General features: G+C 54.0%; 10 protein-coding genes across 25 annotated transcripts; 3 read left to right on the forward strand and 7 right to left on the reverse strand.

Moving 5' to 3' along the window:
• Positions 1 to 1,321: 1,321 nt before the first annotated feature.
• On the reverse strand, positions 1,322 to 31,123 carry DLG4 (discs large MAGUK scaffold protein 4). 5 transcript variants are annotated; one of them, XM_063598928.1, is made up of 22 exons: positions 30,122 to 31,123; positions 29,835 to 29,933; positions 28,413 to 29,575; positions 19,477 to 19,542; positions 15,660 to 15,713; positions 15,469 to 15,519; positions 15,153 to 15,277; positions 14,885 to 15,054; positions 14,646 to 14,782; positions 14,356 to 14,500; positions 8,202 to 8,497; positions 7,918 to 8,020; positions 7,665 to 7,779; positions 5,782 to 5,958; positions 5,391 to 5,427; positions 5,271 to 5,298; positions 5,094 to 5,141; positions 4,910 to 5,011; positions 4,373 to 4,545; positions 3,323 to 3,432; positions 2,695 to 2,786; positions 1,322 to 2,243 (listed from the first exon to the last, which is right to left on the reverse strand). In XM_063598928.1, exons 3-22 carry the CDS (start codon positions 28,440 to 28,442, stop codon positions 2,137 to 2,139), a joined length of 2,166 nt encoding a protein of 721 aa, XP_063454998.1. In that variant the 5' UTR covers positions 28,443 to 29,575; positions 29,835 to 29,933; positions 30,122 to 31,123; the 3' UTR covers positions 1,322 to 2,136. The 5 variants fall into 5 exon arrangements, with proteins under 5 accessions (XP_063454998.1, XP_054958010.1, XP_054958008.1 ...); XM_055102035.2 differs by lacking the exons at positions 29,835 to 29,933; positions 30,122 to 31,123 and having other exon boundaries at positions 15,469 to 15,527; positions 15,659 to 15,713; positions 28,413 to 28,913; XM_055102033.2 differs by lacking the exons at positions 29,835 to 29,933; positions 30,122 to 31,123 and having other exon boundaries at positions 15,469 to 15,527; positions 15,659 to 15,713; positions 19,378 to 19,542; positions 28,413 to 28,913.
• A 29-nt stretch (positions 31,124 to 31,152) lies between these two features.
• Positions 31,153 to 36,573, forward strand: ACADVL (acyl-CoA dehydrogenase very long chain). Of its 7 annotated transcripts, XM_003810106.7 has the most exons (20): positions 31,153 to 31,363; positions 31,439 to 31,514; positions 31,788 to 31,853; positions 31,928 to 32,000; positions 32,090 to 32,154; positions 32,248 to 32,382; positions 32,842 to 32,986; positions 33,256 to 33,385; positions 33,484 to 33,609; positions 33,974 to 34,172; positions 34,440 to 34,544; positions 34,951 to 35,037; positions 35,120 to 35,182; positions 35,275 to 35,376; positions 35,453 to 35,550; positions 35,628 to 35,700; positions 35,787 to 35,859; positions 35,949 to 36,021; positions 36,116 to 36,191; positions 36,264 to 36,573. In XM_003810106.7, exons 1-20 carry the CDS (start codon positions 31,302 to 31,304, stop codon positions 36,402 to 36,404), a joined length of 1,968 nt encoding a protein of 655 aa, XP_003810154.1. In that variant the 5' UTR covers positions 31,153 to 31,301; the 3' UTR covers positions 36,405 to 36,573. The 7 variants fall into 7 exon arrangements, 6 of the variants coding, with proteins under 6 accessions (XP_003810154.1, XP_003810155.1, XP_034797298.1 ...); XM_003810107.7 differs by lacking the exon at positions 31,788 to 31,853; XM_034941405.3 differs by lacking the exon at positions 35,949 to 36,021 and having other exon boundaries at positions 31,167 to 31,363; positions 36,022 to 36,191.
• Positions 36,574 to 36,648: 75 nt separating this feature from the next.
• Positions 36,649 to 45,866, reverse strand: DVL2 (dishevelled segment polarity protein 2). Of its 2 annotated transcripts, none has more exons than XM_008962468.5 (15): positions 45,390 to 45,866; positions 42,036 to 42,105; positions 41,593 to 41,738; positions 41,366 to 41,463; positions 41,116 to 41,251; positions 40,894 to 40,984; positions 40,681 to 40,750; positions 40,438 to 40,577; positions 40,272 to 40,348; positions 39,283 to 39,350; positions 38,961 to 39,089; positions 38,710 to 38,841; positions 38,397 to 38,576; positions 37,728 to 37,946; positions 36,649 to 37,620 (listed from the first exon to the last, which is right to left on the reverse strand). In XM_008962468.5, exons 1-15 carry the CDS (start codon positions 45,581 to 45,583, stop codon positions 37,172 to 37,174), a joined length of 2,199 nt encoding a protein of 732 aa, XP_008960716.2. In that variant the 5' UTR covers positions 45,584 to 45,866; the 3' UTR covers positions 36,649 to 37,171. The 2 variants fall into 2 exon arrangements, with proteins under 2 accessions (XP_008960716.2, XP_003810156.2); XM_003810108.6 differs by having other exon boundaries at positions 41,354 to 41,463.
• Positions 45,867 to 46,358: 492 nt separating this feature from the next.
• On the reverse strand, positions 46,359 to 50,812 carry PHF23 (PHD finger protein 23). Of its 3 annotated transcripts, none has more exons than XM_003810113.5 (5): positions 50,562 to 50,812; positions 48,949 to 48,980; positions 48,705 to 48,797; positions 47,251 to 48,088; positions 46,359 to 47,161 (listed from the first exon to the last, which is right to left on the reverse strand). In XM_003810113.5, exons 1-5 carry the CDS (start codon positions 50,593 to 50,595, stop codon positions 46,947 to 46,949), a joined length of 1,212 nt encoding a protein of 403 aa, XP_003810161.3. In that variant the 5' UTR covers positions 50,596 to 50,812; the 3' UTR covers positions 46,359 to 46,946. The 3 variants fall into 3 exon arrangements, with proteins under 3 accessions (XP_003810161.3, XP_003810163.3, XP_034797300.3); XM_003810115.5 differs by having other exon boundaries at positions 47,251 to 47,887; positions 50,562 to 50,793; XM_034941409.3 differs by lacking the exon at positions 50,562 to 50,812 and adding an exon at positions 50,117 to 50,379.
• A 918-nt stretch (positions 50,813 to 51,730) lies between these two features.
• GABARAP (GABA type A receptor-associated protein) lies at positions 51,731 to 54,743 on the reverse strand. Its single transcript, XM_003810117.5, has 4 exons — positions 53,550 to 54,743; positions 52,909 to 52,987; positions 52,650 to 52,768; positions 51,731 to 52,231 (listed from the first exon to the last, which is right to left on the reverse strand). The coding sequence occupies exons 1-4, from the start codon at positions 53,637 to 53,639 to the stop codon at positions 52,166 to 52,168; spliced, it is 354 nt and encodes a 117-aa protein (XP_003810165.1). The 5' UTR covers positions 53,640 to 54,743; the 3' UTR covers positions 51,731 to 52,165.
• A 126-nt stretch (positions 54,744 to 54,869) lies between these two features.
• CTDNEP1 (CTD nuclear envelope phosphatase 1) lies at positions 54,870 to 62,569 on the reverse strand. Its single transcript, XM_008962466.5, has 8 exons — positions 62,437 to 62,569; positions 58,555 to 58,621; positions 58,342 to 58,460; positions 58,072 to 58,143; positions 57,535 to 57,651; positions 57,307 to 57,418; positions 55,830 to 55,914; positions 54,870 to 55,524 (listed from the first exon to the last, which is right to left on the reverse strand). Exons 1-8 carry the CDS (start codon positions 62,536 to 62,538, stop codon positions 55,464 to 55,466), a joined length of 735 nt encoding a protein of 244 aa, XP_008960714.1. The 5' UTR covers positions 62,539 to 62,569; the 3' UTR covers positions 54,870 to 55,463.
• On the forward strand, positions 61,721 to 71,211 carry ELP5 (elongator acetyltransferase complex subunit 5). Of its 2 annotated transcripts, none has more exons than XM_055102293.2 (9): positions 61,721 to 62,460; positions 63,675 to 63,845; positions 64,016 to 64,076; positions 64,164 to 64,244; positions 65,839 to 66,059; positions 68,121 to 68,302; positions 69,859 to 69,954; positions 70,097 to 70,197; positions 70,842 to 71,211. In XM_055102293.2, the coding sequence occupies exons 2-9, from the start codon at positions 63,752 to 63,754 to the stop codon at positions 70,954 to 70,956; spliced, it is 951 nt and encodes a 316-aa protein (XP_054958268.1). In that variant the 5' UTR covers positions 61,721 to 62,460; positions 63,675 to 63,751; the 3' UTR covers positions 70,957 to 71,211. The 2 variants fall into 2 exon arrangements, with proteins under 2 accessions (XP_054958268.1, XP_034797301.1); XM_034941410.2 differs by lacking the exon at positions 61,721 to 62,460 and adding an exon at positions 63,185 to 63,324.
• CLDN7 (claudin 7) lies at positions 71,174 to 74,166 on the reverse strand. Of its 2 annotated transcripts, none has more exons than XM_055102295.2 (5): positions 73,877 to 74,166; positions 73,088 to 73,609; positions 72,089 to 72,253; positions 71,910 to 71,994; positions 71,174 to 71,804 (listed from the first exon to the last, which is right to left on the reverse strand). In XM_055102295.2, exons 2-5 carry the CDS (start codon positions 73,308 to 73,310, stop codon positions 71,642 to 71,644), a joined length of 636 nt encoding a protein of 211 aa, XP_054958270.1. In that variant the 5' UTR covers positions 73,311 to 73,609; positions 73,877 to 74,166; the 3' UTR covers positions 71,174 to 71,641. The 2 variants fall into 2 exon arrangements, with proteins under 2 accessions (XP_054958270.1, XP_008960712.1); XM_008962464.6 differs by lacking the exon at positions 73,877 to 74,166 and adding an exon at positions 73,762 to 73,857.
• Positions 74,167 to 94,019: 19,853 nt separating this feature from the next.
• Positions 94,020 to 100,704, forward strand: SLC2A4 (solute carrier family 2 member 4). Its single transcript, XM_003810103.5, has 11 exons — positions 94,020 to 94,301; positions 95,579 to 95,695; positions 95,807 to 95,979; positions 96,072 to 96,196; positions 96,308 to 96,423; positions 96,551 to 96,713; positions 96,819 to 97,006; positions 97,169 to 97,273; positions 97,422 to 97,523; positions 98,040 to 98,243; positions 98,761 to 100,704. The coding sequence occupies exons 1-11, from the start codon at positions 94,269 to 94,271 to the stop codon at positions 98,962 to 98,964; spliced, it is 1,530 nt and encodes a 509-aa protein (XP_003810151.4). The 5' UTR covers positions 94,020 to 94,268; the 3' UTR covers positions 98,965 to 100,704.
• Positions 100,596 to 107,001, reverse strand: YBX2 (Y-box binding protein 2). The gene is made up of 9 exons (XM_003810259.6): positions 106,589 to 107,001; positions 105,833 to 105,896; positions 104,385 to 104,418; positions 103,427 to 103,516; positions 102,583 to 102,867; positions 102,300 to 102,403; positions 101,862 to 102,057; positions 101,086 to 101,170; positions 100,596 to 100,980 (listed from the first exon to the last, which is right to left on the reverse strand). The coding sequence occupies exons 1-8, from the start codon at positions 106,860 to 106,862 to the stop codon at positions 101,120 to 101,122; spliced, it is 1,098 nt and encodes a 365-aa protein (XP_003810307.2). The 5' UTR covers positions 106,863 to 107,001; the 3' UTR covers positions 100,596 to 100,980; positions 101,086 to 101,119.
• Between the last annotated feature and the right edge of the window lie 7,078 nt (positions 107,002 to 114,079).

The following is a 114,079-nucleotide window of genomic DNA, read 5'->3' on the forward strand; positions in this document are numbered from 1 at the left end:
CAGGATCTCAGGAGCTTCAGTTAGGACTTAGGGCCAGGAAAATATGACTCCCTAAAAGAACTAGAAGTATTTCTCCCTTATAATAAAGAAGTAGGTAATTGACAATTTCCTTTTTTGCCATGGCTATCAGGAAGCTCAGAGATCACATTTACCCTCACAGTTCATATACATTTCTCCAGTTTTCATCTTTGGCATTTAGATTCTTATTTTCCTACCCTCATTATTTACAAAGCTGCCTCAGATCTTTCCCATAGAGATAGGACATAAAGGCTGGGCGTAGTGGCTCATGCCTGTAATCTTAACACTGTGGGAGGCCAAGCTGGGCGGATCACCTGAGGTCAGGAGTTCGAGACCAGCCTGGCCAACAAAGCAAAACCCCATCTCTACTAAAAATACAAAAATTAGCCAGGAGTGGTGGCAGGCGCCTGTAATCCCAGCTATTCGAGAGGCTGAGGCAGGAGAACCATTTGAACCCAGCAGGCAGAGGTTGCAGTGAGCCAAGATCGCACCACAGCACTCCAGCCTGAGCGAAAGAGCGAAACTCTGTCTCAAAAAAAAAAAAAAAAAAAAGGGTGGGGGGGCACATAAAGAAACCTAGCGTATATTCACACAGCAGTTCTTATCAGCAAAACTCTGTAAAGATCATTTCCAGGCCGGGCGCGGTGGCTCACGCCTGTAATCCCAGCACTTTGGGAGGCTGAGGCGGGTGGATAACAAGGTCAGGAGTTCAAGACCAGCCTGACCAACATGGTGAAACCCCATCTCTACTAAAAATACAAAATTAGCCAGGCATGGTGGCAGTAATCTGTAATCCCAGCTACTCAGGAGGCTGAGGCAGGAGAATCACTTGAACCAGGGTGGCAGAGATCACAGTGAGCCGAGATCGAGCCACTGCACTCCAGCCTGTGCAACAGAGTAAGACTCTGTCTAAAAAAAAAAAAAAAAAAATCATTTCCAGATCCTAGCTCTGTCCACAACTCCATGAACATGAATGAACGAAGTTTCCTCTCTATTTTCCTTTAGGGACTGTTGTGCTTCCCAACAGGACTGAGACAGCCCGGCGGGGATCAGAGCTGGACTAAGTCTTCAGGGCCCCAGACAAGTTCCAGCCTCCCCTTTCTGGCCTGTCATGACTTTGGACAGAGCTCCAGACCTTCCCAGGCTCAGTCTTCACCAACTCGGGTTCCTTGATTTGCCAGTTACCTCCCTGGCCCATTTTCCAGGCCACTAACCTCTCTGGCTTGGAGTGAAGAAGGATCTGACTCTGCTGCGCCCATCTCCCTCCACACCCAGGTCCCAAATAACCAGGCCACACACCAAGTTTCAAGTATCTGTCTCTTCCTTTCACTCTCTCAAAAGAAAAAAATAAATAAATTGCAGAAGGCGGCAGCATTTCCAGTCTTCCCTGGCTCCCGGACACCCGACCCCCGACCCCTGCCCCCCACCCTCCCTCCCGCATTTCCCACTCCCTAGACCCATCCCTCCCTTTTCCCCAAAAAAATTCCCAGGAAAAAAAAAAAAAGCCACATTTAGACCTTCCACTCATGCAAACCGGCAAAGAAAAAAGGTGGGGGCGTGTGGAAGGCAGGGGCCCGCTGCGGAGTCCCCTGCTTCTCCCCCCAAAAAACCACCTTTGAGAAGAAAAAAAGTGGAAAAAATAAATGAGAAATCAAGGGACATGGGGAATTACGATGAGGGCAGGGGTGACCCCAGGCCCTGCCTTAGGAGAGAGCGGAGGCCTGTGGCCCTGCATCCCTGCAGCGGGTGCTCCTCGAGGGGGCCCTGACTTCTGGAATGTGTGTGGGAGAGGATGGGGGAGGGCAGGTGGCCCCCGGTGGGTCTGTGTGTGCATTGGGGGCAGGTGGGGGCGGGGATCCTAAGGAGCAAGGGCTCGGAACAAGGAGCCCAGCTCCCCCCCAGACCCCAGGTTCCTGGCGTTCAGGAGCCCAGTTCTGGGGTGCGGGGATACATGCAGAGGAGTGTCCCCCCTCCAATAGGCTGGATCCAGTTAGAAAGGAAATAAATAAGAAGGGGTGGGAGGGAGGCCGGGGGGAGCCAAGGGCTTGGGCAATTCAGTCCAGACCAAGGGCCCAGGTGATGGAGGCAGGGCGAGTCCAGGCCAAGCCAGGGCAGGAATCAGAGTCTCTCTCGGGCTGGAACCCAGATGTAGGGGCCTGAGAGGTCCTCGATGACACGCTTCACCTTGTGGTAGATCTCCTCAAAGCTGTCACCCTCCACGATGGCTGGGAGTGGGGTGGAGCAGGGAGTGAGGCCAAGGAAGGGCCAGAGGACACCTGGCCAAGGGGGTTGCACCAGCCCAGAGGAAGGGGCACCTCTTTCCAACTCTCCAAGCCATAAGTCCTGGGGCTGCACCCGCCCACAGGGGCACCTCTTTTTTTTTTTTTTTTTTTTTTTGAGATTGAGTTTTGCTCTTAGCGCCAGGCTGGAGTGCAGTGGTGCGATCTCGGCTCACTGCAACCTCTGCCTCCCAGGTTCAAGCGATTCTCCTGCCTCGGCCTACCGAGTAGCTGGGATTACAGGTGCCCACCAGTGCTGGGATTACAGGCGTGAGCCACCATGCCGCGCCCACAGGGGCACCTCTTTCTAAGCCATCCACTGGGGGTGGCGGGGGAGCTCTTTCTAATCCGAGCAAGGGCACCCTACATGCTGGCAACAGCCTTGCTGTGGCCTCACCTGAGAAGCACTCTGTGAACTCCTGCTCCAGCTTGGTGGCTCTGTCGAAGGCTTTGCGGGCTTGCTCCTCTGTGATCCGCTTGTTAATCTCTCTGTGAAGAGGGAGGGAGAGCAGGCCTGAGACTGGACCCACCTGACCCTGCCTTTTATCTCCTCTATCCAGGAATGTTAAGTATTCTTCTATTTGGAGCACATAGCAAAAAAAAAAAAATACAATTCCCAATATCCTCTGGGGCCACAGAGGAGAACCACCCCCCACCCCCCCGCCACCCGCAACCGCCCCAGCCAGGTGTGGCTACTCCAGGGACATCTACGGAGCTTCATCCTTCCAGCCTTCAGCCCCAGAGATGGGATTCGGACTCCAATTCCCAACAGCCCTAGAGGCCCTGACTCGCCCCAGCGGGTATGCCCCAGGGGCTGCTGGGAAATGTAGTCCTGTCTAGCCAAGGCAGGAGAGGAGGGGAAAGACCCGATTCCCCGACATCCTCTGGGTTCCAGGGATCCCCCTCAGGGGCTGCTGAAACCGCTGTCCAGGGTTCTGAAGGGAGAGTTGAACGCAGACGCCTTGTGAGGCCCAGGGCCACAGGTGTTGGGGGAGCAGAGGGGAGGCCCCCAGGACCATACTCACAGCACATTCTCCAGGGAGCGGGGGCGGATGAAGATGGCGATGGGGTGCAGGTGGGCCGCCTGCAGCCGCCGCACGGCATTGGCCGAGACATCGAGGATGCAGTGCTTCCCCTGGGGGCAGGCAGGGTGGGCGGAGGGGGGCCAGCGGGTGGCGAGAAAGGACAGAGAGCAGTGCCGGAGGGACACGGACGGGGAGAGGTGGGGAATGGGAAGGTGGCCGAAGGGGAGTGACATGGATGTCAAGAAACACGGGGGCAGAGAGTCGGGCAGGAAGTGGGTATGGACAGAGTAAAAGACAGAGAGAAAGGAAAGGGAAGATGGAGCACGGGAGAGGGCAGGGACAGGACAGAATGGAGGAAGGGAGGAGCACCAGGCAGGCAGGGACCCAAGAGATGGTGGCAGAGCCGGGGCAGCAGCGAGTGGGGCGGGGTGTGCAAGGCAGAGGTGACACAGGCGGGAAGGAAAGCCAAGAAAAAGGAGAAAGGAAGTAGGATAGAGGGAGGAGGGAGGGGAGGACGGACAGAGGACAGACAGATGGAAGGAACAAGGAGACAGATGGGAGGGAGTGAGGCAGATGGAGAAAGGAACCGTGGAGGGAGGGAGGGAGGGCAGGGTGAGGAGCAGTGGGGAAAGGAAAGGAGTTAGCAGAGGAGTGGGAGAGGGGAGCCGGGCCCCAGAAAAGGGTGAGGCAGGGGAGAGGGCCAGCGGGGAGTCAGGAAAAAGGGAGGGACCCAGTGGGGAAGGCCAAGCCACCAAAGACAAGGCCATGGGAAGAGAGGAGAAATGGGGCAAGGAGAAGGGAGTGGGGAGAGAAAGAGGCCAGATGGTGGTGGGGAATTTGGGGTCAGGAAGCGAGGGAGGCGGGAGAGAGAGCAGGGGCAGAGAGCAGGCAGTCAGACAGAGTTGCCCAAGAGCAGAAGGAGGTGGAGGAGCGGAGTCGAGACCCAGCAGGGAAAGAGACAGAGAGAGAGAGAGTTAGAGAGAGCTGGAGGGAGGCAGTGGGGTGGGGAGAGGGGAGAAGGAAGAGGACCGGGTGCCCGCCAGGTCCTACCTGCTCTGCCACCTCTCGCACGGACTGGACGCTGGTCCCATAGAGGTGGCTGTTGTACTGGCCGGCCTCAATGAACTTGTGCGCCTGAATGTCCTTCTCCATTTTCTCCCGGGACGACACAAAGTGGTAATCCCGGCCATCTATCTCATACTCCCGCTTGGGCCGTGTCGTATCTGCCAGGAAGTCACCCCACCCCCCAAAGATCTAACCACCATCCCTCTAGCTTAAATCCTGCCTACTTCAATCAAATCCCCATAGTGCCCAGCTGGTCCTTGGTGAAAGGGAGCTGCCAGGGAGACCAAGACTGCAGAGGGCCAGAACCGCTTCCCCTAGCACCCTCCAGGGCCTCCAAGTCTCTGGCCTGGGCATGGGTACTATGGAATGAGAGGGTGGCTGAGAAGCACCCCTTCTCGGAGAAACCCTGTATCTCCCTACACACTGATCCCCCAGGAGGCTCTGCCTATGGCCCCAGGGATGGGCCTCCCCTGCCCCACCCCCACTTCCACCTTCTCCTCCATCCAAGGCCCCAGCACTCACGGGGAACACAGGATCCAAACTTGTCGGGGAACTCGGAGAGAAGATCATCGTTGGCGCGGTCCTTGGTGGGCCCAAGGATGATGATGGGGCGAGCATAGTGCACTGCAGAGAGAGCCTGGCTTAGGCCGAGCGCAGGGCTGGGGGAGCAGCAAGTGCTGGGGCCAAGGCAGGGGCCAGGGCTCACCTTCCATCTGCGTCACTGTCTCGTAGCTCAGAACCGAGTCTTCTCGACCTGGTGGGAGGTGGGGCATCTGCAAGGGGCTCTGAAACAGGGGACCTGGAGCCCTGTCTCCCCCTTGAGGATATCAAAAGCAACTCAGTGCTCCTCTCACCCACATCTTCCCGAACTAACCCTACCTACCCTGCGATCCAGAGCTGGAGCCCCAGTCCTAAGAAGAAAAAGCAGGCCACGGGGTTAGTTATGAGCTTAGCTCCATGAGCCCTCACACTTCCACCCAGGCTCACACCCTCCTCCACCTACCTTGGCCTTTAACCTTGACCACTCTCGTCGCTCAACCCTGTGGGATACATGGAGGGATACGCGGGTAGGGGAATGCCCAGTGAGGAACCCTGCCACCCCCATGCTCTGAGCCAGCTGACAACCCCTTCTCCATACTCTGGGCCAGCTGACACCCCTTCTCCATGCTCCGGGCCAGCTGACACCCCTTCTCCTGCAGCCCTGGACGCTGTGCTCCTCAATAAGGAGTTGTCCTTCCCAAAGGCTCATGGGAGCCACGGACCCCAGGAGGGCCCAACAGACAAACCCCTAGGAGTTCAGAGGGCAAACCCATCCCCTGTTGGCTGCCCACCCCGGGGGACCTTGGGAACTTCAGTGCCTGTGGCAGGAAGGCTACAGAGCCCAGGAGCCTCACCGCCGTTTGCTGGGGATGAACCCAATGTCGTCGGTCTCACTGTCAGAGTGGACCCGCCGTGCCTGCCACCACTCCTCATCACTAGCATCGATGACATGCAGCACGTCCCCAAAGCGGAAGCTCAGGGCCTGGCTCAGGAAGCCGCAGTCCTTGGTCTTGTCGTAATCAAACAGGGCCCTGGAGGGCAAGTGGCTATCGGTCAGAGCCCAGCTGAGGACTCCAGGAAGGATGCCCCAGTCACCCTGAGACCCGGCCCAGAGGTCTGCAGATGGCACTCCCGTGGGAGCTATGGATGCCGAGGAACCCAAAACTGTGTGGGGACCAAACGCTGACTATAACTCATAACAACTATTAGCCATCACTCAGTCCACACTGAGCACAGTTTCCAGAGGGAGGGCTTGAACTTGACCCTCTCAAGAAAGCAGTTTGGGCCAGGCACGGTGGCTCACACCTGGAATCCCAGCTGACTTTGGGAGGCCAAGGCAGGCGGATCACAAGGTCGGGAGATTGAGACCATAGTGAAACCCCGTCTCTACTAAAAATACAAAATATTAGCCGGGCACGGTGGCGGGTGCCTGTAGTCCCAGCTTCTCGGGAGGCTGAGGCAGGAAAATGGCATGAACCCAAGAGGCGGAGCTTGCAGTGAGCGGAGATCACGCCACTGCACTCCAGCCTGGGCAACGGAGCGAGACACCGTCTCAAAAAAAAAAAAAAAAACAGAAAGCAGTGTGCAGTACACAGGCACATCATAAAGTCACAGGGGTAACCCTGAATCTGCCCAAATTCATAAGAAAAAGAAAATGTCCCGTGTTTCCAAATAATGGTTACCCTTACCAGTATCAAATTTCTATCAGTAAGTCACAACCCCTGGGGTCAGAACCAGGGAAGGAATGAAGACACAGAAGAAAGCAATGGGCCTGGAGAGGAGGGAGGAGACCCCGGGCCCCCTGGAAGTGTGACAACCAGATGACATTCCCCCTGGGAGCCACTATACAACCTCTGTGGTCACTGGGAGTCAGAACAACCTTGGGGACCAACCGGACCCAAGCAGGGAGGAAGGGCAGAGCAAGGGCTCAGGTGGGAGCCAGTGTCTGGGTGGCTGGTGATGCCATCCAACAAGAGGGAAACTGCTGGCACAGCAAGATGGAACCCAGGCCCACAGCAGGATGATGAGCTCAGCATGGGACATGTTGAGTGTGGGACGCCTGTGGGACATCCCAGTGGAGATGGCCAGAAAGCCAATGGCCAGAAGTGCAGGTCTTGACCTCTGGAAATAGGTCAGCCAGGGCCAGCACCTCCGAGAGACATCTGCAGAGCGCAGCGGCAGACGAGGCCATGCAAGCCACAGGGCCAGACAGGGACAGAAGTGGAGGGGTGACCCCCGGGGGCGGGAGAGAGGTGTGTTTTGGCAGAAACCTAAGCCACAAAAAGAGTCAGTGGAGACGAGCCCTAAGAGGGGAGCAAAATGCCGCTGGAGAGACGGGGGCAGGCACCACAGAGCTGCGGCCCACGTCTCCGGGACTGCCCACAGGGACGTGAAGGCTGGGGCAACACTCCAATACCCTAGAGGACCCTGCTTCACCAAGCATTAACCTTCGAGACGCCAAATTGTGGGGTGGCCTGGGAGTCCCGGGGAAGTGCTGGGATGACCAGGGGCTAGAAGGCAATTGGGATACTTGGGGCAGAGGCTATTTTCCCATCAACAGGGAGTATTTCAAATGTTAACCTGTGCAGCCAAGCCCATGAACCCCGGCTGCGCCTCAGGCCTGTGGGGGGAGCTAGAGCAGGCAGGGTGGAGAAGAGGAGCGGCTGAGGCCCGGGCCAGGCACAGAGTGCCCAGGAACGCAGAGGGGCTGAGGAGTCCGGCCCGGGAAGCCTCTGACCTGATGTAGAAACCCCTTTTGGGGTTGCTCCGCAGGGACGCAGTCCCTGAGCCCAGGCTGCTGTTCATGAGCTGTTCCCGAAGGTCGTGGATCTTGGCCTCGAATCGGCTGTACTCTGAGGAAGGACAGGGAGGTTTCTGAGCTCTGTCCCCATCCTACTGTCACCCCTGTCCTCCCCTACTGAAGCCATCAGCTGAGGAAGAGTTCTAAGGGTCATTTCAGCTCACAAGACAAGGAACTTCTGGCCTGGTACCTTCTGGTTTATACTGAGCGATGATCGTGACCGTCTGACCCGCATTCTTCAGGGCAATGGCAGCCTGCTCATGGCTGGCATTTCGGAGGTCCACACCGTTGACCTAGAGAGAGGACGACAGGCTGTGTCACCAGAGACAGGAGGCAGCGCTTCTGGGTCCAGGTGGAACAGGGAGTGGTCCCGCAAGAGGACTCGGCTGCAGCCCACCCAGGCCCCTCCCCAAGAGCTCTGCGCTCTGCCCTGTGGGGAGGGGGTGGTGCAGGTAGGGGCAGGCCTTCCCTCACCGACAGGATCTGGTCCCCCTTCCGCAGCTCCCCACTGAGGTCTGCAGGGCCCCCGGCCAGGATAAAGGAGATGAAGATGCCTTCACCGTCCTCGCCACCCACGATGTTGAAGCCCAGGCCCGTGGAGCCCCGGTGGATCACAATTCGCCTCGGTTCTCGGGGAATGTCTTCCTCCCCGAGCAGGTCCTTGGCCACTGGAGAGTAGCGCCGAGGGGAAGTGGGGGTCATGGCTGTGGGGTAGTCGGTGCCCAGGTAGCTGCTGTGACTGATCTCATTGTCCAGGTGCTGGGAATAAGCTGAGGAAGACAGGGCAGAGATGAAAGTGCCTGGAGGGAAACAGAACCCGCCACCCAACCTTCTCCCCAGGGTGCCAGAAGAGCCAAAGTTAGGTGGAAGGGAAGATATTCTGCCAGAGATGCCAGGGTGGGGTGGTAAGGGGATATCAGATCACAGTGACATCAGGGGTCAGGAATTTATAGGTGACATCAGAGGCTGGTTGTCCTAGGGGATAAAGGATTTGAACGTTATATGTCCTCAGTATGCCAGGGATGGGGAAGTCAAAGGGAACATTAATATTACGCTTTGGGGGTTTTCTCTGGGTTCCTGTGTCACTCGAATCTCTTAATCCATAAAATTCTTCTCCCTCTTTTTTCCCCCCACCTCTTTGCCATCCATTCGTTGAAAAAACTAGGTCATTTGTCTAAAAGAATTTCCCACATTCTATGAGGGAAATTCTTTTTTTTGTTTTTTTGGTTTTTTTTTTTGAGAAGGAGTCTCAGGCTGGAGTGCAGTGCCGTGATCTCGGCTCACTGCAGCCTCTGCCTCCCAGGTTCAAGTGATTCTCATGCCTCAGCCTCCCAAGTAGCTGGGATTACAGGCACGCGCCACCATGCCCAGCTAATTTTTGTATTTTTAGTAGAGACAGTGTTTCACCATGTTGTCCAGGCTGGTCTGGAACTTCTGAACTCAAATGATCCACCCGCTTATGCCTCCCAAAGTGCTGGGATTACAGGCATGAGCCACCTTGACCAGCCTATGAGGGAAATTCTAACAGGGAAATTACTGCTTACCCTCCTGTGGTTTGTTTAGCCTATGCCTCTGCCCCTGTATCTCCTGTAAACTGGCAGTTCATTCTGGAGGCTTGATCAGTTTCAAGTTCAATTCAGAGTTTTTTTTAGTAACTCCTGTATACTTCATAGGTAGCGCTACGTTCTTCCTACAGCATCACCACAGGATGCAATAATGCCTGGTTGTCTTTCTGTCAGGTAAGATTAATGGTAGGTTCAGGGTCATCAGCCCAGTCCATCCATTATCTAGCGCCCCATCAGCCTTTCAGGTAAGTTTTAGCCACATTGACAATCACCGCCTGGTTCTGATACGTATCAAGGACTGCAAAATGGTGGTGATTGTCATTTACTAGTGGGAATTCTTCTGTAAAAAAGAAAAATCTCGGCCAGGCACGATGGCTCATGCCTGTAATCCCAGCACTGTGGAGGCCAAGGCAGGCAGATCACTTGAGGTTAAGACTTTGAGACCAGCCTGGCTAACATGGTGAAATCCCGTCTCTACTAAAAATACAAAAATAGGCTGGGCGTGCTGGCTTATGTCTATAATCTCAGGTACTCGGAAGGCTGAGGCAGGAGAATTGCTTGAACCCAGGAGGCGGAGGTTGCAAGGAGCCAAGATTTGCCACTGCACTCCAGCCTGGGTGACAGGGCGAGACTCCCTCTCAAAAAAAAAAAAAAAAAAAAAAATTCCTCCAGCTTGGGTAACATGGTGAAACCCTATCTCTACAAACGACATAAGTTGAAAGTTAGCTGAGGCTGGGCGCAGTGGCTCACGCCTGTAATCCCAGCACTTTGGGAGGCCGAGGCAGGTGGATCACAAGGTCAGGAGTTCAAAACCAGCCTGGCCAAGATGGTGAAACCCCATCTGTACTAAAAGTACAAAAATTAGCTGGGCGCAGTGGCAGGGGCCTGTAATCCCAGCTACTCAGGAGGCTGAGGCAGGAGAATTGCTGGAACCCGGGCGGCAGAGGTTGCAGTGAGCCAAGATCGTGCCACTGCACTCCAGCCTGGGTGACAGAGTGAGACTCCATCTAAAAAAAAAAAAAAAGTTAGCTGAGCATGATGGCACTCGCCTGTAATCCCAGCTACTCGGGAGGCTGAGGTGGGAGGATCGCTTGAGCCCAGGAGGCGGAAGTTGCAGTGAGCCAAGATCACACCACTGCACTCCAGCCTGCTGGGTGACAAAGCAAGACCTGCCTCCAACAAAAAAAAAGCAAAAACAAAAACAAAAAACAGCCCTATGTCAACCTGTTGGTTACTCTCTGAGGTGGCTGGTACATGAAAGGGAGGATAAATGCATGCCTCTCTCTGCATGCCTCTTTCCCTTTATTCACCAATTTCAGAATGAATGAGATTGCCTAGCATCCTCCAATTTTTTTTTATTTATTTATTTTTTTGGGATGGAGTTTCACTCTTGTCACCCAGGCTGGTGTGCAGTGGTGCTCTTGGCTCACTGCAACCTCTGCCTCCCAGGTTCAAGGGATTCTCCCACCTCAACCTCCCCAGCAGCTGGGATTACAGGCACCCACCACCACGCCCGGCTAATTTTTTGTATTTTTAGTAGAGACGGGGTTTCGCCATGTTTGGCAGGCTGGTCTCGAACTCCTGACCTCAGGTGATCCGCCTGCCTCAACCTCCCAAAGTGCTGAGATTACAGGCATGAGCCACCGTGCCCAGCCAAAATATTTTTAAGTATTATTATGATCTTAAAGATTTTAATATATTTAACGAGTTTTCACTGGCCAGTAGAAGCACCTTCAGTTTGGATCCTGTGTCTTTGCTGAGACCCTATTAGTCCTGGATACCTTCCTTGCTCTCTAGTATGAAAGAAGTTAGAAGCTCATCTTATAGATTTATTGCCAAAGATTTTAAATTGGCTGGGCACGGTGGCTCAGGCCTGTAATCCCAGCACTTTGGGAGGCCGAGGTGGGGGGATCATGAGGTCAGGAGATCGAGACCATCCTGGCTATCACGGTGAAACCCCATCTCTACTAAAATATACAAAAAAATTAGCCAGGCGTGGTGGTGGGCACCTGTAGTCCCAGCTACTCGGGAGGCTGAGGCAGGAGAATGGCATGAACCCGGGAGGCGGAGCTTGCAGTGAGCCAAGATCATGCCACTGCACTCCAGCCTGGGCGACAGAGCGAGACTCCGTCTCAAAAAAAAAAAAAAAGAAAAGAAAAAAAAAAGATTTTAAATTGACCCTTCTTCCAAGGAGCCCAGGTTCCTTTTGTTAGGTTATGGTATTTAGGAATAGTACCACGTGATTTTAATATGGTTTTACAGTATTATTTCATATTTTGTAGGGGCTGCCACACCTCATTATTTGTTTCCAAAATGTCTTAGCTTTTCCACACAAATTTTTCCAGTCAAACTTTAGTGTCAACCTTCCAAGTTCCCAGTAGGGAAACAACATTAAAATTCTGATTAGGATTGAATGGAATGTAGATTAATTTGGAGCCGGTTGAGATCTTTAGCATATTAAGTTTTTCCATCCAGAGACACGGTGTGACTCCTCACCCCTTCCAGTCTTGTTTTATGTCTTTCAGTAAAGTTTTGTCATTTTCTTCATACAAATCTTACATTTCTTGTCAAGTTTCTATTTCTAATAATTTTATAGAAATTTTTTCTATGGCAAAAGGGGGCTTTTTATTCACTACATTTTCTTATTGCTGGGAAGTTACTAATTCCTGTTATTTATCTTACAAATAGCCACATTCCTTTTTTTTTTTTTTTTGTCGTTTTTTGAGACAGAGTTTCACTCTTGTTGCCCAGGCTGGAGTGCAATGGCGCGATCTCAGCTCGCCACAACCTCCGCCTCCCAGGTTCAAGCAATTCTCCTGCCTCAGCCTCCTGAGTAGCTGGGATTGCAGGCATGCACCACCATGCCCGGCTAATTTTGTATTTTTAGTAGAGACGGGGTTTCTCCATGTTGGTTAGGCTGGTCTCGAACTCCCAACCTCAGGTGACTCACCCATCTCGGCCTCCCAAAGTGCTGGGATTACAGGCATGAGCCACCGCGCCCAGCCTGTTTTGGTTTTTTGTTTTTTTTTTTTGAGATGGAGTCTCGCTCTATCGCCCAGGCTGAAGTGCAGTGGTGCGATCTTGGCTCACTGCAAGCTCCGCCTCCCAGGGTCAAGGAATTCTCCTGTCTCAGCCTCAGGATTAGCTGGTATTACAGGCGCTCGCCACCACACCCAGCTAATTTTTTTTTTGTATTTTTAGTAGAGACAGGGTTTCTCCATGTTGGCCAGGCTGTTCTCAAACTCCTGACCTCAGGTGATCCGCCCGCCTTGGCCTCCCAAAGTGCTGGGATTACAGGCATGAGCTACCTCGCCCAGCCAACAAATAGCCACATTCTTAACTTTGCATATTTTTCCAGTTAATTCACTTAGATTTTGATCTAGATGCACAGTAGTATAATTTACAAATAGAGATAACTTTTGTTTTTCCCTTCCAAATGTAACTATTCTTCTTGTCTTGTTACACGGTCTGAAATCTCTAAAGCAGTGATTCTCAACCACCATAATTTCGCCGGGGCAATTCTGTCATAACATTTTTTAATTGTTATGACTGAGGGGGAGGAGTACCATTGTCATCTGATAGACAGAGGCCAGGGATGCTGCTTAATATCCCACAAGGCACAGAACAACCCCCCACAATGAAGAGTTATTGGGTCCAAAAATGTCAGGAGTAACATTGAGAAACTCTGCTCTAAAGCAATGAAGAATAATAGCAGTGGGAAGAGGCATCCCTGCCCTCTTCGTAAGTTAACGGAGGCCGGGCGCGGTGGCTCACGCCTGTAATCTCAGCACTTTGGGAGGCCGAGGAGGGCAGATCACCTGAGGTCAGGCATTCGAGACCAGCCTGGCCAACATGGTGAAACCCTGTCTCCACTAAAACTACAAAAATTAGCCAGGCGTGATGGTGGGCACCTGTAATCCCAGCTACTCGGGAGGCCGGGGCAGCAGAATCACTTGAACCTGGGAGGCAGAGGTTGCAGTCAGCCGAGATCATACCACTGCACTCCAGCCTGGGCAACAAGAGCGAAACTCCATTTCAAGAAAAAAATTAAAATTAAAATTAAATTAAAAAATAAGTTAATGGACACACTGCTAAAATTGTATCATTATAAAATGTTTGTTACTGGTTCCTGATAACTAGTCTTCACCATCTTAAGGAAAATTTCTGTGTTCCTAGTTTACTAAAAGCTTTCATCCAAAAGAGATGGTGAATTTCACCAAATGCCTTTTTCACGTCTATTTGAGATAATCACATCGTTTTCTCCTCTCGCTCTGTCACCCAGTCTGGTGGGCAGTGGCGCAATCATTGGCTCACTGCAGCTTCCAACTCCTCGGCTCAAGTGATCCTCCAGCCTCAGCCTCCCAAGTAGCAAGGAGTATAGGCACGTGCTAATTTTTTAAATTTTTTTAGAGACAGGATCTCGCTATGTTGCCTAGGCTGGTCTCAAATCCCTAGCTGGTCTCAAATCCTCCCACTTTGGCCTCCCAAGTGCTGGGATTACAAGCATGAGCCACCACACTTAGCCTCCCGTAACGTTTTAATATATGAATCATATTAAGAGATTTCCTAATATTGAGCCATCTTTAGTTTTCTGAAACAAACCCTATGTTATTCCCTTAATATGCTGCCATGTTTGCTTTGCTACTATATTATTGTAAACTCTTGTATCTCTATTCAGAAGCAAAACGGGTCTATACTCTCCTTATTTTACACTATCCTTGTGACCATTCGAACTGGCCTTATAAAATGAAATGTGAAATCTTTTATCTTTTCCTGTACTCGGAAGAGCAGAAGAATTATCTATTCCTTGAGAATTTCACAAAATTAGCCATAAAACCAACCAGGCTTTGTGCCTTCCAGGAGAGAGATTGTTGACGATCTTTTCTAGTTCTTTTATGGTAATTGATTTTCCATCTCTTCTCCAACAACAGCAAGGATCAGAGGTTGTGGCTATTTCATAGGGAATATCTGAAGAGGGACAGCTACAGGGATGTCGTGGGACTGCATGTCATGGGTTAAACGGGATGGGTCATGGGGAGCTTTGGCGTTAGAAGGGCTCTCACAGGTTGTGATGTCTGGGGGAGCATAGCTGTCACTCAGGTAGGCATTGCTGGGCTTGGCCACCTTTAGGTAGACAACATCATACGTGTTCTTCAGGGCTGCCACAGCATCTTCATGCATGACGTCCTCTAGCCCCACACTGTTGACCTGGAGTCAAGGAAAGCAAAGCTCAGACAAAGCCACAAATGGCCCAATACAGAAGCACTGGGGTGAAGTGATGAACTTGGGCCTGCCAGGGCTAGTAGGTGAGACCCAGATCTGGGCTAGAAAATGGGCTAGATGGGGTCCTCACCGCCAGGATCTTGTCTCCAATCTGCAACCTCCCATCCTTGTGGGCAGCACCCCCTTCGATGATCTTTGTTACATAGATGCTATTATCTCCTGGGATGTGCTGGTTCCCTACGCCCCCTGCGATGCTGAAGCCAAGACCTGGATGGAGGGGAGGCCAGAGGTGGGTGCCCAGGTGCCCAGGAAGCAGGCTTGGGGGCACAGGACAGTTGGGATGGGGGTGGGAACAAAATGAGTTACTACCTTTAGGCCCCTTGATGAGCTTGATCTCCATGACCTTCTCAGCCGGGGGCTTCCGGCGCATGACATAGAGGCGAACGATGGAGCCTGCCTCTTTGAGGGCTTCCACCGCCGCTGAGTGGGTCACCTCGCGCACGTCCACTTCATTTACAAACAGGATGCTGTCGTTGACCCTGGGAGCAGCAAGGTGGGCCTGAGCCAAGAGTTTCCTGCTGCCCTGGCCCTCCCTCTCCAGGGACCAAGCAACCTAACCCCTGTCTCCTCTCCCCACCTGAGGCGGCCATCCTGGGCCGCAGCCCCACCAGGAATGATCTTGGTGATGAAAATGGATGGGTCGTCACCGATGTGTGGGTTGTCAGTGCCACCTGCGATGCTGAAGCCCAGACCTGAGTTACCCTGGGTGAAGGAGGAGAAGAGGGTCAGCTCCCCTCACTGCCCAAGTCTGGCAAGGCAAGTGGGGTGGGAAATGGCTTGGAGCAGCCAGAGAAGGAAGGCACAGGGTGAGGGGCTAGCCACCCAGACCACATGGCAGAAAGAAAGGTACAGATGGGAGGCCACGGGGACTGCTGATGGAGGAGCCTGCTCACCCTTTCCAATGTGATTTCCTCGTATTCCATCTCCCCCTCGGTCCCGTTCACCTGCAACTCCAGCACGGGACAGAAACACAAAAGCAGTGAGACAGACATTCCTGTCTGACCACCTGCCCGTCATCTGCTGCCCTCCCTTACTCCCTCCTTCCTTCTGCAATGGCCCCAGCCCCAAAATCTAAACAACTCACATATCCTGGGGCTTCTAGGGTATCTGTGTTGACAATCACTGGGGGAGAATTGGCCTGTTTGGGGAAACAAGAGACAAAAAGCAGCCTGAGCCTTGACTCGAGAGGGAGCCCATAACGGAGGGTCCCATCAGCGTGGCTACCCCTTCAGCCTCTTAGCCAAGCCCACTCCGCCACCCTGAGAGCTGCTCAAGGGCCCAGCCTCAATCCACATCACACACACGCACACGCGTGCACATGCGCACGCGCGCACACACGCACAGATGCACACGCACAAGGATCTAACTCTGCCCAGCCCGGGGCCCCCTGCATGTGGAAGGAGGTGTAGGAGAAGCGGGAAGGGAGACAGCCAGACGGAGAGGGGAGCAGCAGATGGCAAAGAGTGGGGAGAGGGGGGTAGGCTTGGGGGAAGGGAGCTTCTCACCGGATGTAACACCACAGGGTGTTACATGCCTTATGTGCTACACACGGACACCCCAGGGATCATGTCCACCGGGTCCTGGTCCCCATTTCCTGCCCCATCCCCCCAACCCCCCATATCTACCCAGATATTTTCATAACCCTCCCCTAGACTTGCCCCTCACTTTCACAGACATTTGCCCTAAACCCTGCACCCCGGGAATCCGGGGTTCCCCAGCTGCAGGCCCCTCCCTCGGTCTCACCAACCAGCCGTCCAATCCACCCCTTCCTCTAAGGACCGTGTTGCCTAGCAACGGTATCTAGGACCAGTCAAGACCCGGGGAGACCCACCTCCAGGAGGCCCTGTCGTCAGGACAACAGGGGGGTGGGGCGTGGCCTGGGGCCGACCATAGCCCCGCCTCTCCTGCCCTGGGCCCCGCCCCACGTTAGCCAGGCCGAGAGGAGGCCGGGCTGAAGAGGTTTGTGGGCGCAGCGCATCCTGAATAACCTGCCTTCCTCGCTCCCCTACGCCCCTCACCCTACGCAGTGCAAAGGACGTCAGGAACGGGGAGTGGTGAAAGACATCCGGGTCCTATCCCGCTCATCTACTCCCTCCCCCCACTTCATTCGGGAAAGGGTTAAAGTGGGGCGTGCCCAGGTCCCTGACGTCGATCGCCTGGTCTCTAGACTCCCAGGCGGGGCCAGCTTTAGCCCGGTCCTAGGGGCTTCCCCAATTGCCAGGGCAACCGAAGCCACGTCTCTATGGCAATGGGGGGAGGCCGCCAAGAGCCTCCTTCCGGGGTCCCCAACCTACTTCCTCCTTAAAGAAAAATGTATTTGCAGTCGCCCAAGCGCAAGGATTCCCCAGTCTCCTTCCCGCTCTCCCCGTGCAAAGGGGTCCCTCCCCTCTCCTACTGCTATTTCTCAAGCCTACAAACTACCGACCATTTTCAAGCTGTATCACAGATTTCACACCCATAAATCTATTAACACCACCCTCCAACCCTTCACATATCAGCAAATGCTGTTGTCCAACCAACAGCCACTGACTGCCAAAATCTCATCCACGTGTTCATCCTCCATCCCATAGCCCATCCTCAATCCCCATCCCCATCCCTATCCTGGAACCTCCTTCCCAGCACACCCACCTTCATCCACTACGACATTCATTTGCTTCCCATCCCTATCTCTGCCCGCATCCCACATGCTCCATCTCCATCCCTGTCTCGCCCTTCAACATCCATCTTCCAACCCCAGCCTCCATTCTCCATCCGCTTCCCTGGCCCTATCGCACCCTCCAGCCCCATCCCTTACCAATGTGGCCTCATCCTCCATCCCAATTTCTTTTTTTCTTTTTTTCCAGAGACAAGGTCTCGCTGTGTCACCCAGGCTGGAGTGCAGTGGTGTGATCATAGCTCACTGCGGCCTTGAACTCCTGGGCTCAAGCAGTCCTCCCACCTCAGCCTCCTGAGTAGCTACAGGCACATGCCACCCCACCCAGCTATTCCATCTCAATTTCTGATTCCCCAGAGAGTTTATCACCATTCTCCCTTACCCTACCTTCATACCCTCAAGATTATTCTCAAGTAACAATCTTACACTTCTCAATCAACTCCCCTCTCTTCTGAAAATTGGGGCTTCTCCTGTTCCCCAGGTGAGGCCTTGTCCTGAGACCTCCACCCCATGCTTATGGCCTCCAACACTCTCTCCCTCCACCCTCTTCTGCTCCTGAGCTCTGATCAGCAGCAGCTCTGTACTAACTACCACCCCTCAGGCTCCCTACCTCCTCTTCCCCCTGCTCAGGGATTTAATGGCCCTGCCTTGCAAAAAGCATCTCTAGTCTTCTTTCCCTCACTCCTAGCATCCACAGAATTCGCACAAACACTCTGTACCATCCCTGTCTCCAGGGCCTTCCTTTCCTTGCTCTGTCAGCCTCATTCACTGCCCTGATCTCACAGTCTTATCCCTATCTGGCCCCTGACCCAGGACCTCTTACCCTTCCCATCCCCCAACTCCTCTCTTGCCAGTTCTCACTCCAGAACCTGCTTGCCCGCTCCCTAGGCTCAGAGACCTCCTCCCCATCTTCTTGGTGAAATGTCAGCAACCTCCCCCTTCCCAGAGCATCCCACAACACCCTAGAATCCCCACCCTGACCCCACAGTGTCCCCTCAATCTCACAGCTTGCCTGGTGCTCTCCAGTCCTCCCCATCCTGTGTCCCCAGAAGAGGAGATGGAGGGAGGGGAAGATGGAAAGTGGACTGGAGAATGGAAGGTCCCAGAAACCAGGCCTCCCAGGACTGGAGAGAGGAGGACGCTGTGAGCAGAGAGGAGAAAGGGAAACAGGTGGTGGGGGATGATGGAGGGGGCAGAGGGGGATAGAAAGAAGATATGGCAGAGGTGAGAACCCAAGAGGATGAGAGAGGGGAGGAGGAAAAGAGGGAAGGTGAAGATGAATAGGCAAGAGGGAACATGGGAAAGGGGAGCTGGCTGATGGAGGGAGAGGACTGATGAGGGAAAGGACTGATCAGGCCCCAGTGGCCTGGGCTGGGGATCAGGGAGAGGGAGAGGAGAATGCGTGGGAGGAAGAGAGAGACAGCATCAAGAGCCAGCCAGCCAGCCAGCCAGCAGGGAGGAAAGGCTGCAGAGGGGGAAGAGAGCTCAGGAGTGGAGCAAAGGCTGGGGCAGGGGACGAAGCAGCAAGGCCCCACCATGTGAAGTCTCAGGCCAGACAGATGGAAAGAGCTGGAGACTTGGGGACAGGGCGAGCCAGGCCCAGAGGCGGAGGTAGGGGGAGGAGGCGGGGAAGGGACAAGAGCAAATGAGGGCAGCAGGCGCTTGGAACAGAGCTCTGGACACAGAAAATGGAAATGGAGGTTGGGGGTGTGAAGGAATGAAGAGGTCCCAGGCGTGGGGGCCTCCTGGGGGATGCACACACCTCAACACACACGCATACAGCACAGGCACACAAACGGCGCACGCACACACACACACACAGCACACACACAGGCACGCATGCATGCACACACGCACAGGCACACACACAGCACACGCGCATAGGCACGCGCACACACACACATTCTTGCTTTAGGCTCTACATCCACTCCCATTGGCCTGGCCTGTTTCTCCTCTGTGGGACCAAGGTGTTTCCAGCCCCACAAACGCCCCCTCCCCCAGACCCCAGGAGCCCAAGCCCCAAACCCCCGCCCCCAGTCCCAGCATCCCCCTCCCCACGGCTCTCTCTCACCCTACCGGCCCTTAGGGATTGCTGCAGCTCCGAGGCTCCGAGGGCCGCACTGGGGAGGGGGCCACCAGGGTCTCCTACCTTGAAGGGGGAGAGGTGGGCGTGGCCCACGACCCCGTGGCCAGCCTCGAGGTGGGACAAGTTCCTCTCCGCCACGTGCACCAGCTCGGGGGCGTTTACCTGGTTGGGGAGGTGGGCCGGGCTGTGCTCCAGAGGGGGCGTGTCTTCATCTTGGTAGCGGTATTTCTGGGGATGAGGACGGAGGTGTCACTGGGGCCAGCCCGGTGCCTCAGGCTCCAGGCTGGCCGCCCTGGCCGCCGCCTCTTCCCCCAGCCAGTGCAGTGCGGAAGGCCCTGGGGCCTGACCAGCTCCTCCCCCTCCCTCTCCTCTAGCCCATTGGCTCCCCTCTCTCCACTCTCCCAACAGCCCCCTCTCCCGCCAGGGCCTCAGCACCTCTCATCAATCCCCAGGTCCCAATCCCATCCCCCAACTCCTACTCCTCACATCCTGGGACACTGGCCTTCTGGTGGGCATAGCCCCTCTGGCATCTGTGTCTTCACCCCTTTCCCCGCCACCTTCATCGTCGAGTCCCTCCAGCTTCTCAGAGTTCTAGCCCCGACACTCACATCTCCATTCTCTGCATCCAGTCCCCAACTTCCTTGCTTCTCTCACCATCTCAGACTCACTCTTGTTCTAGCCTCCCCTCCCCTACCCCTCTGGCTGCTCCTACTCTGCATGGCATCCTCCCCGCGCCCCACCTCCATGGCCTCAGTCTCCCCATTGCAGCCTCTACCCCACAGGTGATTGGCTCTCCTTTACCTTGCACTCCTTAGGCAAGGACTGAAGTCACCCCTTCCACCAGAAGGTACTTGGCATCAGCCCCCGAGACAGGACAAGGTTAAGCCTGTCCAGTTCACTGCCCTTGCTTGTTTCCAAGCAGTCAACAGAGGGGCCCCGGGAGTCTGGCCCTACCCCTGCAACAGCCCACAGCCCAGTCAGCTAATCCGGATATGCTATAAGGGCATGGGCTGGGGGAGGAAGGGGAAGAACAGAGACAGCAGGGCTCAGGACAGGGGCAAGAATGGGTGCCAGCCTCCCTGGTTGGGGAGGAGGGTAGCATGCTGAGCCTCAGAGTGAATTTCTGGTCTCCCTCTGCTCTTTTGGGGTGAAAGGCCCAACATGACCCCTGACTCCCTGCCCAGTTAATCAGCTGCCATCCCAAGGGCCTCCTGTGCTAGCTTAATAGGGACAACAGTAAAATGAGATTAACTGGGGGCCAGAGAAGGAGGAAAAGGGCAGATGGAGACAGCAGAAGGAGACAGCGATTCTGCCTGGGTCCTTCCATGTCCGCCTCTGCCCTCGCCTGCTCCTCTCCTCTGGAACGGGCCTCCACAGAGACTGACCCTCCAAGCTCCAGGTTCAGGAAGGGGAAGGTATCATATGCAGGGCTCCCTCAGGAACTGAAGAAGACAGAATGCACCGCCAAGTACACATGGGTAAAAAGAGAAGGCACGGCAATCCCAGCACTTTGGGAGGCTGAGGCAGGCAGACAGCTTGAGCCCAGGAGTTGGAGTTGGAGACCAGCCTGGGCAACACAGTGAAACCCTGTCTACAAAAAATACAAAAATTAGCCAGGCATGGTGGTGCACGCCTGTAGTCCCAACTACTAAGGAGGCTGAGGTGGGAGGATTGCTTGAGCCCAAGAGGTGGAGGCTGCAGTGAGCCATGATCACGCCACCGCACTCCAGCCTGGGCAACAGAGTAAGACCCTGTCTCAAAAAGAGAGAGAGGCCAGGAGCAGTGGCTGATGCCTATAATGCCGAGGTGGGTACATCACCTGAGGTCAGAGACCAGCCTGGCCAACATGGTGAAATCCCATCTCTACTAAAAATACAAAAATTAGCTGGGCGTGGTGGCGCATGGCTGTAATCCTAGCTACATGGGAGGCTGAGGCAGGAGAATTGCTTGAACCTGGGAAGCGGAGGTTGCAGTGAGCCGAGATCATGCCACTGCACTCTAGCCTGGCGACAGAGCGAGACTCCATCTCCAAAACAAAAAAGAGAGAGAGCGAGCAGAATTTCCCTCCCAAAAGTTTCTGAGAGGCTGAGAGTGCCCTAATACTTAGAGGGCAGCAGCTGCGAGATCAAATGGGAGGAAGCTTATCAAGGTCAATGGCCAATCCTTGAGTAGGATTCTGAAAATGTTAAAGATGATGAATCAAGGCTGAGAATATAACACAACTTTGGCTGTAGAGTAAGGGTACAATAAGAGAATGGGAGAAGGGAAGTGGTCCTGTCAGCACGAAAACTCTCAAACCCAGAACACAGAGACAACTCGAATCAAGATGCACCCTGATACATTTAAAGAGTCTTAAAGAAGGAAAACGGGCTCAGCAAGATTGAGTCTATTCTCTGGGCCACAGACTTGGAGAGAATCCTGAACTCCAGATTTCAATCCGATGGGCACAAAAAGTAGAGAAGGAAAATAGGAGAACACACAAAATAGCCCTCCTCCAAGGCTGAGCTGTCTTGAATAAAGGAGTTCTATGAACCAACAGAGACTGTTCATTCCACATCCTGAGAAGGTGGTCTTCTACCTGGGCAGTGCACAAGCTGAGGGGCAAGCCCCAGAATTGAGACCTGGGGGAAGGGGTGGAAGCCGCTCTCCGCTATCCACTCTTCCTTCACAAAGCCTCCAATTCCCTGCAAGGTAAATTAGGACCAAAGCTCCAAGTTTTGGAGTCTGGGGGAGGGTTTGAGTCCAGTGCCCCTCCATCTTCACTCCACCTCAGAGAGAAAATTCCTGAATCTGAGGAGGAAATGTCAGCGTGCACCCAAAGAAAATGGAAACATGAGGAGGGCCATTTCATCATTTATTCTAGGGAGGAAATGAAGGTAAACTTTTATCTCAGCGAGCCCCCAATACCTCTCCCTGCCCCACCCCCATGGAGGGAGGGTGGTGTCTGGCACTGAAGAAAAGGCTCCTCAGGATTGGGAGGCAACATGGAGAAAATGGGGAACAAGAAATGGGTACCAGGGTTTCCAGAATGTGGCTGGAAGAGGTTAGGGACTAGGTTCAGTCTCTGGAAATTTTCGACGTACATGTAGGGGGGCGGGGAGAAACGTCGGGAGGGGTGGGGGTGGGGGTGAGTAATTCTGAAACTGCAGACTGGGGGGCTGGGGCGGTGGGGGATCAGCACCTCTCAGTCTTGGATTACAGGGCAACTAAAGCAGGACGGGAAAGGAGGACCCCCCCCCACCACCCTTTATCCTACTGGGACTCAGGGCCCTAACCCAGACAACTCAGATGCTACTGGGACATATCTGCACCCCCAATATATTAGGGCTTAAAACAAGTAAAAGGCCTGGGGAATAGGGGACACGGACGGAGTCGCTGTTGTTCCTTCCCCTTTGGCCCCCTCCTCACCAGAGCCCCAGTTGCACAGAATGACCTGGAACCGAGGCTTGCACCCCCAAAACATAGGGGTGTGAGTCAAAGTGAATGATAAGAGGGGCGACCCACGGCGCCTGTCCACGAGAAGTTGCAACCCAGAGACCTCGCACCAAGCAGAAGGAAGAGCGACAGCGCTTGAAGCTTGCACCCTGATATTTGCGGGGGTCCGGGAAGGGGGAGCGGGCCGGAGCCCATACCGCGGCACGTACCACGCAGAGACACATGGAGGCGAATCTGTTCCGAGCCGACATGGAGAAGGGGAGGGGGACTGAGGGAAGGGGGTGGGTGGGATATCAAGGGTCCCGGGGGTTGGGGGAGGGGGAGGGGCAGAGGGGCGGGGGCTGCGGCGGCCGCGGCAACTGGAGGCTGCGGCCGGAGGGAGGGGGGGAACGGCGCCTGCGCAGTAAGGGAGAGCGTCACGTTGGGAGAGACGGGTGAGGGGAGACCCTCTTAGCCACCAACTTCCCTGGTTCACGCTGTTTCTCTGTGAACTTCACTTTCCACAGTATACTTCTATTCCGACCCCTCTACAATTAAAGACAGACTTAAATTTACCAGTTTATCTCTCTAGTTCTCAGGGACCCCTTATTCCATCCCATCTAATCCCCCAACCCCAACATCGCGAGACCCCAAACCATTCCAAAACCTCACTGGACATCTCGTCACTACTGGCCTCCCAGAGTCCAGGGAAACAAACAGCACTTCTCTCACAAGAACCCCCAAGGGATCTACACTGCCTCTCCCACCAAACCCCCGCAAGATTGGTGCTGTGGATAGCATCTCCTCAGATTCCAAGGCATCTCCTACTCTAACCAGCATAGTTCTCCCCTGCAGTCCAGCCCCACCTGATAGGCAGCCCATGTTTCTTCAAGAGTTTAAGGAACCACAGAGCCTTGTTGGCCCCTCAAATTAATATATGCTAAATCATCCCTTTCTATATCACATCTATCTCCCAATCCACTAACAGGGATGTTGCAATTAGTGCAAATATTACTCTTGCTCTAATATAAACATACAAATAACAAGTCCTGTAATTTGTTGGGGATCCCCTGTCCAAACCCCCGAATCTAATAAGATACTCATGACTTCCTAATATGCCAGTCTCCAAATCCACACCAGAACCCAATTTCAGGAAATATTTAATCTACTTTAAAGCAGACCTTCCAAATTAAATAGCAATCTCGTCAATTTTTTCCAAAACTCTAATAAAAAGAAATTTAGACGGGAAGATCGCTGGAGGCCAGGTGCCCAACACCAGCTTGGGCAACATAGTGAGATCCCATCTCTAAAAAAAAAAATTTTGGCCTGGCACGGTGGCTCACATCTGTAATCCCAGCACTTTGGGAGGCCGAGGCGGTTGGATCATGAGGTCAGGAGTTCAAGACCAGCCTGGCCAAGATGGTGAAACCCCATCTCTACTAAAACTACAAAAATTAGCCGGGCGCGGTGGCAGGCGCCTGTAATCCTAGCTACTAGGGAGGCTGAGGCAGGAGGATCGCTTGAATCTGGGCAGCAGAGATTGCAGTGAGCCGAGATCGTGCCACTGCACTCTAGCCTAGGCGACAGAGTGAGACTCGGTCTCAAAAATTAATTAATTAATTAATTAATTAAAAGTATTTTCCTTTTTCTTTTCTTTCTTTTTTTTTTTTTTTTTTTGAGACAGATTCTCGCTCTGTCGCTCACGCTGGAGTGCAATGAGTGCAATGGCGCGATCTCGGCTTACTGCAACATCCGGCTCCTGGGTTCGAGTGATTCTCCTACCTCAACCTCCCGGATATCTGGCATTACAGGCGCCCGCCACTACGCCTGGCTAATTTTTTTGTATTTTTAGTAGAGACGGGGTATCGCCATGTCGGCCAGGCTGGTCTCGAACTCGTGACCTCACATGATCCGCGCGCCTCGGGCTCCCAAAGTGCTGGGACTACAGGTGTGAGCCACCGCACCCGGCACCTCCTCTCCTTTTCTTTACCCCTGAGGTTCATAGATTACACCCTTTTCTGTCTGCCCAGAACATCCCTCCACGATTCTGAATTCCAACTTTGTCGGAAGATTGCTCCCAAATATATCTTCTCCACACTCAGGCCTCAAAAAATACACACCAAAGATACGGCCGGCAATCTGCAATGACCCACAAATCGTCCAGAACACTCCCAACCGCCTCCTTCAGGTCTCTTCAGAGATTTCCATTTTCTCCCAAACAACTTAACCTGAAAGCCTCTCTTCCAAATATTCTCCCATTGAACGCCCACCCTTCCAGCTCTTAAAACCCAGTGAGGGGTCTCCTCAAATCGGCTGACTTCTATAAAATGCCCATACATGGTAGAAATGACGACTTCCCTAGAATCTCACCCAAGCGAGATTGACCCCGTTGATCGGCATCTGTTACATGCGCCCCCAAGATGACCCCCAGTGTCCTAGTTTCATATCTGGTAGGAAGGCTTGGATCACCAGAGGATCCAAGGAGTCAGTGCGGAAGGGGCTGGACTCAAAATTCCTTCTAGAATAGAAAACGTGCAGGCCCTGCTTATCCACCAGTGGGCGCCATGGCCCATAAAGACCCTTCCCCATCCCCCATTTCCCTTTTCCCTCCATTTTCCGTTTCTCTGTTGCCTGGCAACGCAGCAATCAAGGACTTTGCCGTCGCCTAGCAACCGTCTCCTGGGAACACAGAGCTGAGGTAGGAGGGGTGCTCTGATGAAATCCGAACAGACCTCCATCTTAGGAAAATTGAGACGTCAGACTTCCCAACCCCCGGATTCTCCTTTCCAAAGACCCCCGCGCCCTGAAGTTACTTGGACAATAGCTCCTCAAACCCTGTCTCCTTTACGCACGGGGGGCCACGCCACGCCCATCCCAGGTCAGCCCCGCCCTCATTTCGGTCAGGTAACCCAGCCCCAAGGTTCCTCCCCTTTCCGAAGGTTGCTGCCTCCCTCGATAGAGTAAGCCAGACTCCACCCACCTGCCCGGGAGGCCACGCCTCCGTCCACTTCCCGCCCGTTCGCTCCCCCTGCCTCGCCCACACTGTCCCTCCGCCACGCCCCTGACGGCCAATGAATGAGGCCGTCGGCCACACTGCCCCGCCCCCGGCATCTCGGCTTTGCCCAATAAGGACCACCCGGAGGGTTTAACCGCTTCGCTCCTGGGGCTCTGGCAAATAGCCTCAGTCTTTCCCCCACTGTATCCCCACCCCCACTTGTTCTGCTCCGCCTTCCGCCACCCTCGCCCGGCCCTCCAGTCAGCCACGCAGCTTCAGTCGTCGCCGGTTACCATGGCAACGGCGGCAGCAGCGCGGGGAAAGGGGGAGGGACGGGGGCGGAGTGGGAGAAAGATGCTCAGAGACGAGAGATTCTGGCAGAGATAAAGGCACCAAGAAAGACAAGGTGATCGCTGTAGAGTGGAGTTTGCACACAACACAGGGCCTAGCACGCAGTAGGCTTTCAATAAATGTTCCTTAAATTACTGCGGCAGGAGTCTAAATATAGGCAATGAAAGATGGAAGACTCAGGCAGAGCTGGGGAGCTCAACGACCGCAAAGCCTGAGCACTCCCTACCCCATCCAGCATTTGGGGAAGCAGGAGCCATGTGCCCCCTGCAGGCTCCTCTTGGGCTACCCTCCGCTGGCTGCCCTGGATTGAGATGAACCACAACTCCCAACAGCGCCATGGGCAGCAACCCTCTAACATTGAGGGATCTTGTGCCTCGAGGCCTTATGGGAGTTGGAGTCCCCACCATACCGAGGCTGACAAGTTTTCCAGCCAAGGAATGTGGCAAGCCTGGGTCTCCACGCCTCTGTAAACCCCAAATGCATGATCTGCTCTGTAAGCCTCCTTCCTTCAGGGATGCTCAACCCTGGGCTCCATGGAAGAAGTAGGAGTCTGGAGTGGGTAATGAATAAGGCCACCCACCCACCCAGAATAGCTGCCTGCTGGCAAGCCCCTCACCCTCGCTCCCATTTGTGTGTTCACGTGTTGGAAGCAGAGCCCACACATTCCAGCGGGCTTTCTATTTACACCTGGAATACAGGGGACCACAGCCATGGAGCCTGAGGCCAAGTGACAGGCCTAAGGGCAGGAGACAGCGGGAGCAGAGGAAACCAGGCCAGAGAAACTGAGGCATAAAAATCCACCGAAACTACAGGGGATGTGGGGAAGAGGCAGCCTGGGAGAAAGCCCGAAACCCACAGAATGAAGGACAAGCAAGTCGCCCTGGTGGAGAGAGGGTGGGGGCTCCAGATCTAAAGGTCCTCAGCCCCCAATCTCTTCCAACCATCCTCACACGTGCACAATGCATGTGTACACACATGTGTGAGTTTGTGGCAGGGAACATGTGTGTCCTCAGCTCCCTCCCATGAAAAGCTGCAGTTCCCACTAAATATAACCCCCTCCCCAGCCTGTGACTCACCCGGACCCCGCCTCCCCCGGCCCCCACTTCCTGTCCCACCCCCCAGCCCCCAGCTGCCTGCCACCCGCCCAAGCCTCCCTCCACACACCAGGCATCCAGCTCTCCAGTCCCAGAGTCTCCAAGCAGAGCCCAGGTATCTGCATCCCACCAGGAGCTCGCCTGTGCTCCATCCGAGATCTCCTGCCTTTGCCAGGCTCCAACCAGAGGGACACTCTTGCACAGATCCCCATCGCTGCCAGCCCTGCCCTCCTCCCACACCTTTTCACCCCAGTAACCTCAGTAACTTCGGTCATAAGCCCTCAGGGACCCTTAAATCCAGGTGTCCTCCCCCACCTTGATCCCAAGCGTCAGGGGTATCTGGAACAGTCCCCACATCTGCTCTTCTCCCTCTCTCTTGATCAGGGCTAGATACAGTGTGGGAGGAGATGGGGATATTGGGCACCTGCCTTTGGGCCACCCCCAAATTGTGCACCACCCACCCGGTCCCCCTCCTCAAATCCCCTCTCTCCCTAAGCCTCTCATCCTCCTCCTCAGGGGCTGGCAAGCTCGGCTGCTGCAATCTTCTGCCTCCTATGGGAGTACCCCCAAATCCTTGCCTCACCTGGTCCATTCCCTCAGGTGATCCCATGCCAGGGCCCCAGCCCTCTGACAACTTCCAACTACCTCCATTCTATATGACTGAACCCTAAATTAACAGTTCCCTCAAATTGAGAGAGCATCCCTAAATGCAGCCACCACGAGATGCTTGTTCTAGAGTCTGAAGGCCCACCCCTTCCCTGCCAGCTGACACCCCCAGATCAGTCAGGCACTCACAACCAATAACCTTTACCCCATGCCAGGAGCCCCCCAAAACTGGACAAGGCCCTTGGAAGCCAGCTTTTCCCTGGGGAGGAAAGAGGAACCCCCCAACATAGCCCACCTTCCCACATACACCAGCAGGACTCCCTTATGAGCCAGGCTTCTCCTTAAATAAGTCTCCCTCAAACAGCGCTGATGAACCCCCAAACCCCCCAGGCCCCCCGAACCATGGAATATCCTAAATTTTCCATATCCCTACAGATACAAAGGGATCACTCCAGGGGGCACCTGTGGCCAAATCCTGCATTTTCTCAGATGTGAACCCCAAAACTAAATTAAGACCCCCAAATACATCGTACTTCTGATGCTGCCACTCCAGGGGCGCCAGTCCCAGATAAGGCCTACTAACCCCTCCCCACAAACTCATACCCTCCCCCCAGTTTATAGCCCCCCATCATGCTTACCTTGGTTGTCACTATACAGAGACAGTCCATGTTGGGGGGCCTGGCCGCGGCGGCGGGTAAGGGGCTCTGACTTCATCGGAGTTTCGTTCCTCCCCTCCGTGGGTTCTCACCCCTCCCCCCTCCGCACCCCACTTTTGCAGGGGGGGCCAGGATGGGGGGAGGGGTGAGAGGGGAAGGAGGGGGTTGGAGAAGGGAAGGGGAGGGGAGCGTGGGAGGGAGGGGAAGGGGGCCCTAAAAGGGGCTCCCCAGTGGAGGGGAGGGGGCTTGGGGAGCACACCCCGATTCTCAGGAGGGGCGGGGGCACCGGGGGCTGGCAGCCCCGGAGTTCGGGGGCTGGGGCATGAGCTGGGGTGGGGGAGGGGAACTGGATTTCGGGGAGCCCCGGGGTAGGGGGGGGTCTTGCCAAACGGCCAGGGGCTAGGGGCCGTGGCGGGGGAGTGGGGTGGGGGGGTTGGAAACGGCAGCGGCCGAGGGAGCCGTGGAGCCGAAGAGGGAAGGGGAGAGAGGAGGAGAGAGGAAGCAGGGGGAGGGAGGGAGGGAGCTAGGAGCCAGAATGGGGGGGGTGCCTTGGCAGAGTTAACTCCTTCTGTGCTGGCAGGAACCCGGATAACGGGAAAGGAGATAGAAGCAGAAGCACAGAGGCCCTGAGGCAAACATGGAGACCTGGCCAGCCACCAGCGATGACAGCAAAGACGATGAGGCTGGATTTCATTTCTTAGAGAAGGAAGCATCTATAGTTGGGCTGGGAGCACCCACGGTTATTTGAATACGGGAGGGAGGCCTCTCGGCAGGCGGTAGGGGGTCGGGTGTGAGGGAGGAGCTGAAGGAGGCAATCCCTGGGGGCCTAGTTCTCCCTCAGGTTTCTCAGGGGGAAACCTAAAAAGTTAAGCCCTAGACTCTTTAGTGCCTGAAACTGGGGCAGCCAAAGAAAACAAGGAAGAAAGGGAGAGTGGGTACAGGACCACAGAGAGTGCATTCTCGGTGCCCCAAGTCCCTGGGCCACCGACTCAGGCTTTTGTCAGCAGGGCCCCCAAGTTTCCAGGTAATATTAGCGATATTTGGCTCACCCCTCCAGCCCTGCCTGCCCCTCAGGAAGTTAGGCGCTCGCCCCCACCTCCTTACCTGACTCTCTGAGAGGGAAGCCTCATAATAGTCCAGGATGTCTGTCACAGGAACAGAACTGAGTTACCTCCCCACCCCAGGCCTCTCCAGGCACATCACCCCTGTCATCACCGCTGCTGGCTGGCTGGCAAGGGAGGAGCCCTTTCAGCCAAGGCTGGTCCACACTCATGGAGGACACCATAGGCAGGACCCTGCATGGTGCTCCAGCTTGGACCAAATGATCTCCGGGCTCCCAAACAGCCCCCGAAGTTCAGTAATGGCCCTTGGAGGCCCAGGTCCCTCAGAAAACGGGCTACTCACCCAGCAAGGCCTGGAAGAGGTCGCTATGCAGCACTGTGAGGAGGGGGGGTGCCCACCGCAGCAGTGGGGGTGCCAGGAGCCAGAGGGCTGACCTGGGAGCTAGTGAGATGCAAGAATTGGGACAGGGAAGACGCCAACACAGGAAGATGAACACACTGTCACTTCATCTCCCCAGACTGTGCCCTTCACCCCAGCCCCTATGGAAAGATTTGGGGAGAAGGATCTCCGAGCCCCAGCCCCCCACTTCGCTCCCAGACCTCCCCTCCACAAGGAGCCCTGTTTTTCACCTCTTGGTCTCTGGGACATCTCTCTCTTCTCTCACTTTAATCTCCCTAATCCTCCAGGATTGGAGTTGAGCTGCTTCTCCCCACTAAATTCCAGCTGTGAGTAAAGTAGGCCGTCTCTGAGCCGACCAGCTGTCCCATTCCCCCAGGTCCCAAGGCACCAGCGCCGCCACCATCTTGCTCCACACACCCTGGCCCCCTCTTCCCATCGGCAGGCAGAACCTAGCCACACTCTCCTGAGAAGCCAGCAAAGAGGGCCTCCTCACAGAGGGCTCCAGCAGCTCAAAAAGAAGCTGAGCCCAGCTCTCTCTCCTCCTGGGCCTCCTCTCACCCCAATGAGAATTGCAGAAAGAGGGGTAGAAATTGTTTGGGACTTCCTGACCTAGGGCTAGAGAAGTTGGGGTTTTACGGGTAAGAGGCAGGAGAATTCCTGCAGTTCCTCTCAGGCCCGGGAGGAATCCATCTGCCTGGGCACATGGTCTCTGGAAGGAACAGAGGGCAGAGACAGAAGGGAATGTTCAGGAAGGTCTCAGAGGCTTTATTAAGGGAGGGGCAGTGAATCTGGGGGGGGGTCTTCCTACTGTGAAACTGTAGCTGTTCCAAGAGTTAGTGAAATGGCCTACATCTCAGAAGAATACACTTAGGGTACTCACACCCTAGCTTGGGTGCCCCCCACCACTGTACCCTCCCTTTTGTGTTGGCCGAGATAGATTTCATCAGGAACCCTAGAGTCTGTCTTTCCATGTCTCTACCTCTGCCATCTACCTTACACTTCTCTTTCCCTACTTTTCCCTTCTAACCCCACCGGAGAAGCCCTCCCTTCAGTCCACCTCCATCCCTCTGGCTGCAGTGACTTAAGCCCCTTCCTCTTCTGTCCCATCCTATCCCATCACCCCGTCGGAGGTCTAGACTCTAGGTCGGACGGGCAGGATTAAGGAGTTTGGAGGAGACGAGGGACGCTTGGAGATCCCTCTAAGTCAGCGGAACGCAGGGCCGGGCTCCAGGGAACTACAGCTCCCAGCATGCCCCGGGGCCCGCAACCGTCCGCCGCCCGGTGCACTGTGGACGATGAGTCAGGGCTAGGGGCGCCAGGACTTGGGCGTGCAGGACGCCAGGACTTGGGCGTGCAGGACGCCAGAGCTGGGTCAGAGCTCGAGCCAGCGGCGCCCGGAGAGATTCGGAGATGCAGGCGGCTCGGATGGCCGCGAGCTTGGGGCGGCAGCTGCTGAGGCTCGGGGGCGGAAGGTCTGTGTGTGACAAGAGGGACGGTGGGCAGCGGCCCTGGGCACCGGGCCGGGACTGAACCCCCACTCCCCACAGCTCGCGGCTCACGGCGCTCCTGGGGCAGCCCCGGCCCGGCCCTGCCCGGCGGCCCTATGCCGGGGGTGCCGCTCAGGTAAGTCACCGCAGCCTTGGCAAGGGGGTGTGGGAGCGGTGGTCCGCTTCGGCGCCCGCCTCCCGCCGTCGGCAGGGATCTCCCTCTTGGTGCCAGGTACCTGCCTACTGCTCTGTCGCCGAAAGTAGGGGAAAGGGCAAGCCAGGGTGCCCTAGGGCGAAACTAGGGGAAAGGTCACCGCTTCGCGCCGCCTCCCCGCGCGGCTCTCGCCTGTGCTCCCCTTGACACAGCGGAAGTCCCTTCCCTGGACTTGCTAACCGTCTCTTTTCCCAGCTGGCTCTGGACAAGTCAGATTCCCACCCCTCTGACGCTCTGACCAGGAAAAAATCGGCCAAGGCGGTAGGTAGCCCCGAGGCCAGGTGGACCTTAGCCAGACCCAACCAGAGCCCTGAAATTCGCCTCTCTCTGCCCAGGAATCTAAGTCCTTTGCTGTGGGAATGTTCAAAGGCCAGCTCACCACAGATCAGGTGTTCCCATACCCGTCCGGTAAGGGAAGGGATAATCAGAGCTGGGTGGGGCCAGGGTGGTTTCCCCTGCCAGCCTGGCCTGACCAGCCTGTCCCCCACCCTCTGCAGTGCTCAACGAAGAGCAGACACAGTTTCTTAAAGAGCTGGTGGAGCCTGTGTCCCGTTTCTTCGAGGTAAGGAATGACTCGGGGCTTGGTCCCTGGTGAGGTGTTTGGAGATGTTAAGCTCAAAAGGAGCCTGGATGTGGGATCCTGTGCCTTCCCCAGGAAGTGAACGATCCTGCCAAGAATGACGCTCTGGAGATGGTGGAGGAGACCACTTTGCAGGGCCTCAAGGAGCTGGGGGCCTTTGGTCTGCAAGTGCCCAGTGAGCTGGGTGGTGTGGGCCTTTGCAACACCCAGGTGAGGGCGCCCTATCCCACATCCCAGTATCCCATACCCCAGCTTGGCAGACTCAGCTCCTTTGCCATAGACCTAGAGACTAGGGCTAAGGTCTCTTCTAAGCACCTGCCCTGGGTGCCTGTGGGATGGATGTTAACTGTCCAAACATAACACAATTTACATGCAGTCCCCTAGGCCTGAGCCATGGGCCTCACCCTGGTTCCCAAGTCCTTACAAATCTCTAAGTTGGGGATTGCCTAACAATAGACTGACTACTAGCAAGTCACCCTCCTACCTAAACCTAAGATAGACCAGCATTCTCTGCTGTGCCCTTTGCACACCCCTTCTTTTCTACACACTGGGGATGGCCCAGGTCAGGCACTGCCCTAGGTCAGGAACTGCCCTGTTGCCCACACTCCCCTGTTAAGGTCAGGTCCCCCTGCAGCCAGTGACAGCCCCAGATTCCTGCTTCCCCTCCAGTACGCCCGTTTGGTGGAGATCGTGGGCATGCATGACCTTGGCGTGGGCATTACCCTGGGGGCCCATCAGAGCATCGGTTTCAAAGGCATCCTGCTCTTTGGCACAAAGGCCCAGAAAGAAAAATACCTCCCCAAACTGGCATCTGGTGAGGCAACCCTAGGAGACCCAGGGATTGGGGGGCACACTGGGCTTGGCACAGATTAGGCCAGTTGGCACTTAGATTATCAGATGGCTGGGCATTTCAGTTGGGGGAAGGTTTTGGGGAGGCATCACAGTGTGCTGGTTGGGACATGCAAAAGAACTGGATACTCCCAGGTGTTAAGGGGGAACTGCCTGCTGGAGGGATGGGGAAGTGGGCCGAGGGGACTTTGAAGCTCATCAGAATTTGGGGTAAAGTAGCTCTCTCCCCAACAGGGGAGACTGTGGCCGCTTTCTGTCTAACCGAGTCCTCAAGCGGGTCAGATGCAGCCTCCATCCGAACCTCTGCTGTGCCCAGCCCCTGTGGAAAATACTATACCCTTAATGGAAGCAAGCTTTGGATCAGGCAATCTGCCTCCCATTTCTCCCCTTCTCCTCCGCCCAGTTCCAGGCCCCACTGCTCCCCGTCCTCCACGCCCTGAATATCCCCTCATTCTTCCACAGTAATGGGGGCCTAGCAGACATCTTCACAGTCTTTGCCAAGACACCAGTTACAGATCCAGCCACAGGAGCCGTGAAGGAGAAGATCACAGCTTTTGTGGTGGAGAGGGGCTTCGGGGGCATTACCCAGTGAGTGAATTTGGGTTGGGGGAGCTTAGGGCTGAGGGGCAGGACTGGGCTCCTGGGCAGATGGCTGTTGCAAGTCACCCTGGGGATGTGTGCAAAAGCCAAAGCAGGTGGACTGAATGTGGCCTTTGGGACTAATACGTATGCAACTGAGCTAAAGTTCTGGCTCCAGCAACCAAGTCCAACACAAAATAGGACATAGCCAGGCCTCCTTAGCCCTCAGGGCCTGAGGGGAAGTGGTGGCTGTAGCCTCTAATAGTCTAGGAGTTATCATTCCTCCCTGGTGCATAAGGAGCGAAGGAGCAGTTTTTCCCCCAGCGACAACCTGTTGAACACACCTCTGCTTTCCCACACTGCCCTGACACAGTGGGCCCCCTGAGAAGAAGATGGGCATCAAGGCTTCAAACACAGCAGAGGTGTTCTTTGATGGAGTACGGGTGCCATCGGAGAACGTGCTGGGTGAGGTTGGGAGTGGCTTCAAGGTTGCCATGCACATCCTCAACAATGGAAGGTTTGGCATGGCTGCGGCCCTGGCAGGTACCATGAGAGGCATCATTGCTAAGGCGGTGAGTACCCTGCCCGAGTCCCTGGGTAACCCAAACAGAAGTCTCACTGTCCCCCTTGCCATGTGTCCCTGATCACTTGCAGGCACTCCCTACACTAGAAACTCCTCCCCTACCAGCAGCCCGACTTGCTAGCTTAGGTCTCCATCCAGCGTAGACTGAACTGTGGTTGTATGCAAAACCCATCCCTCTGGCGCAAGCCCAGCCCCTCTCCTAGGGAGACTGCAGAACCACACTGAACCACAGCGGGATGCATGGACCCTCTTCCAGGTAGATCATGCCACTAATCGTACCCAGTTTGGGGAGAAAATTCACAACTTTGGGCTGATCCAGGAGAAGCTGGCACGGATGGTTATGCTGCAGTATGTAACTGAGGTAAGGGCCTCCCAAGCACCTCTCCCTGGAGCCCTGGGGCTTTCTTTCCAGTCGGGTCAGACTACAACCCCCAGCAGCACCTGGGGCAGTGGGTCTCCAGCTTTACACCAATGCCCTAGGGGATGCGGGGAGGCATAGTCAGCTCAGCTTCTGCGAAGAGAGACAGCAATGATGTTCTGCTCAGGTGCCTGCCAGCAGTACCAGAAGTTAATTCTACCTCATCCCTTACATCCACCCCTTTTAAGAAAACAAATACCTGGAAGCACCTGATGAACTGACCCAGAACAAGTATCTGCCTGACCTGACAAGCTAGGTCAGCCCTTATCTTGGAGATCTGGGTGATGAGGCCAAGTCTGACAAAGCCCTTTGCAATTTTCCTTCCCATGTCCCAACCATGCAACCTCAGTCCATGGCTTACATGGTGAGTGCTAACATGGACCAAGGAGCCACGGACTTCCAGATAGAGGCCGCCATCAGCAAAATCTTTGGCTCGGTGAGGTCCCAGGCATGCTGGGAGGGAGTCCAGTTTGGGTGCTCAGCTCCCAAAACCAGTCTCATCTGTTCTTTGTCCCTAGGAGGCAGCCTGGAAGGTGACAGATGAATGCATCCAAATCATGGGGGGTATGGGCTTCATGAAGGTACAGGACGGTCTTCTGCAGAGCCTCGGCTGGGCCAGGGGTGGGTAGGCACATCTCAGCACGGGCATATAATTTGTGTGGCCCTGTGCTAGGAACCTGGAGTAGAGCGTGTGCTCCGAGATCTTCGCGTCTTCCGGATCTTTGAGGGGACAAATGACATTCTTCGGCTGTTTGTGGCTCTGCAGGGCTGTATGGTAAGAGAGAGAATTGGGTGGGGGTAGAGGTGGGGAGGACAGTGAGTCCTGACTGCTGGACCCTCTTCCCCCATAGGACAAAGGAAAGGAGCTCTCTGGGCTTGGCAGTGCTCTAAAGAATCCCTTTGGGAATGCTGGCCTCCTGCTAGGAGAGGCAGGCAAACAGCTGAGGCGGTAGGCTTAGGGCCAGAGCCAGGGGAGGGCAGGGTGGTGTATGGCAACTAACCAGTCATTCTCCCTCTTCCTCTCAGGCGGGCAGGGCTGGGCAGCGGCCTGAGTCTCAGTGGACTTGTCCACCCAGAGTTGAGTCGGAGCGGCGAGCTGGTAAGTGGCCAGGGGTCCAGGAGAGCCTGCATCAGGGACTGCAGCTGATGGCCCCTCTGAGCCCCGCACTGTCCCCATCTCTTCAGGCAGTACAGGCTCTGGAGCAGTTTGCCACTGTGGTGGAGGCCAAGCTGATAAAACACAAGAAGGGGATTGTCAGTAAGTGAGCTCTACACCATTCCGCCCCTCCCTTTCCTCTCCTTGAGACTAATGCCCCCACACCCACCCCCACCCCACCTACCGGACAGATGAACAGTTTCTGCTGCAGCGGCTGGCAGACGGGGCCATCGACCTCTATGCCATGGTGGTGGTTCTCTCGAGGTGAGGAGGCAGGCAGGGAATGCCTGAGCCGCAGGGGGCCTGGGCCTGGATCCCAGCCGGCCCAGATTTATTTTCATCTCCTGCTTCCTGCCAGGGCCTCAAGATCCCTGAGTGAGGGCCACCCCACGGCCCAGCATGAGAAAATGCTCTGTGACACCTGGTGTATCGAGGTGAGACTCGGGGCTGCCAAGCTCAGGTGAGGGCTAGAGGTGCAGGCCCAACCCCTCCTTCCCTCTCCCCAGGCTGCAGCTCGGATCCGAGAGGGCATGGCCGCCCTGCAGTCTGACCCCTGGCAGCAAGAGCTCTACCGCAACTTCAAAAGCATCTCCAAGGCCTTGGTGGAGCGGGGTGGTGTGGTCACCAGCAACCCACTTGGCTTCTGAATACTCCCGGCCAGGGCCTGTCCCAGTTATGTGCCTTCCCTCAAGCCAAAGCCGAAGCCCCTTTCCTTAAGGCCCTGGTTTGTCCCGAAGGGGCCTAGTGTTCCCAGCACTGTGCCTGCTCTCAAGAGCACTTACTGCCTCGCAAATAATAAAAATTTCTAACCAGTCATGCTTTGCTCCTGTGTGACGGTTCTCTCCCTCTGCTGCCTGCCTCCCTCCCAAAGAAAGGAGCCAGAGGCGTGGGGAGTTTGCCTCTATTGCTTTATTTGGTGTTTTATACAAGTGACTAAAATAAATAGAGTAACAAAGGCAGCTACATGGCCCAAATCTCCCAGCTTCCTCAGGCTGTTGTCTAGGATGCCTAACCCCGGGGTACCGCTGACCACCCCCAACCCTGCACAGGGCAGGGCTGTGGGTAACTGGAGGAGGAGGTCACATTCTGGGGTTAGAAGGGGCCCAATGGATGGGAATTCTTCATATAAAAGAGAAAATGCCTATTAAAAAAGTCCCAAAAATGTAAGAAACTCTATTTTAACCCCCAAAAAGGCTTATAAAAAAACAAAGCTAAAAATAATCAAAGGTCCCTTGTCTACCCCTGAGGGAAAGGGGAGGAACCAGGCACTGCTGGTGAGAGTCACAGTGGCCACAATCTCCTGTATGGCAGCAGCTGGTAGGCTGAGCCCAGGCACTGTAAGAGCAAGCACGTGACGGCCAGGACACCCAGTCACACACCAGGAGCGCCAGGCCCAGCCTGGCCCCACAGTGGGCTACATAACATCCACAAAGAACTCGCTGGGATTGCCCATGGCCATGTGGAAGCTTTGGCGGCTGGCTGTCAGTTCTGGGGGCACAGAGCCCAGGTCTCTGACTGGAGGGGCCCCCGGAGGCTGCACTGCTGGAGGGACTGGAGGTGGAGGTGGGGGCATCATGACCACCATCATGGGGTTGTAGGGGAGGGCCATGCCAGGGGGCGGTCCATAGGGATGGAGCCCTGGGTGGGCTCGGAGATTAGGGGCACCCCCAGTTGAGCCTCTGGATGGAGGAGGGCCCCCATCGCTAGTCCCACTTGCTTCCCCACCCCGCCGAAGGCTGCCCCCTCGGCTGGAGGGCTCAGACTCACTGCCACTGCCGGACTTGGACTCGGGGGCCCGCTCCTCGGGCCTCCCCGTGCGCCCTGCCCCCCCATCACTCCGTGTCGACCCACTGCTCCGGCTGCCTGTGGAGGGAGGGGAGGGGCAACTGAGTCCTCACCCAGGCTCCTCCCTGGCTCCCCTCTCATCCACCCTCAGATCCTGGCCGTACAGGTATGTGGGGATGACTTACCCTCACTGTGCTGGCTGCTGGCACTGCCCCCACCATAGGTGTAAGATGAAAGCTCATGGTAGGGTGGAGGCTGCGGGCTGTAGGGGTGTGGGGCAGGGTATTGGTAGGAGAAAGTGGGCAGCAGGGGCCAGGGGGTGGCCCCAGGCAGAGGAGCCAGGGTATCCTGGTCTGAAGCCCCACTGGAGCCATCGTTGTCATTGAGAGACAGGTTGACTAGGTCTGGAAAGCAAGGGAAGAGAGGAAGAAATCACTGCTTCAAGAGGCTAGGGCCCCAAGACACCGAATGGAGAGGAACTGGGAACAGTTCTCCCAGACCCACCCACGATGGGGCTCAAAACAGGGGTTCACAAGGGTCTCTGACAGGAAACTCCCATCTACTTCTGCCATGAGGGCAGGGGCACAGTCACTAGCCCACGTCTTTGCGGGACTCAGGTAAGAGGTGCACCTTCCCCCGGTGGACACAGTCCTGCACCTGGCACATGGCTTGTCCAGCAGCACATGGGTGGACGTCAGCCCCCATCCTCGGCCAGTGCAGGACCTAGTGCGGGACACACGCTGCTCGACCATCCATGGTGGCCCTGGCTGCGGTTTCTGGGCTAGGTCTAGGGTTGGAGAGGCAGAACAAGGCAGGCAAAGCCACACTCCCAGAGTTGGGGCAGGGGGACTTACAGCTCTCACAGCCACCACTGAGGTCTCCGAAGACGTAATAGCACTGCTCAGAGAAGGTGATCTTGTTGACGGTGTGTCGGATCAGGCCTGCTTTGAGCAGCCCGCTGGCATACTTGCGGGCCTCCCGCCGCTCAGGAAAGCCCTCCACGTGATGGTAGAGCCAGTCAACCACATCCGAGCCTGGGAGCACCACAGTGGAAAATGTCCTCAGGTTCTTCTTCCAACTCCTGCTCTCGCCTCTGCCTGTGCCATTCCTGGCTTTGGTCACCTCCTCCTCCCCTTCTCCAGCCACCTGCCCAGGACCCAGCCATACCCAGAAAGGCATTAGGGATGGTGATCTTGAGCCACATGCGGTCCCGGACTTCCAGTCCAGACTCTGGAGCTGCCATGGCCTTGGTCACTGATGCCATGTCCGTATGGACAGAGAGACCCCGGCCTTCACAGCCTGGCAGAGGAGACAACGGGGAACCAGAGTCAGGGATCGCTCCCACAAGGGCAATGGGTCAGACCACTGCAGGACAGCCTTCTGCTGGGAGGGTGGGATGAGGTGGGCTGGCGGCTCACCATCAGGCAAAGACGATCCAGATGTAATGGTGCTCATGGAGGAGGAACCTGGATAGGCTGGGAAGGTGCCAGTCAGAGCCGCGGAATGGGACACCCAGGCAGCAGGGTCAATTGGCTGGATGGGCTCATCTGGGACAAAGATGGCACCAAAATGACCCATTCTCAGTCCCCAAAAGCCAGCCCAGTCCCTCCCTGACTCAGCCTCCTGTTCCACCTCTGCCTGGACCCTCCTCCCACCCATTCCCCATGACCACAGGCCCGGCCCCAGCCTCCTGGCCAGCCCCCACCCCCAACTTCAGGCCCCTCCCTGAGTGTCACTCACTTCGGGGGAGAGTGAAATAGGCCTGAGGAGAGGGATCCCAGCACTTGGCCACAGTCAGCACAATGGGGCTATGGGGAAGAGAAGTCCAGTCAAGGGCGCAGGGGAAGAGGAGGCCTCAGGAGAGCGGGAGTCTGAAGCAAGGATGGATTAAGAGACACAAAGGGGGGAGAAGCAAGCACATCGCGGCTGGGCTAGAGAAGGTGAGGGTGGAAGGCACCACAATGTGGATGACTCATCAACATGGAAAACTCTTAAAAACATACTGCCAAGTGAGACAAGAGAGTACACGCTGTACAATTCCATTCACAGAAAGTCCAAAAACAGGTAAAACGAAAACTGCAGTGTTCAAGGATACGTGCAAGGGTGGTAACTATCCAGTGAGGCAAAGCTTTTCTTTGTTACGGTGATGGCCAAAGAAGTCAGGAGAGTGACTACTCCTGGGGCAGTGAGGCATTTGGGAGCAGAAAGGGACATCTGAGGAGGAAGTTCTAGGGTATCAGCAATCTCCTATTTGATGATCTAGATGGCAGTGACATGGATATTTACTCTAGTATTATTTGCTACATCACGCATTTGTTTCATGTACTTTGAACGTTATGTCTTAGCACTTTTTTTTTTTTGAGACGGAGTCTTGCTCTGTCGCCCAGGCTGGAGTGCAGTGGCGTGATCTCGTTTCACTGCAACCTCCACCCCCCAGGATTCAAGTGATTCTCCTGTCTCAGCCACCTCACTAGCTGGGACTACAGGCATGCGCCACCATGCCCACTTAATTTTTCTATTTTTAGTAGAGACACGGTTTCACCACATTGGTCAGGCTGGTCTCGAACTCCTCACCTCAGGTGATCCACCCATCTGGGCCTCCCAAAGTGCTGGGTTTACAGGCTCGAGCCACCACGCCCGGCTGTCTTAGTACTTATTAAAATTCCAAAACAAAACATGAAAGAGAAAAAAAAGAGGACTGAGGACCAGCAACCTGCTCGGCAACTCACCCAGGCTTGTGCACAATGTCCCTCAGCACCCGCACGGCGTCATCATTGCTCATGTTCTCAAAGTTCATGTCATTCACCTGGAAGCGACGGCAAGTGGGTCAGAGACACGGTGGGAGAGGCTGAGGGCCCCCGTGCAGGGCAGCTCAGTGGCCCTACCCCAGCACACCTGCAAAAGCATGTCCCCTGGCTCAATGCGCCCGTCGGCCGCCACAGCCCCACCCTTCATGATGGAGCCAATGTAGATGCCTCCGTCTCCCCGCTCATTGCTTTGGCCAACAATGGAGATACCCAGGAAGTTGTACTTCTCTGTGGAGAGAGGCCATGTGAAGAGAGGAGCCCCTGCCGCAGGACGCCCGGAACCCTAGAGACCAGGCCCTCCCCACGCCCTAGCCACAGGCTCTCCCCATACCCATGTTTAGCGTGACTGTGATGATATTGAGAGACATTGTGGAATCTGTGACGCTGCTGAAGGACGACGTCTGTGGTGGGAAAAGAAGGAGCTAGAGTGCCCTTCAATAACCCAGGGTCAACCCTGGGGTGCTGCCGGTGTCCTGGCACCGCCCAAACCAAAGCCCATGCCCCACCTTCTCCCAGCACCAGCCTTCCTGTAGGAGCCCCTCACCCTCTCCAGGCGGGGTGGCCTCTGCTTCCTTCGCCGCCGGTGGCGCTTAAGGAGGCGGGAGGCACTGCTCTGCTCCGTGGAGCTGCTGAACCTACCAGGAGGTTGGGAAGGAGAGCAAACGTAGGCCAAAGTGGTCATGGGGCCAAGAGAAAGAACAAGAGGATTGACTGGAAGACGAGAGACGGGGCTGGGTGCGCTGGGGAGAGCTGTGCGGAGCCACACCTGCTCATGGTGTCCTCCTCGTCCGAGTCCCCCAGGCTGGTACTCTCCAGCTCGCTGGTCATGAGGGTAGAGGAGCTCTCGTATCCAGCCAGGTGGCGCTCCAGCCTTGAGGGGCCACCAGTCCTGTGGCCCCCAGCTACATACGGACAGGAAGCTCAGGAACCAAGCTTCCCCCTGCTCACCCCACCAAGGCTGGGGTCTGGCCCAGCCCTTCCCGGCCCCCAGGCCTGCCCCTCACCACCATGCTCACTGCTGTCTCTCCTGCGAGGCCGCTCCCGCCTCAGTGACACTACTGACTCGGTTTCTGTCTCAGGCTCCAGATTTTCATGGCTGCTGGACACATTAGGGCTGGACAGGCAGAGATGGTTTCCAACCCACATCAGGAGAACAGGGCTCCGGATCCTAGGCGTCCCCTACCAAAGGCCTGGGTTCCCTCCTCACCTCCCTCCCCTGCAGTCAAGAATCTGAAGGACTCACTGGAAGGATGGAGGCCTTGAGTCCCCAATGCCGCTGGTCCTCTCGGGTGGCAAAGGAGGTAAAGGTGGGGCTGGAGGCGCCAGTTCTGCCCGAGGCTCATGGACTGGAGGGGCCATCTCGGGTTGGGGATTATCTGAGGACACCAGCTAGAAGGGTGCAAATGATAAACAGTGGCTCACTTGGGAGTCAGGGTGTGACAGGTGGCAGTAAGTGAAAGAATGAGAAAGGGTCTCAGAGAGCTGGAGAAGAGCAAAAAAACCTAGCAAGTATTAGAGACTCCAGAAGGAGAAGGCTGAGGGCCTCTCGCCGGCTCTCCAAACAGACAGGAGGTAAAGAGCCAGGGCTGCTAACGCCTGGCCTGGGGAGGCTACAGAAACAGACTGAGGCTTGGGGGAGCTTGGCAATGCTGAGGGGACCCGGCCCTCGGTGTCAGAACCTCTTACCCAGGATACCACCCTTCCGTTGAAGCAGGGGAGGCGGGCGTTGTCATCTGAAATTTCTTCCTTCACCACCCTGCCAAGCGACAAAGTAGAGGTCAGTGAGCTGGACCAACCATCCCCACCCCGACCCCCATCAAACTTTCTCCCAATCTTCACCTGGCTCCAGGATGCTGACTTTCTCCTGCCCTGTTCAGGTCTTCTCTTACACTGAAAGAACTCACTCTGACACCTAAGAAATCTCCAAACTCAATCCTGTTTCCTTATTTCTCCTCTCCCTAACGCACCCTCAGGGGCACAGTGCTGCTCCAAAGACTTCCTTGAGTCTGACTCAAACCTCTTAGTCCAGTTTCAAAGGCAATCCCGTACGCTGATGCGGCTGCCTGAGATACCTATCTAATGAGACTGGCTGGTGGCCTCCTCTCAACCCCACCCCTGTTCCTTACAAACCTTCCAAAAAGGTCAGGCACGGTGGCTCACACGTGTAATCCCAGCACTTTGGGAGGCTGGGGCGGGCGGATCACCTGAGGTCAGGAGTTCAAGACCAGCCTGGCCAGCCTGGTGAAACCCCATCTCTACTAGAATACAAAAATTAGCCGGGCATGATGGTGGGTGTCTATAATCCCAGCTACTCAGGAGGCTGAGATGGGAGAGTCGCTTGAACCCGGGAGACAGTGGTTGCAGTAAGTCGAGATCGCGCCACTGCATTCCAGCCTGGGCGGCTCAAAAAAGAAAAAAAAAAAAACCTTCCAAAAAAGGCTTTGGTCCTCATCAAAGCCTCTACTCTTATACTTTCCTTTAGTTTTCTCTAATTCATTTCTAGAAGACTGTCCTTTCTTGAGTAAAAACACCCATTAGAGGCCAGGCGTAGTGACTCACACCTGTAATCCCAGCACTTTGAGAGGCCGAAGTGGGCAGATTACCTGAGGTCAGGAGTTCAAGACCAGCCTGGCCAACATGGTGAAGCCCTTTCTCTACTAAAAATATAAAAATTAGCCAGGCATGGTGGTGCACACCTATAATCCCAGCTACTCCGGAGGCCAAAGCAGGAGAATCGCTTGAAACCAGTAGGCAGAGGTTGCAGTGAGCTGAGATTGCGCCGCTGCACTCCAGCCTGGGCAGAGTGAGACTCCACCTCAGAAAAAAAAAACAAAACACCACCCATTAGATCAAACAAACAATGGAAGTTCCTCATTAGACTGAAAGCTCCCAAGGAGAGGGCAAGCTGGGGTTCCCATTCCCCTGTGCCTCATTGGGCACAAAATTCTGCACAAAGCAATCTGCTCAACCTGACAGATCCCAAAGCCCAGCCTTGGGGTCATCTCTCCAATGGGTTCCCTGTGGTGGACTGGACTTGCCCCTTCTTCTTGACCACGACATCAAACCATGAACACTTACTCTGGTCAACACCATGTCCTAGCCACACACCACACGCTGACACTTAAGCATTAACAAATACTGTCGACTAAATGAATAAACGTATAAAGCATCAGATTCTCTACCCTAGCTGTTCCTCTCTCTCTTTCCACACACAACCTTAGCCCCAAATTAGGACACCTTGTCTAATTAACCCGTTAGCCTAATATGGTCATGGGAGCCAGAATATATATCAACATAATCCATTTGGTGTCAATGTGACAACACAGCCCAGTCACTACCAACCCGTCTCAGCATAATGTAGGATTCTTCTCAACATAACACAATCTCAGCACAGCTTGGTCCACTCTGAGGCAAATTATTCTGTATCACCATAACCTACTTTACAGAGTAGTCAGCCTCAATGCTAATTACAATTACCATTCACCAAGCATTTCCCGTGTGCCACACACGTGAACTAACCATTTCATTCTGTGATTTTCTCCATGTCACAGATGAGATCAAGACACAAAATTTAAATAAATTGTCCAAGATTACATTGCTGACAACTAGAAAAACCTTGCCTTAAAGCCAAGATAACTCCCAAGATAGTATCAGCATCCCCATGTCAAACAATCTTTCTAGCTAGAGTCCAGTTTGTTCAGTTCTTCTAAAACCCATGCTATCCCAACTTAATCCAGCCTGCCTTCAAAAAAGCAGAGGTTGGGCCGGGCGCGGTGGCTCACGTCTGTAATCCCAGCACTTTGGGAGGCTGAGGCGGGCGGATCACGAGGTCAGAAGTCAGAGACCAGTCTGGCTAAAACGGTGAAACCCGTCTCTACTAAAAAATACAAAAAATTAGCCGGGTGTGGTGGCGGACGCCTGTAGTCCCAGCTACTTGGGAGGCTGAGGCAGGAGAATGGCGTGGACCCGGGAGGCAGAGCCTGCAGTGAGCCGAGAATGCGCCACTGCACTCCAGCCTGGGCGACAGAGCGAGACTCTGTCTCCAAAAAAAAAAAAAAAAAAAAAAAAAAAAAGCAGAGGTTGAGGACCCAGAGGGCTCAGCCCCAAAGACCATAAACACAAAAGGGCTTTCTCTGCATTATTTACACGCCAATCTAGTCCAAGATAGCCCTGAATGTCCCAAATTACCCTAGGATAGCCCAATCTATTCTAGCACAGCCTACAATGACCCCACACGCAGCTGTCTGCACCAGTCTAGATTGGAACATCCCAATACGGCTGCCTGTGCTAGCACAGGCCCCAACAGCCTTGTCTGCCCCTATGACGAGTGCTCCAATAAAACCAAGTCTTGCCCCAAGAGAAACCAGGATTAACCAATACAACCCAGTAGAGTCCATAATGGCCCAAGTATTTTTTGTTTTTTGTTTTTTTTCTGAGACGGAGTCTCGCACTGTCGCCCAGGCTGGAGTGCAGTGGCGCGATCTCGGCTCACTGCAACCTCCGCCTCCCAGGTTCAAGAGATTCTCCCTGCTTCAGCCTCCCAAGTAGCTGGGACTACAGGCGCGTGCCCCCACGCCCGGCTAATTTTTTGTATTTTTAGTTAGTAGAGATGGGGTTTCGCCGTGTTAGCCAGATGGTCTCGATCTCCTGACCTCGTGATCCGCCCGCCTCAGCCTCCCAAAGTGCTGGGATTACAGGCGTTACAGGACTCCTGAGAACGTACTAAACAACCAGACAATGGATCAATTTACTCAGTACAGACTAGAATACTCCAAAATAAACCAGTATGCCCCCACCTATTCCAGTAAAGCCTAATCTTGTCTAATCTGGTTTAGGATATCCTAGTCTGTCCGTGTGCCTCAATCTATCCAAGCATAACCTTGTCCATCCTGGGATAGTCAACCTACCTCAGCATAGTACAATCTGCTCCACCATAGGCCAGAAAATCCCAGTGTGGCCCAAAGTAGATGTGTGCCCCTCCATGTCGCCCAATCCACTCTAGCAAAGCCCCCGCCGGTCCTATCTAGGCCTTGCGCTCACCCGAAATCCTGATCCATAGACTTGAAAAAGTACTTGGCGCCCGCGGGCCGCTGCAGGACGCTCTTGAAATCGCCGAGGGTGATGCGCTCGGCGGGGACAGGGATCTTCACCAGGTAGGGAGTCTCTTCCTCATCCAGGTGGTAAATCACCTTCGTCTCCCCAACCCCACCGCCCCCAGTGCTGCTACCCGCCATGGTCTCGCCCGCGCGCTCCCGGGCTCCACCGCCCACCCAAGGGGCTAATGGCCCCTGCCGCGCCTGCGCACACCCGCAAACCGACGCGCGAGCGCGGACAGGACTGACCCAGTACGGGAGAGAAGCAAAGGGAAAAAAGCACGGATCTGCGAGGGTGGCGGCGGGGGGCGGGCCGCGGGGTGCGACTCAAAGCCCCAGTCTCAGCGGCCGCCGCGCGCCACCGCCACCGACGCCGCGAGCGTCCGCCAGGTCCCCGCCCACCTCTCCTCATGTCACGTGACTTAAAGGCGCCCACCCCGCGCTCCTCAGCCGCCCTCCGTCACGTGATCCCCTCCCAATCACGTGACCGCCTGACTCCGCCTAGTGCCCCCGCCACATGATCGCTGCCTTCAGCAACGGTCTCCCAGCCCCCAAACGTGTACCCAAGCCGAGGTCCTCTGAGCACCCAGGCTAAGCTGGCCTGTGCCTTCAGGAAGCGGACCATCGGCTCCCACCCCGCTTTACCCCACCCACGATGGAGCACGAAGCAACTCTGACCCGCAGGAGTGTGCGTGCAGGGAGTGAAGGTGGGGACCGTGGGGGTTCCTAGACTCGAGTGGGGAGGGCCAAATACAATGAAAGCTCTAAGGTGGCTTACTTGTCTTGGGGTGGGAAAGGCCCAGTGCTGTGATATCTTCAGATTGGACTTTGAGAGGTGGGTTTCAGCCCCACCTCCAGCTAGTCTTCAGCCACCAAAGCCTCCCTCCCGAGCAGGACAGTGAGGGCTATAAACACAAAAGAGCCCACTCTGCTTTATTTACAACACGCAGGCTGTCTGTACAAACAGCGGCCAATATTATTAAAAACAAAAGAGGTGAGTGAGAATCGTCACCTTTCTGCTTTCCTTCCTCACTTGGCCAGGCTCTAGTACTCCACCTTTGAGCTGCCATGCCCAATAGGGGAAGTCCAAAATTAAAAATACAACCGGTGTAGAAGAAAATAAATGGGGAGTGAAATAGAAGAAAAGATGAGGGAGGGGAGTGCTAATATTTACACTAGAGTTTTATAGACAACTGTCCCATTCCATCCCAATTCCAATCCTGACCCAGAAAGTGATGGTGGCAGGTCCAAGAGACAGAGATTATGTGTCGGGACACAGACAGCCTCCCATCCCCAACCGTAATGGGTTCAATTTCAAGTCCACAGAGTGGGGAGGAAGGATAGGGTAGGAAAGTGAGACACTCATTTTCAAACAAGTCTCCCTTGGGAATTCCTGCCTTGAAGTGCAGACAGTATCCAAGCTCCAGGGGATAGGCTGAGGACCCTGAGGCTCAGTTCCCAAATCATGTTGTCATTTGGAAGTTCCAGGCTAAAGTTGGTGCCATCAGGGCTCTCCAGATTTGGGAGGCCCCCCTAACCGCCGGGCCTCTGGCCTCAGTTCCTTGCATTTCTGGCAATAAAAGAAGTCGGGGACGTTGGTCTTCTTAATCTTAGCACAGGAGAGGTGGATCCACGTCCCACACAGGCTGCACTCAATCATGGGCCGCCCTGCAAAGGGCTTTCGACAGTAACATGTGATCAGATCCCATGAGTCATCACCTGGGGAAAAAAAGGTTTGTCTGGTATTCTGCCTGAGCTGTTGGATCCACAACACCCTCAAACCCCTCACCCCAGCCCAAACCTCTCACCTGATTCTACCATGATGTCCTCGTCCATGACCCGCATCTCGCCTTCACTGGAGCTGGCATCTCCATCTTGGCTTGTTTCAGTGCTGCCCACCTCCTTGCTTTCACTGTCAGCAGGAGGGACTCCTTCAGGGTGCACTGTGGCAGGGGGCCTAGGAGCCTCAGGGGGTGTTGGCAGCACAGGGACTGGGGCTTCACCCCCTACCACTGTTGCCATCTCTTCTTCTTCTTCCTCTTCCTCTTCTTCCTCCTCCTCTTCAGAGTCTGTATCACTGGGGGGTGCCTGGGGAGGCCCAGGAGGTGGGAGTCTATCCCCCCGTTCTGCCTTTTTTAACTTCCGCTTCTTGCTCTTCTTGATTCGAGATCTCTTTTCCCCATCCCCAGGAGTTGGCCGAGGCCTCCGAAGCACCCCAAAGCCAGCCCCAGCTCCTGGCCCCAACTTTCGGTTCTTTCGGTCCTTCTTTCGAGGAGGATGGGAGAGGTCCCCCTGGGAAAGGGGCACGGGGGTAAGAGCGGCAGGGGGCCGGGAGGTATGTGTCAGGGATGTGGGGGACAAAGGAGATGCCACTTTGGGCCCATCCAGATCAAAGAGAGAGTCCTTGAGCTTCATCTTCTCAAGCAAGGTAGCACTGTCGGGGGCCTGCAGACGAGAGAAAGTGGACCTTGGGGGTCCTGGCTGGGTGGGACCTGCTTGAGCTGCCCTTCTCTTGGATGACTTTGCTTTCTTAACAAAAGTCTGGATGGTTCGAAGATCTGAGGGGGCCGAGTCCCAGCCATCACTGTCGGCCGCACTCTCTCCTCGCAATGGAGAGCTGGAGCCAGAGGCTGGCCAGTCACTTTCCTTAAAAGGGGGAAGAGACCAGGGTCAGCAGAACCCCAGTGTCATCTCAGCCCCTCCACAAACCCAGCTTGAAAAGGAGTGACTGGATTTACCCCAAAATGTCCTACCTCAACCACTAAATCCCACTGTACTCCAAAAACTTCTCCCCACCCCAATTCCCATCAGCATGTCCTCTTGACCAGTCCGTGTTACCTCTACCCTCAAGTCTGACACCTCACCGCTGCCCCTGCCCAGGGCCTGTGGAACACTGTATCGCCCAGACCAGAGCCGTTATGTCCTTAGCTCTTTTTCTGTATAGCCTCATTTGTTACCATTTTCATCTCCCAAAAATTTATCCATAAACACCTTCCATTCACAGCACCTCAAGACTATGCCAAAATCTCGACCAGCGACTCCAAATCCCCCTTCCTTTTCACTGCTGTTCAAGCTAGCTATCCCGGCCATCCACTCCCCGAATACCAGCTTTCCTACCACAGCCCTAAGAATCTCCAACTTCCCTGGTCTTACATATAATTTCTAGGGGCCTCCTTCTATAAAGCAATACAGTTCTGTTTGAACAACAGTCACTCTATAGTCCACCACACCAGCCTCAAGTCAGTAATTCTCTTGCCCCTACCTCTTTGCTAGGGGGAATGTAACCAGCATATGCCAAAACAAAACTGCAGAATTTGTTGAAATCTTCAATTGTTCTCCGCCGTTTCTCTGGTGGCTGAAAGGAAGGAGATATGGATCACATGCAAAGCCACACAGTTTAAGAAGGGCATTCCCAGAGACACAGTCCCTGAGTGAGGTCTAGAAAAGGGGGGCGGGGGGCGTTGTCAGGCAGGGCTACTAGGCTGCAAAGGTAAGGCAAACCTCACCTGAGTCTCTGGCTTAAGGGTCGGAGGTGGATCTGGAAAAGCAATAAAAGCTGAGTCAAGACACTAGGAAACAATCTGTGTAAAACTCCCCCTCTAAACCCCGTTGTTCCTAAGTGAACCCCCTGCTCTCCCAGGTCCCTCTGCCAGGCCAGCAGGCCCCCAGCTGTGTTGGATCCGCCCCTGCTCCCCCTTCCGTCCCGCGAGGGGCGGAGCCTGGGCGCGGCGCCCTCTGAGGCCTCGCTATAGCGCTCCCCTTCCCCCAACCGGAGGCCCGGCGCCCCGCCCCCCCAACTCACGGTCTCTCTCGACTCCAGTCTACTCGGATCCCTCAGCGCCCCACCCCACCGTACCGCTCCCGGGGCCGCGTCCGGGCGGCCGCCAGCCGCCCCCGTCCTTCACACGCGCCCAGAGCCCCGAGTTCCTACCCGGCCGCGCTCCACCGCCTCGGGCCCTCCGAGACCGCACACGCCGCCCGCCAGCCCCCAGGGTCCAGGATGACCACGCCGAACCGCTCCCCGCCCTCCGGCCCCTTCTACTCGAGCACGCGGCCCGGCGCGCCCCTCACCCCCACCCCAAACACACACAGGCACACGCATCCAACGCTACTTCACGGCCGGGACAGACCCGGGAGCTCTAACCCGGACGCGGCCCCCACCTGCCCCCCCCCCCCGCCCATACCGCGCTCCCCACAATTTCGCCGTCCCTCCGCCCCCATCCGGGGCTTTGGCCCCTCCCCGTCTCCAGCTTCTCGGGCTCCCCACCGGGCCCCCCGGCCCTGTTCCGAGCCCTCTCCGGCCGCCGCCCCCCCCTCCGCCCCCGTACTCACCACCCAGTTACTAGGCTATGGACCCCTCAACTCTGGCCCCTTCCCCCCAACCAGCCACTCTCTCTCTCCACAGCAGCCACCGCTGCTGCCGCCGATGCCCCCCTCACCCTCAGCAACTCCCAGGCTCTTAACCCTCGCGGACCAACCCTACCCCCCCGCCCGACAAGTCGCCGGTCTTAACCCCCCCCACCCCGCCCCACCACCCCCTACAACTACCCAGCTCGCCTTGCTTCCTGGCTCGCTCTCTCCACAACTACCCCCCGGTACAGGTCCGTCTGCCGTAGACAATACCCAGACCCCCTCTTCTCCCCACAACTACCTGCCCACCCCTCCGACAATCACCGGGCATTCTCCGGCGGCAACTACTCGGAGCTCCGGTACCACCGCCACAAACTACCCCACCTCGGCGAACTACCGGGCCCCTCACTCAGCCTCTTCTACGTCCTCCCTCCTGAGCAACTCTCCGGCCACTGGATTCCCCCAACCTTCCAGTTCCAGGGCCCCAATCTGCCGGTGGCCCTTTCGGGCCCTAACCCCCGAGGCTCCGGGTTTCAAGCTCCTATCCCCCGCACCCCCACACCGTCTGATCTCCAACTACCCCAGCCCAGTCTCCCACTCCTCTTTCTCCAAGGTCTCTCAACTCGTCGGTCTCCCACCTCCAGGGCCAGCCTCCCGACCCCCTCCCCGAACTCCCCCGCTGGGCTCCGGGGCTCGACCTCCAAGTTTGCCAATTGATTCCTCGCCCGCCCCCCGCCGGCTCAGCGCTCCGCACCGGTCGAGAGCTCACCTTCGGGACTGGGCTCCGCCATGGCTTCCAGCATCGCCCCCTCCCCTCCTCCCGGTCCGGCGCCCCCCTCCCCGGAGCCGGGGATCCCGGTGCCGCCTCTAGTGCTCGATGCTCCCACTGCTTCGCTCCACAGAAGTGTCCGCCTCAGCCCGGTTGAGACTCGAGTCCGCTAGCCGCTGCCGCCACCTCCCTCTACCACTGCCTCCCGCACTCCCGGACCGGGCCCCCTCCCCCCGCGCCGCCGGCCGCCTGCTCCCTCCTCCTCCTCCTCCTCCTCTCTCCTCCCTCCCTCCTCTTCTCTCCCTCCTCCCCCCGCCGGCGCCGAGGCGCAGTGCACCAAGGGTTTTGTAGTCCGTCCGGGAACAGCGGAAAAGGGACCGCATGAACCTCCGGAACTTTGATTCCCAGAAAGCCACAGGCTGGCGCAGGCGCACCAAGCCGCTCCCCTCCCCCGGGGAGCGGCGGGGAGACCAGGAGCCGGAGGGGAGAGCGGAAGTGCGCGCGCAGGCCCCTGGGAGTTGTAGGCTGGGCGGGACCAAGAAAGAAGAGGAAGAAGGGATTAGAACTCTCGGCCACCATACTGCCTCGTTCTGCAGCTTCTTTCTCCCCAGGAGGACCGCGCCACTTCCGGCCTGCCGGAGAAATGATTGCTGGGAGTTGAAGTATTCCTGGCGATAATGGCTCCCGCTCCCAGTCTTCTCCCTCCCTGATTCTACTCTGCCGGATCCCACACACCGGCAAAAGTGTAGCCAAGTGACATGCAACTGAGAACAGCCGTTTTACTAGCTTGCACACATGAAAATATCTTAATTAGAATGTTCTAGCAAATGTGGATGTTCACCTAAAGCAGGTACTTCGGAACTTTCTCCACAGGAACCCACAGTAAAAAAAAAATTTTTTTACATGAGCATTTTTAACATTTAGTTTCACATGCGTGTCATAAAACTAAAGTTTCAAGAAATAATCCTCAGTATTCCATTCCATCACAACAAAAGCACCCTCTTTTTGCAGACAGGGAAAAGCCCAACATGAACAGAATAAACCAAAATATACTTCTGTCCCTCCAGCTTGTACCCAGTACTCTTCTTTCCCCACCACTGAAACCCACTGACACCTTGGAAAGACTTAAAATCAGCGGGACGAGGGGAGCAACACAAGGCAAAATTCAGTTCAGCTTGGTGGTTTCCTCTTTATTGATGTGCCTCCTACCTTCCCCCCACAATTTCAGTCCCTTCCAACTACCCCCAAAAAAGAAGGTAGTGAAAGGAAGGGATTGCTGGGGTTCTGAGCCCCTTGGGCAGTCAGAAAGGGAACAGAAACCAAAACAATCACTGGATGTGACACAGACTGACAATCAAGAAGTCTAAAGCAGGATGGGAAAGGCGGGCAGAGAAAGGGGAAGAAAGGAGAAAGGAGAGTTACAAGATGCCAACTCCACCATTACCCCGCCTAAGAGAGGCTGGAGAGAAAGCCACAAACATTAAGAAGTGCCGGTCCTGAATAAGGGAGGTGGTGTTTGAGCTTGAAGGAGGAGGAGGTCAAGAAAGGGGGGCCACCTCTCTCTTTGTAGAATGAGACCCCCCTCCAACTCAGGGGCAGCAGCTTCACAGACCGTAGACACTTTCGTCACTGTAGGCAATGTAGAGAAAGAAGTCTTCTTCATGGTGTTCCTGGGATGAAAGCAGAAAACTGTTCAGCAACTGGGCTCCAGTTAAACCAACCACGACCCAGACACGTTCTTCTAGAACCACAAACCATTGCCCGACTCCTTCACTGACTCCAAGGCCTACCACACGAGCAGTATAATCTCTGCAGTCCTGGGCAAAAAGGCCTCAAACTGTTTTCTGCTGCTTTGGAATGGGGAGGGGGACTGGGAAGAGTCCCGAACAGATAGTTTCTCTAGCTCACTGTTCTCTTTCCTTCTCTCTACTCCTACTGTTCTGTCCAAACCCCCAACCCATGGCTATTATGAAACTTTAAGGCAAGCCAGGAAGCTAGTCCAAAACTACTGATGTAACAACACTTTCTTCCCCTCACGCTCTTCCAAGATTCCTCTCCAAAGCCTCCACCACTTCCCAGTCACCATACCTGGTAGAGCTGACCCATTGTGGCACTGGTGGGTGGAATGACATTGTTGACAAAGAAAAACAAGGCATCCTCAGCTCGGAGATGAATTCGCTTCCGGATCAAGAAGTAGAACTGACCAACTGCAAAAGATACAAGATGCAAGAAAGTCACAGAGGTCAAAAATGCCCTCAAAAGAACAGCTGCTAGGTGGAGCCTCCTCCCGCAGAGACTGCACTCCCACCCACAGGAAGCAAGCCTGAGTCTTGGATCAGGTTCCCACCTGTGAGATCAGAAGGCACCAGGTATTTCTTTTTGTCCAGGTCTCCTATCCGAGCTTTGGGAGCCTTTTCTACTATCACCTGATAAAGAGATGAAAATTAGGAGACAGAAGGAATGCAGCCCCGAAGCTGCACCTGTCAAGAACTCAAGAAACAATATTCCTAGTACCTAAATCTACCCCAGATTCATCTCTTTGTCTTTGTACACGCGGTGCAGCACTGAGTCCCAGAGATTCTGACCTCACTGACTGGAGCTCATTTAAATATCCAGGATCCATCCCCCAATAGGGCGTCACCATAAACAACTATCTTAATCAGACGGAGATGACTTGTCTGGGTCGACTAGTGATTCAATCTCGCAACCTTAGCTAGCTGGGGGGATGACCATTTGAAGCTCAGGCTGTCAAACTCTCTAAGGCCTCAAATGCTAACGTTTCTCTCTCCTGTCCACATCCCTCTCAACCCCACATCCACCACTACCCCACTCCTTTCATCCTGGGTCCCAAGGACAGCAGTTTCAGGCTCGCTCCCAACCCCACCACAGCCAGCAGCCTGATCCCTGCGCTGCCTGTCCCAGATCCAAGGCCAGGCTGTGGCGTCAGCGTAAGCGTCCCGCGCCCTCGGCCCTGGCTACTGTCCTCACCGGCACCCGGTCCGGGTATTTCTTTCGGATCTTCTCGCCCTCAGAGCGGCGCTTCTCGAACGGATGCTCTTCTTTGTACACGAACTTCATCCTCCCGGGAACCGGGCTGGACAGGGCTGGGCTGAGGGAACCCAGGGGGGCCGGGACGGGGGGCGGCGACGACGGCGGCGACGCGCGGGCGGATTCAGCGGAGCGATCCACGAATTTGCGCCACTTCCCTATTCACCAACCCCGCCCCCGACTATCGGGGACTGCCCCCCCGCTAAGATACGCCACTACCTCAGCGGCGCTAACGCTGCTAGCGTAGCACCACCAACTGACCGGCCCCCTCACGCCATTAGCGTAATCGCTTTGGAATCAATTTGTGGGCCACGCAGGCGACGTAGCAAAGACGGTTGGCTTTTGCTCATCGAAAATTACTCTAAACCTGTTCCCCAACCGTCCCCTCAAGGAAGCTGGGGCTGAAGAGGAGTAAAAGATGGTAATCATCATACGAGACTTGGTTCTCCAAGTTCCTTTCGTTAACAACGTAGAGGAACAGCAGAGACAATTACAAGGTTAGCTATTCACGAACCGTGTTGCTACGCTGAAGGCGGCCGTTGACACCAAAACAAAGTAGTACCCAAGTGGCGGAGATGATCTCCAGAAATAAGAGGTCAAAAAGAAAACAGATGTTTGGAGAGATCTACAGAACGCTTAAGTGCCAAAATGAGTAGACCAATAGGGACTGGAGAGGAGGTTGGAAAGGTAGGGACTACGCCAGCGCGGAGGAACACTGCAAGGCTTGAGTTAAATCATGTGATCTCAGAGGGCGGAGCGTCACGTGGCGGGTGCGCGAAGTAGGGCCGGCTTGGGAGGGCGCCGGGGAGGCGGGGCCGGCTGGGCGACAGCTGGGAGGGGGACCGACGCCTTCCCGGACAGCGGAGGTCGGGGCGCCAGCCACCTGGGGGCAGCGCCCGCTTAACCTGTCCACGTCAGTGCCCCGGACGAAGCCCGGTTTCTCCAGCTCTACGCCCTTTGGCCGTCCAGGTTTCTCCTTTCGTGCTTCCGTAGCCTGCTTCTCCAAAGGTGTCCTTCCACTCCCCACCAGCGCGCCCATCCTGTCACTCGGCCCTTCCCGCCAAAGCATCTGGTGTCAGCATTATTGTATCCCAGACATCTGGTGTCCACATTATTCTATCCCTATACTCAACACCACCTTTCCCCCTGCCCCTTGAGTCCAACAGCAGTCTCTTCCCCCTCTGCCTGGGGGACAGGGTGCGTGTGAACAAAGTCCCCTCTCTTCACTTCCCAAAACCCCAGAGAAGGACCTAAGGCCGCTTTGGTTTCAAAGTTATAATGCATGGTTTAAAAGAGAGAAAAGGAAAAAAGACACAAAGCTGGTTACAGGTCTGAGGGAGTCTAAGGAGAGAAAAATAGAGGGAGAGTAAAGGGGGGACAAATTTAGGGAAAATCCAGTGGCCCAAAATCCCAGTATCCCACCCACAGCCCAGCCCTTGGAGCAGGAGTGAAGAATTAGATCAGTTTTGTACAAGAGTTTTTTTTAAAAAATCAAATCACAACAAAGCTGACTTGGCTTCTCTTTGAGCCTCCTGGATCACCGTATGTCTGTCACTCTGGCCAGTCCTGCCTCTTCACAAACACTGATTCGGCTCTCCTAGGCTTCCGCCTGTGTCCCAGTCTGGGGTTTCCATGGAGTGTGAACACGAAGTTAAGAGTGAGGCTGCTTCAGAGCCCCTGGCCCATGTGTCCATCCAGACTCCAAGTGGAGTGTAGGGCTCCCAGGGCAGAGAGGGGTGGGAGGGGCAGACCCTGCCCAGGCAGTCCTCACATCGGACAGGGCATCAGACGGCATCCCAAGGGCTCGCCCTCCCTTTCCCCCCCACCCCAACTCAGGTGGAGGGGGAGCAGCTGTCACCAGAGCCGATGTTGGTGAAGGTTTCGGCTCAGCACGGAACGAACATCAGCGGTGAACCTGGGGTGACAATAACTTGCATTGGTAGAGTACCTTATAGTTCATACCCTCACAACACTCTTGTAAGGCAGCATCACTGGAGATGTGGGACCTAAATTATCACCATATTCATGATTAGATAGGTTCGATTTGCCCACAGCCTACTAGCTAAAGTGATGAGCTTTGAAGTAAGAAGACCTGGGTCCAAATGTTAAATTCTTAAGGGAACAGAGTTAAAACAGGACAAACGTTTTTTATTCCCTCTGAGGATCCCCCACCTCCTCCTTTCTTGAGATATCCAAGTGTCCAGAGCCCACTTCCCTTACCTGAGGGCATCCAGCATTGGGAGCAGGTTGAGAAGGGCTGTGTCGCTGGGGTCACTGAACCAGGATTTGATGGGGATGGCATTGTCTAGGGTGGGTGAAAATGCAGATGAGAAGAAAGAGAATTCAAGAGAGACTGGGTGTTTTTCTCTTCTTGGAGGGAATGAGGAATTATTATTAAAAATATATGCCTCCCACTACCGGAAGTCAACAACCTAAGTAAAACTTTCCTGATTTATGCTCCGAAACTAAGTTTTAATCACCAGATCTCACACCTATTGATGCTTCTAGTCAAGCTTACTGCCATTGTGCCTCACTTGAAACACACTTGGCCAGGCGCAGTGGCTCACACCTGTTATCCCAACACTTTGAGAGGCCGAGGTGGGAGGATCACTTGAGCTCCGGAGTTTGAGTCCAGCCTGGGCAACATAATGAGATCCCTTCTCTACTAAAAATAAAAAAATTGGCCAAGGGCAGTGGCTTACGCCTGTAATCCCAGCACTTTGGGAGGCCGAAGCGGGTGAATCACGAGGTCAGGAATTCAAGACCAGCCTGGCCAACGTGGTGAAACTCCGTCGCTACTAAAAATACAAAAAATTAGCTGCGCGTGGTGGCAGGTGCCTGTGATCCCAGCTACTTGGGAGGCTGAGGCAGGAGAATCGCTTGAACCTGGAAGTCGGAGGTTGCAGTAAGCCGAGATCACGCCACTGCATTCCAGCCTGGGTGACAGTGCGAGACTCTGTCTCAAAAAAAAATAAAAAATAAAAAAATTAGCTGGGCATGGTGGTGCACACCTGTAGTCCCAACTACTAAGAGGCTGAGGCAGAAGGATCACTTGAGCCTGGGAGATCGAGGCTGCAGTGAGCTATGATCATGACACTGCACTCCAGCCTGGGAACAGAGTGAGACCCTATCTCAAAAAATAAATAAAAATAAATTTTATTTTTATTTATTTATTTTTATTATTTTTTTTGAGACGTCTCGCTCTGTCACCCAGGCTGGAGTGCAATGGTGCAATCTCGGCTCACTGCAACCTCTGCCTCCCGGGTTCAAGCAATTCTCCTGCCTCAGCCTCCCGAGTTGCTGGGATTACAGGCGTGTGCCACCACGCCTGGCTAGTTTTATTCTATTTTTAGTAGAGATGGGGTTTCACCATGTTTGTTAGGCTGGTCTCGAACTTCTGACCTCGTGATCCGCCTGCCTCAGCCTCCCAAAGTGCTGGGATTACAAGCATAATCCACCGTGCCCGGCCAAAAATAAATTTTAAAAATGAAAAAAATGATATAAGAAATCCGATTTATGAAATGGACATATATGGTATCTCATTTGAAACACAAAAATAACTTGCATTTCGACTTACAGCAAACTAGGGATAATCTAGGGAATCCCAGCTCTCAAGGACCAAAGCCCAGGTCTCCTGCAAAAATACCTTCTCAGAACCATGTTCTGGTCCTGCCAGACTCACCACCTTCCCCCGTACCTGGATGGCTCCTGTAAGCCCCTGGGGAGTTATCCAGGATCACAATGCTGGAGAGGTCACTGTGGACCACAGAGAGGTCCTTGATGTAGCTGCCCAACTCCAAAGTGCAGTGCTGGAAGGCAGGGGATCATGTAGCAGGCCTCTCTCCAGGATACTCTCCTCAAACCCAGATCCCTCCCTGGTGGCCTCCCTCCCAAGCCACACTCTTAGACTGGGATTCTAGCTTACCTGTCTGTAATATCTCCTCTTAAGAATGCTTCTGCTATTGTCCAGTTTATCTGCCACAGCAGAGCCATAGATCTCCATGCTTGCTGTAAACACCACCAGCTCGTACCACTGGCTCACCTGAAATAGATTGGGGGAGAGGGCGATGCCATACAAGGTGATGATTCCTTTAGACATACAGTTATCTTTCAGAAGGGCAACGGCATAGTCCTTCAGGCCTTCCATCAACATCAAATGTCTCTGAGGACACGAAATTCTGAACCCCCAGCCCAAACCTCCAAACTCAGTGTTAGGCATCCTACACTCTTATGATTCAGAAATGCAAGAACAAAAGAGAAAGATGCCAGCGGAAAAGAATTACATCAGCACAACAAATGAACCCCAAGTACTGAAAGCCACTCCCCTACCATTCCACAGCCTCCCCTCTAGAAAACTGCTCTTACCCGTTTCTCCTCACCCCTTCCTCCAAATCCTCCCAATTCCCAGAGCCCTAAAACCATGCCTTCATTACAGAGCTCCCTTTAGTTCTCCAAAACTCACCACTTCCAGGAAGAAATCCACATGGGGCCTCTTATGTACAAAAAACCGGACAGGATGTTTGTCTATTACCACCTACAGAGGAACAAGATGGGCTGGGGGATGTCATGACCACAACCCAGGCCTAGAAAACGCCCCACCCATCTGCTTCCCTCCTCCAGGCTGACACTGGTGCCAGCGGATGGAGACAGATGCTCTGGGACTGGGAAAGGGAGTCCAGGTTTGGGCAGAGGAACAGATGGAACCATTTCATCACTCCCCACCGCCACACACCTTGAGGATGAAGTCAGGAGGCGTACCAGGCCGGACTGTGGGCCTCAGGACCCCATCATGGTGGGAGTGAATAAGTGTCTCATCCAGATCCAGCACCAGGATCTTCCTCTTCACCTGGGCTGAACCAGAGTGGGGAGGAATAATACTGACCGACCTCTGACCCAGAGCTGGCCCCTACTTCACCCTAAAGGAGGCTTCCCACCACATACTTACCTAGCCGATTCCGGGACACAGGAGATAAGGGGAGGATATCATATCGAACAGTTTGGTACTGAATTACCTACAAATAGCACAAAAGAGGATTGAAACCCTTGATAAGGAAGCCTTCCCCAGTAACAGTAACAGGGAGCACCTAATGAACATTTACCACAGGTACTATGTATGTAATTTAGGCTTCTTTCTTTCTTTTTTTTTTTGAGATGGAGTCTCGCTCTGTTGCCCAGACTGGAGTGCAGCGGCATGATCTCGGCTCACTGCAACCTCCGCCTCCCAGGTTCAAGCAATTCTCCTGCCTCAGCCTCCCTAGTAGCTGGGACTACAGGCGTGCACCACCACGCTCGGCTCATTTTTGTATTTCTAGTAGAGGCGGGGTTTAACCATATTGGCCTGGCTGGTCTCAAACTCCTGACCTTGTGATCCTCCTGCCTTTGCCTCCCAAAGTGCTGGGATTACAGGAATGAGCCACCACGCTGGCCTTTTTCATTTAATCCTCAAAACAACCCTAATATTACTGTTATACCTGTTTTAAGGTTAAAGAAACTGAGGCCACACAGCTAGGAATTATCTTAAGTTGTTTCTCTCCCTAATTAAAATGAAAACTCCATGAGAATATGATTTTGTCTAGATCATGGCTGTATTCCCAGTGCCTAGAACACAGTAGCAAAAGTGGTCAGTTAATATTAGTAGAATCAGCCGGGCGCGGTGGCTCACGCCTGTAATCCCAGAACTTTGGGAGGCCAAGGCAGGCGGATCACAAGGTCAAGAGACGGAGACCATCCTGGCCAACATGGTGAAACCCCGTCTCTACTAAAAATATAAAAATTAGCTGGGCATGGTGGTGCGTGCCCATAGCCCCAGCTACTCAGGAGGCTGAGGCAGCAGAGTGGCTTGAACCCAGGAGGCAGAGGTTGCAGTGAGCCGAGATCGCACCACTGTACTCCAGCCTGGTGACAGAGCAAGACTCCGTCGCCAAACAAAAAAAAAAAAAGTAGAATCAATGAAGTGATAGAGCCAGGATTGTACCAATGCAGTTCAACCCAAGAACGTGCCCTCTTTTTTTTTCTTTTTTTTTTTTTTGAGAAGGGAGTCTCACTCCATTGCCCAGGCTGGAGTGCAGTGGTGCGATCTCAGCTCACTGCAACCTCCACCTCCCAGGTTCAAGCAATTCTCCTGCCTCAGTCTCCTAAGCAGCTGGGACTACAGGCGCGCGAACCACGCCCAGCTAATTTTTGTATTTTTAGTAGAGACGGGGTTTCATCATATTGGCCAGGCTGGTCTTGAGCTCCTGACCTCATGATCCACCCGCCTCAGCCTCCCAAAGTGCTGGGATTACAGGCATGAGCCACTACCCCCGGCCGAACCTGCCCTCTTAACTGTGATATTATCCTGCTACACTGAACAAAGAAACAACCCCCACAACACAACCTTCACCCCAAGAATTATTTGTGGCAACTACCATCATTGGGAACTAAGTGCCTCAGATTCCCTAGTGCACATGGAGTAGGATTCGGGAGGAGATCCCTGGGTCCTTAATGGGAATATAGAATGAGGGAATCCAGAGGTTGTCAGGTCAGCTAAGTTCCTCTGGCTAGAAGCCACCAGGCCTATTTTAACCAGCCACCTGTCCACGTCTGTCCCTTCTAGCCAAGTCACAAGTTCAGAGAACCTCAGCCCTCTCAACAGTCTCCTTATCCTGGTACCCAGGGTGAGGCAAAGAACACTGGAAAGCCCCTGCCAGGCTGACTGGCACGGTCTGGAGGAGGCCAGAGTGAAGTCAGGGCCGTTAAGTGAGAGGTGAATAAGGGACAAGGACGTCACCACCTCATCCAGCTCTGCTTCTCCAAGCATTCTCTAGGGGCTATTTCCTGATACGCATATCTCCCCATACAAAGCCTGGCAATTCCCTCCTCCACACTTTTCTTCAAAGGCACAAACCCTCTTCAGTGCATACCTAGGCCCCAAGCCACACCAGAACCAGGTTCTCCCTTCTAAACCCACAGGGCTCTCTCCCCCTAGTCAAGATCTGCCCTTCTTTTCTCCCTGGGCCATGATGAGGTCCGAAAGAGCTCCAGTGTCCAGCCTTGCTATCTCGGGTTGCATATGCTGGGTATGTAGGGAATGCTCCAAGAATCTGCCAGAAGCGGGGTGGGGAAAGAAACCAGATTGGAAGGGAAGGGAGGACAAAAGGCTATGGGGTCAGTGCTGCCCAAAGGAGAGCAATTTTGGAAGTAACCTGTGGATGAGCTGAAGCACCACTCCGTATGCCCAGAAAACTGATGTGTTGGAGCGAGAACGTCAGAGAAGACGGCAGTCAACCCATAAAGAAAACCCCTGGAGGCCGGGTGCAGTGGCTCAATCCCAGTACTTTTGGGAGGCCAAGGCGGGCAGATCACTTGAGGTCAGGAGTTTGAGACCATCCTGGCCAACATGGTGAAAACCCGTCTCTACTAAAATTACAAAAATTAGCCAGGTGTGGTGGCAGGTGCCTGTAATCCCAGCTATTAGAAAGGCTGAAGCAGGAGAATCGCTTGAACCCAGGAGGTGGAGGTTGCAGTGAGCGGAGATGGCACCACTGCACTCCAGCCTGGGCGACAAAGCGAGACTGTCTCAGAAAAGAAAAGAAAACCCCAGGAGATAGCCCCACACATATCCCAGCATCTCTGACCCTAAATTTTTCTTGGCTCCTAGCTCTTGTCTCGGGGGAATAGCGCTGCTGCCTACAGCCACAACCATCCTGTACTGTTCGCGCCCTAAATCAGGAAGTGGAAGCAGACTGGTAAAGGACAGAATGAACCCAAGGCCAGACCCATTCTTCCAAATCAGTTAAATCAATCACCACTACCACTGAGGGCTTTCTGGAAATTCCCTGAACCCCAGGTCACCCCAACCTGGGTTTATTCTTTCAAATTGTATTGAGGTATGCTAAGGGGTACAGACCACAGTACAGACCCAGAACCTGTGTCTCCGCTTACTAAATTCTCCCCAGACTCCTTCCGAGGATTCTCCCTGGTGGTGGTGAGACCACAAGAGCACATTCATTTAAAGTGCTGTTAGCTGAAGGACCTCTGACCTTGGAGAAAAGCTAAGGGGGAGGGGACCCAGAGATGCTTGGGTCCATCCGGACAGTTTCCCTCAAAATGCTAGGCTCTCCTGGAGAAGCAAACGTCCTCATTTTCAAGCCCTACAACTGCCCAGCGCTGTCCTCTGACAGGGACACCCAAACTTCAATGGTGGGCACAGCACCCACCTTGAACTCCCTCCCACAATTAAAGAGGCCCATCGTAAAAGCATCTGCTTTAGTCTTCAATAAATCCAGATACCTACACTCACACTATGAAGTAAATTTTCACAGCCTTTTTGAAGGAATTCTCTTAATGGGAACCGCAGGCGTTTCTCCTTCACACCCAGGGCTTTCCCAAGTTCCAGTCCTTGTTTGTAACGTATGCCCTCCCACCCACCTCCACCCTTGACACACAAGTCTGTCTCTTCCTTGTTATGGGACCAAACACACACCGAGGTTCCAAATAGGGTCTTTCCCAAGCCCACATCCACAGATCCGGCTGTCATCAAACAGGTGTTCCCCGCCTCTTGGTTTCTTTAGCAACAACTCCAGCTTTCTTAAAGAGCGCCCCACCCACCACCTTAGCCCCCAAGAGTTGCCAAATCCTGACCCATCTAGCCCCATCAAAACCCCCAAGGGCAAGGTTCTATTACAAGGGTCTCCCACCTCGCCCCGCTTAGGGTGCCCAATTCTCTGGCGAGAAAAGCCCCAGCCAGGATTCCCTTCCTAGGCCCAAACAGAGGCCCGACACTCCGAAAACCCCTGAGCACCACGGACAGACGTCCTCAACACCGCCAGCGCCCACCCTGGCTCACCGTGCGGATCTGCCTCCGCAAAAGGTAAATGAAGAAGCTCCAGAGCTTGGCGGCGAAGGCCACGAACGTGCGCAGCCCCAGCAGACACTGCGTCCGCATCATCCCGATGACCCCGGCACCGCCGGCCCCGGGGCCCCCGCGGCCCAGCTCCGCCAGCCCCCCGGGGGCAGCCCCCCGCCGCCGGGAGGGGGAACGGGGGCCCCGAGTGGCAGGAGAGGCTGCAGAGAGGGGCACGGAGCGGGCGGCTCAGAAAGCCACCCCTGGCGAGGGGAAAGCCCAGCGGAACAGGGAGCTGGGGGACAGGCGTGGGCAGCCCGCGGGGGCCCACATGGGCTGGGAGTGGCACCGACGGCTTCGGGGAGGTTGCGGGCCGAGACAGGTAGGGCTAGGATGGGGTCCTCGGAGACCAGGAGGGAAGGGGAAGGATAATTGGGGGAGGGGGCAGTGGGGGAGGGGGCTAGGGAAAAGGGAGGAAGGGAAAAGGGAGGGGGAGGGGGGGAAAGCGGAGAGCGGCCCGCTGCGCAGGCGCGCTAGGGGGCTGCCCGCAGGAACGGGGAGGGCGGGGGCAGCGGCGCGCAAAGGGCCGCGGCAGCGGAGAACGGGCCTGCAGAGCGAAGGAGCAGGGAAGGAGGGGGAGGGGGAGCCGGAGGGCGCGGAGCGCTGGGCCGGAGCGGCCTCCCCCTCCCCGAGCTCGGGGGTCCTTTAGCCGCTGGGGAGCGGGGCTGCAGCCTCTGCAGCTGGGTTTCCCACTCTGACAGGCGCCATTTTACCGTCCAAAGGACTCCCTCTTCCTGTCTTTCCCCCTCCTCTTCCCCTTTGACACTACTTCCGGTGGTGACGTGTATTCGCTTCACCGGGACTAAGTTCCTCCTGCGCGGTCTATGGGGGGTAGGTATAAGGAAAGCCAAAAGCACTCCAAACGAGGCTGCAGTATTGCGCACGCGCAGAAGGTGGCCGCGGGGCGGGGCCTGAGGCGAAGCAGGCCCCGCCTCAAACTGCGTGGGCGGGGCGAGTGACGGCACTTGGCCCCGCGCTTAGGGCCCTCGCGGGGGGCTTGTGGGTCCTCCTCCCCCTCCCCCTCCCACTGACAACTGCCCTCACTGCTCTTCCCGCCCCGGTCACAGTGAAAATGTAGACGGGGTCGTTGTCCGCACGACTGTGCGCCAGGGCTCGGGGACGGGCGCCCTCCGCGTGAGCGCTCCCCTGGGAATATTGAACATAATCACCTCTCATTCCAGACTATGTTAGGTCTTAATGGTGGGAGGACGCCCGAGTCCTCCGCCCGTTTCACCCCGAGGGGGCGGGACACTGGGTCATGACGCCATCAGAGGGCGCCAGAGCAGGGACCGGACGCGAGTTGGAGATGTTGGACTCGCTGTTGGCCTTGGGCGGCCTGGTGCTGCTTCGGGGTGAGAGCCAGAGGCACGGTGTGGGGGGGGGTGCGGTTCGGGCCTGGCTGAGGGGACGGAAGTGGGCAGGAAGGGCCAGGGGTCACAGGCTAGGTGTGGAAATCGCGACGGGTTCGCGAAGGCGGTAATCCCAGCGCTCTCATACTCTTTATCCGTCCCTCGCTCTGCAGATTCCGTGGAGTGGGAGGGGCGCAGTCTCTTGAAGGCGCTTGTCAAGAAATCTGCACTGTGGTGAGTATCCCACAGTGTCTCCCCGGCCTACCCTGGATAGGGCACCTGTGCCCACTCTTTGACAATCCCTTCTCATCTCTGCCTTAGTGGGGAGCAAGTGCATATCCTGGGCTGTGAAGTGAGCGAGGAAGAGTTTCGTGAAGGTTTTGACTCTGATATCAACAATCGGTAAGTACCAGTTGGAAGAGATTTGATTAAATTTGAGACCTATATTGCTAAGGAAATTTATTTACAACAAGCGCAGAACCTGGTATGTAGTAGCAGTTCCTTAAATATTCATTGAAGAATTGGATATGGGTCTTTCAGGAGGCAAGAATTAATAAGAGGAGTGATGAGTATTTGGGGAGTCCAAAGCAAAGATCTTAGAAGTCAAGAGAGAAATAGCCTGGAGATAGGGAGAACATGTGGGAAGGGTATTGCAGTAATCCATTAATCCGGGTTCACTCTTTAAGGTACATATGTACCGAGCACCAACTATAAACCAGGTGCTGTGCAAGATACTGGAGACGGCAGTGAGTGAGACAGACCTGTTCCTGACCTAATGAATTTTAGGGAATAATGGTAGGGAGTGATAGAGGCCTGGTTTAAGGCAGTGGCAGTAGAGATGGAAAGTTTAGAACACATGTAAAGGACTTTAGTGGGTAGAATTTCCAGGATTTATTGACTAACATGGGGGAGAAGAAAGTATTGAGATAAGGAAGTCCCTAAACCCAGCCGCATGCCTGATCAGGAGACATTAAGAACCATTAGTAGGATGCTTTCTACTTCCTAGTCCCGGCAACTCAGTGGATGATAATAGTAGTTTACATCTTATCTGCTGAGCCTCCAATTTTGTATCAGCCATTGTTGTGATAGAGGCGGTGGTGTATGTTAAGATGGCATTCCATGGCTGGGCGCGGTGGCTCACGCCTGTAATCCCAGCACTTTGGGAGGCTGAGGCGGGTGGATCACCTGAGGTCTGGAGTTCGAGACCAGCCTGACCAACATGGAGAAACCCCATCTCTACTAAAAATACAAAAAATTAGCTGGGCATGGTGGCACATGCCTGTAATTCCAGCTACTCAGGAGGCTGAGGCAGGAGAATCGCTTGAACCCAGGAGGCAGAGGTTGCAGTGAGCGGAGATCGCGCCATTGCCCTCCAGCCTGGGCAACAAGAGCGAAACTCTGTCTCAAAAAAAAAAAAAAGCGGGCACTCCACAAGAGAACCAGAAGATAGAAAAGAGATATCTGGGAAAAAAAGTTCTGCTACCTATGCCAGTCTCCCTTTCCTGAGCTGTTTTTTCTGTAGTTGTTACTTCTTGACTTAATTCTTGACTTTCTTTAAGCTGTTCTACAGGCAGGACCAAGTCTCACGTCCTCTGCTTTCTCTTTTTTCATCCAGGGTGATAAACTTTAGGTGCCACACACAGGAAATATTTGATAATGGTGATAACTAACATTTATCAGGCATATACTATGTGTCAAGCACTGTGCTGAATGCTTAGAGGTTGGCATCTCATTTCACCAATGAGGCAACTGTTAGAGATAATGTATCAGTTAGCTGACCTTGGGCAAGTAGCAAAGCCAAGCTTGGAGATCAGGCTGTCAGACACCAAAGTCTGTGCTCTCAATCACTGTATGCTCTCTCTCAGTAATTATCTTTCACTAATATTTAGGATATTCATAAAAATTGAGAAAACAGCCATAAAGATCAGAGGATGAACTTTGTGATCCTCTGGGGGGAAGGGGCAATATTATATTGTGTCTTATTTTCCCTTTGCAGGCTGGTTTACCATGACTTCTTCAGAGACCCTCTCAACTGGTCAAAAACTGAGGAGGCCTTTCCTGGGGGGCCGCTGGGAGCCTTGAGAGCCATGTGCAAGAGGACAGATCCTGTTCCTGTCACCATTGCTCTCGATTCACTCAGCTGGCTGCTACTTCGCCTTCCTTGCACCACACTCTGCCAGGCCCTGCATGCTGTGAGCCATCAGGACTCTTGTCCTGGTGAGACCCCTCCTTCATTGTTTCCCCTCATACATCTCCCTCTGCCAAGGAGTGTGCCCCTTTTCCTTTCTACCCTAGAAGAAACATCTGGGTTCTCCAGTCAGACCTTTTTTCATTTTTTTGACCTTTTTGTCTGTTTTTTTTTTTTACTTCTCCTTAATGCCATCTACCATTTGCTTTTTTTTCTCCAAGTTATTTTTTTACTCATTTGTTTCACTCATTCATTCATTTAACAAATCAATAGTAAATACATACAATGTGTCAGGTACAATTCTAGATCATGGCAAAATACAGACTGACTGTAGCTGGGTCCTTGCCTTCCAGGAGCTCGAAGTCCCATAAAAGATGGAGATAAGTAAACAGGCAGTTACAAGATGGTCTGATAAAGGCCATGATGATACAGGACATGCACAGGGTACCTTAAAGAAGGGCACTCTCGGCCGGGCGCGGTGGCTCACTCCTGTAATCCTAGCACTTTGGGAGGCCAAGGTGGGCAGATCACAAGGTCAGGAGATCGAGACCATCCTGGCTAACACGGTGAAACCTCGTCTCTACTAAAAATACAAAAAAAAATTAGCCGGGCTTGGTGGCGGGCACCTCTAGTCCCAGCTACCCGGGAGGCTGAGGCAGGAGAATGGCGTGAACCCAGGAGGTAGAGCTTGCAGTGAGCTGAGATGGGCCACTGCACTCCAGCCTGGGCGACAGAGCAAGACTCCATCTCAAAAAAAAAAAAAAAAAAGGCACTCTCTTGAAGAGCAAGAGGTCATCCAGGCAAATTTGGCCGGGCAAGGGCACTGAGACTAGCCTTGAAGTGCACTGTGGGTACTCGAATGGACTTAGGAGTCAGACGCCCAGCTTTGTATTAAGGTGCTTGATCTCTCATTGCTTCACTTTCCCCTGTATATGGGGGAAGGTACAAGGGAAGTATTAGGATGAACCACTATATTGCCATTTCTTAGGTTAAAAGTTGTTAAATATTGTCTGGGCGCAATGGCTCACGCCTGTAATCCCAGCACTTGGGGAGGCCAAGGCGGGCGGATCACCTGAGGTCAGGAGTTGGAGACCAGCCTGGCCAACATGGTGAAACCCTGTCTCTACTAAAAATACAAAAAATTAGCTGGGTGTGGTGGTGCACGCCTGTAATCCCAGCTACTCGGGAGGCTGAGGCAGGAGAATCACTTGAACCCAGGAGGCAGAGGTTGCAGTGAGCTGAGATCACGTCACTGCACTGCAGCCTGGGTGACAGAGAAAGACATCATCTCAAAAAAATAAAAACAGTCTGGGCGCAGAGGCTCATGCCTGTAATCCCAGCATTTTGGGAGGCCAAGACAGGTAGATCACGAGGTCAGGAGTTCAAGACCAGCCTGGCCAAGATGCTGAAACCCCGTCTCTACCAAATACAAAAATTAGCCAGGCGTGGTGGCACGCGCCTGTAGTCCCAGCTACTCGGGAGACTGAGGCAGTATTGTTGAGCCGGTAGCAGGGGTTGCAGTGAGCCGAGATTGCGCCACTGCACTCTAGCCTGGGCGACAGAGCAAGACTCCATCTCGAAAAAGAAAAGAAAAAAATGGTTAAATGTCAGTGATTTCATACGGTTTGACCTAAAAACGCTGACCTTTGTAAGGATTCAAACACTGTGTGAAAGCGTTTAGCATAGTACCTGACACTCTAAATGCTCCCAAAAAGGGAGGCAGAGAATTGAAGGCACTGACTGGGATCTTGGGAAGTTCCAGAAACTACAAGTACTTCCGTGCGTAAGAGATGAGGCTGGAAAGTAAGTGGACACCACCTGCTGGAAGCGTTCATTCCATCCTGAAGGCAGAGGAGCTGCTGAAGGATAGAAGTTAGAGCGGTGCCTTGATCAGCTTTACATTGGGATGATAGAGGAGATTAAGGTGTGGGCTGGAGGAGGCTCAGAGCACGGTAGTGAGATTGGCCAAGGGACGTCAGGATTTTGGCAGCACTGTGATGGAATTGTGAGGCTCTCTCCTCTTCACTGTTAGCTCCCAGGCCACCAACCTGAATGCTCCCTACTATTCTACATTTCTTGTCCTCCTCTAGGTGACAGCTCCTCAGTGGGGAAAGTGAGTGTGCTGGGCTTGCTACATGAAGAGCTTCATGGACCAGGCCCTGTGGGAGCTCTCAGCAGCCTTGCTCAGACTGAGGTGACCCTGGGCGGTACCATGGGCCAGGCCTCGGCCCACATCCTGTGTCGGAGGCCCCGACAGCGCCCAACTGACCAGGTCAGAAGAACCAACAGAGAAGGATTGGAAACGGGGGACAGAGAAAAGGGTGGCACGATGGGAAGAACAATGAAAATGCTGATGTTTCAAGGAGACTTTAAAAACAAACTTTTTTTAGAGATGGGGTTTCACTGTGTTGGTCAGGGTGGTCTCAAACTCCTGGGCTCAAGTGATCCTTCCACCTCAGCCTCCCAAAGTGCTAGGATTACAGACATGAGCCACTGTGCCCAGCCCTCAGTGAGACCTTTTTTTTAAAAAAAGCTGATTTAGGTATTTCTCTGTTTTCTATCACTCACTTCATTTAATCCTCTCAGCTATGGTTAAGGTAGATTGTTTTATTATCACCATTTTTCAGGCTGGAAAGCCAGTCCAGGGAGGGTTTTTTTCCCTTGGGTTTTTTTTTTTTTTTTTTTTATTGGACAAGGTCTCACTGTTGCCCAGGCTGGAGTGCTGTGGTGCAATCATAACTTACGGCAGCTTTGACCTCCCATGTTCAAGTGATCCTCCTGCCTCAGCCTCTGGTGTAGCTGGAGGTGGGAGCACAGGCATGTAGCACCACATCCAGCCAGCTTTTTAGTTTTTTATACAGATGAGATCTCACCCTGTTGCCCAGGCTGGTCTTGAATAACTAGGCTCAAGCCATCCTCTGGCCTTGGTCTCCCAAAGTGCTGGGATTACAGGTGTGATCCACTGCACCTGGCCCAAGGAGGTTTAAATTTAAGTCACTTACCAAGGTTATAAAGTGTAAGTGGGGCCCAGGTGAGGTGGCTCAGGCCCATAATCCCAGCACTTTGGGGGGCCGAGGTGGGCAGATTGTGTGAGGTCAGGAGTTCGAGACCAGCCTGGCTAACATGGTGAAATCTCGTCTCTACTAAAAATACAAAAATTAGCTGGGCATAGTGGTGGGTGCCTGTAGTCCCAGCTATTCGGGAGGCTGAGGTGGGAGAATCACTTGAACCTGGGAGGCGGAGGTTGAGGTGAGCCGAGATCATGCCACTACACTCCAGCCTGGGCAACAGAGTGAGACTCCGTCTCAAAAAAAGAGTAAGTGGGCTGCTCTGCCTGAGTCGCCATCCTTTTATTCCTTTACTTCCTTAATCAACTTGCTTTGACTTTTGAAAATAAAATAGAGGCTGGGCGCAGTGGCTTACACCTGTAATCCCAGCATTCTGGGAGGCCGAAGTGGGCAGATCACCTGAGGTTAGTGGTTCGAGACCAGCCTGGCCAATATAGCGAAACCCCATCTCTACTAAAAATACAAAAACTAGCTGGGCGTGGTAGCATGTGCCTGTAATCCCAGCTACTCGGGAGGCTGAGGCAGGAGAATCACTTGAACCTGGGAGGCGGAGGTTGCAGTGAGCTAAGATCACGCCACTGTACTCCAGCCTGGGCAACAAAGCCAGACCCTGTCTCAAAAAAAAAAAAAAAAAAAAGTTGAGGGCAGGAGCTGAAAGTAGTCAGTTAAATAGGTGATTGGGGGCTGAGGATGTGAGGTCCTGGAGTCTGTCTAGTTTCTTCAGTAAGATGAAAAAAACTCTTTTCTTTTTTCTCTCCAGACTCAGTGGTTCTCCATCCTTCCGGACTTCAGCCTGGATCTCCAAGAGGGGCCCTCTGTAGAGTCCCAGCCCTACTCCGATCCTCATATACCCCCGGTATCTAAGAATGCCAAGGCCAGAACAAGGAAATGTAGTTTAGTGTCTGGTCAAGGGAGAGAAAATAAAAGCTGCAGAGGTTGGGGGTGGGGTCAGGGATTCTAGGGATGGGGCAGAGTGGCAGCATCCTTTGTACCTACAGGTGGATCCCACAACTCATTTGACCTTTAACCTTCACCTGTCCAAGAAAGAGAGAGAAGCCAGAGATAGCCTGATCCTGCCCTTCCAGTTCAGTTCTGAAAAGTAAGGTTGGGACCTGGGTACGTGGATCCCTGAGTAGAGCCCAGCATCTGGGCCGTGGAGAGGTGGGGCAACAGGTTATTGATTAACCTGACTTTATAGGGACTGAAGTCCACCTCCAGAGACAAGTCCAAGTTCTTGATCCACCCATTCCCCCTATAATGGCAGAGGACCTTTATGTCTCTTTTTCTCTCCCTTAGACCCTTGGATCACAGCTCCAGTTGTCCCCAGAGCACCCTGGGCCTGGGCTGAGCCAGACCAGACCCTTGGGAGGTGGCGCTATCCCTAGGCAGTGGTGCTAGGAGGACAGAAGGCTATATGGGCGTGGCAAAGGCTGGTTAACAAGGGCTTAGTACATGCCTGCTGTTCTGTGCCCAGTATGTGGGCGGATGAAGCAAGACTACAAGATCCTTGCCCTCAAGCTGCTAGGAACTTACGGTTTTATTAGGAGAGCAGTACAAGGGTATCTATCCCAGTACCAAATGGTGCTTCAGCTCTAACATGGAGGTCAGAGAAAGGGACTTGGACCAATAAAATGACATGGAGGCCTAACAGGTTGCCTGAATGAGAGTCACAGTCACCTGGAAGAAAGTATCCAGACCCAACCTGTTAGCTACCCTCACCAGCACCAAATCTTCCCTTCTCAGACAGCAGGCTCTCCTGCGGCCTAGGCCAGGGCAGGCTACCAGCCACATCTTCTATGAGCCAGATGCTTATGATGACCTGGACCAAGAAGACCCAGATGACGACCTGGATATTTGACTGGCCAGATTTGATTAGATTGTAATTGGAGGGGGCGCGGGAAGACTTTGGGCCCAGAACCATCTTTCTGTTGTTTGTGTTAGCCTTACCCTCTCCCTGCCCCACCTTGGTTCCCCTTGTCTATGGCGCCCCGCCTTGTGAGCCAGGAAGCAGCGTCTCATCAGGACAGAAGGTAGGATGAAGACATGGGGTAATGTGAGAGAGTAGAACACCCCCGTACCTAATAAAAATCTTTATTTTTTTATTAAAAAAGAAGTACTTTGGTAGCTATTTAAATAAGAGGGGGGTGGGAATGGATGTCGAGATATGAGCACCTGCATCTTTTAGTCAATTGTCAATGCAGTCAGTGGGGTGCTAAGTGTTCTGAACTGAAGTAGGTGCACTAAGGTTCCAAGCTCCCTGCAAGGATCTGGACGGGAGGAAAGCAGAGGCCCTGAAGGGAAAAAAGCCTGCTTCCCAATACTTATTTTTTATTACTATACAAAAAGCACACTCTCCCTCTTTTTGTCTCTCCCACCAACAGCACCCCCCCCCCAACCCAAGAGGACTATACATGGAGTGCAGGGACAGAGTGACCAGGAGGCCTTTGTCCGGCACCCTGCCCACAGGCTGAGCTCAGCCCCAGGCCCTTTCAGGCATCTAGACACTCCCATAGCCTGTCAGGCTGGGGCAAGGAGATCCCAGGTCACACATACTCCTTGGAAGAGTTGGACTTAGGGTAAGAGCGGGGTGCACGGTACCCAGCCTTGCTCTCATTCCCAGGACAGGAACAGGAGAGCAGTGCACCTCCCAGGATGACTAGGGCAGACCCTGCCCAGCCAATAAAGATGGCAGGGCCAAACTCATACCTGTGAAGAGAAGGGGGTGGTTAGAAACCCTGGCGTGCCTCTGCCCTCTTCCCTACTCCAGGACCCCAGACCTGTCCCCTTAGGAGGCAGGGTTCCCGGACTTACTTAATGTTGGTAGGGATCAAAGGGTTATAAAAGTCTGTGACAATCTGATGGCCATACCAGGAGCAAGCTACCAAGGCGGCAAGACCTGGAGAGAGAATGACGGTTTCAGTATAGTGAGGCCCCAAATGGGCGCCTTGCCCAGCCTTGCTCCTCCCAGATGGGAGAACCCGGGGGCTCACCTGCCACGATGAAAATTATGCCTCCACCCATGGCTATACGGGCCTTCTTCACTTTGTCGTCTCCCCCACAGCGCGTGCACTTCATGCCCATCGTGGCCACAAACATGGCCAGGAAGCCCAGCACCAGGGAGACCACCATTAGGGCTCGAGTGGCCTGCAAGGCCGCTGCGGGCGAGGGGAAAGGGCGCCGTCATTGCTGGAAATGCAGGCGGCTCCAGCCTTCGTGCCGCCGGCCGCGCCCACTAACCGCTGGACCTCTTCTGTCCGGCGCTGTGTTCTGCCGAGGGCCAGGGGCGCCCAGGTGTCCAAGACCTGGGCCAAGCGGGCAGGTCCCCGCCCCTCCCGACAGCGCGGCCTTCCTGCTCCCGCCCCGCCCTCTCCGCTCAAGGATCCGCCCGGGGCGCCGGGGTTTCGGTGAAACTGCCCTGGATAGGGGGAAGGGTGAAAGGGTGCAGCGAAGAGAAGCCGAGACGGTGGTCCGAGCCCCGCGCGGCGCACATGCCAGCCGGCGTCCCTGCTCTGAGCCCGCTATCGAGGCCACCGGGTTTGTGGCTTCGGCTAATCGGCCGATAAGATTAGAGGCAGCAGGCGGCGGCCCACTCTGACCAGCCGCACCGCCCTTCGGCCCTCGGCGCGCCCCGTGCCCCGCGCCCCGGGGCCGTTTCTCTCTGAGAAAAGGACGGGAGATGACGGAGGCCATGGCCTGCCCGGGAATGGAGGAGGGGATGGCCCCGGCCTAAGCACCGCTGCTCCGAGCCGGGGACGAGGCTGGGTTGGGGGAGGAAGAGGACCGTGGGCGACCGAGGTGCGCGCCCACGTGCAGCCGCCGGAACCCCGGCCCGCTCCCGCCCAGCCCCGCCGCCCCCAGCCGACCACTTCCTCGCCCTGCAGCTCCCCGGCAACCCAGGGCCCCCAGCCGTGGAGCCTCGGCTCTCCCACGCGCGCCACCCCGCCACCTCGGTCAAGGGCGCGTCCGCCCCGTCGGTCCCGCGGCCTTACCGGACAGGGCGAGCACCGAGTCGTACATTTTGCAGCTCATCATCCCCGTGCTCTGCGTAACGCAGTCCATCCACAGCCCCTTGTACATGGCCTGGGCCGTGATGATGTTGTCACCCGCATAGGAGCTCATCTGCCACTGCGGGATGGCGGTGCAGGCCACCAGACCCACCCAGCCCAGCAGGGCCATGGAGAAGCCCAGCAACTGCAGGCCCGAATTGGCCATTTCCGCCCTCAGAAAACACTGGGGACGCCGGGCGGGAGACCCTACAGTAAAACAAACGACACTTGGGGGGCAGCCCCACAAAAGAAAATTTGAGGTGGAGTTTTCCGGTCACCCAAAGAGACAAAAAGGGTTTGGGCCAGGTGAATGCAAATCTTGTCACCAAACTACACACAAATCGACCCCTCCAGTGAAGCGATGGCCTCGCGGCAGAGGGAGTAGGATACGCCGGGAGGGTGGTTCCAGACAAAAGCGGTGGTCCCCGAAGGCCAGGCGGTTCCCCCCGGGCGCTCTCGGCGACCCTAGGCAAACAAAAGGTGGAGGGGCCGTCTGGGCGCGGTTCTGAGCGCCGGCAAGTCCCAAAGTATCCTGGGCTGTAGGTCCGAGGCTGCGGTGCGCAGCAGAGGTGGCTCGGAGGTGAGCCAGCAGGTGCGGGCGGACAGGTGGGGCGCACCTGAGTATATGTAGGACGTCGGGGGCGCGGCCCGCGCGCCCCGGGAGCGCGGGAGGGGGAGGCGGGACCGGAGAGGCGGCCGAGGATGACCTGACGTCACCGAAGGGACACTCACCTGAACCGGAAGTCGTGGCCCCCACCCCTCCTTGCCCAGGTGAGGAGGAAGAAACCTGAGCACCAGGGTCACGCCCCTTCGCTTGCCCGGTTTTGACCGCCGCTGGGGAGGAGGCGGTGGCTCCCCAGGAGTCCCAAGCTCCGAGTCAGCCCCTCCGGACTGGATTTCCCTCGAACACCGGGAAGCCCCTTCCTTTCTTCCCAACAGGTGCGCCTGGGACGCTGCGGGGCGCCCCTGACCAGCCTCGGCGCCGCCCTTTCCCCGCCGGGTTCTGTCCAAAGTGCTCTCTCCCCGGCCCTGCTTTCGCCCCCACCCGCTGCTCTCCTTTTTTTTTCTGTCTCCTACCCTGGTCGATCCCACCTTCGGGGGCCCTGGCCCGATCCCTGAGAGTCGCCCCCTTCAGCACCCTCTTCAGTGTCCCGGTTCTCTGGCTCTGCTACAGACACCCGGCTTAGCGTGGCTCCCCAACAGCCCCACCTTCCTGTGCCCCTATTCCAACCCAACATGACTTACAGCCTGAACCCTTTGCACTCAACCTCCCCACCTACCACTATCCCCTCTGGCATCAAGGCTCCTAACTGGAGGAAGAAACCACTGGGACCTAAAGCCTGCCGAGGGTGGGGAGCAGGGTGAGGGCTAGGTCAGAGTCTTGGCCACACCCATCGTTCCCCTCCCTTAGAGTCTTTTCAGACCTATCCTCCACCTTTCCCACCCCTCCCCCACACTCGCCCTTTTCTCTTTCCCTCCCGGGCCTGGGCTTGGACTGCCAATTGCTGTGCACTCTCTCACGCCCTCACTGTTCCGTCCTCCCTATAATCTGGCTCTCTAAGGTGGTCGTCCATGGTCCCTCACCCTGCAGTCCTGCTATCTCTCCCCAAAGCATTGCTCCCTCCTTCCTCCCGGCACCCCTTCCAGCCTTTTGCTCCTTCCTCCTTCATCTTTGGTCATCTCCCCTTCCTGCCTTTCCTGCTTTGGAGCTTCCTATTTCACTCCTTGTCTTTTTTTTGTTGTTTGAGAGGGGGGAGTCTGTGTTACCCAGGCTGGAGTGCAGAGGTGCAATCTCGGCTCACTGCAGCCTCGCCTCCTGGGCCCAAGCGATCACCCCGCCTCAGCGTCCCCAGTAGCTGGGACCGCGGGTGCACACCACCACGCCCAGCTAAAGTTTTTGTATTTTTGGTAGAGAAGGGTTTTCACCATGTTGCTCAGGCTGGTCTTGAACACTTGAACTCAAGCAATCCCCCTGCCCCCACCTCCTAAAGTGCAGGATTACAGGCATGAGCCACCGCACCCAGCCCACTCCTTGTCTTTTCGTTTACCTTTGCGCCTTGTCTCCAGTCTCCTTGGAACCCAGCATCAGCAATTAATCTTTCTTTCCTCTTGTTAGGTGCACACTGCACTTTCCCCACCCACCCTGCCCACTTTCCTCCCAATCTTCCTACTACCCTCCAACCTCCTCATACTTCTCAGATTCTCACATACCCTGCTTATTCTGGCTCTCTCTCATTTCATTTTCCTCTCTCCATTTTTTACCTCAACTCTCTCGCGTTTTTTATCTTTGTTTTGCCCTCTCAAACATTTCTCTGTCTTTCCTTCGTTTATTCGCTAAACATATTAAAGTCCCCCTTATGCTAAGCTAATTGACCTGCTTTTGTATAAAATGAAGACTTTCATGAACTCTTTTTTTTTTTTTTTTGAAACAGAGTTTTTGCTCTTGTCGCCCAGACTGGAGTGCAATGGCATGATCTCGGCTTACTGCAACCTCCACCTCCTGGGTTCAAGTGATTCTCCTGCCTCAGCCTCCCAAGTAGCTGGGAGTATAGGTGCCCACCACCACGCCCAGCTAATTTTTGTATTTTTAGTAGAGACGGGGTTTCACCGTGTCAGCCAGGCAGATCTCGAATTCCTGACCTCAGGTGATCCCAACCCACCTCGACCTCCCAAAGTGCTGGGATTACAGGCGTGAGCCACCGCTCCCAGCCATGAACTGTTTGTTATTCATTTTTATTGTTGTACTTTTGGATTAATGGTACTTTTCTGGATTAATGTACTCTTAGAGGCTGGGTCTCACTCTGTCACCCAGGCTAGAGTGCAGTGGTGCAATTATAGCTCACTGCAGCCTTGAACTCCTGGGCTCAAAGCATGCCCCCCCACCCCCCAACAAATAGCTGCAATTACAGCCATGCGTCATCATTGTTCTGGCTTTGTTTGTTTTTTGAAACAGAGTCTCGCTCTGTCACCCAAGCTGGAGTGCAGTGGCACGATCTCAGCTCACTGCAACCTCTGCCTCCCGGGTTCAAGCAATTCTCCTGCCTCACCCTCCCGAGTAGCTGGGATTACAAGCGCGCACCACCACGCCCAGCTAATTTTTTGTATTTTTAGTAGAAACGAGGTTTCACCATGTTGGCCAGGCTGGGCTCAAATTCCTGACCTCAAGTGATCTCCCTGCCTCAGCCTCCCTCCCAAAGTGCTGGGATTACAGGAGTGAGCTACCGCAACTGACTTTCCTTTTTTTTTTTTTTTTTTTTTTTTTTTTGAGACGGAGTCTTTCTCTGTCGCCCAGGCTGGAGTGCAATGGCACGATCTTAGCTCACTGCAACCTCCGCCTCCCGGGTTCAGGCCATTCTCCTGCCTCAGCCTCCTGAGTAGCTGAGACTACAGGCACCCGCCACCACGCCCGGCTAATTTTTTTGTATTTTTTTAGTAGAGGCGGGGTTTCACCGTGTTAGCCAGGATGGTCTCGATCTCCTGACCTTGTGATCCGCCCGCCTTGGCCTTCCAAAGTGCTGAGATTACAGGCGTGAGCCACTGCGCCCAGGCTGGAGTGCAATGGCACAATCTCAGCTCACTGCAACCTCTGCCTCCCAAGTTCAAGCAATTCTCCTACCTCAACCTCCCAAGTAGCTGGGATTACAGGCATGTACCACGACACCTGGCTAACTTTTTGTATTTAGTTGAGATGGGGTTTCACCATGTTGGTCAGATCGGTCTCGAACTCCTGACCTCGGGTGATCCACCTGCTTCGGCCTCCCAAAGTGCTGGGATTACAGGTGTGAGCCACCGCGCCCGGCCCCGACCTTTTTTTTTTTTTTTTTCCGATGGTGAGATTTTCTTTTTTTCTTTTTAATTTTATTTTATTTTGAGACGTAATCTTGCTCTATTGCCCAGGCTGGAGTGCAGTGGTGCGATCTCGGCTCACTGCAACCTCCGCCTCCCGGGTTCAAGTAATTCTCCTGCCTCAGTCTCTTAAATAGCTGGGATTACAGGCACGTGCCACCACGCCCAGCTAATTTTTGTATTTTTAGTAGAGACGGAGTTTCACCATGTTGGTCAGACTGGTCTCAAACTCCTGACATCGCGATCCGCCCGCCTCGGCCTCCCAAAGTGCTGGGATTACAGGCCTGAGCCACCACCCCCGGCCTTTTTTTTTTTATTATGTTAAAAGACTAGTCAGATGCAGTAGTGAGAAAGCAGCGAGAGTGGAAAAAGAAGTTCCGTCTGTAACTGACTGTGAACAATCAATTGAAATAATTCACTACCTTCAGACCAGCTGAGATTTTCTTGAAAATTTTCCTTTAGCTCTAAAGGAAAATATTTGTCATCACTTAACTATATCCAGCTTCTCTCCAAACTCACTGCCGCCACGCCACACCAGCCCAAGACTGGACACAGCAACTGCCTCCAAACCAATCTCCCTTCCACACTGGTCATTTTAAACTCTATTCTCTGGAGTGACCACTTCTTACTCACTCAGAGCTTTGTCATTTCCTGTTTAAAATCTTTCAGTTGGCCAGGTACGGTGGCTCACGCCTGTAATCCCAGCACTTTGGGAGGCTGAGGCGGGCGGATCACGAGGTCAGGAGATCGAGACCATGGTGAAACCCCATCTCTACTAAAAATACAGAAAAAAAAAAAATTAGCCTGGCATGGTGGCGGGCGCCTGTAGTCCCAGTTTCTCGTGAGGCTGAGGCAGGAGAATGGCGTGAACCTGGGAGGCGGAGCTTGCAGTGAGCTGAGATCACGCCACTGCACTCCAGCCTGGGCGACAGAGCAAGACACTGTCTCAAAAAAAAAAAAAAGAAATAAAATAAAATAAAATAAAATCTTTCAGTGACACTCGTGTTCTTGCCAGTTAAGTGTCACACCATGGCTGACCTGACTGCCTCAGCCACACTGGCCTTCTCTGTTCCTGCCCACTGAATTGCCTTTGTACACAGTCTGTTCTCTGGGTCTGGAAGCTCTTCTCCATCCACTCCCACCCACCTTCCTCTATCCAGCTAACCAACTAATCCTTCAGCTATCCCTCAAATAGCACTTCTTTTAGAAAGCCTGGCCTGACCACCCCACCCCAAACTGAGTCAGATCATCTGCATAGTGCTCTCACGGCTACCAGTACTTTGCTTTCAAAGCTCTTATCACAGTTTGAAAATACTGTATTTACTTCATGTACTTATTTATTCAATGTCAATATCCCCACTATACTGTATGCTCCAAGAGGGTAGAGATGTGTCTGGATTTTATCACCAATAAATATTTGAGGAATGAATGAATAAATTGCAAATAAACAATATTTTCATTCACCGTTCAACAAATATTTTCTTTTTTCTTTTTCTTTTTCTTTTTTTGAGACGGAGTCTTGCTCTGTCACCCAGGCTGGAAGGCAGTGGCACGATCTTGGCTCATCACAACCTCTGCCTCTCAGGTTCAAGCGATTCTTGTGCCTCAGCTTCCCAAGTAGCTAGGGTTACAGGCACGGACCACCATGCCCAGCTAATTTTTTAAATATTTTTGGTAGAGATGGGGTTTCACCATGTTGGCCAGGCTGGTCTCGAACTCCTGACCTCAGGTGATCCGCCCACCTTGGCCTCCCAAAATTCTAGGATTACAGGTGCGAGCCACCACACCCAGCCCTCAACAAATATTTTCTAAGTGTCTATAATGTGCCAGACATGGCCAGGCACAGTGGTTATGTCTGTAGTCCCAGCTACTCAGGAAGCTGAGGTGAGAAGATCACTTAAGCCCACAAGTTCGAGGCTGCAGTGAGCTCTGATCATGCCACTGCACTCCAGTCTGGGCAACAGAGGGAGATCCTGTCTCTTAAAAAAAAAAAAAATGGTGCGGCCAGGTGTGGTGGCTTATGCTTGTAATCGCAGCCCTTTGGGAGGCAGAGGCAGGAGGATCACGAGGTCAGGAGTTCGAGACCAGTCTAGCCAACATGGTGAAACCCCATCTCTACTAGAAATACAAAAAATTAGCTGGGTGTGGTGTCAGGTGCCTATAATCCCAGCTACTCGGGAGGCTGAAGCAGGAGAATTGCTTGAATCCGGGAGGCGGAGGTTGCAATGAGCCAAGATCGCGCCATTGCACTCCAGCCTGAGGGACAAGAGTGAGACTTCGTCTGAAAAAAAAAAAAAGGACCAGGCACTATAGTTGACCCTGGAGATACAGCAGGAAACAAAATGGATAAGGATACTGAACTCATGCAACTTATTTTCTAGAAGGAAGAAGCAGACAATAAAGACATAAACAAAACGGTGCATGTTTTGAAAGCAATAAAGCAGTGTAATCTGATGAGGCTGAATCTACTCTAGGATGAGGTTAGAGAGAACTTTTTGAGGAAATGACTGTTAAATAATATGCCAGTGGCCAGGCACAATGGCTCATGCCTGTAATCCCAGCACTTTGGGAGGCTGAGGCAGGTGGGTCACCTGAGGTCAGGAGTTCAAGACCAGCCTGGCCAACATGGTGAAAACCCGTCTCTACTAAAAATATTTTTAAAAATTAGCCGAGCATGATGGTGTGTGCCTGTAATCCCAGCTACTCGGGAGGCTGAGACAGGAGAATCGCTTGAAACTGGGAGGCAGAGGTTGCGGTGTGCCAAGATCATGCCACTGCACTCCAGCCTGGGCGACAAGAGCAAAACTCCATCTCAAACAAACAAAAAATAATAATAGCAAGCCACGAGGGAACCATATTATAGGTAGAAGGAACAGCAAGGGCAAAGGGCAAAGGCCTGCTGTTGATTGCCCCTTTGAGACCCATAGTAATTAATTTAAAGCAGAATTTCTCAACCTTGACACTGTTGACATTTTTTCCCCTGCTATCTCTTGGGCTAGATAATTTTTTGTTGTCCCATGCATTATAGGATATTTAGGAGCATCTCTGACTTCTATCAATTAGATGTACCCTCCCCTGCACCTAAGTGTGACAAAAATGTCTCCAGACGTTGCCAAATGTCCCAGGGAGGAGAGGAGTAAAATGGGTCCCAGTAAAGCATGACTGGTGAGCATCATCATGGATTTTTTTCCTCTAATAGCCTTGAAGTAACTAGTTGGATAAAAGGATCCAAGTAGGGGCCGGGCGTGGTGGTTCACACCTATAATCCCAGCACTTTGGGAGGCTGAGGTGGGCGGATCACCTGAGGTCAGGAATTCGAGACCAGCCTGACCAACATGGAGAAACCCGGTCTGTACTAAAAATACAAAACTAATCAGGTGTGGTGGCATGTGCCTGTAATCCCAGCTACTCGGGAGGCTGAAGCAGGAGAATCACTTGAACCTAGGAGGTGGAGGTTGCAGTGAGCCGAGGTCGCACCACTGCACTGTAGCCTGGGCAACAAGACTGAAACTCCTTCAAAAAAAGAAAAAAAATGGGATCCAAGTACATGAATAGTTGAAATTAACTAGGGTTGGGTGTTACTAAAAAGAGGAAGAAGGAGTTTTATAATATTTTCACGAGAGTGATTGTGTTAGATTATAGATATAAATTGGGTAAGAGGGAGAGCAAACACAAAAGAGTTGGTGGATCGTGAAAAACTGGTAGGATCAAAAGTTTAGAGGTCCCCATGAGGTGAAAGAAGTGAGGATACATGAGTCTGGACATGGTGGCTCATGTCTGTAATCCCAACACTTTGGGAGGCTGAGGTAAGTGGATCACTTGAGCTCAGGAGTTGGAGACCAGCCTGGGCAACACGGCAAAACCTCACCTCTACAAAAAAAATACAACAGCAAAAAGTTAGGCAGGCATGGTGGCTGGCACCTGTAGTCCTAGCTACTCGCTCGAGAGGCTGCGGTGGGAGGATTGCTTAAGCCTGGAAGGTCGAGGCTACAGTGAGCCATGATCATTCCACTGCACTCCAGCCTGGGCAACAGAGGGAGACCCTGTCTCAAGAAAAAAAGAGGCCGAGTGCGGTGGGTCAAGCCTGTAATCCCAGCACTTTGGGAGGCTGAGGCGGACAGATCACGAGGTCAGGAGATCGAGACCATCCTGGCTAACACGGTGAAACCCTGTCTCTACTAAAAACACAAAAATTAGCCAGGCGTGGTGACACACTCCTGTAGTCCCAGCTACTCAGGAGGCTGAGGCAGGAGAATGGCGTGAACCCGGGAGGCGGAGCTTGCAATGAGCCGAGATTGCGCCACTGGGCAACAGAGTGAAACTCTGTCTCAATAAATAAATAAAATTTTAAAAAAGGAAAAAAAAAGTGAGGATATGTGAGTAAACGAACTAGAAGGCTAGAGGTGATTATGAAACATTCCTGGCTTGAATTCAAAAAATTGGAAGAAGGCCAGGCACAGTGGCTCACGTCTATAATCTCAGCACATTGGGAGGCTGAAGCAAGCAGATCACTTGAGGCCAAGCAGATTGCTTGAGGCTTGAGACCAGCCTGACCCGTTAACAAGGCAAAACCCCGTCTCTCCTAAAAATACAAAAATTGTCCAGGCCTCGGAGGCCTGCAGAGAGCCGAGATCACGCCACTGCACTCCAGCTTGGGTGACAGAGCAAGACTCAGTCTCAAAAAAAAAAAAAAAAAAAAAAAAGATAGCCAGGCATAATCCCAGCTTCTTGGGAGGTTGAGCCATGAGAACTGCTTGAACCCAGGAAGCAGAAATTGCAATGAGCCGAGGTCACACCACTGCACTCCTGCCTGGGCAATACAGCAAGACTCTGTCTCAAAAAAAAAAATTGTTGCTAGGCATGGCAGCTCATGCCTGTAATCCCAGCCTTTTGGGAGGCCAAGGCCAACAGATAGCTTGAGGTCAGGAATTCGAGACCAGCCTGGGCAACATGGTGAAACCCCATCTCTGCCAAAAATACAAAAATTAGCCAGGCATGGTGGTGGATGCCTGTAATCTCCGCTACTCAGGAGGCTGAGAATCGCTTGAACCCGGGAGGCAGAGGATGCAATGAGCCGAGACGGCGCCACTGCACTCCAGCCTGGCCAACAGAGCGAGACTCCGTTTCAAAAAAAAAAAAAAAAGTTGGAAGAGTTTGTTTTTGGAGATGACAAAACCTAGGGTAGAGGTCTGAGGATGGGCTGAAGAGGAAGATCACTGGAGAAGAGACTGAGGAGCGGAGAGGCCACAATGGATTGCCCTGATGGATTATGAAGTTATCAACGATGATGTTAGGAAAAAATAGGTGAAAAGAGGAAGAAGAGGAGCCAGGTGCTAACATTATCAGTGAATGTGGGTGAACAACGAGGTTTGAAGACCCTCGCAACAAGTAGAGGCAGCAGATCATATAGTTTGAGACATTAATTTCAAAGAGCAGAGGATTTTGAAAGATGAAGAAAGAATAAGGGTCCAAGGCCAGGCGCGGTGGCTCACGCCTATAATCCCAGCACTTTGGGAGGCTGAGGGGGGCAGATCACGAGTTCAGGAGTTCGAGAGCAGCCTGACCTACATGGTGAAACCCCATCTCTACTAAAAATACAAAAATTAGCCGGGCGTGGTCATGCACGCCTGTAATCCCAGCTACTCAGGAGGCTGAGGCAGGAAAATCGTTTGAACCCGGGAGGCGGAGGTTGCAGTGAGCCAAGATCGCGCCACTGCACTCCAGCCAGGGTAACAGAGTGAGACTCCATCTCAAGAAAAAAAAAAAAAAAAGGCCGGGCACGGTGGCTCACACCTGTAATCCCTCCCAGCACTTTGAGAGGCTGAGGCGGGTGGATCATGAGGTCAGGAGATCGAGATCGTCCTGGCTAACATGGTGAAACCCCGTTTCTACTAAAATACAAAAAAAATTAGCCAGGCGTCATGGCAGGCGCCTGTAGTCCCAGCTACTCAGGAGGCTGAGGCAGGAGAATGGCATGAGCCCGGGAGGCGGAGGTTGCAGTGAGCAGAGATTGCGCCACTGCACTCCAGCCTGGGCGACAGAGCAGGCTGTCTCAAAAAAAAAAAAAAAAAAGAGTCTAGACGCAGCACTAGGGAGCAATCCACCCAACTCTACTCTGCAGTATGCAAAGACCGATGAACAAGCCTCTGTAAAGAGGGCTGCCAGGGAAGTGTGCCCTCCAGACGCCAGGTTTCAGTAAGGTCTAGGAAAGGGAGGTTCAGAGAAGAGGATGGGCTTATTAGGATGATGACAGACATTGAGTCCAGAGGTAACAGTGGAAAAATTTGAAAGGTCAAGTCTGGTTGGAAGATTGGGTGGTATTAGGGGATGTACACTACAGTATGGGGTGGTGGATGATGACATTATGAGTTAAATAACCTCGTATGAAAACCCAACCAACTTGTTTGTTTCTACAGGAAATTGTTCTGAGTTCTAAAAACTGATACATAAATTAACTTTGGAAACTTGCAGCATTATTTATAAAGTAATTGGTTACTGATTATTTCAAGGCAAATGATATTCCAGGTTCTAATTCTGCTTCCTTCAGGACTTCATTCTTGGGCTTCGACTATCTCATCTTTAAAATAGGAGTGATAATGTTTTTGCCTACTTGGGAAACAAGAGGCTGGGCTAAGTGGTCTACTATGGTTCATTCTGGAGTAGATATTTGAGATACAGATTTGGAAAAGAAGTGAAAAAGTGACCAACTCATTTATGAGGCTAGGGTAATCTTGCCTCTGAAATCAGTTAGTAATAATACAAGAAAAGAATTTTAGGCCCATTTAATCTATGAATACAGACACAGAAGTCTTTAATAAAATATTACTTAACTAGGCTGGAAGCGGTGGCTTACACCTGTAATCCCAGCACTTTGGGAGGCTGAGATGGGCAGAACACATGAGGCCAGGAGTTCAAAACCAGTCTGACCAACATGGTGAAACCCCGTCTCTACTAAAAATACAAAAAAAATTCTTTGGGAGGCTGAGGTGGGTGGATCACAAGGTCAGGAGATCGAGACCATCCTGGCTAACATGGTGAAACCCTGTCTCTACTAAAAATACAAAAAATTAGCCGGGCGCGGTGGCAGGCACCTGTAGTCCCAGCTACTTGGGAGGCTGAGGCAGGAGAATGGCACGAACCTGGGAGGCGGAGCTTGCAGTGAGCCGAGATCATGCCACGGCACTCCAGCCTGGGTGACAGAGCGAAACTCCGTCTCAAAAAAAAAAAAAAAAAATACAAAAAAATTAGCCGGGTGTGGTGACGCACGCCTGTAGTCCCAGCTACTCAGGAGGCTGAGGCAGGAGAATCGCTTGAACCTAGGAGGCAGAGGTTGCAATGAGGCTAGATCATGCCACTGCACTCCAGCCTGGGTAACACAGCAAGATTCTGTCTCAAAAAAAAGAAAAAATTACAAAATCCATCAATGTGGTTTATCACAATAATAGACTAAAGGAAAAAAATCAGCAGGATGCGGTGGCTCTTGCCTGTAATCCCAGCATTTTGGGAGGCCGAGGTGGGTGAATCACGAGGTGAGGAGATCGAGACTATCCTGGCTAACACAGCGAAATCCTGTCTCTACTAAAAATACAAAAAATTAGCCAGGCGTGTTGGCACACACTAGTAGTTCCAGCTACTCGGGAGGCTGAGGCAGGAGAATCACTTGAACCCAGGAGGCGGAGGTTGCAGTGAGCCGAGATCGCACCACTGCACTCCAGCCTGGGTGACAGAGTGAGACTTCATCTCAAAAAAAAAAAAAAAAAAAAAATAGAGGCTGGGCGCAGTGGCTCACGCCTGTAATCCCAGCACTTTGGGAGGCTGAGGCGGGTGGATCACCTGAGGTTGCGAGTTCGAGACTAGCCTGACCAACATGGAGAAACTCCGTCTCTACTTAAAATACAAAATTAGCCAGGCGTGGTGGCGGGCACCTATAATCCCAGCTACTCGGGAGGCTGAGGCAGGAGAATCGCTTGAACCTGGGAGGCAGAGGTTGTGGTGAGCCGAGATTGCACCATTGTACTCCAGCCTGGGCAACAAGAACAAAACTCCGTCTCAAAAAAAAAAAAAAGGAAAAAAAATCATATGGCTATCTCAAATGAGAATTTTAAAGGGCATTTGATGAGGTTCAATACCTGCTTATCATAAAAACCTTTAGCAAACAAAGGTTAGATAGGAAATTCTTATACTTAATGAATAATGTTGGACTCATCTCTTTTATTATTGGGGAAAAAAACAAAGATGTCCACTGTTACCACACTTATTTTACAAAATCCTAGAGGTCTTGAGCAATACTACAAGGAAATAAAAGAAACAAGTAGTGCAAAGATACGAAAGGAAAAAATAAAACTGATTATTTGCCGGGCGCGGTAGCTCACGGCTGTAATCCCAGCACTTTGGGAGGCCGAGGTGGGTGGATCAACAGGTGAAGAGTTCGAGACCAGCCTGGCCAACATGGTGAAACCCATCTCTACCAAAAATACAAAAATTAGCTGCATGTGGTAGCTCACACCTGTAATTCCAGCTACTTGGGAGGCTGAGGCAGAAGAATCGCTTGAATCTGGGAGGTGGAGGTCACAGTGAGCCAAGATCGTGCCACTGCACTCCAGCCTGGGCAACAGAGCCAGACTCCGTCTCAAAACAAGAAAACAAAACAAAACAAAAACCCTGATTATTTGCAGGTAATATAATCATCTACTTAGAAAAACCAATAAAATCGCCGGTCGCAGTGGCTCACGCCTGTAATCCCAGCACTTTGGGAGGCCAAGGCAGGTGGATCACCTGAGGTCTGGAGTTCGGGACCAGCCTAACCAACATGGAGAAACCCCGCCTCTACTAAAAATACAAAATTAGCTGGGAATGGTGGTGCATGCCTGTAATCCCAGCTACTCGGGAGGTTGAGACAGGAGAATTGCTTGATGCCCGGAGGCGGAGGTTGCAGTGAGCTGAGATAGCGCCGTTGCACTCCAGCCTGGGTAACAATCGAAACTCCGTCTTAAAATAAACAAATAAATAAAATAAAATCAACAGAAAGACTAGTAGAACAAGCAAGGGTATTCATAAAGGTTGTTGTGTACAAAATTAACCTATAAAACAAACAAACAAACAAAAACTACTAGTATTTTACTGCACCAGAAATAACCAATCAGAAAATGTTAAAAAAAAAAAAAAAAAGAAAAGAAAAAAGAAAAAGAAAAAAAAAGGCCAGGCACAGTGGCTCACGCCTGTAATCTCAGCATTCTGGGAGGCCAAGGTAGGTGGGTACTTGAGCCCAAGAGTTTCAGGCCAGCCTGGGCAATATAGGGAAGCCCTGTCTCTACAAAAAGATACAAAAATTTGCTGGGCATGGTGGTGTGCGCCTGTAGTCCCAGCTACTTGAGAGGCTGAAGTGGGAGGATTTCTTGAGCCCAGGAGGTCAAGGCTGCAGTGAGCCATAATTGCACCACTCTACTCCAGCCAGGACAACAGAGTGGCACTCTGTCTCAAAAAAAAAAAAAAAAAAAGAAGAAGAAGAAGAAGGAAGAAAAAGAATAATAAAAATAACATTCAATGGCCAAGCACGGTGGCTCACGCTTGTAATTCCAGCATTTTGGGAGGCCGAGGCAGGTGGATCATGGGGTCAGGAGTCAGAGACCAGCCTGTCCAACATGGTGAAAGCCCATTTCTGCTAAAAATACAAAAAATTAGCAGGGCGTGGTGGCACACGCCTGTAGTCCCAGATACTCAGGACAGTGAGGCAGAAGAATCGCTTGAACCTGGGAGGCGGAGGTTGCAGTGAGCTGAGATCTCACCAATGCACTCCAGCCTGGGCAACAGGGTGAGACTATGTCTCAAAAATAAATAAATAAATAAATAACATGCAATTTACATCAGTGACAAAGTTATAAGGTATCTAGGAATTAACCAAGAATTCTTAAAACTTTAGTGGAAAAATGTTTTTTAATTCTCATAAAATACATAGATGACAGCCTGAATATATAAATCAATAGTCCATGCTCTCAAATGGGATGACTTAATATTATAATGATATCAATTGTCCCTAGAATAATTTATAATTCAATGTTACCAATAAAAATCCAACTGGCAGCTAGGTGTGGTGGCTCATGCCGGTAATTCCAGCACTTTGGGAGGCTGAAGCAGCTGGATCACCTGAGGTCAGGAGTTCGAGACCAGCCTGACCAACATGGTGAAACCCCCATCTCTACTAAAAATACAAAAATTAGCCCATAGTGGTGTCTCACGCCTGTAATCCCAGCTACTTGGGAGGCCAAGGCAGGAGAATATTTTGAACCCAGGAGGCAGAGGTTGCAGTGAGCTGAGATTGGGCCATTGCACTCCAGCCTGGTTGACAAGATCGAAATTCCGTTTCAAAAAAAAAAAAAAAATCCAACTGTTGTTTCAGGCTTTTTTTTTTAATGTTAAATTTATGTAAGCAAGTTTTTTTAAAAAACAGATCTTGTTAAGTGTATCTCCAAATTTGTATAGAGCAATAAAAAACAACAAATATTAAGTCTACAGTGAAAAGAAAGCGTAATGGCCGGGCACGGTGGCTCACACTTGTAATCCAGCACTTTGGAAGGCTGAGGCGGGCGGATCACTTGAGGACAGGAGTTCAAGACCAGCCTGACCAACGTGGTGAAACCCTGTCTCTACTAAAAATACAAAACAATTAGCCAGGCATGGTGGTGGGCGCCTGTAATCCCACCTACTCAGGAGGCTGAGGCAGGAGAATCGCTCAAACCTAGGAGACAGAGGTTGCAGTGAGCTGAGATCGGGCCATTGCAATCCAGCCTGGGCAACAAGGGCAAAACTCTGTCTCAAAAAAAAAAAAAAAGAAAGAAAGAGTAACAAGAAGTCTCTTGCCCTTCTCAGAAATTTAAACTTGCTACAAAGTATCATAAAAATCAACTTGTGCAAGAACAGACAAATACATTAATGGAACAGAATACAAATTCAGAGACAGACCCTTACATCATACATTAGAATTTGATATATGATAAAAGTGGTTCACTAAAGAGAAAAGTAAATTGGATCCCTAACACCTAAAACAAGGATGAATTCTAGAGGAATCAAGAAGACTTAAATGTGAAAAGTAAAACTATAAAGTTACTGGAAGAAAATGTAGAAGAATGCATTTATGGTGCAGAGTTGGGAAAGAATATATACAAATTATCAAAAATTGCAAACCATAAGGGGAAAAAATGGTCATTTTCATTACACTTAAATTAATAATTTCTATTCTGGCCAGGAGCGGTGGCTCACACATATAATCCTAGCACTTTGGGAGGCCGAGGTGGGTGGGTCACCTGAGGTCAGGAGCTCCAGGCCAGCCTCACCAACATGGTGAAACACCGTCTCTACTAAAAATACAAAAATTAGCTGCATGTGGTAGCTCACACCTGTAATCCCAGCTACTCAGGAGGCTAAGGCAAGAAAATCACTTGAACCCGGTGGGCAGAGGTTGCAGTGAGCCGAGATTGCACCACTGTACTCCAGCCTGGGTAACAGAGCCAGACTCCATATGAAAAAAGAAAACAAATCTATTTCATGAAGTTCATGAAGGAAAAATTAATATAGAGATGATAGAATGGGAGAAGGTATTTGCAATGCCTAAATCTGACAAAGTAACTGATCTCTCTTTTTTTTTTTTTTTTTTGAGACGAAGTTTCACTCTTGTTGCCCAGGCTGGAGTGCAATAGCGCGATCTCAACTCACCACAACTTCTGCCTCCCTGGTTCAAGTGATTCTCTTGCCTCAGCCTCCTGAGTAGCTGGGATTACAGGCATGCACCGCCACACCCGGCTAATTTTGTATTTTTAGTAGAGACAGGGTTTCTCCATGTTGGTCAGGCTGGTCTCAAACTCCTGACCTCAGGTGTTTGGCCGGCCTTGGCCTCCCAAAGTGCTGGGATTACAGGCGTGAGCCACTGTGCCCAGCCTGATCTCATTGTGTTTGTTTGTCTGTTTGTTTGAGATGGACCCTCGCTCTGTCACCTAGGCTGGAGTGCAGTGGCATGATATCGGCTCACCTCAACCTCCGCCACCCAGGTTCACGCCATTCTCCTGCCTCAGCCTCCCGAGTAGCTGGGACTACAGGCGCCCGCCACCATGTCTGGCTAATTTTTTGTATTTTTAGTAGAGACAGGGTTTCACCGTGTTAGCCAGGATGGTCTCGATCTCCTGACCTTGTGATCCGTCCGCGTCAGCTTCCCAAAGTGCTGGGATTACAGGTGTGAGCCACCACGCCTGGCCACGAGTGGATTTTAAAAACATCGTGATTACTGAAAATAAGATCAGAGTGAAATATATAACAAGATGCTATTTATGGAAATTTAAAATGTTTGGGCCAGGCGTGGTGACTCACACCTGTAATCCCAGCACTTTGGGAGGCTGAGGTGGACAGATCACTTGAGGTCAGGTGTTGAAGACCAGCCTGGCCAACATGGTGAAACCCTGTCTCTACTTAAAATACAAAAATTAGCCAGGCACAGTGGCGCAAGCCTGTAATCCCAGCCACTCCGGAGGCTGAGACAGGAGAATCACTTGAACCTGGGAAGCAGAGGCTGCAATGAGTGGAGATCGCCCCCCTGCACTCCAGCCTGGGTGACAGACACTGTCTCATAAAAAGAAAAAAAAAAAGCTCTCCCTCTCCCTCTCCCCCTCCCTCTCCCCCTCCCCCTCCCCCTCCCTCTCCCTCTCCCCACGGTCTCCCTCTCCCTCTCTTTCCACGGTCTCCCTCTGATGCCGAGCCGAAGCTGGACTGTACTGCTGCCATCTCGGCTCACTGCAACCTCCCTCCCTGATTCTCCTGCCTCAGCCTGCCGAGTGCCTGCCATTGCAGGTGCGCGCCGCCACGCCTGACTGGTTTTCGTATTTTTTTGGTGGAGACGGGGTTTCGCTGTGTTGGCCGGGCTGGTCTCCAGCTCCTAACCGCGAGTGATCCGCCAGCCTCGGCCTCCCGAGGTGCCGGGATTGCAGACGGAGTCTCGTTCACTCAGTGCTCAATGGTGCCCAAGCTGGAGTGCAGTGGCGTGATCTCGGCTCGCTACAACCTCCACCTCCCAGCAGCCTGCCTTGGCCTCCCAAAGTGCCGAGATTGCAGCCCCTGCCCGGCCGCCACCCCGTCTGGGAAGTGAGGAGTGTCTCTGCCTGGCCGCCCATCGTCTGGGATGTGAGGAGCCCCTCTGCCTGGCTGCCCAGTCTGGAAAGTGAGGAGCGTCTCTGCCCGGCCGCCATCCCATCTAGGAAGTGAGGAGCGCCTCTTCCCGGCTGCCATCCCATCTAGGAAGCGAGGAGCGTCTCTGCCCGGCCGCCCCGTCTGAGAAGTGAGGAGCCCCTCTGCCTGGCAGCCGCCCCGTCTGAGAAGTGAGGAGCCCCTCCGCCCGGCAGCCACCCCGTCTGGGAAGTGAGGAGCGTCTCCGCCCAGCAGCCACCCCGTCCGGGAGGGAGATGGGGGTCAGCCCCCGCCAGGCCAGCCGCCCCGTCCGGGAGGGAGGTGGGGGGGTCAGCCCCCCGCCCGGCCAGCCGCCCCGTCCGGGAGGTGAGGGAGCGCCTCTGCCCGGCCGCCCCTACTGGGAGGTGAGGAGCCCCTCTGCCCGGCCACCACCCCGTCTGGGAGGTGTATCCAACAGCTCATTGAGAACGGGCCATGATGACAATGGCGGTTTTGTGGAGTAGAAAGGGGGGAAAGGTGGGGAAAAGATTGAGAAATCGGATGGTTGCCGTGTCTGTGTAGAAAGTAGACATGGGAGACTTTTCATTTTGTTCTGTACTAAGAAAAATTCTTCTGCCTTGGGATCCTGTTGATCTGTGACCTTACCCCCAACCCTGTGCTCTCTGAAACATATGCTGTGTCCACTCAGGGTTAAATGGATTAAGGGCGGTGCAAGATGTGCTTTGTTAAACAGATGCTTGAAGGCAGCATGCTCGTTAAGAGTCATCACCACTCCCTAATCTCAAGTAGCCAGGGACACAAACACTGCGGAAGGCCGCAGGGTCCTCTGCCTAGGAAAACCAGAGACCTTTGTTCACTTGTTTATCTGCTGACCTTCCCTCCACTATTGTCCTATGACCCTGCCAAATCCCCCTCTGCGAGAAACACCCAAGAATGATCAATAAAAAATAAATAAATAAATAAATATATAAATAAATAAATAAAAGGAAAAAAAACTTTGCACACAAAATGATTTATATTTTGTAAGAGCACAAAGAAAAAAATGAACATTTAATGCATTGGAATAATTGACTTTTTTTTTTTTCTTGTGAGACAGGGTCTCACGCAAGTGATCCTCCTGTCTCAGCCTCCCAAATTGCTAGAATTACAGTGGGATTACAGCCATAAGCCACCACACCCAGCCTGGAATAATTGACTTTTGAAGGAGGAAAAATGAGAAATGGATATGGAAATAGATAATTTTAAAAATAAAAATAAGCATTTGGGTGTGGTGACTCAAACGTGTAGTCTTAGCTACTTGGGAGGCTGAGGTGAGAGGACCGCTTGAGCCCAGGAAGTCTAGGCTGCAGTGATCGGTGACTGTGCCTCTCACTCGAGCCTGAGCAACAGAGACCTCAACTCAAAACCAGTAAAATCGCCGGGCATGGTGGCTCACGCCAGTAATCCCAGCACTTTGGGAGGCTGAGGCAGGTGGATCACCTGAGGTTGGGAATTGGAGACAAACCTGACCAACATGGTGAAATCCCCCATCTCTACTAAAAATACAAAATTAGCTGGGCCCGGTGGCGCATACCTATAATCTCAGCTACTCGGGAGGCTGAGGCGGGAGAATGGCTTGAACCCGGAAGATGGAGTTTGCAGTGAGCCAAGGTCGTGCCATTGCACTCCAGCCTGGGTAACAAGAGCGAAACTCTGTCTCAAAACAAACAAAAACAAAAATAAAAATGAGACATAGATCAGTGAAGACAGTGTGCTAATAACTGTCATTCGTTCAATCTTCTGTGCTGGAACTCAGGGATCAAGGTCCCCAGAAGCCGGAAGCAAAGTGAACCTGTGGAGCAGGAACTGGGTGAGGAAGCTTTCTTTGAAGGATGAAGAGGAGTCCTTTGGCATTCCGGATTTTTTTTTTTCTTCTTGAGACGGAGTCACTCTGTCGCCAGGCTGGAGTGCAAGGGCACGATCTCGGCTCACTGCAACCTCCACCTCCCGGGTTCAAGCCATTCTCCTGCCTCAGCCTCCCGAGTAGCTGGGATTACAGGTGTGCATAACCATGCCGGGCTAATTTTTGTATCTTTAGTAGACATGGGGTTTCTCTATGTTGGCCAGGCTGGTTTCAAACTCCTGACCTCAGTCGATCCACCTGCCTTGGCCTCCTAAAGTGCTGGGATTACAGGCATGAGCCACCAGGCCGGGCCGGCATTCCAGATTTTTCAGGGGATTAGTGCAGCAAAGGGATCAAGAAGGGATGTAAAGGCACAGTGTGTTCTGGGTACAATAAGGACTTAGGCATTGCCCAGAACAGGAGGTGAAGGAGATAGAAGGAGAGGCAGGAGAGATAGATAAGGCCAGAGATCGGATAAGAGAGGCAGGAGGTTTTGTTCACTCTGAAAAGGGATTTGAACTTGGCAATTGGGGCAACACAGACAGTGACTTCTTGCTTGAGAGATGAGATTGGACCTTGGAAAATTGTTCTCTGCCCTCGTCATAAAGGAAATAAGAGGAGCAGGAAGACCAGTGAGGGTGATGGTGATCTGGACTGAAGTGGCAGCCGCCACGGAGAATATCGGATGAATGCGAGAGAGTTTTGGAGGTTAAAGCACCAATGTTGGAAACTAACTGGATAAACGAGGAGAGCGGCGCAGGACAGGAGGAATCGAGCATGACTTCTACCATAGGGGTGACTGGGCGGGTAATTCATTGAAATAAGGAAGTTAGGAGGAGGAGCAGGTTTGGACATGCTGATCACTAGAGCTGCCACATCCGGGCGGTAACGAACACCTGGATCTGCAGCTCCAGAGAAGGGCCTGGGTTAGATGTCACTGAAGCCTTAGGGTGGCGGAAAGGCGAGAGATAGTGGGTTGAGATTCCAAGTGCAATCCACTGCGGCTCCTCGCTCTCCCTCCAGGTGGCAGCACAACCCTGCGCTTCCGAAGCCCGTTTTCTGAGCCAGACACTCGCCACGCTCTGGGTATTTCGGGTTCTCTCTCCCCACACGCCGACCCTAGGTCGCGCACTTTCTGCCTGGCAGAATTTGGCCGAGGATCCAAACCCGGAGCAGCCTCCAGAGAGCGTGTCGTTCACGCGGCCAGCATATGCTCAGAGACCTCAGAGGCTCAGAGACCTCAGGGCTGGTGGTGTGGTTGGTGTGACCACTTGTCCCTCGGACCGGCTCCAGGAACCAACCTGGGGAATGTGTGTAGGGGAAGGGCGGGATAGACAGTGCCCGGAGCAGGGAGGCACTGAAAGACAGGACCAAGCAGCCCGGCCACCAGACCCGTTGTGGGAACGGAATTTCCTGGCCCCCAGGGCCACACTCGCGTGGGAAGCATGTCGCGGACCCTTTAAGGCGTCATCTCCCTGTCTCTCCGCCCCCGCCTGGGACAGGCCGGGACGCCCGGGACCTGACATTTGGAGGCTCCCAACGTGGGAGCTAAAAATAGCAGCCCCGGGTTACTTTGGGGCATTGCTCCTCTCCCAACCCGCGCGCCGGCTCGCGAGCGGTCTCAGGCCGCTGGAGTTTCCCCGGGGCAAGTACACCTGGCCCGTCCTCTCCTCTCAGACCCTACTGTCCAGACCTGCAGAGTTTAAGATGCTTCTGCAGCCCGGGATCCTAGCTGGTGGGCGGAGTCCCAACACGTGGGTGGGCGGGGCCTTTTGTTCCAGGGACTCTTTTCTCAAAACTTCCCAGTCGGAGGCTGGCGGGAACCCGAGAGGCGTGTCTCGCCAGCCACGCGGAGGGGCGTGGCCTCACTGCCCCGCCCCACCAACTCCAGCCAAACTCTAAACCCCAGGCGGAGGGGGCGTGGCCTTCTGGGGTGTGCGGGCTCCTGGCCAATGGGTGCTGTGAAGGGCGTGGCCCGCGGGGGCAGGAGCGAGGTGGCGGGGGCTCCTCGCGTCTTTTCCCCCAGCCCCGCTCCACCAGATCCGCGGGAGCCCCACTGCTCTCTGGGTCCTTGGCTTGTGGCTGTGGGTCCCATCGGGCCCGCCCTCGCACGTCACTCCGGGACCCCCGCGGCCTCCGCAGGTTCTGCGCGCCAGGCCGGGGTCAGAGACTCCCGGATCGGTTCTTTCATCTTCGCCGCCCCTGCGCGTCCAGCTCTTCTAAGACGAGATGCCGTCGGGCTTCCAACAGATAGGCTCCGAAGTAGGATTCATCATGAGGGGGCGGGGCGGGGGGGCACGGGTCCCGCTTTTCTTGGGCTGGGGTCGCGGTTGGGGTCAGCTGGGGGTGGTTCCTGCGCAGGCGCAGGGGGTGAAGGTAGGGGGCTGGCTATTTATACCCGGCCTGGACAACCCGTGACTGTGAGATTCCAATCCTACCAAAAGGCAGAGCGGGTCTGGAGGGCCTTTCGGGGCACAGGCAGCAAGTGGATTCTGCGAGCCAGGGTTCACCCCCTTGCCTAGTAGGCGGCGCGGCGCTCCGGAATCGGGGACACCCTGCCCTCGATCCGACTCGGGAAAGCAGATCCAGGCGGGTCTTGCCCTCCGGGAGCTGTCCGTCCGTCTTCGCTCACGGGCAGTGTTTCGAGGACCGGAGGCTCTCCGTGGGCCCCCACCCCCACTCCTGGCCGCCCTCCAGGACGCTGAACTTTCCCTTGGCCCCATGGTTGGTGGAGGGGCAGAGGGGACTGTCAGCCCCCCCTCCCCCAGCTCAGGTTTCCGCTTGGAGACATTCTGTGCCGCCAGCGAGCGGCCACCACTGCCACCGCCCCTCACACCACCTTCCTGCCCTCCTCCCCTGGGCATGGCTCTCCCAGGCAGAACCCCTGGACCGCCCTCCCTGCACGGAGGTTAGAGGGGGAGGGCAGGCCACGACGTAGATAGAGAAGGCCACCCCTAGATGACCGGGATGTCCTTTCTGGAACAGCACTTCTTGGTCCTGTTGGGGGCCTCCTGGAGCTGGCTGACAGAACCCCCAGAGGGGAGGGAAGAGGACAGTGGCTGATGATAATAATGCCCGTGTTAATTTATGAAACCAGCACTGTCAAGGATATTGTTAACATGTGATGTTGATTTTCACAACACTCTCACAGATAGGTAGGCAAGGCAGGCAACATCACCCCCATCTCACAGAGGACACTCAGGTTCGGGGCAGGGAAGTGACTTGGCCAAGGTCACACAAATCTGAGCTCTTAAGGCCAAGCCTGTCTCAAGGTCACAGAAGAATTTTGAGACAAGTTCTCAAACATTTCTCTGCCTTATGGACTCAAACATCCAGTTTCTCCTTTATGCCCAGGTTGCAGTTCAGCTCCTGTTTACATTGAGATCTTTGTGCAATTCCTAATATGGCCCAGTTTCCCTCACCCAACATGTTGGGTGGAGCCCAGTATCTTCAGGCTCCAGCTGGGCCCGGGCCCCTAGCGGAAGGAAAAAAATCATGGTTCCATGTGACATGCTGTGTCTTTGCGTCTGCCTGTCCAGGATGGGGAACCCCCTCAGCAGCGAGTGACTGGGACCCTGGTCCTTGCTGTGTTCTCTGCGGTGCTTGGCTCCCTGCAGTTTGGGTACAACATTGGGGTCATCAATGCCCCTCAGAAGGTGAGGGCCTGCAGCTGGCAGGGTGGGGGTAACCAAACGAGGAGGACAGGTGTCTCGGGGGTGGTGGAAAGGGAATGGTCTGCAGGAAATCTGTCCTCTGCTGTCCCCCAGGTGATTGAACAGAGCTACAATGAGACGTGGCTGGGGAGGCAGGGGCCTGAGGGACCCAGCTCCATCCCTCCAGGCACACTCACCACCCTCTGGGCCCTCTCCGTGGCCATCTTTTCCGTGGGCGGCATGATTTCCTCCTTCCTCATTGGTATCATCTCTCAGTGGCTTGGAAGGTTCGCAGCTGGAGGGCAGGGGTGGGGGAAACAGGAAGGGAGCCACTGCTGGGTGCCCTCACCCTCACAGCCTCACTCTGTCTGCCTGCCAGGAAAAGGGCCATGCTGGTCAACAATGTCCTGGCGGTGCTGGGGGGCAGCCTCATGGGCCTGGCCAACGCTGCTGCCTCCTATGAAATGCTCATCCTTGGACGATTCCTCATTGGCGCCTACTCAGGTACTCACGGGCGCCACAGCCCTGCCTAGCGCCCTGTTCTCTTTCACCATGCCTGGGCTTTCAGATGGGAATGGACACCTGCCCTCAGCCCTCTCTTCTTCCCTTGCCCAGGGCTGACATCAGGGCTGGTGCCCATGTACGTGGGGGAGATTGCTCCCACTCACCTGCGGGGCGCCCTGGGGACGCTCAACCAACTGGCCATCGTTATCGGCATTCTGATCGCCCAGGTGACCGGAGCAAGCCTCATGGGTGCCTGGGCAGTGGTTAGAGTGGGGCTCTGGAGAATACGGTGGGCTTCCAAGGTAAGGCAGAAGGGCTGAGTGACCTGCCTTCTTTCCCAACCTTCTCCCACAGGTGCTGGGCTTGGAGTCCCTCCTGGGCACTGCCAGCCTGTGGCCACTGCTCCTGGGCCTCACAGTGCTACCTGCCCTCCTGCAGCTGGTCCTGCTGCCCTTCTGTCCCGAGAGCCCCCGCTACCTCTACATCATCCGGAATCTCGAGGGGCCTGCCAGGAAGAGTAAGCTCTCCCACTGCAGCCTGGCCCAGGCCCCTGCCTCCGCCTCATCTTGCTAGCACCTGGCTTCCTCTCAGGTCCCCTCAGGCCTGACCTTCCCTTCTCCAGGTCTGAAGCACCTGACAGGCTGGGCCGATGTTTCTGGAGTGCTGGCTGAGCTGAAGGATGAGAAGCGGAAGCTGGAGCGTGAGCGGCCACTGTCCCTGCTCCAGCTCCTGGGCAGCCGTACCCACCGGCAGCCCCTGATCATTGCGGTCGTGCTGCAGCTGAGCCAGCAGCTCTCTGGCATCAATGCTGTATGTGTGGAGCAGCCTCCAGGCAGGGCACAGCCCCGGGAGGGTAGACGAGAGTGGGGAGCAAACCCCCTCCACCAACACCCAGGGTAGGGCCAGCCTGTTGTGGCTGGAGTAGAGGAAGGGGCATTCCTGCCATCACTTCTTCTTCTCCCCCACCTCTAGGTTTTCTATTATTCGACCAGCATCTTCGAGACAGCAGGAGTAGGCCAGCCTGCCTATGCCACCATAGGAGCTGGTGTGGTCAACACAGTCTTCACCTTGGTCTCGGTAACTGCTCACCTCTGGAATGGCCCGAGCCACTGGCTTCACCTCCCTGGGTGTCCCGGAGGTCCTGCTCTTGGTTGCCCTCACCCACGCGGCCCCTCCTACTTCCCATGCCCAAAAGGCTGGGGTCAAGCTCCGACTCTCCCCGCAGGTGTTGTTGGTGGAGCGGGCGGGGCGCCGGACGCTCCATCTCCTGGGCCTGGCGGGCATGTGTGGCTGTGCCATCCTGATGACTGTGGCTCTGCTCCTGCTGGTAAGGTCTGGAGGCTAGGAGGGGCTAGCAGCCCAGCCCATGGGAATGGTCCTGTGAGTCTCTGTGACCAGCCAGGGTCCCTTCTTAACACACATGCTTTCAATCCTGGCGCCAGCTCCGGACCAGGACTGGGGCTGACTGGCTCCAGAATCTGCTGGGATTGTGGTCTGCTCCTGAGGCATTTGGGCTGCACTGGGAGGCAGCTGTGGCACAACTCTGGCAGCCAGGAGGGAGAGCCCCTGTCAAGCCTCAGGAACAATCATTCCTAAGGACCCAGCTTTAGAGTCCAGGGAGAGCTGACCGTCCTAAGAACTGAGAGGCCATAACATTTCCTCTGCCTTGAACCCACTTGGGATAGCCAGCAGCATGCCAGTCAAGGGCCTGCTCTAACCCGGGACAGCAGGCCCCCTACAAGCTGCTGGGGAGGGGGTTAGGTTTCACTTCTCTGAGTTGAGGGCAAGGGAAGATCCAGAAAGGCCTCAACTGGATTCTCCACCCTCCCTGTCTGGCCCCTAGGAGCGAGTTCCAGCCATGAGCTACGTCTCCATTGTGGCCATCTTTGGCTTCGTGGCATTTTTTGAGATTGGCCCTGGCCCCATTCCTTGGTTCATCGTGGCCGAGCTCTTCAGCCAGGGACCCCGCCCAGCAGCCATGGCTGTGGCTGGCTTCTCCAACTGGACAAGCAACTTCATCATTGGCATGGGTTTCCAGTATGTTGCGGTAGGTCCCCCCACCCCAGCCTCCCACACCGTAGGCCAGAGGTGGGCATCACACAGCTAGCCCACCTGCTTCCCTGTCAGGGACTCCTCCAGCCACAGACCATGGGTCTTTGGGTCAGTTTGGTGGACCACCTGCTCCACAGAATCAAAGCAAGGAAGGAAGCTGACCTAGATTGGATAGTAACTGAGGTGTCTGAAACGCACCAGTGGCATAACTTACCTTACTCCAAGAATAAAATGATACACTTTGCATTAATACTACAAACAGCTGGGACTCTCCTCTGAGTGCAGTAACTGAGGATGGTGAAGAGGGCGAAAACTAAGAGTGTTTGGGGTTCAGAGAATCCTCTTTTCAGTGTAAATTCTCATTCCTGCTCATTTCCCTTGTCCCTGGAGGAGGCAGCTGCTGTCTGCCGTCCCCCCAGCTCCCTATGGAGGCCTTTAGCTCCTGGTTGCCTGAAACTACCCCTTCCCTCCCCACCTCACTCCGTCAACACCTCTTTCTCCACCTGTCCCAGGAGGCTATGGGGCCCTACGTCTTCCTTCTATTTGCGGTCCTCCTGCTGGGCTTCTTCATCTTCACCTTCTTAAGAGTACCTGAAACTCGAGGCCGGACGTTTGACCAGATCTCAGCTGCCTTCCACCGGACACCCTCTCTTTTAGAGCAGGAGGTGAAACCCAGCACAGAACTTGAGTATTTAGGGCCAGACGAGAACGACTGAGGGGCCAGGCAGGGGTGGGAGAGCCAGCTCTCTCTACCCGCCCCAGAGACCCCTTCCTTTCCTCTGCAGCACTTTAACCCTCTCTTCCCTATTACTTCCGGGTGGAAAAGAATCCCTGCAGCCTGGTAGAATTGGGAAGCTGGGGGAAGGGTGGTCTGAGCACCCCCTCATTCCCCTCGTGTGACTCTCTTGGATTATTTATGTGTTGTGGTTTGGCCGTGGCCATCAGGGTGGGCCACTCTCCCCTCCCCTCTTCCTTCCCCCATCCCCTTTCCTCCCCACCTTCCCCAGACTCAGCTCCAGAATACCTTCTTCGCTGCTAGAGAAGGGGGATTGGAGGGAAGACAGGTCTAGACTTTCTCAGTGGGACAAACCAGAGCAGAGAGCAGGACAGGAGACAAGAAATCCAGTTTCCCACCACCTTGGACTCCTCCCACAATCTGGGACTTTCACTGAATTCTTGCCACGCAGACTCTGGGCAAAGGGGGTTCTCTTTTTTTTTTTTTTTTTTTTTTTGAGACAGTCTCGCTCTGTCGCCCAGGCTCGAGTGCAGTGGCGTGATCTTGCTTCACTGCAAGCTCTGTCTCCCAGGTTCATGCCATTCTCCTGCCTCAGCCTCCGGAGTAGCTGGGACTACAGGCGCATGCCACCACACCCGGCTAATTTATTTTGTATTTTTAGTATATACGCGGTTTCACCATGTTAGCCAGAATGGTCTCGATCTCCTGACCTCGTGATCTGCCTGCCTCAGCCTCCCAAAGTGCTGGGATTACAAGCGTGAGCCACCGCCCCGGCGAAGGGAGTTCTCTCTTGACCCCTGCAGGGAAAAGGACTCACCTCCCTCACTGCAGGCTCAGCCTTCCAGGGCAAGAGGGAACAGGAAAGTATGTGCCCATGTGTGGCAAGATGGAAGGACGGCAGGCTCCCGCCTCTAGGCTTGGGGCTCTACCCTGATTGTTTCCCAAGGCTGCCAAGAAGGAGCCCTAACTTTCTTCCTCTCCCTTCCTGGAAGGGTGCTGCATCCACAGGCTTTTGACCAACTAAGGCAAAGAGGGGATTTGAAAGGCTGCCTGGAAACACTGGGCTGGGAGGAGCCTTTGGATATTTTTATATACGTTTGAAAAGGGGATTGAGAGAAGAAACCAAAGGTCGGTTGTACTAAATGTATATATATAGATACTTCTATAAAGTCACTGCTGAAGACAAGCATCCTATTGTGGAGGTACTTGAGGACGGGCTGAGACAGGGACCATAACTCTTCACCCCTCTTCCTCCCTCTGTCCTGCCTCAGCTCAAGGCCTCAGAATCTTCTGGATGCCATTGCTCATGCCCCTACTCACATTTCTACTCATTGCTTTATTAATAGTAAATGCTCAATAAATTGTAGCTGCCAGTGCTGGGCACTGCTCTTGGCATTTGCAGAATACTCACTCTGTGAGGGAGGTGTCAGCCCATGTCACAGATGGGCAGTGAAACCCATGATAGGGGCACTCGTCACCAGGGACACAGCTGGAGACATGGCAGCAAGGATGCCAGGCCCTGCCCACGGCCCCACATCCCCTCCTCCCCACCTTCAACAGTGAGTTACTAGCGATTCTCCAAAACAGAAGAGATGGAGACTAAGACCACAGGAAAGCCTGTTTTTGTTTTTACTGGAGGCTCAGGTGGCACATGACAGATCATAAAATGGCTTCAGAGGTAGGGGGCCGGGGGAAAACAAAAATAAACTTGGGGTGGGGGGAAGAAAAGCAACCAGGAGGAGGTAAGAGCTGGCTGGTTCCTTCTCAGCCTGAGTTACGGGAGGGAGTTGCTGTCTCTGAACAGTAAGGATGGCTCCCTTCCTTCAACCCTTGATAAGGGGAGGGAAGAAAAAAGAAAAAGCAAAAGGCTGCTGCTTTGGTCCTCCTGAGTCTCAAGGAAAAGGTGAAAAGCTGGTGTTTTGATGTCATGAATTATGGGAAAGGGGGAGCAGGGTACTGGGTAGGGTACAGGTCATTTGGAAAAACTGGCAGATACCTGAGAGAGAAAAGGAAATGGACGGATTGTGAACAACAGCGACTTGTCATCGCCACCCAGTACCTCGCCTTCCTGGCCACCCACCCAACTGCACCAGCCACTCACCAGATGGCAGCTCTGGGTGTCCTTTGAGTTGGAATCACTCCAGGATGGTGGTGGTGGGGTCCCCACTGTTGACAGGGGCTGAGGTCTAAAGAACAGCGGTGGCCAATTGAGACTTGTTCTTTTTGTTTTTGAGACAGAGTCTCACTCCAGGTTGGATGGAGTACAGTGGCGTGATCTTGGCTCACTGCAAACTCCCCCTCCCAGTTCAAGTGATTCTCCTGCCTTAGCCTCCCAAGTAGCTGGGATTACAGGCACGTGCTACCATGCCTGGCTAATTTTTGTATCTTTAGTAGAGACGGGGTTTCTCCATGTTGGTCAGGCTGGTCTTGAACTCCTGACCCCAACTGATCTGCCTGCTTCTGCCTCCCAAAGTGCTGGGATTACAGGCATGAGACATCGCGCAGGGCTGAGACTTGTTCTTCAGAGCCCTGAACTTCAACCTTCTTTCACTTTTTCCCTTCCCATTAAAACCGCAATCACACCCCTCAGTTCACATCTACAAGCTGGTAGGATGGCTCCAGGCAGCAAGTGGGGGATGGGTTGGGGGGGGCATGGCCATCATGGGCAATCATGGGCTTGATTGCCTCTGTGGGGGCTTCCTGGTGGGAGGGGGCACCTGCCAGGGGGGTACCCAGCAGGCTGCATGGAAGAGGATGGTGGCAGGGCCAGGGCAGGGGAGGGGAGGAGCCAAAGGATAGAGTAGGAAAGAAAAAGGAGCGGGTGGGGGAGGGAGCTGGTCTCAGCCTTTTCTTTCATCCCACATCTGAGGTCCTCACCTCAGGGGCTGCGGGCTGCCGGGGGCCAGGGGCCTGCTGGGGGCCAGGGGCCTGCTGCCGTCTCCGCTGGAAGTAGGGGCGGTTTCGTGGGCGCTGGGGCTCAGGCCGGGAACCATCAGCGGGACCTTGGCTGGGCTTGGTCTCACCATCCCCACCTTCTGTGGTAGGCTGCTGGCGTGGCCTGGGGCGGAAAGGCCTAAGGCAAGGAGCAGGGCTCTGAGGGGACCAGGGAATACTCCCTCCCCAGGGCTCACCCAGCTGCCCCACCCCACCTCCAGGAGCCAGGCTTCCAGCCCATGAGCACTGCCTCCCCGCAAGGCACCTGTCTCGCCAGGAGCCCAGGCTCTGCCTAGAGCTTCGCCCTTGCATCCTCCTGTCCCTTGCCCCAAGGATCCAACACTGGAAGGGGAAGACCAAGCCCCAGCAGGGGGGTCTTACCTTCGGTACCTGGGCCGGAATCTGGGCGGGGGGACCCGCTCATCTCCCTGCTGTTGGTGCCCCTCCAATGGGGCTGTCTCTTTGGGTTCTACCCTGTCAGTGCCCTGGGAACATGCAAAGGCCCCGGTGAGCTGTGGGGACAGCAGCTGCTCTGGAGCCAGGTTATCCACAGCTCTGCCCAACCCTCAGTTCCTCCTTCTTTGGGGACCCATGGTCTCTATCCTAACTCCCACTCCTCTCCTGAACTTGGGGAACTGGCTCCCATATGCCAGCATCCCCTCACCTCTATAGGCTGCTGCTGGTTGGGAGGCCGGGGGCCTCGCACAAACCGCCGTCGGTAGAAGAAGGGTGGGGGGCACCATCGTCTGGGCCGTTGCCCAGAGTCTTCAGCCCGCTCCCCTTTACTGCCAGGTCCTGTCCCCGCCGAGGGGATCTCTGCCACCATGGGTGGTGGGGCAACTGAGGGAGGCCGGGGGATGAATCGGCGGGACTTACGTCGGTTGGGGGCATAACGGCTGCCCTTCACGGGTACTCCCCCGGGCCCAGTTACATTAGTGGCTTCTGCGCCCTGGGAAGGTGGTAAGGGAATAGTGAGAACCTGCTCCAACAGCCAATGTGCATTTCCCAACTTGCTTCCCCTTCTTTCAGGGGAAGACCCCTCTCCAGCTTTCCTTTAGCTCCTCTAACTTCTTTCTACCCTCCCTGGAGAGGCAGTGGAATGTGTTTGCACCCATCTGGGAAGGAGCAACATGTCCTTTTGAAATAATTGCTACTGCACCCTCCTGAGTATACGACTGGGTGGAGAAAGGCCTGGCAGCCAGCATCCACCTTTTTACTCCAGAGGCGGACTCGGGAAGTCTAGGACAGGGCCCCACGTGGAGAACGGATGTCGAAGTGCTTGGTGAACTACAGAGAAGAAACCCAGACACTGCCGACCGATGACAGGGACATACTTACGACATCCCTTAGCCCTAGCGTTAAGGAAGAGGACATCAGGGTGAGAGAACACAGTCCCATTCCCGCAGAACGGGTCAGAGCTGGCCCCAGGAGGGTCTTAACCTGTGATGACCTCCAGGCCACCCTCCCGTAAGCCTAGTCAACTCTATACCCCATAGCAGTCCCCAAACCTTCTCTCCTTCCACGACATCAAATTCCACAGTCTCCCCATCTCCAACGCTGCGCAGAAACTTCCTGGGGTTGTTTCTTTTAATAGCTGTCTGATTGGGGAAAAGGCCATGTGAAAAGTGAGACAGCAAGACAGGAGTCTCTGTCACCCCTGCGGGGCCACCACCCAATTTCATTCTTTCAACATTTGACTTGGGGTCTAGAGCTGGAGGGTGGAGCAAGGAGGTGGTCAAAGTTTAGCAGGGGAAAAGTCCTGAACTCAGGGCCTCAGCAAAGATTGTGCAGTTACCACCATCCCCAGGATGCACTCCCCACACCTCCCCTCCCGCCCCGCTTTACCCCTCAGGGATTTCAAAAAGGGAGGCAAGAAATATGAACTCCAAAGCAAAAGGCAGGGACAGCCTTCAGTCGCAAAGTGGGTAAAATGCACTGTGCTTCTTACCTCAGTCCCAGTGAGAGCTCTTTCCACCAAGCAGTGGTTCTCAAGCTGTAGCGTGCATCAGAATCACCTGGAGAGCTCGTTAAACCGATTGTGGAGCCCCAGCCCCAGCTCTGATTGATTCACCAGGTCTGGGGTGGGACCTGAGAATTCGGATGTCAGGTGATGCTGCTGCCGCTGGTGCAGGGGCCACGCTTTGAGAACCACTGCACCCAAGGACCTTCTCCCTCTGAAAATTGCCTCAGTGCTTCCTGGAGTGTTAACAGGTCCCAGTAGGTAGTAAGCGTGCCATGCCCAGGGGCAACATGCTCAATTCTGACGGACGTTTAGTAACCCAACACAAGTGCGGCTAATGGTGGTTGACACAGGCACCCAAGGCGGATGGGGGGAGCTATTCCCTGGCAGATGGGCCGTTGTGAAGAAGAGCCAGAGAAACATGGCGGAGCGCACTGCTAAGGATTACAGCAAAGGCCTTCAAAGACGGCCGGTTCTTTCCCTCAGAAAGCTAACCTAGCTCTTACCTGGTGAACAAAGACATCTTCCTTGGTGTCATTCCTGCAGAACAGGATGGGTCGTTAAGGAAGGGACTTTAAAAAAGCCCTCAGCTCCTCACTGAGGCCCCCCTAGATGCCCAGTCTAAGCTCAGTGGGCCCATCCTCTCCAGCATTCCAGTTAGGGGTAGACAGAGCCTGGGGAATGGGAGGGAGAGCCAGCAGGGCCCCCAGAAGCTGGTGTAAAGAGAGATACACCTAAAACCTCAGTGCCAAACCTGGACTTCACAAGGAAAGGGCAGGCTGGGGAGGCAAAGGCACCTTGAGGAACCTCAGACAGCTCTGCCCCTGCCGGGACTCCACCTTCCACCCCAGGCTAGCCTTACAACCTGCCAGCGCTGGGTGCAACTGTCCCTGGCCAACACCCCCTCCCCCAACCCCCATCAGGGTTGGAAAATTCCAGTCTTCTTCCTTCTATAGTCAAGGAGGCAGAAAGTGCAGATGGGGCCAGAGGGGCAGAACAAGTTTGAGAAGGGAACAACGTGTCAGGAACTTGCTCTAAACAGCTGCCAAACTTTATTCTCATCCTCAGCCTGGAGGTGAATCCCAGAGTCAGGACCACTCTCAACACGCGTGGGACCAAGGGTGAGAGAGAAGAAAACATTCACCCATTCTCTATCATAAGAACCCCAGTGGGTGGGGGGAGGGGAGAAAGGAAAAGTTTTCCTGGAGGCACTCTGCCCCCGACCCAGTCTGCCATTTCCAGAATTAGACAGGGACCCTTCCCCAGAACAAACGTTTTAGCTTTAAAGCACTTGGATCTGCACAAAGGTCAGCCTGCTAAGAGGGAACTAGGGCCTCCCAGGAGAGCCAGGCCGGGCAGGATGCCTGGGCTGGGGAAGGGCCCACTGGGGGAGACCTGGCTCTGCTCAGAATCCACTGCCACAGCCTCTCCCAGTGCTGAGGGGTGGGGCTGCCTACTGAAGGAAAGCAGCAGCCTCTGGCTCCTTCCTCCTGACCCCCACTGTCAGCCTCAGTCCCAACAGGTGGAGGGCTCGAATGAGCCACAGCTCTTTAAGGGAGTTGAGTTGTGAGTGCTGCCATAACAGGAAATCAGTGAGGATTCCAGCCGGGGGCCCTGAGGCACAGAGAACCCTATAATACATTCTGCCCCAAAGGCATGTCAGAGTAAAAGTAATGAAGCAATTCCAGAAGGTGAGATGAGAAGCTGGCAGGGTCAGAGCCAGGTTTGCCAAGTTCCTGAATCATTAATCCTCCGCTACCCTTGAAGATGCGGAGGAGGCTTCCTCTTGTCACGAAGCACACATTTGTGCTGCGGTTAAAGGCTTTCAACCAGCATCAGCTGGACATTGCAACCATGTGCCTCCGCAGGGGTCGATGAGGTTGGGCGGGTGTCCAGTCCCACAGGCCAGCTGGGAAGACACCCATTCCACCCCCGCCCTGGGTTCCTTGGATACCTGTTGATGAATCCGTAACCATTCCGGACGTTGAACCATTTGACAGTGCCCAGGACTTGGATTGCTGCCAGGCAGAGATGCAGTGGGGACAGTGAGATGGGGGGAAGAGATGGAGTTGAACTCAGTTTTGAGACACTCCAAAACAAAAAAAAATCTAGCCTACTGCCTTATTACCTATTCAGGTTACCTTCAAGCCAACCAGGTTTCACTAGTAGCTTCAAGGTATTCTTACCCTATTCCACCAAATGAAATCACCCACACAGGGACTCAGGCTTTCAAAAAGCCTTCCAACTCTTAAGTCATGTTCCCCACATCCTACAAATCCAGCCCCTTCACCTAGAACTGGGTACTCACCTGGTCTGCAAAGTGCCGCCCCCAGGTCATAACTGAGGGTTTTTCTAGCCCTCCCAATGCAAGGGTCCCCAGTGCACCTGCTTGCTGGGCTCAGAGGTTTGCCTAGTTCTAACCCAGTCAACTAGGCACTGTGTCCCGCCCGGGGGCGTGGCCGGACCCTGGGGCTTTATTCTCCACCCCAAGACCTTAGCTGAACCTGCCGGCCCCGCCCTCTCTCCCAGGAAGGTACGGCAGGATTTCCCACCAGGGGAATCCACTTTGGTGCGCAGCTCCCAGCCCAGTTAGCGCTCTGGGCCTGCGGGCCAGGCCGCCTTTGGTTTTCCGGATCCTGCCGGGCTCCACACTGCCCCTCCCCCAGCCCGCCGACCCCTCAGAGCCGCCCTGTGCACGCCTGCCCCTCACCCAGCACCGGCTTGTCCGCCTGACTCCGGGCCAGGGGGGCGGGGGTTCCCGAGGCCGCCGTCGCCGGATTGCCAGGGGTGCGGGGGCCCGGCGCCGAGGGGGTCCCAGTAGCGGGGCCCGAGGCGGCTCCGCCCCCGCCGCCCGCCCCGCCGCCTGCTTTCTGCGGCTCCCCTGCGGGCACCGGTACCACCACCGCTACCACCCCTGCCGCCGTCGCGGGCACCGTCGCCGCGGGGACCGCTGTAGCCACCGCTGCCGCCTCCACCTCGCTCATCCCGCCGGGTCCAGTACCGGCCACAGCCGCCGCCGCCCCGGCCCCTCCTCCCGGCTCGCGAACCCACCGCCCTGCTCGGTCCTCGCGCCCCTAGCCTCGCCGACACGCCGGCAGCGGGCCCGGAGCCGAGGCCAATGGCAGCCCGCTGCCGCCGCTCGCGCAGACCCCGCCTCCCGACCACAGGCCAATCCCAGCCCAGCAGCCCCCCCCCGGCCCGCACGCCGACCCCGCCTCCCGGACTTCGCACCGCGGCCCCGGCCCCCGCCAGCTGCCCAGTAAGTACACCTGGGTCCCGCCCCCGGGCCGCCACGTGACCGCCCCCGGCCCAACCCATTGGCCGGCGGCCCCTTTCCCCTCCCCCCTCCTCCCCTTTCCACCGGCCGCGGGAAATCAAACGGGCCGGTCGCGCCCCAACCGCCACCTGGCCTCTGCGGGAAGGGCGGGGCCGGGGCCGCAGCGCCAAGGTTGCCCCTAACGACCTGAGCGAGGGGCGGGAATCTGCAGCCTCGGTTCTGGCAGTGAGTAGCACCGCTCCCCTCCACCCTCGAGACCGACCTTGCCCGTATGCTGCCAGGTGCAGACGCCTTCCGGCCACCACCACCCTTGGCACCCTCTCCCCACAGGACGGCCCTGCACACCCTGGGGCTGCGGGGTCCGCCCGCAGGATAGGCTGGAAAGCGCAGCAGAATGGATTTCCCGGCTCACACTTGCTCCCATGAGCCAGGACCCCCTACTTTTCTTTTTTCTTTATTTTTCTTTTCTTTTCTTTTTCTTTTTTTTTTTTTGAGACAGGTTCTCGCTCTGTCGCCCAGACTAGAGTGCAGTGGCGCGATCTCGGCTCGCTACAACCTCCGCCTCCCTGGTTCAAGCGATTCTCCTGCCTTGAGCCACCTCAAGGTGGCTCCCGGCCTGCCCCTACCTATGTTTGTATTGGAAACAAGGTTTACAAGTAGTACAATGCGCAATTCTTCGCTGAGTTTGTTTGTTTGTTTGTTTGTTTGTTTTGACACAAGGTCTCCCTCTGTCGCCCAGGCTGGAGCGCAGTGCGCGATCTGGGCTCACTGCAGCCTCTGCCTCCCGGGTTCAAGCGATTCTCCCTCCTCAGCCTCCTGAGTACCTGGAATTACAGGCGTGCGCCACCACAACCTGGCTAATTTCTGTATTTTTAGTAGAGATGGGGTTTCACCATATTGGCCAGGCTGGTCTCGAACTCCTGACCTCTGGTGATCCGCCCGCCTCAGCCTCCCAAAGTGTTGGGATGACAGGGTAAGCCACCGTGCCCGGCCTTCGCTGAGTTTTGATCAATGTGTCCACCCATGTGGCCCATACCGACCGCTGCAGCCTCTGATGTCTACCGCCCTAGACTGGCTTTGGGGTCTCTCAAGTCTGTATGCCGGGGGCTGTGGTCTCCGGCCAGGCGTCAAGCTCCAGCGGACTCGAGGCCTTTTGCACATGAGGTTTCCTCTGCCGAAAACGCGCCTTCGTGTCTCAGGGTGGCTCTCTCCAAGTAGCAGCTTACGTGCCACTCTTCGCCATCACACCATTCCTTATTTTTCTAATGGCATTTTTGAAAATATGACATGATCCTGACCATTTGCTTATTTTATTTCCCTGCACACAGTGGGCTGTAAACTCCACAGCATTAAGAGCCTTGTAGTTAAGCTGGACGCCTGCAGCAGTGCCTGGTACAACGTACACGTTCAATATTTATCGAATACATGAACGGCCCCCATTCCACAGATGAGAGGACTGAGGGGCAGTGCGAGGCTTGTACCAGGTTTCTCGGGAGACTGGGAAGATTAAGAAAATGGGCCGGGCGCGGTGGCTCACGCCTGTAATCCCAGAAAAACGAGGCTCCAGCAGTATCTCCTCCCTAGGGCCGCCTCCCCCACCAGGGAGGACGCGGGTGCGCGTTGTATTTTTAGCCAGGGCAGCGCGCCCCGGGGCAGCACACGTGCCCCCAGGCGCTGCTGGGCAAGCCCCACGTGCGCTTCCCAAGGGCTGGCGTCCTCCGCGTCCCCTTCGCCGCCAGCTGCCCGCAGCAGCCGCAGTCGCCTCTCCCGGTCCCGGCGCGCCCTCTGCCGGCCGCTTCCGGAGGCCGCCGGATTCCGCTTCCTCGCTGACCCTCCACTCGCTATCGCCCGCCGCACCCCTCCGGCCCTTTCAGAGTTGAAGATTCTGATTTCCGGGGCATCGGGCACAGTGGACAGAAAAAGAGAAGAGACAAGAAAACAACTAAGTAGCAAGACGAGGCCGTGAAGCATACAAGAATGACCACTGGCCTTAGACTGTTAAGGACCGACTTACCTGTGCCTAGCCCTGAGCTCAAGAAATTGGAGAAGCCTAAGACCAAGACTGGGGAAGGCAGGCAAGAAACCTCACAGTGTGACCGCTGCAGCAAAAGAATCACGTGGAAGGCGGAGCTCAGGAGTGGGCCAGTTAGCTACAGGCTGGAGGGTGAGAAGAGAGGACCTAGGAAGGGAAGCTGAACCTTTTTGTAGTAAGATTAAGAAAATGGCCAGGTGTGGTGGCTCACACCTGTAATCCCAGCATTTTGGGAGGCTGAGATGGGTGGATCACCTGAGGTCAGGAGTTCGGGACCAGCCTGGCTAACATGGTGAAACCCCATTTCTACTAAAAATACAAAAAATTAGCCGGGCGTGGTGGCGTGCACCTGTAATCCCAGCTGCCTGGGAGGCTGAAGCAGGAGAATCGCTTGAACCCAGAAGGCTGAGGCTGCAGTGAGCCAAGATCATGCCATTGCACTCCAGTTTGGGCAACAGGAGCGAAACTCCGCCTCAAAAAAAAAAAAAAAAAAAAAAAAGAAAGAAAGAAAGAAAAAGAAAATGGGGCGGGCGCGGTGGTTCACTCCTGTAATCCCAGCACTTTGGGATGAGGAGGCCGGTGGGTCACCTGTGGTCAGGACTTCGAGACCAGCCTGGCCAACATGGTGAAACCCCTGTCTCTACTAAAAATACAATAATTGGCCAGGCGCGGTGTCTCACGCCTGTAATCCCAGCACTTTGGGAGGCCGAGGCGAGTGGATCACAAGGTCAGGAGTTCCAGACCAGTCTGGCTAATATGGTGAAACCCCATCTCTACTAAAAAATACAGAAAATTGGCTGGGTGCGGTGGCTCATGCCTGTAATCCCAGCACTTTGGGAGGCCGAGACGGGCGGATCACGATGTCAGGAGATCGAGACCATCCTGACTAACAAGGTGAAAACCCGTCTTTACTAAAAAAAAATATATATATACAAAAAATTAGCCGGGTGTTGTGGCGGGCGCCTGTAGTCCCAGCTACTGGGGAGGCTGAGGCAGGAGAATGGCGTGAACCCGGGAGGCGGAGCTTGCAGTGAGCCGAGATAGCGCCACTGCACTCCAGCCTGGGCGACAGAGCGAGATGCCCTCTCAAAAAAAAAAAAAAAAAAAAAAAATTAGCCCGGCATGGTGGTGCGCGCCTGTAATCCCAGCTACTCAGGAGGCTGAGGCAGGAGAATCGCTTGAACCCGGGAGGCAAAGGTTGCAGTGATTTCAGTGATCTGAGATTGCGCCACTGCACTTCAGCCTGGGCAACAGAGTGAGACTCTGCCAAAAAAAAAAAAAAAAAAGTGGCCGGGCGCGGTGGTTCACACCTGTAATCCCAGCAATTTGGGAGGCCGAGGTGGGCGGATCACAAGGTCAGGAGATCCAGACCATCCTGGCTAACATGGTGAAACCCCGTCTCTACTACAAATACAAAAAATTAGCTGGGCGTGGTGGCAAGTGCCTGGAGTCCCAGCTACTCGGGAGGCTGAGGCAGGAGAATGGCGTGAACCCAGGAGACGGAGCTTGCAGTGAGCTGAGATCGCGCCACAGCACTCCAGCCTGGGCGACAGTGCGAGACTCCGTCTCAAAAAAATAAAAAAGAAAGAAAAGAAAAGAAGAGAAAATGTGAGGATGTGAGGAGACCAGAGGTGGGAGCATTGCAGGGAAATGTACTCCTGGCTGTTGAAACAACAGCTACACTGGCTATGTGCTCTCCATCCCCATGGAGGAGAATTCGCAGATACCACGGAGCGATGCAGCTCATTGTCCTCTTCAGTTGAAGGATTGGTGCATGTAATTTTCTTTCTTTTTTTTTTTTTTTTTTCTGAGACGGAGTCTTGCCCTGTTGCCCAGGCTGGAATCCAGTGGTGCTATCTCCGCTCACTGCAAGCTCCACCCCCCAGGTTCGTGCCATCCTCCTGCCTCAGCCTCCCCAGTAGCTGGGACTACAGGCGCCTGCCACCATGCCCGGCTAATTCTTTCGTATTTTTAGTAGAGACGGGGTTTCACAGTGTTCGCCAGGATGGTCTCGATCTCCTGACGTGATCCGACCGCCTCAGCCTCCCAAAGTGCTGGGATTACAGGCGTGAGCCACTGCGCCCAGCCTTTTTCTTTTTTGAGACAGGGTCCCACTCTGTCACCCAGGCTGGAGTGCAGTGGCACAATCTCAGCTCACTACAGCCTCCACCTTGAAGGCTCAAGTGATCCTCCCATCTCAACCTCCCACCTGTAGTTAACTGGCCCACTCCTGAGCTGGGACTACAGGCACATGCCACCATGCCTGGATAATTTTTTTGAACTTTTTGTAGAGAGGGGGTTTCACCCTAGGTGAACTCCTGGGCTCAAGCCATTGCCCACCTTGGCCTTCCAAAGTGCTGGGATTACAGGTGTGAGCCACCAAGCCTGGCCATAATTTTCTGGTTATTTAAATATTTTTAAGTACTATAGATAACAAGGGCTCCAGGAATTTTAGTGAAAAGGCTTCCTTCTTTTTCTGTCGCTTCCTTTCCATTAGTTCCTGCTCACCTGAAGTGTTCTTTGCCTGACTGTTTTGTTCATTACTTAAAAACAAAAACAGGCTGGGTGCAGTGGCTCATGTTTGTAATCTCAGCACTTTGGGAGGCCAAGGCAGGAGAATTGCTTGAGCTCAGGAGTTCAAGACCAGCCTGGGCAACATAATGAGACCCCGTCTTTTAAAAAAATACAAAAATTAACTGAAGGTGGTGACATGCACCTGTAGTCCCAGCTACCTGGGAGGCTGAGGTGGGAGGATTGCTTGAGCCTAGGAGGTCAGGGCTGCGGTGAGTGGTGATTGTGCCCCTGCAGTTTAGCCTGAGTGACAGAGTGACACCCTGTCTCAAAAATAGAAATAAAAAACAGGCCGGGCGTGGTGGCTAATGCCTGTAATCCCAGCACTTTGGGAGGCCAAGGCGGGAGGATCACTTGAGGTCAGGAGTTCAAAACCAGCCTGATCAACATGGTGAAACCCCGCCTCTAATAAAAATATAAAAATTTAGCCAGGCATGGTGGCACATGCCTGTAATCCCAGCTACTCGGGATGCTGAGGCAGGAGAATTGCTTGATCCCGGGAGGCGGAGGTTGCAGTGAGCTGAGATCATGCCATTGCATTCCAGCCTGGGCAATAAGAGTGAAATTGCGTCTCAAAAAACAAAACAAAACAAAACAAAATCCTGCTTTCTCGAATATTGCCCTGTACCTCTCCATTATTTGAACAACAAATTTCCTGAAACCAGTCTTTGCTGTGTTTACTTCAACTTTCTTTCACAACCCACCAACCCAAATCTGGTTTCTGCCCCATCACTCCACTGCGACAGCTTCAGCAATGCCCCACTGTCCCTTCTCAGTTGAGACGTGCAGTGGATGGCTTTGGTTCCCTTTGGACTCCGTCAAATGAAGTGTTCTTGCCACAGCTTCCACAACCCAACCTTCCCTGTCACCTCACACCTCTCCTGTTAGGCTTGTTCTCCTTCTCCAACCCCACTGTTTCCTAGGCCATGTTTTCCTGTCATCTCTTTTTTTTTGTTTTTTTGAGATACAGTCTCACTCTGTCACCCAGGCTGGAGTGCAGTGGCACAATCTCAGCCCACTGCAACCTCTGCCTCCTGTGTTCAAGTGAATTTCCTGCCTCAGCCTCCTGAGATAGAGTAGCTGGGATTTCAGGCACGCCCAGCTAATTTTTGTATTTTTAGTAGAGATGGAGTTTCACCATGATGGCCAGGCTGGTCTCAAACTCCTGACCTCAAGTGATCACCCACCTCGGCCTCCCAAACTGCCAGGATTATAGATGTGAGCCATCGCACCCAGACAACCCTTCTTTAGATTGGTCTATCCATTTCCCTGGCTTCGGTGACCACTTTCTGATGGCTCTCAAATTTGTGTCTCCACTCCTGAGTCCCTCCCACCTTCTGCCAGATGCCCAAGTCAGGGAGTCTCTCCAGCCAACAGCTCCTCAGGCTTCGGAATTTGATGCATCCAAGTCTAAGCTTCTCTTTTTCCTCCCTCCGTTCTCCCTCCTCACTGGGTTTACGTCATCACCACTTATCCACAGTCATTTTGCGTAGAACAGTCTTCCTGGAGGCCCAGGTTTAGCACAATAAAGGTGAAGATTTGTGTGATCAAACTGAGATAATATTTGAACGATTGAAAAAATGGTGTCAGCTGAGTGCGGTGGCTCATGCCTGTAATCCCAAGACTTTTGGAGGCCAAGGTGGGAGGATTGCTTGAGCCCAGGAGTTTGAGATTAGCCTGGGCAACATAGCAAGACCCTGTCTCTACAAAAACTTAAAAAAAAAATTAGCCTGATGTGGTGGTGCACCCTAGCTACTCAGGAGGCTGAGTTAGGAGGATCACTTGAGCCTGGGAAGTCCAAGCTGTGGTGGGCCCTCTTCACACCACTGCACTGTAGCCTGGGCAACAGAGTGAGACCCTGTCTCAAAAAAAAAAAAAAAAAAAAAGAAAGAAACAAAAGAAAAGATGATGTCACCTCTATCCCCTGGTGCCATCTACTCCCAGAAACTTTTCACTCCAACTTTTTTGTTGCAGCCCAAATCAGAGTTTACCTCTTCTCTGTCCTAATAACTACTCTCTTATTTCCCAACAGCAACAGTGTTTCATACCCACACTGTCCATCTTATCCTCTCACATTTACTTATTTATTTATTTATTTATTTTTGAGACGGAGTCTCGCTCTGTCACCCAGGCTGGAGTGCAGTGGCGCGATCTCGGCTCACTGCAAGCTCTGCCTCCCGGGTTCACGCCATTCTCCTGCCTCAGCCTCCTGAGTAGCTGGGACTACAGGCGCCCGCCGCCACCACGCCCAGCTAATTTTTTGTATTTTTAGTAGAGACGGTGTTTCACTGTGTTAGCCAGGATGGTCTTGATCTCCTGAC

This window comes from Pan paniscus, chromosome 19 (genome assembly GCF_029289425.2).
Source record: "Pan paniscus chromosome 19, NHGRI_mPanPan1-v2.0_pri, whole genome shotgun sequence".
NCBI classification, from domain to species: Eukaryota; Metazoa; Chordata; class Mammalia; order Primates; family Hominidae; genus Pan; species Pan paniscus.

Bases quoted from the DNA above. Each gene is read 5' to 3' on its own strand.
- CTDNEP1 (XM_008962466.5), bottom strand. From the start codon at position 62,538: ATGATGCGGACGCAGTGTCTGCTGGGGCTGCGCACGTTCGTGGCCTTC. The intron at 58,461-58,554 runs GTAAGTATGTGG...ACTCTGGTTCAG, and splicing joins TGTGTCCCGGAATCGGCTAG to CCCAGGTGAAGAGGAAGATC. The intron at 55,525-55,829 runs GTAAGGGAAGTG...TTGTCACCCCAG, and splicing joins CCAATGCTGGATGCCCTCAG to GTTCACCGCTGATGTTCGTT.
- ELP5 (XM_055102293.2), top strand. From the start codon at position 63,752: ATGACGCCATCAGAGGGCGCCAGAGCAGGGACCGGACGCGAGTTGGAG. The intron at 63,846-64,015 runs GTGAGAGCCAGA...CTCGCTCTGCAG, and splicing joins CGGCCTGGTGCTGCTTCGGG to ATTCCGTGGAGTGGGAGGGG. The intron at 66,060-68,120 runs GTGAGACCCCTC...GTCCTCCTCTAG, and splicing joins CCATCAGGACTCTTGTCCTG to GTGACAGCTCCTCAGTGGGG.
- SLC2A4 (XM_003810103.5), top strand. From the start codon at position 94,269: ATGCCGTCGGGCTTCCAACAGATAGGCTCCGAA. The intron at 96,197-96,307 runs GTACTCACGGGC...TCCCTTGCCCAG, and splicing joins CCTCATTGGCGCCTACTCAG to GGCTGACATCAGGGCTGGTG. The intron at 97,274-97,421 runs GTAACTGCTCAC...CTCTCCCCGCAG, and splicing joins CAGTCTTCACCTTGGTCTCG to GTGTTGTTGGTGGAGCGGGC.
- ACADVL (XM_034941405.3), top strand. From the start codon at position 31,302: ATGCAGGCGGCTCGGATGGCCGCGAGCTTGGGGCGGCAGCTGCTGAGG. The intron at 31,364-31,438 runs GTCTGTGTGTGA...CACTCCCCACAG, and splicing joins CTGAGGCTCGGGGGCGGAAG to CTCGCGGCTCACGGCGCTCC. The intron at 35,183-35,274 runs GTACAGGACGGT...GCCCTGTGCTAG, and splicing joins GGGGTATGGGCTTCATGAAG to GAACCTGGAGTAGAGCGTGT.
- YBX2 (XM_003810259.6), bottom strand. From the start codon at position 106,862: ATGAGCGAGGTGGAGGCGGCAGCGGTGGCTACAGCGGTCCCCGCGGCG. The intron at 104,419-105,832 runs GTATCCAAGGAA...CCTGTTCTGCAG, and splicing joins GGTTACGGATTCATCAACAG to GAATGACACCAAGGAAGATG. The intron at 103,517-104,384 runs GTAAGAGCTAGG...TTCCCCAATCAG, and splicing joins AAGATGTCTTTGTTCACCAG to ACAGCTATTAAAAGAAACAA.
- CLDN7 (XM_055102295.2), bottom strand. From the start codon at position 73,310: ATGGCCAATTCGGGCCTGCAGTTGCTGGGCTTCTCCATGGCCCTGCTG. The intron at 72,254-73,087 runs GTAAGGCCGCGG...CCTCGCCCGCAG, and splicing joins CTCGGTGCTCGCCCTGTCCG to CGGCCTTGCAGGCCACTCGA. The intron at 71,995-72,088 runs GTGAGCCCCCGG...TTCTCTCTCCAG, and splicing joins CATAATTTTCATCGTGGCAG to GTCTTGCCGCCTTGGTAGCT.
- PHF23 (XM_003810113.5), bottom strand. From the start codon at position 50,595: ATGCTGGAAGCCATGGCGGAGCCCAGTCCCGAAG. The intron at 48,981-50,561 runs GTGAGCTCTCGA...TTGCTTTTCCAG, and splicing joins GGCGGAGCCCAGTCCCGAAG to ATCCACCTCCGACCCTTAAG. The intron at 47,162-47,250 runs GTGAGAGGTTTG...TTTTTTCCCCAG, and splicing joins GGACATCATGGTAGAATCAG to GTGATGACTCATGGGATCTG.
- DLG4 (XM_055102033.2), bottom strand. From the start codon at position 28,442: ATGGACTGTCTCTGTATAGTGACAACCAAG. The intron at 15,528-15,658 runs TGAGTTGTTTAG...GTCCCGTGCTGG, and splicing joins CCTAGAAGCCCCAGGATATG to AGTTGCAGGTGAACGGGACC. The intron at 8,498-14,355 runs GTGAGAGCCCTT...TGTCTTCCTCAG, and splicing joins TCCCCCAGACATCACAACCT to CTTATTCCCAGCACCTGGAC.
- GABARAP (XM_003810117.5), bottom strand. From the start codon at position 53,639: ATGAAGTTCGTGTACAAAGAAGAGCATCCGTTCGAGAAGCGCCGCTCT. The intron at 52,769-52,908 runs GTGGGAACCTGA...TATCTTTTGCAG, and splicing joins GGTGCCTTCTGATCTCACAG to TTGGTCAGTTCTACTTCTTG. The intron at 52,232-52,649 runs GTATGGTGACTG...CTTTCATCCCAG, and splicing joins CAATGGGTCAGCTCTACCAG to GAACACCATGAAGAAGACTT.
- DVL2 (XM_003810108.6), bottom strand. From the start codon at position 45,583: ATGGCGGGTAGCAGCACTGGGGGCGGTGGGGTTGGGGAGACGAAGGTG. The intron at 40,985-41,115 runs GTGTGGCTCCGC...ACCTCCTGGTAG, and splicing joins GAGGAGGACACCATGAGCAG to GTTCAGCAGCTCCACGGAGC. The intron at 39,090-39,282 runs GTGAGTGACACT...TCTTTGTCCCAG, and splicing joins CTATTTCACTCTCCCCCGAA to ATGAGCCCATCCAGCCAATT.